Source organism: Macaca nemestrina, chromosome 1 (assembly GCF_043159975.1).
Source record: "Macaca nemestrina isolate mMacNem1 chromosome 1, mMacNem.hap1, whole genome shotgun sequence".
In the NCBI taxonomy this organism is placed as follows: domain Eukaryota; kingdom Metazoa; phylum Chordata; class Mammalia; order Primates; family Cercopithecidae; genus Macaca; species Macaca nemestrina.
In genome coordinates, this window is record NC_092125.1 from 213,282,395 (window position 1) to 213,397,833 (window position 115,439).

General features: G+C 52.4%; 4 protein-coding genes and 2 long non-coding RNA genes across 20 annotated transcripts; 3 read left to right on the forward strand and 3 right to left on the reverse strand.

Annotated features, from left to right (window-relative positions):
* Positions 1–581: 581 nt before the first annotated feature.
* On the reverse strand, positions 582–7,486 carry LOC139363931 (uncharacterized). The gene is made up of 4 exons (XR_011625175.1): positions 7,245–7,486; positions 7,015–7,121; positions 1,191–1,380; positions 582–688 (listed from the first exon to the last, which is right to left on the reverse strand). It is a non-coding gene; the product is annotated as an uncharacterized lncRNA (long non-coding RNA).
* A 139-nt stretch (positions 7,487–7,625) lies between these two features.
* LOC105483082 (SH2 domain containing 5) lies at positions 7,626–20,467 on the forward strand. Of its 9 annotated transcripts, none has more exons than XM_071099110.1 (12): positions 7,822–7,896; positions 8,319–8,453; positions 9,076–9,163; positions 11,832–11,960; positions 12,314–12,394; positions 12,841–12,915; positions 13,841–13,987; positions 15,559–15,810; positions 15,956–16,124; positions 16,457–16,565; positions 17,284–17,443; positions 18,200–20,467. In XM_071099110.1, exons 4-12 carry the CDS (start codon positions 11,874–11,876, stop codon positions 18,401–18,403), a joined length of 1,284 nt encoding a protein of 427 aa, XP_070955211.1. In that variant the 5' UTR covers positions 7,822–7,896; positions 8,319–8,453; positions 9,076–9,163; positions 11,832–11,873; the 3' UTR covers positions 18,404–20,467. The 9 variants fall into 9 exon arrangements, with proteins under 9 accessions (XP_070955213.1, XP_070955212.1, XP_070955215.1 ...); XM_024793202.2 differs by having other exon boundaries at positions 9,076–9,139; XM_071099112.1 differs by lacking the exons at positions 7,822–7,896; positions 9,076–9,163 and adding an exon at positions 7,626–7,642.
* Positions 20,468–22,153: 1,686 nt separating this feature from the next.
* LOC105483084 (kinesin family member 17) lies at positions 22,154–76,849 on the forward strand. 4 transcript variants are annotated; one of them, XM_011743710.2, is made up of 15 exons: positions 22,154–22,684; positions 24,791–24,937; positions 26,558–26,659; positions 30,078–30,267; positions 35,537–35,989; positions 42,427–42,536; positions 49,495–49,642; positions 52,160–52,716; positions 53,974–54,054; positions 55,077–55,288; positions 57,696–57,927; positions 68,913–69,171; positions 70,633–70,703; positions 74,494–74,611; positions 76,102–76,849. In XM_011743710.2, exons 1-15 carry the CDS (start codon positions 22,454–22,456, stop codon positions 76,278–76,280), a joined length of 3,090 nt encoding a protein of 1,029 aa, XP_011742012.2. In that variant the 5' UTR covers positions 22,154–22,453; the 3' UTR covers positions 76,281–76,849. The 4 variants fall into 4 exon arrangements, with proteins under 4 accessions (XP_011742012.2, XP_011742013.2, XP_011742014.1 ...); XM_011743711.2 differs by having other exon boundaries at positions 70,636–70,703; XM_011743712.2 differs by having other exon boundaries at positions 22,310–22,684; positions 76,440–76,849.
* LOC139364016 (uncharacterized) lies at positions 57,492–79,514 on the reverse strand. 4 transcript variants are annotated; one of them, XR_011625218.1, is made up of 5 exons: positions 79,408–79,514; positions 78,638–78,911; positions 73,416–73,652; positions 60,673–60,938; positions 57,492–57,750 (listed from the first exon to the last, which is right to left on the reverse strand). It is a non-coding gene; the product is annotated as an uncharacterized lncRNA (long non-coding RNA). The 4 variants fall into 4 exon arrangements; XR_011625220.1 differs by lacking the exon at positions 60,673–60,938 and having other exon boundaries at positions 57,493–57,750; XR_011625219.1 differs by lacking the exons at positions 57,492–57,750; positions 60,673–60,938 and adding an exon at positions 72,397–73,186.
* Positions 79,515–79,758: 244 nt separating this feature from the next.
* LOC105483083 (dolichyl-diphosphooligosaccharide--protein glycosyltransferase non-catalytic subunit) lies at positions 79,759–89,047 on the forward strand. The gene is made up of 11 exons (XM_011743709.3): positions 79,759–79,964; positions 80,170–80,280; positions 84,981–85,067; positions 85,388–85,491; positions 85,633–85,727; positions 86,444–86,537; positions 86,780–86,928; positions 87,388–87,535; positions 88,200–88,320; positions 88,443–88,549; positions 88,637–89,047. Exons 1-11 carry the CDS (start codon positions 79,811–79,813, stop codon positions 88,784–88,786), a joined length of 1,320 nt encoding a protein of 439 aa, XP_011742011.1. The 5' UTR covers positions 79,759–79,810; the 3' UTR covers positions 88,787–89,047.
* Positions 89,048–89,488: 441 nt separating this feature from the next.
* On the reverse strand, positions 89,489–106,819 carry LOC105483085 (PTEN induced kinase 1). Its single transcript, XM_011743714.3, has 8 exons — positions 106,343–106,819; positions 102,401–102,688; positions 100,561–100,661; positions 95,229–95,411; positions 94,169–94,332; positions 92,169–92,296; positions 91,568–91,804; positions 89,489–90,375 (listed from the first exon to the last, which is right to left on the reverse strand). The coding sequence occupies exons 1-8, from the start codon at positions 106,727–106,729 to the stop codon at positions 90,118–90,120; spliced, it is 1,746 nt and encodes a 581-aa protein (XP_011742016.2). The 5' UTR covers positions 106,730–106,819; the 3' UTR covers positions 89,489–90,117.
* Positions 106,820–115,439: the final 8,620 nt, after the last annotated feature.

Below are 115,439 nucleotides of genomic sequence, written 5' to 3' on the forward strand. Positions count from 1 at the left end.
ATTCGTCCAGTTTGCAGGACGCTGATACTCGTGAGAGCTTTTCCCCACCAGGAGCCACAGCTTCTATCAGAACTTTATGTTGCTAAATGAGCAGCTTGCTTTTATAAACTGTGAACTTATGTTCCAGGAAGTAAGAAAAATTCCAGAATGGGGATTTTCTCAGAAAACTGAATTTTTTGGACATGGGATCTGCTTAGTAATCATGACCTGGAATGTTAGAAATCCTTGCTCTTTTATTTATGATTCTGAAAGAAACCTTAGTCATTCAGTCTCTCCTATCTTTGTGTGCTTTGTCTAATACCAACAAATAAATACTCTTTTTCCTAATTCCCAGAGTTTCACATCCTGCTCATCCATTCTACTGTTTTGAGAACTTTTGCTCTGATGAATTTATTCTGTCAGACCTAAATTCCTTGTTACCTGTTTGTGTAACTCAAACTTGCTGATATAGTCTATAGAATAATAAATGTTCTTCTGTTGCAAATTGAGATTGACTCCCGGTCAGAGTATGCCGTTCAGTCCAGTGTCCTAACATCTATGGCTGTGGTCCTGCACAGTGGTCCTTGAAGACTGTGTCACTTACCAGATGTATGACCCTGGCCACCACTTAATCTCCCTGAGCCTTGATTTCCTCATCTTTAAATTGATGGGCTTCACGTTCACAATCCTTGTTTTTTTAGAGTAATACCTAGAAGCAATGTGAGAGTCTTCAATTCCAAAGAGATACTGAACTATGTTCACTACACTACAGTTAGTAATGCATTTAGTATCTTAGGAAAGACTTTTAAAAAATGAGAGCCAAAACATCCAATTTCACAAAAGTTCTGTTTTGTTTAAACTACATTGTAGTTTCTTATTGCTAGATGCTTTAAATCACATTATCTCAAATTCTCACAGATATATTTTCAAAGATATATGAAATTATCCTCAATTTTCAGAAGCAAATAAATTTAGTTGATTTCCCCCAAATTCAGGATGTAATAAGTGAAGGAGTTAGATTGAAGCCAGGCTTGACCACTCATCCTCCTTCGGTGCCTCCTTTAGTGGTTTTGTACACTGATAGTTCAAGCAGCAAACTCTTGACAGCAAGAACGAGAGGGTCATGCCATAAAATTAATGGGCATTGGTTAGCGTATTTTTTTTTGATTCGCAGATTTTTAAATCAGATTATTAAACTGTTAGAAGCTTACTTGGTAAAAGATGAACAAGAATGAAGTATATACAGCCTCGAGTTTCAAAAGCCAGGGAGCAGGGAAGAGAAGCCAGGTGAGCAAGAGATGTGAGTTCCTTCTGAGCTGTGGCCACCAGATGCCTAGCTGCCACCGGGGTCAAACCTGGTGCCTCATTTGGCTCACTTGTCCGTGTAGATGAAGAACAGAGCTGCAGAGAAAACTGAAACTACTTGATGTGCAATCTTTATTTCTTAAAATCTCCATTAAAGAATACCAGCTTAAGTCTTTCAGCATAGGCATTATTTTAATACTGGTTAATACCTGCCTTACCTTACTTTCTGGAATGCATTTCAAGACCTCCTGTTTTGTCTGTGGTAACAAACTTTGTAAAAAGCATTTCTGGGAAGGAGCCATCTTTTTCCAGACCTGTGCTTTTCAGTTGGGAAGGTACTAGAAACCATTCCTCGTTTCTCTGCCTCTCAAATGGGATAAGCGTAGGAACAAAAGAAATATGGTGCCTCTTTCTGGGGCATCAGTTTTATTCAAAGATACTGCAGGGTATACTGCTTCATGGTAATATTGACACAAATGGAAGGTAGTATGGAGCCCACAAGAGTTGGTAAGATGAAACGAGATTTCCCAGAAACAAAGCAGCAGGAGTGCTTCAGGTAGGCTCTGCTGTCTGATCCCCAAGACATGTACGTTCACTCACTCTCCTTGGAAAACACGAGAAGCAGTGCCTGGGACCCTCCGAGAGTGTACAGCTACCTGTAGTCTATGTCCACTTTGGAACCAGGACTAGCAGTGCTACCTTGGGCAAGTCACTTAACCTTCTGATTCTCTGGAAAAGTGAGTTGAACTCAAATCAATTTGTTGCAGCCCCTCCAGCTCTGACATTTCTCTGTATAACCTCCACACTTTCTGCCAACCAGAAGAATATACAGGGAAGAAGAGCCAAGCAATACTGTGTTGTGGCCCATTTCCTGATGGATAAGGAGCCTTATGTTTCTTAGAGATGGGGGTCTCACTGTGTTACCTAGGCTAGACTCAAACTCCTGGCTCAAGCGATTCTCCTGCCTCAGCCTCCCAAGTAGCTGGGGTAGGCATGTGCCACCATGCCTGGCCAGTAATCTTATTTTAATCACTGTATTAGTTTTCTAGGGGGGACCATAACAAAGTACCACAGACAGGTTTAAACAAAAATGTATTAATATTTTCTCCAGTTCTGAAGGCTAGAGGTCCAACATCAAGGAGTCAGCAAGGTTGGTTTCTCCTGAGGCCCCTGAGGGAAGGATCTGTTCTAGGCCTTTCTCCTTGGCTTATAAATGGCTGTCTTTTCCCTGTGTATTTATGTCACCTCACCTCTGTACTTGTCTGTGTCCAAATTTCCTCTTCCTATAAGGACATCAGTGTTACCGGATTAGGACCCACACTAATGAACTCTTAATTTATCCCCTTAAAGACCCCATCTCCCAATATGACTCTGAGGTACTGGAGATTAGGACTTCAACATAAGAATTTAGGGAGGACAGTTCATGACATTGTCTCCGAATTTCTTTTTTTTTTTTTTTTTTTTAATTTTTGGAAACGGGATCGTGCTCTGCCACCCAGGCTGGTGTGCAGTGGCATGATCATAGCTCACTGCAGCCTCAAACTCCTGGGCTCAAGCGATCCTTCCACCTCTGCCTTCCAAATAGCTGGGACTATAAGTGTGTGTCACCACACCCAGCTAATTTTTAACTTTTATTTTTTATTATTTTGGTAGAATCTTGCTCTGTTGCCCAGGCTGGTTTGGAACTCCTGGCCCCAGGTGATCCTGCCATCTCAGCCTCCCAAAACATTGAGATTACAACAAGTATGAGCCACTGTGCCTGGCTCGGAATTTTTTTTTTTTTTTTTTTTTTTTTTGAGACGGAGTTTCACTCTTGTTGCCCACTCTGGAGTGCAATGGCGTGATCTCGGCTCACTGCAATCTCCACCTCCTGGGTTCAAGTGATTCTTCTGCCTCAGCCTCCTGAGTAGCTGAGATTACAGGCACGCGCCACCACGCCCGGCGAATTTTGTATTTTTAGTAGAGACAGGGTTTCTCCATGTTGGTCAGGCTGATCTTGGAACTCCCGACCTCAGGTGATCTGCCCGCTTCGGCCTCCCAAACTGCTGGGATTACAGGTGTGAGCCACAGCACCTGGCCGGAATATTTTTTAAAATCACTGTTCTAGGTCGCTTATTTTTGGGGGACAGTGTTGGTAAATTGCAGGGACGGCCGCCAGGACACATCTGAGAGAACAGAATGATAGTGTTCAAAGGTGAAAGTAACTCAACATGTGAAGGTGTTTTTTTGTTTGTTTGTTTGTTTTGTTTTGTTTTGTTTTTTTTGAGGCGGAGTCTCGCTCTGTCGCCCAGGCTGGAGTGCAGTGGCGCGATCTCGGCTCACTGCAAGCTCCGCCTCCCGGGTTCCCGCCATTCTCCTGCCTCAGCCTCCCGAGTAGCTGGGACTACAGGCGCCGCCACCACGCCCGGCTAATTTTTTTGTATTTTTAGTGGAGACGGGGTTTCATTGTGTTAGCCAGGATGGTCTCGATCTCCTGACCTCGTGATCCGCCCGTCTCGGCCTCCCAAAGTGCTGGGATTACAGGCTTGAGCCACCGCGCCCGGCCAATGTGAAGGTGTTGGAGACTTGAGATGGAGTGTGCACTGTTCAAAGTGGATGTGGATGACCTGTTACTGTGCTAAGCCTGTTGGGAGTTCACCATCTTGGCTCTGGTTTTCAGTCCTGTTGTTGGAGAACAGCTTCTCAGTGATGTGGTGTTACTTCCCACACATTCATCAGCTGCCCACTCCAGCACTAGATTCTGGGATTTTAGAGAAGGGAAGATTGATAGCAAGCTCACACATGTGTGGTTTAGTCATTGTCATTGACGCATCAGGAAATACCATGACATGGCATGTGCACCAACATGTTCAGCAGTCATGACTCCCACCCCCACCCCAGCTTGCCTTTTTGTCGTCCTTCCCTGCTTAATACGGGTCCTTTGGGCTTCCTGGACACGTGAGTCATTAATCCAGTGGTTGAAGTTTTACACCTGGTGGCTCCCAAGAGCTTGTGTTGTCATGAATGTGAGATCACAGACATTTGGCAGATGACGCAGTGATGGCCGTTTTATGCTGCAATCCTGAGCGGAACCCAGGAAATGGCTGACACCCACTGAAGTTTGTTACATTTCATGTAAACCTTTCAGTTTGTACATCAAATGTACCTTTAGCGAGGCTGCATCTGTGGTACAAGTTTGGTGTTTCTGCGCTTTTAGGAGAGGCAGGAGAATTGCTTTTAGGACCAACTGAATTTGGTAACCTGGGGAAATAACTCAGATAAGCAGTTACATTATTTCTATGCATAAATTAAAACGAAGGCCGGGCACGGTGGCTCATGCCTATAATCCCAGCCCTTTGGGAGGCTGAGGCAGGTGGGTCACTTGAGGTCAGGAGTTCAAGACCAGCCTGGGCCGTCTCTACCAAAAATGTGAAAATTAGCCAGGCGTGGTGGTGTGCACATGTAATAGGCTACTTGGGAGGCAGAGGCAGGAGAATTGCTTCAACCTGGGAGGCGGAGGTTGCAATGAGCAGAGATTGCACCCTAGTACTCCAGCCTGGGTGACACAGCGAGACTCCATCTCAAAAGTCTCACTCTGTTTCCCAGGCTCCATGGAGTGCAGTGGCGCGATCTCGGCTCACTGCAAGCTCTGCCTCCCGGGTTTCAAGCCATTCTCCTGCCTCAACCTCCTGAGTAGCTGGGACTACAGGCGCCTGCCACCACGCCCAGCTAATTTTTTTGTATTTTTTAGTAGAGACAGGGTTTCACCGTGTTAGCCAGGATGGTCTCGATCTCCTGACTTCGTGATCCACCTGCCTCAGCCTCCCAAAGTGCTGGGATTACAGGCGTGAGACACCGCGCCCAGCCAAAAAAAAATTTTTTTAAGTAAAAATAGAAAACTTCAAATATATAAATGCATTTGGTTTTGAAACCTTGTATTTCTGAGTCGGACTGAAGACCAACAAAAAGAAGGCCCTTCTTGTTAGTAGAAGTCAGTAGTCAATGTCGCAGACTTTGAACATACTTATCTTTCTAGATTTTCTTTTTCTTTTCTTTTCTTTTTTTTTTTTTTCCTGAGACGGAGTCTTGCTCTTGTTGCCCAGGCTGGAGTGCAGTGACATGATCCCAGCTCACTGCAACCTCCACCTCCTGGGTTTAAGCAATTCTCCTGCCTCAGCCTCTCAAGTAGCTGGGATTACAGGCGCACACCACCATGCCCAGCTAATTTTTGTATTTTTAGTAGAGATGGGGTTTCACCTTGTTGGCCAGGCTAGTCTCCAACTCCTGACCTCAGGTGATCTACGTGCCTTGGCCTCCCAAATGCTGAGATTACAGGTGTGAGCCACCGCACCCGGCCTCTAGATCTGGTTTTTGTAGCACTTTGTATGTTTTATTGTAAATCTCTGTGTTCCTGGGATCTAGCACAGTGCCTGCCACTCAAATATTGACCCTCTGTTTCCTTCTGAGAAAGATTTAGAAAGCGGGATTCTCCCTCTGGTTTTGACTATTTCATCATCTGAATTTAAACTTTTGTCATTTTGACCTGAAACAAATTCCTGCCACTATTTTTTAAATTGCATGTATCAGAATGAATTGTATGCATCAGAAAACTTGTTAGAGTTAGTATTTAACGGAGCTGTGCCTCCTGTTGCTCTCTCTGAATATTCTCAAAACGGGGACTGGGGAGCTAGTAATTGTCCAGTCCTCTATTTAAAATTTATGCGTTTTTCTCCCTCCTGCCCCACTCAAGAAAGCTAGGAATTAACCCTTTATTCTTTGTGAACTCCGAGTTTAATAAGCTGGATTTGCAGAGAATAGGAGCGACTTGTAAACCATCTTGGTCCCTCTTGTCACTGGACTCGAGGCTGGCAGATGGCTGTGGTGAAGTGTTGCCCAGAGCACTTGACATTTAGAAGTCAGAGAACCCTTGCTTCAGCCCTGGGCAATATAGTGAGACCTCTTCTCTACTAAAAAACAAACAAAAACATTAGCTGGGCGTGGTGGCATGCACCCGTAGTCCCAGCTGCTGGCTGCTCGGTGGCTGAGGCAGGAGGATCGCTTGAACCTGAGAGATGGAGGAGTGAGCAGTGATCGTGATCGCGCCACTGCACTCCAGCCTGCGCGAGAGAGTCAGACCCTGCCTTAAACTTCACCTTGCTGTACTGTCACATACAAAAGAAAATCAAGAATAAAAGTAAAGTCTAATGTCAGCTAATATTTACTGGGTGCCTCACTTCCTGTGGATCAGGCACTGTGCTACGCACTTTGCTCGTTTGAATGCTCACGTGGCTGTGAGTCAGGCGTTAGTAACGCTCCTTTCCATCCGAGGAGCTCACAGATGAAAGTGATAAAGGCGTTTGCCCAAGGCCTCACGTTCGTAAGAGGAAGCGCCCAGATTTGGGGCCACGCCTCATTGCTGCCTCTGGGTTCCCAGATCCCCTGAGGAGGAATGGCCAGCATGGCCTCTTGGCGCAAACCCGCCTCCTCTGGAACTCCAGGGACCCTCAGGCCCTCTGCGCTGTTCCCTCCTGTCAGGGTGCCCCGCTCCCGGGCTGCAGTCTTTGTGCCCCCACTGGCCCTGAGCCCCTGTGTCCTGATTTCTCTGTGGTGTGGTGCATGGGCAGGTTCTGGGGGGGTTTCTGCAGATGTCACGTTTGATACACAGCAGCCTTGGCTCGTCGCCCGGTCTCCTGGGACGTTAGCGCTCCCGGTCCCAGTGCCGTGGCTGCAGCTGCTCGCCCCATTCCCCACCTAAAGGGCCCGAAGGACGGGGCCATGGCCCGTGTGCGGTGAGCAACGTTCCTTCCCAGACTTCTCGGTGCTGGGCCCCGGGCTAGGCAGGATCGGTCAGTTCCCTGCTGAGAACGTCCGGGCGGGAAGAAAGTGAGGAGGGGGAGGATGCGCAACGACCCTCCACTCACAAAGGCCGGGCCCGAACCACCCCTCCCTGAGCGCCTCCACCAAGCCGGGCTCGGTCCTACACAATGGGGACGGAGACACTCCGGTCCAGTGTCACTTGTCCTCGAGTAAGAGGAGAGGGATGACAGGCGAGCAAGGGAGTCACAAGGGCTCTGCAGAGAGTGAAGCGTGAGTGGTGGTCATGGAAGGCTTCCCGGAGGAGGCGGTGCGGTAGCCGCAGCTCGGAAGACGCGGAGGAGCCAGCCAGGAGGGGAGGGGCAAAGGCTCTCCAGGAGGAGGGACCCGTGAGTGAAGCGTGGGGGATTCAGCGCCCCCAGCCCGGGAGGAGGTGCCTTCGGAGCTCGGGGCCAGCCTCTACCGCCCTTTCAGGCGCAGCGCCGGGCGTGGGCGGTGCCAGGGCCCCTCGCGGCCGCTGATTGGGCGGCGCGGCGGAGAGGAGCGGCTCCGAGGGCGCCGATTGGTGAGTGAGGCGGCTCGCCGCCGCCAGGTGATCTGGGGGTCGGTTCCCGCGGCCACGTGTGGGGGCGCGGGGACGGGCGCGGGGACGGGCGCGGGGACGGGCGCGGGGACGGGCGCGGGGACGGGCGCGGGGGCGGGGGCGGGGGCGGGGGCGGGGGCGGGGGCGGCGGAGGGCGGGCACCCGAGCGCCGGGCGGCGGCGGCGGAAGACGCGGGGGTCGCGGGCCGGAGCGGCGGGGACCTGACTCGAGAGGTGGTGAGTGAGTGCCGGGAGCCGGGCCGGGGCGGGGGGCTTGGTACGCGGACGCGGGCGCGGGAGGGTCTCGGGAGTGAGGGGCGCCCGTCACTCGCTCGGTCGTCTTCTGCCCTCCCTGCCACCGTAAGCCTCCTCCGTGCCCTGGAGCAGAGCCCAGCCCGCTCCTGGGTCCGGGGACTCTGCCGGGGCCCCTGGCCGTCCCCCGCAGCGCCCCGAGCGAGGTAGCGCAGCGGGACCGGCGGCCCACTCTGGAGCGCTTCGCACCCCCGCGCCCGCCCCCCAGGGGCCTCGGCGCACCCACCCCTGGAACAGCACTTCCCGCTCCCGTGTCGCCTGTTTCGAGAGGCCGTGAAGCAGCACCCCCAGCACACGCACGCACCTCGCCTTCTCCTCACCCCGCTGTTCTCTTCTCATTACTTTAGCCCCATGCCGTCTCCACCACCCCCTGCTGGGTGCCCCTAGAGGGCGGGGACCTTCGTCCACTGGCGGCGGGGCCTGACACACAGTCAGCCTCGGAAACATTCCAAGAAGGACCAGAGCTACGAGCACCCCAACAGGTAGTGCTGGGGGATTCCCACCCTACAGCTGAGGACCTGGAGGCTGAGAGCTTAAGTGACTTGCCCAAGGTCACGCCAGCCAACCACGTTAGACCCCACAATCCAGGTTCTTGACCCCTGGCTGGGTGGCCTTGGGTTTCCCGACCCTGTGGCCCAGGACAGGTGGACGCTTGTTGGGGCAGTGGGAGTAGACCCTCCGGCCAGAAGGCAGCACCTAGTTCCCTAGCCGGCGGCTTCCTTGCCTCGCCTCCTCCTGGACTGGCGGGGACCCCCACCAAACTCCAGCAGTGGACACCCTGCTTATCTGTGGGAGGGGAGTCCGAGCAGAAAGGCACCGCCATGGCCTCAGGAAACAGCACGAGACATGGATTTGCTTCCCTGCTCTCCCACTTAAGCTGTGTGACCATGGCCAAGTGACTTCACTCCTCTGAGCCACCCTTTGCTGACCCAGGGTCTGCAGGCTGGTGGTCTCCCCAACTCAGCTATGGTGCAGTGCCCCAGAGGGCTTCTGCGCCTGGCCCACGAGGCAGGTCAGCCCATCCAGTCTCCTGCCTCTGAGCAGGGCCACCTGGAAAACCTGAGGACAGCCCCAGCCTCATTCCAAGTGTGTCCCCTTCGGAAGGTGCCGGCCCAGCCAGACTGCAGTGGAAAGCCTGGGAAAAGCAGATCTGCCCCCAGAGAGACAAGTGGGTGTTTTGTGCCTGGAATGGGTAAGGTCTGTTTCCAGGCTTAGAGTGAGTCCCGTGCCCTCCCTGGTCCCCCGGGAGCCCCCCGCCCCAACTCCACGCCTGGGCTGAACGCACTGTGCTCCTCAGGCTTAGGAAGGAGGGAGGAACTTCCAGTTTCCACGGAGGCTAAGGACCAGGGAGATGGGGAAAGGATCAGGTGATGGTGGGTGGGGTGGGGCCCCTAAGAGGGCCAGTGGTTGGCCTCCGCATCCCCACAGCCGGGACACTGGGGACGCGGAAAGCTGCAGCTTTGGGTGTGGAGGGAGGGGCTACAGCAGCCCTGGACACAACTGTGTGCGCGTGTGAGTGTGAGATGCCCACGCGGCTCCTCCCCATCTCACGCTTGGTGCCTGAGGGGCTGGGTCCGCCAGGACAGGATGGGAAACGTACCCTTCCCTCTCCTCCCCACAGCTCTCCTTTCTCTCCTTTGCTTTGTCTTTCTCGCCCTTCTCTGTTCCTGCCTCTGTCCCCGGCCACCCCCTAATCCTCTGTACCTTCCCTCTCCTTTTCTCCGCGTTTTGCGTTTCGTTGTCTTTGCCTCCTCCCTCCCCACTGCCTGCCATCCTAGCCTATCCTGGCCCCAGGATGTGACTATGAAGTTGAAAGGTGGCTTCACTGGAAGCCCCCCCGCCCTGCCACCTCCTTACCTGGAAATGATGTCACATGGCTTTAGTGCGGGTTGCACATCTAACTTTGCTTTATTTAAACATGAAAGGTATGACATGAAAATGATCAGGGTACAATAGCCCAGAAAAGCAGGAGGGCAGCCAGGATAGGAGGGGGCGCCAGGAAGACTCAAGGGGACAGTACAGGTGCAGCATTTTTTTCTGGCTCCTGGCTGCTCACTGAAAGTGGATCGGTGCAGGCACCTCCACCCTGGCCTGAGCCTGGGGTTAAAGGTCATGGGCGGGCAGAAACAGGGTCCCTTCCTGGGCTCTTGGTGCTAACAGAGTCAGTTCCAAAGCACCCCAGCCCTCCTCCTTGAGCTAGAGCACACCCCAGACCCATCCTTGCTGCCCAGGGCTCTGTTGGATACCTGCTCTCTGTGGCGGGAATCCGAGCCCCCAGGCAGGACTCCCCAGCCTGGCCCTCCCACCCTGGGTGGGCGCCTGTCGGGGTGGCCAAGGACAAGGAGGGAAGCGGAAGTGGTCAGACCCCACTGTCCTCCCAAGCTCCCTCCTGAGCAGCAGGCTTTGTTGAGCTTTGGATCCAAGCCTGGCTGATGTCGGGCTGGGCGCCTGCTCCTCCATTCTTGTCCCCATCTACTTCTCACATGATCCCAGGTTTGCAAATGAGGAAGGGGATGCTCAGAGGGTTGAGGCAGCTGGCCCAAAGTCACACAGGATTTGGACCCAGGACTCTGATCCCAAGTCAGTGATGACAAGCAGGCTGGTGAGAGAAGCCAGCCAGGATGGGACACAGAGGTGGCTTTCCCATTGGTCCCAGCAGAGACTGAGGGAGCTGAGTCCTGGGGGACCTCGCCAGAGGCATTCAGCCGTTCTTTCTTGGAACCATGGGGCTATGATGTGTTAATTCCACATTAATTGAACACCAGCTGTGTCCTGGGCTCCCATGGGAAATAGTGTGCTCCCTGCCCTTGAGGACAATCGCCTAAGGGGGGTCCACTCCTCTTCCACGACTGGATGTGGGAGAGGGGTCCCAGGAAAGACCAGAGCCTGGCTGGGCTGAGCAGTTGGAGGGGGTGGTCCTCAGCCCCCAGGGCAGTTGTCCTCCTTCCCCACATCCTGTCTGCGTCAGTGCAGTGTCTGGCTGAGTTCTGGTTTTCGTGATCTGCAAGGGACTGGGGGGTTAAGGAAGGGGCTGGGGTCCGTTTGGGCTGAGTGAGGCATGGTCACCTGCAGCAGGTCCCTGGCCTCATCAGCTCTGGCCATCCAGCTTATAGCCAGCCACCTTCATGAACTACAGAGCTCCTGCCCTAGAACCTGCTATAGCTCCCACTGCCCACAGGGTGGGGTCTGAATTCCTGAGCCTAGCATCTAAGGCTGATCCCAAACTGGATCCAACCTGCTGTTCTGGTCTTGCTGAGGTCGGCCTGCGGGCCCCCGCTGCCTGCCTGCCTTTGTGTCTTTGCAGTCTCTGTTTCTGCTGCTGTCACTGCCTTTCTCTTTGATGGCGCCCTCTCAGGTGGCCCTCCCTTCCCTCGGGCACTTTGTGAAAGCTGGTTACAGGTCTATCCCTTGACTTCCACCCCCTGGGGGAGGCCCCAGCCCAGAGCACCACAATCCTCAGAGCTTGCTGAGTGAATGAGTGAGTGACCCTGGGCATGTACCGCCACACCCTTCAGATCTTGACCCAAACCTCCCCTCCTCAGTGAGGGCTTCCCAGCAACAATCAGCCTAGCCTCTAAGCTGACGTTTCCCATTCTCCTCCTCGCTCCATCCGCATCTCACGTGTGATCTACCTTACTATTTAGTTCAATGTCTTTCCCCCCAGCAACAATGTACGCTCCTTGAGGGCAGTCAGAGATGTCATCATTTTCTTCGGGGCTGGCTCCCCAGTGCCCAGGGCATTGCCCAGCATTGCTGCACACATAGCAGCTGCTTAGGAAGCCAGTGAATGAATGGCCTGTGGGGGGCACTCTGTGGCTTGCCTGCCTCGAAAGCAGCCCTTCCCCCTCTGCCCTTTGCAGCCTCCCCTCCTGTGGAGCTGGAAGCCAGGCACCCCGGGGGCCATGCAGAAGGCGGGGGCTGGGGGCCGCAGGGCCTCTGACTGTGGGCTGGCCCCTCACCGGCCCAGGTGCATCACCAAGTTTGCCCAGGTGGGTGGGGACGCCCTGTCCAGGTGTGCTCTGTTGGGTGGCCCTCAGGTAGCAGGTGCTGGTGGTTGGGAAGTGCTATGGGTCTAGGACCTACTTCTACCTCTCTCTTCCCTGACTTGGGCTGGGGAGTGTGTGTGTGTCCTGATGAGGGACTGGGACTTCGGAGAGCTTCAGTGACCTGACCAAGGTCACCTGCCAGGAAAGCAGCAGAGCCTGGGCTCCGAGAATCGAGCTCTGTCTGTCCACAGCCTGCCTGGCAGAGCAGATGTGTGTTTGGGGGGAATTTGGAGGATGGGGTTAGGAGCCACGGACCTGACTCCCTGACTTACTCCCTTCGCCCCACCACCGAGCAGTACGTGGGCTCCTTCCCTGTGGACGACCTGGACACCCAGGAGAGCGTGTGGCTGGTGCAGCAGCAGCTGTGGGCGCTGAAGGTGGGTGGCCTGGGAGGGCACTTCCCTAGTGAAAGTCACAGCCTTGAAGACCAGATAACCCCTGAGACCAGATCCACCCTCCCCACAGTTAGAGAGGGCGGGACACAGGCAGTGTTTGTGGTGGGCTGGTCAGGACACACACCCAGGCCCCAGAGGCCCCATCCCTTATGCCCTGGGCTACTGCGACCTGGGCCCCACAGCTGGAAGCCACAGATGGAGATGTGGGTGACAGTCATAGCCTGGCCAACGGTGGCCGTAGCTAGGGGTCGTCTGCCAGGAGCCATCCACACTTCCCCAGCGCCAGGGGGTTCCACCAGCCAGGGCCCCACCCCGTGCCAGGGGTGGTGGAGTGGGCTAACCAGCCTTTGGTGGATGGTACTGAGGCTGGGCAGGCCAAGGCAGGGTCTGGGAGGTGATGCCTGGCCCCACTACTATTTTCCACCCAGGACTGTCCCCGACGCCGAGCCGTCATCCTGAAATTCAACCTTCAGGGTCTCAAGATCTACAGCGGGGAGGGTGAGGTAGGAACCCCTGTGGGTGCAGGTGAGGACTGGATGGGTACAGGTGTCTCCAGCCTCAGGATGCGCTCTCCACCTAGGTCCTGGCCTCAGCTCGGCCCCCTTGCTTCCCCTGGGGTCCCCCTGGCGCACCAGCCTACCTGCTCTGGCCCTGTGGACTTGCACCAAGGGCCTCCTCCCAGGGCTGGCTCGGGCAACAGCTTCCCACCCCTGGGCCTCCAGAATCCCTCCAGGGCCCCCTCCCCGCCTGAGCATCAGGAACATCCAGCCCACTGAGGCTTTCGCAGCTTCCCTGCCCCGCCCTGGCTGGTGGGCCATGGGCAGCTTCACCCAGGTGCGGTAGGGCTGCTCCTGGCCACTGCTCCTCCCTGCCTTGCTGCCGGCTCGTCCTCCTGCTGAGCCAGCATGGGGCGGGCACTAACTGCGCGCCAGACTGCACCTCACAGCTGCGGGCATCAGTCACCTACCACTGAGGCACACCTGGTGTCTCCAGAGCTGGGCATTGCGGGGCCCTGGGGTCAGGTCCTGTGCCACTCACATGAGGTCCCACTGACCCCCAGCAACAGCCCCGTTGAGAGGTGCTGGTATCTCCCTACCTGACGCGTCACCACAGGCGCTCAGAGGACTGCCCTCGCCTGCCCGAGTCACACAAATGAGTGGCAGAGCCAGGATTCACACCCCAGTCACCTGCCTCCAGGGGCCAGGCGTGTCACCCCAGTGCCTGCCGTCACTCCCGTTCTCTGGGCCCCCGGCAGGCCGAGCATCACATGGGGGTGGCGATCTTGAGCCCCAGGGCCCATGTGAAGGATGAGGGCTTGAGACTGGGCGGGATGGAAGGAAAGAGGGTTTCTTCACCCCTGCAGGCTGGCGAGCAGGGGTGGGGCTGCCTGGTGGGTCTGATGGGGGCCTCATGCTGCTGCCTTGCCAGGTGCTTCTGATGGCGCATGCCCTGAGGCGCATCCTCTACTCCACCTGGTGCCCTGCCGACTGCCAGTTTGCCTTTGTGGCTCGAAACCCACGGAGCCCAGCCAGCAAACTCTTCTGCCACCTCTTTGTGGGCAGCCAGCCAGGAGAGGTATCTGGGGCTCGAGGCAGGGGACCACCATGGAGGCCGGAGGGACTGTGTGCCGGGCATCAGGGCGGGTTCCTTGAGGGCTTTGTCAGGGCAGCCTGATCCCCCTCCAGGCATGCACACCTCACCTCTTTCCGTGGCTCTTCCCACTGAGGACACCACAAAGCAAGTCAGTGGCCTCAGCATTCCCTAGGGCCCAGGGGCAGGAACCTGGCCACACGCTTGGAGAATGGAGAGTCACACCACTAGGGCTTCGCTCATGCCATTCTGTCTGGCACCCCCCTCCCCTTCTCATCCTGGCACATTCCACTCACTCTTCAGGGCTCAGCCCACATGTCTGAACCCTGCCTTGACTCCTCTGGAGGGCCCCTCTCTCTGGGGTCCTGCGACATGAACTGCACGCTACCATCGTCTGCCCTAATTACAGGCACTTGAGTTCTTTGAGAGCAGAGTCTGGGTCCAGGTCTTGAGACAGTGCTTGGCCCAGAGCAGTCGGGGTGGGCAGGTGGATCAGAAAGTCAAAGCCAGCCTGACTGTGAACAACAGAGCCTCAGCAGCGAGGCGTTTGGCAGACAGGCTCTGAGTTTGGTTCTGGCCAGCAACCATTTGCTGTCATCTTGTCTATCCAGGCCCTGTGCTGGATACTAGGGTGACAGGTGGCTGAGTCATGGTCCTTGATCTGATGCTCACGGGTCTGACACGTTGAGTCTGGATGGTGTGTGTGGCGGGTGGGATGCGCTGCTCCCAACAAGCACTGGGCCTGTGCTGGGAATTTCCTGTGCTCCATTTCACTGACTCAAAGGGGCACAGGGAGGTGGGGATGAGGAAACCGAGGCACAGAGAGGTGCCATGCTCTACCCAGGGTCCCACAGCCGCTCCTACGTGACAGAGCCAGGATTGGAACTCAAGTTCTGACTTCAGGGCCTGGGCTTTTGGCCCTTCCTGGAAGGGGGTGCTGATGTGGCGTGCAGGGTTGGGGTGGTAAGCCTGGGGGCAGGAGTGCATGAGCTCATGCTTCCATTCTCTGCTCCATGCGTGATACCTGGACCACAGAAGGTCCTCACTGTTTGTTAAATAAATAAAGGAAGCTGAGGCCGGGTGCGGTGGCTCAAGCCTGTAATCCCAGCACTTTGGGAGGCCGAGACGGGCGGATCACAAGGTCAGGAGATCGAGACCATCCTGGTTAACATGGTGAAACCCCGTCTCTACTAAAAAATACAAAAAACTAGCCGGGCGAGGTGGCGGATGCCTGTAGTCCCAGCTACTCGGGAGGCTGAGGCAGGAGAATGGCGTGAACCCGGGAGGCGGAGCTTGTAGTGAGCTGAGATCCGGCCACTGCACTCCAGCCTGGGCTACAGAGCGAGACTCCGTCTCAAAAAAAAATAAAAAATAAAGGAAGCTGGTAGGGGAGCCTGCATGGTGGTGAGGTTTTGAAGGGTAAGTAGGAGCTTTCCCAGGAAGAATGGGAAGCGCCTCCTAAGCCAAGGGGCTGCATGCACCCATGGTGAGTGGGCTGAGGCCCAGGGAGACGGAGATCTCCTCCAACTGAGCCCACCTCTCTCCCTCCCTCCCAGGTCCAGATCCTGCACCTGCTCCTATGCCGCTCTTTCCAGCTGGCTTACCTCTTGCAGCACCCTGAGGAGCGGGCACTGCCAGAGCCCTGCCCAGGACCCACAGGGGTGGTGCCCCTAAAGTCACTGTCCAGCTCTGGGGGCCCCCCTGGGGGCCTGGTGCGGGAGCCCTTCGGCTGTGATCAACTCTCTCAGAACGTCCATGCATTGGTCTCCTTCCGGCGGCTGCCAGCAGAGGGGCTGGTGGGCAGTGGGGTACGCAGCACCCCAGCCAAGGAGTGGGCAGTGGACAAGGGAACTGGGTATGGGTTTGGGGGGCATGTCGGGGGCAGGGGCTTCACTTGGCCTGACATGGCTGGACCTGAGTCTGCCTGCCTGTGGGCCCCTCTTGGTGCCCTAGAAGGAGCTGCCAGAGTCGGAAGGCCGCGCCCGCCATGCCCGCCTGGGGAATCCCTACTGCTCGCCCACGCTGGTGCGCAAGAAGGCCATTCGCAGCAAGGTGATCCGCTCGGGGGCCTACCGCGGCTGCACCTATGAGACCCAGCTGCAGCTGTCGGCTCGGGAGGCCTGTGAGTAGTGGGAACATGCCTGCCCTGTGTGTACCTGGGACACGTGCCTGTGCGCTCCTGGACCAGCCAGAGGTGGGCGTGAGTGCCCATTCCTGCAAGGCTGTGGCCACACCTCCAAGTGATGCCTGTGCATTGTGTGTGTTTGCCTGCATCCGGGTCTATGCACAGGGGACTGCGTACAGCTGCATATGGACCAAAACTGGCGGGTGGAAGACCTGTGTGCGGATGTGTCTGCTGAGCAGGGCAGAGAGGTGATGGGTGATGAGGCCTGCAGCCGTAGGGAATGGGAGGGCCTGGCCACTCTCCTTCTGACTCCTGGATGGTCTCCACAGTTCCTACCGCATGGGAGGCATGGCCCCGGGGTCCTGGTGGCCACTCGTGCCTGGTGGAGAGCGAGGGCAGCCTGACGGAGAACATCTGGGCCTTCGCTGGCATCTCCAGGTAGGAAAGGCCTGGCCTGGCCCGATGCCCAGTCCCTTGGAGTGGGCAGAGAAATACGGGCTTCCCAGGCCCCTGAGGCACACACTCCTGTGCACGGGCAGAGCGCTGCCAACCTCGATGACCTCAGGCCTGGGACTTCACCACCCTGGGCCTCCATTTTCTCTAATGTAAAATGGGGTTAATGAAAGGAGCTTCATCTCAAGGCTGTGGAGAGGGTCCAATGAGGTAATTTGGGTAGAGCCCTCAGCACTTGGCCTGCACAGGGCGAGGCCCCTAAGCGTCAGCTCTTTAAGCCTCTTTCCTGAGAAAGTCTTGACGTTGCCAACAATTACAGACCTTGGAGAAACCTTCTAAGCTTCTAAAAACTTATTTCTGTTGAGCCTGACTCTGAGTCAGGCCCCATGTTGGGTTTTTGCTGTTTTTTGTTTTGTTTTGTTTTTAAATTTCACTTTAGAGACAGGGTCTCATTCCGTCACCCAGGCTGAAGTGCAGTAGCGTGCTCATGGCTCACTGCAGCCTTGAACTCCTGGGCTCACGGGATCCTCCTGCCTGGGCCTCCCAAAGTGCTGGGATTACAGGCATAAGCCACCGAGCCCAGGCAATGCACTGTGTGTTGAAGGGCATTTAATCCACAGGCTGCCTTGATGCTGCTGGGGTTGTCATGACCATTGCCCAGGAGAGCAGTCCAGCCTTTACCCTCTCCCCTCTGTGCCCCTAGGCCCTGTGCCCTGGCCCTGTTGCGGAGAGACGTGCTTGGGGCTTTCCTGCTGTGGCCTGAGCCGGGTGCCAGCGGCCAGTGGTGTCTGTCCGTGCACACGCAGTGCGGCGTGGTGCCCCACCAGGTCTTCCGGAATCACCTGGGCCGCTACTGCCTGGAGGTAAGAGTGCAGCGGCCAGAGGGGCCTGGGCCCCGCCGCATCATTGGCTCCATCCCTGGTCCTTGGTGCCCTCCCGTTTCTAACTGCTGAGGTCCTGAATGCGCCTCACCGCCATCCCTGTCTCCCATTGGCTCTCCCTGGTGTCGCTCCTCGTCCAATTCCATCCTGCCTCTATTGTCCTGCTCTTTCCTCATTGGCCCTGCTGGCCTCGCCCCACAGCTGGCGCACTTGGCCCCACCTCTGCTGGCTCCACTCTGTTCTGACCTGAAGGCTCTTGGAGGGGAAGGGAGGTGCCTGGTCACTGAGGGCCCTTCTGTCCGGAGGGGGCTTCGAAGGGTACCTCTAATAAGAGTCTTGAGCTGGAGTCACGTGTAACATTTCTACAGGAATCCTGGCTTTCCCACACCCTAGCCCAAATTAGCAGAGGAGGAAACTGACTCAGAGAGAGCAGGGGCTTGCCTGAGCTCAACAACCTCTGAGTCTCCAGTGTGATGTCTTGTCCTGCCCCCCAGTTTCTAGGGATGGGAGGGGTTTTTCACATGTGTGCCCTTACTTCCAAGCTAAACATCTCAGTCCTACCCAGGCTGGGAAGAGAGAGAGGGAATGGTGCTTGGCTTTGCCACGATAGCACATGTGAAGTCTCTGGGCTTCGTCCCCTGCTCTCTAAAATGGGCAGGTTCCTGTGGGAGGAGGTGGCTGGTGCCTGGCGTGAGCCCTGGGGAAGGGGACTGGAGCTGAAGGCCCTTCCTCCCCTAGCACCTGCCGGCAGAGTTCCCCAGCCTGGAGGCTCTGGTGGAGAACCACGCGGTTACTGAACGCAGCCTCTTCTGTCCCCTCGACATGGGCCGCCTGAACCCCACCTACGAGGAGCAGGACTGTGGGCCCCCGGGCAGGCCGCCCCGGACTCTCCGGCCCCTCAGCCATGCCAAGTCCGAGGCAGAGCTGCAGGGCCTGGGCTAAGAGGTAGGGCCCGGGTCCCACAGGCCCCGCCTCATCCCGGCTCCTGGGCCCCGGCAGTGTCTCTGCCCTTCCTGCACGCCTCTGGTCGCCAGTTCCATCCAGTCACCCTGCCCTTGGAGCAGTCTTCCATCACCTCACTGTCCGTGGGAGGGGAGCCCTGAGGTTGGGTATCGCCAGTGGCTTCTCGCAGAACATGTGGGCTGCTGAGATTCCAGGAGGGCAGGTGGAGTTGCAGGTTTTGGGTAACCCATTGGGTGGCTTTGGATGACCCGCTGGGTGGCTTCAGATGCTTTGGGACTTCTGGGCTTCCGCTTTACTCCTGGGACAGGAGCTTCTTCACCGCGGAGTCGCGGCCCTCTCCTAAGGAGGCCAGGACTTGGGGCCCTGACTGGGAGTCTCCAGAAAGCTCATGAGAGGGGTTTGGGGAGGCAGGAGTGAGTTTTCACTCTGGGCAAAGACCTGGAGTGAGCCACTGTGTCTGTGGGAGCAGAGATGACTCTGTGGAGCTGGTGGGCAGGAGGCTGGGGATGAACCCATCTGGGCTGACAGAGCAGGGCTGTTTCTCACATGTATCTGAGAGCGAAGGAGGGGTGGGAAGGTGCAGAGAGGGCAGGAGGGACAGAGAGCTGTGCCCAGCGCTCACGCACGGGTGGACTCCTGTTGCAGAAAGGGATGCACACCAGCAGATAGGGCCAAGAATCTCCATGCTGTCTCCACTCAAAACCTCAGGGCTGTGACTCCCACTTTCTCCGAAGGGATGCACAGCTCACCCCTTCTCCCTAGGAATCACCAGGGCACCCCCACCCTCAGCTCATCTCCTTTAGCCATTTGATAGGGAGGGGCCAGCAGTGAGCTGCAGGCTTAGAGGGGTGACCAGGGCCCTCCCCAACTCGACCACATGTGGTTTGGTGGCTGCCTTGGGAGGGAGGCTGTCCGATGCTGACATTCCCCTTAGCATGGCGCTGACCGTGGCTGTCAGGGGCCACCTTGCCTCACCAGGCCAGCCCTACTGGGAATGGGGTCAGTCACAGCAGAACCGTCGAAAGGTGGACCTGATGTGGGCCCTGCCAGGGGCGCTTGGCCTCAGCGGGCCGTGGGAGACCCAGGGAAGCGACTCTAGTGTGAGGCAGTGGTCCTGCCAGGGACCGACAAACCCAGCTAGCCCTCTTTGTAAGCAAACTTGACAAACATGAATCTACCGAACTCAGTTACAGAACAAGTTCATTTTGCATGAACTTCTCTTATTGAAGCAGAAGCCGCGTCATGAGCCTGGGGGCTGCCCTCTCCCCATCTGGGAGTGGGACAGAACTGTTCAGTGCCTTGAAAGTCACAGATTTCTGACTCCTGGAAGGAAGTGGACAGCCCCGCCAGAGCAGAAAGAAGGGAGGCAAACTTGGGGAGTGAGAAGCCAGCCTCCCAGAGGCCCAGGCCTCGTGTTCCCCACCTCCAACCCTCCAGCGAGGACAGGGGCTTGGCTTGGGACCTTGTAACTTCCTTGCAAGTTAAGTGAGCTATCCCGTCACAAAAGATAGAAGGAACTGCCCTTTGGGACTTCTTTATGTTGAGTGTGAGTGGGAAGCTGGGACTCTGCTTTACAGCCATCTGTGCTGGAGCCATCCCCTTCCTGGACCAACCACTGGTCTCTATGGGAGGCCCCAGCCTCACATTTCCCTGGCAAGGAGAGAGAGGTTTAGCGATGTCCTGGGCCCAGGATTATAGCCCAGAGATGGGCAGTTAAGGAGACCTGGTCATTGGTCCAGACTTGGGCCAAGGCTCTCCTCTGTGAGGGATGGGTTTTACTGGTGAATTACCTGTGTGGAGAAGCTATCAGGGCCATGTTTAGCACACTGAAGGGACCAGTCTCCACCAAGCACTTTAACATCCCTCCAGCCAGCATTGATTGATCTCATGTTACAAAGAGGGCAAGGTTTTTGGCCCTTGTTTGCAGACTCCATGTCTTAATCAGAGACCACAGTTTTCTCTTTGTTCCAATCAGCGCCACCTCGGTAGCCCCGCTTTCCTTGCTGTATGGATTTGAAACAAAATAAAATGTGTTGCTTCAGATGATCTGCTACAGACTTTTCTTTCCTTCGAAAGGTGAGGTTTTTGTCCAGTTTCCCTATTTCGTTTTTGCCAAACATACCTTCAGCTGGTGCTGAATGGTGAACCAGAGGTCCTGTCCTCAAGGGCTCAGAAGGAATTGCTCAGGGAGACTCAATCAAATTACGTTCCTCTTCTGCTGTAACTTTCAGTGGATATGTCTATAGGAAAAAGACTCAAGTCCTTCTGCACTGGCAACCCGGGCTTGCTTTCTGCTTCTGCAATGTGCCACAGGACCTCCACACAGCCCAGACCGGCATCCTCCACCTCCTCCCTTCCCTTCACCTTGTTAACCACGCAGCCATCATATTTCAGCTCCAGTCAACCTCAAGATGCCTGCCCTATGCCCTGGGCTGAGTGAGGTTCCTTTTTTATATGTTCCATGGGCTGGGCGCAGTGGTTCGTGCCTGTAATCCCAGCACTTTGGGAGGCCGAGGTGAGAGGATTGTTTGAGCCCAGAAATTGGAGACCAACCTGGGTAACAAAACTTAGCCACTCGGGAGGCTGAGGTAGGCGGATCGCTTGGGACCGTGAGGTTGAGGCAGCAGCGAGCTATGATTGCACTCCAGCCTGGGTGATAGGGCAAGACCCTGTCTCAAAAAAAATACGTTGCATGGAACTGATTATTCAGTTTTTAATTACATTTTCATTTAAGGGATTTTGTTTGTGGGATTTTGTTGCCTGTGTCTGTCTCTCCAGCTAGATCATGGGCCAGGAGGGTTGTCTCCCCAGTATCTGTCACGGTGCCTGACACGGAGCTGACACTCAGTGTTGCAGTGCAAGGAAGAGCCCAGAGGTGTGACAGAGGTGCTCTTCTGGCTGGGGAACTTGCGCTGAGCCAGGAGGGATAGGCCAGGCAGCCTTCCATCCAAAAGATTTGGTTTTGTTTTTGTTTTGTTTTTTTTTGGATGGAACTTTGCTCTTTTTGCCCAGGCTGGAGTGCAATGGTGCAATCTCAACTCACTGCAACTGCAACCTCTGCCCCCCGTGTTCAAGTGATTCTCCCGCCTTAGCTTCCTGAGTAGCTGGGATTACAGGTGCCCACCACCAGAGATGGGGGTTTCACCATGTTAGCCAGGCTGGTCTCGAACTCCTGATGTCAGGTGATCCACCCGCCTTGGCCTCCAAAAGCGCTGGGATTACAGACGTGAGCCACCGCGCCCGGCCCAAAAGACTTGGCTTCTAAAGTGTTTGTTTTACAATCTCGGGTCTTAGAAATAACAAGGGTGGCATGAGAGGAAGCTGTCCAGGGGCTGTGGGTTGTGGGCAGCCTTCCCCTGAGCCAGTACGGGGACGTGGATAAGGGGCAACAGATCCTTGCCGCTGTTCTCAGTTAGGTCCCTGGCCCGTGCCTAAGGCCTGGGATCTATCTAGGCCGGGAGTCCTAGTCTTAACCGCAGCCTCGGCAAGCTGCGCAACGTCTCTGAACTGGGGCTGTGCGGATTCGAGAAGACAGCAGATGCGAAAGGAGCCCAGCCAGGACTGGTGCTTCCCGCAAGTGGCCGCGCGTGGCTGCCCGGGGATTACTCGGGCGAAGCTGGCGGGCCAGGCCAGGCGTTCCCGGGGCCCCTCCTGTGACGCCACGGGCGTTGCCCAGCAACCGCGAACGCCGAGGCGGTGAGCGTGCCGGCGGGCGGCTGGGGAGGCTCCGGGCTGAGGTCCTGCGGCGGCGCCTGCAGCGCGGATCCCCCACGTCCCCGCTCGGGCCGGGCCTCAGAAACGGGCGAGCCCGGGCGCGGGAGGAGGCGGCGGCCCCGGCTCGGGTCTTGCGACTCCCCGCTCCCCTCGGGGCGCCCCCCAAGGGGTCCCCGCCCCCCGCCGCGGCCCCGCCCCTGCCGCAAGGCCCCGCCCCCCGTGGCTGGCGCTGGCCCCGCCCCTTGGCCCGGGCTGCTGGGGGTCCCCGGCGGGGCGGGGGTCGGCTCCGGTCCCGGTGGTCCTGGGCGCGGCGCTATGGCTTCCGAAGCGGTGAAGGTTGTCGTGCGCTGCCGCCCCATGAACCAGCGGGAGCGGGAGCTGCGCTGCCAGCCGGTGGTGACTGTGGACTGCGCGCGCGGCCAGTGCTGCATCCAGAACCCGGGCGCCGCGGACGAGCCGCCCAAGCAGTTCACCTTCGACGGCGCCTACCACGTGGACCACGTCACCGAGCAGATCTACAACGAGATCGCCTACCCGCTGGTGGAGGTGAGGGCGCGGGACAGGCCGCCCTCCAGGCCGCAGGGCATGGGGCCGCCCCGAGGGTACCCAGGGGGCGGCACTGCCCCCCAGCCAGGCGGAAAGGCCCTCGAGGGGCTCAGGCAGACGGGAACAGGTAGGTCCGGAGGCTTTTGTCCAGGCGGGACACAACCAGAGCCTGCCTCTAGTGTCGCCTCCAGGTCTGCACTGTCCCCAGCGCCTCCGCCTCCCGGGTTCAAGCGATTCTCATGCCTCAGCCTCCCAAGTAGCTGGGATTACAGGTGCTTGCCACCACGCCCGTCTAATTTTTGTGTTTTTAGTAGAGATGGGGTTTCACCATGTTGGCCAGGCTGTTCTCGAACTCCTGACCTCAAGTGATCCTCCCGCCAAGTGCTGGGATCACAGGCATGAGTCACTGGATCTGGCAAAATGGTGACTTTTCATCTTCCCTCACTGGCAAGTCGGGGCACACCCAGCCCTGTTTTGGTTACAGCATGGGTCTTTGCAGTGGAACCGGGCATAGATGCCATGTGGGCCCTTGGGGCCTCAGAGCAGTTCTCTGGGATGATCTGCCCACACAGGATCCACCCCAAGCCCACACTAAGGTCTAGAATTTGCAAACTCATGAGCTCTGCAAGGACAGGAACTGTGTCTACCTGGTTCACCACTTTGTCCCTAGGCTAAGCATAGTCCCTGTCGAATGAATAGAAACAGCGATGAAGGAAGAATGACTTTGGGAACGGCACCGGGTTTGCCTCCTCTCTTCCTTCTAGGCCTCATCTTCCACCCTTCCCCCAGTACCTCCTGCTCTTCACACCTCACCTGTGTGGCTTTACTCAAGCTGTCCCCTCAGCCTGGAATGCCTTCCTCTTCCTGTCACCTGCCCAATTCTCCCTGTCTTTGCCGCCTGGAAAGCTGTGCTTTGTTCTTCCTGCACTATCCTGTTTTCACTTCTTTGTACTCCCCATCCCTGCTGGCTGCCTGGACTCTTGTCGCTGTGCTCCCGCCCCATAGCCCGCCACGAGAATCACCTGTACGTGTCCAGCTCCCTCCATTGCAAGCGGACATTGGGCGATCACCTGTGTATGGCGGTGCTTCCTGTGCCAATGCATGAAAGAATCCCCATATGCACGCTGCAGGAGCCTCGCAGGTGCTATTCTTACTCTTTAAGATGTTGATCCTTTTTTTTGTTTTTTTTTTTTTGTTTTTTTTTTTTTTGTTTTTGAGATGGAATCTCACTCTGTCACCCAGGCTGGAGTGCAGTGGCGCGATCTCGGCTCACTGCGAGCTCCGCCTCCCAGGTTTACGCCATTCTCCTGCCTCAGCCTTCCGAGTAGCTGGGACTATAGGCACCCGCTACCACGCCCGGCTAATTTTTTGTATTTTTTTAGTAGAGATGGGGTTTCACCGTGTTAGCTAGGATGGTCTCTTTCTCCTGACCTGGTGATCCGTCCGCCTCGGCCTCCCAAAGTGTTGGAATTACAGGCGTGAGCCACCGCGCCCGGCAGATCTTTTTTTGTTTGTTTGTTTGGATGGAGTCTCACTCTGTCCCCCGGGCTGGAGTGCAGTGGCACGATCTCAGCTCACTGCAATCTCCCTGGTTCAATAAATTATCCTGCCTCAGCCTCCTGAGTAGCTGGGACTGCAGGAGCTCACCACCACACCCAGCTAATTTTTCATATTTTTAGTAGAGACAGGGTTTCACCGTGTTGCCCAGGCTGGTCTCGAACTCCTGACCTCAGGTAATCTGCCAGCCTCAGCCTTCCAAAGTGCTAGGATTACAAGCGTGAGCCACCCCACCTGGCCTAAGGTGTTATTCTTATCATCTTATCAATGTGCCTCAGTAAGGCCAGCCCAAGGGCACACAGTAAAGGTGGAGATGGATGTGAGCCCGCAGCGCAGGCTCTTCCCCACCCACACACTGGGACAGCTTCTACCCCACCAGACAGTCAGCTCCTTGAGGACAGAGCTGAGCCTTGTTTATCTCCACACTCCAGTGCCATTGTTGGGTGGGGGGACCAGGAAGGGCCCTGAGTCTGTGAGTTAGGGAGCCCTGTCCCGAGCCCTGCTGTGCCTGGTCCGCTGATCACGGGGTCCTGGCTTCCTCCCACTCAGGGCGTCACTGAGGGCTACAATGGCACCATCTTTGCCTACGGCCAGACAGGCAGCGGGAAGTCCTTCACCATGCAGGGCCTGCCGGATCCACCCTCCCAGAGAGGCATCATCCCCAGGGCCTTCGAGCACGTGTTCGAGAGCGTCCAGGTACGGGCTTCGTGGAGGGAAGGGGCAGCGCCAGAGCTGCAGCTGGGCCCCAGAGCACTTCTGACAGGTGGCAGGGACACGGGAAGTGTTCCGAGTCCGGCCTGACCCCCTGCAGGTGAGCAGGGAAGGCTCCAGGTTCTGAAAAGGTGGTGGGAAAAAAACGTAAAACAGAGAAAATTCTGTCCGTGCTTTTCTCGCGTCATTTTTGGCTTCTAACCCTTAGTGGAGCGTTTCCTGTGGATCTGCTGACCCTGTGCACTGGGCCAGGAAGTGGTTGTAACAATCACAGCTTCCCTCTTATTGAGCAATTGTTATGGACCAAGTCGTATGTGAAGCCCTTGGCATCCTTATCTCACTGAATCTCCAGCCTGACCCAGGAGGTAGCTGATAGCCCCATTTTTGAGATAGGGAGGTTGAGACTCTGAGCCTTTATGGGCCAGGTTGAGACTGGACTCTGAATTCATCCCAGCATCCAGGCTGCAGGTGAGAATTACCTGGCGACCATTTGTGGCAGTGCATGGGGAATGGCGGATGGGGACGACCCTGGTCAGCTGCAGAACCCACTGTGCCGCTCCCAGGACTCATCATGGTAGCCAGAGCAATATGTAGGGCCTCGGAGAGCTGCCAGGGACCAGCCCAGAGCCAGTGCTTGGCCCAGGCCTTCCCTGTGGCCTCAGATTTTTGTTGGATTGTTGTTGTTTTTTGAGGCAGAGTCTTGCTCTGTCACTCAGGCTGGAGTATAATGGCATGATCTTGGCTCACTGTAACCTCTGCCTCCCAGATTCAAGCAATTCTCCTGCCTTAGCCTCCCAAGTAGCTGAGATTACAGGCGCCCATCACCACATCCAGCTTATTTTTGTACTTTTAGTAGAGATGGGGTTTCGCCATGTTGGCCAGGTTGGGTCTTGAACTCCGGACCTCAAGTGATTCGCCAGCCTTGGCCTCCCAAAGTGTTGGGATTACAGGCGTGAGCCACCACGCCCAGCCAGGGTTTTTGTTTTTGTTTTTGAGATGGAGTCTTGCTCTTTTGCTCAGGCTGGAGTGCAATGGAACAATCTTGGCTCACTGCAGCCTCTGCCTTCCTAGTTCAAGCAATTCTCCTGCCTCAGCCTCCTAAGTAGCTGGGATTACAGGCGTCTGCTACCACGCCTGGCTAATTTTTGTATTTTTAATAGAGATGAGGTTTCGTCATGTTGGTCAGGCTGGTCTTGAACTCCTGACCTCAGGTGATCCACCCACGTAGGCCTCCGAAAGCACTGGGATTACAGGCGTGAGCAGCGCCCGGCCCTGTTTTTTTGTTTGTTTGTTTGTGTTTTTTTTTACCCTGAATAACGGGGAGGCCTCTGTTTCCTTTCCCATGAGGACTGTAGACAGAGCATTAGACAGCAATATGAAGATGATACAACTCAAAGAGGCCTGGGCACCCACCAAGCTGGAGACGAGGAGAGAGCTTGCCAGGAGGGCTGACAGGGCGGGTTGGGTTGGAGACTCCTCTTGCCCCGACGTTCCTTCTCCTCCCATGATGTCCTGGTGGCAGAGGGCCCAGGGCCCAGGGCCAAGCCTGGCAGCAGGTGGACTTGGAGCTCTGATGTCTGGGTTCTTTCTGTGTACTCCCTGCAGTGTGCAGAGAACACCAAGTTCCTGGTCCGGGCCTCCTACCTGGAGATCTACAATGAAGATGTGCGGGACCTCCTGGGGACTGACACCAAGCAGAAGCTGGAGGTGGGCACAGACCCAGTGTGGGCAGGTGGGGCTGGTAGGGGGGAGGTTGGCATTGGTGCTGCTCCCTCAGAAATATGGGAAAGTGTCCTGAGGGTGCCGGCACTGGGACACTGAAGTCGGGACTTTTTTTTTTTTTTTTTTTTTTTTTTTGAGACAGAGTCTCGCTCTGTCGCCCAGGCTGGAGTGCAGTGGCCGCATCTCAGCTCACTGCAAGCTCCGCCTCCCGGGTCTACGCCATTCTCCTGCCTCAGCCTCCCGAGTAGCTGGGACTACAGGCGCCCGCCACCTCACCCGGCTAGTTTTTTGTATTTTTTTAGTAGAGACGGGGTTTCACCGTATTAGCCAGGCTGGTCTCGATCTCCTGACCTTGTGATCCGCCCGTCTCGGCCTCCCAAAGTGCTGGGATTACAGGCTTGAGCCACCGCGCCCGGCCTTTTTTTTTTTTTTTTTTTTAATAAAAAAATTTTTTTAGGCAGGGCGTGGTATCTCTTGCCCATAATCCTAACACTTTGGGAGGCCGAGGTGGGCGGATCATTTGAGGTCAGGAGTTCGAGACCAGCCTGGACAACATGGTGAAAACCCATCTCTACTAAAAATACAAAAACTAGCCGGGCGTGGTGGTGCATGTCCGTAGTTCCAGCTACTGGGGAGGCTGAGGCAGGAGAATCACTTGAACCCAGGAGGTAGGGGTTGCAGTGAGCTGAGATTGTGCCACTGCACTCCAGCCTGGGCAACGCAGCGAGACCATTTTGAGACAGAGTCTCGCTGCGTTGCCCAGGCTGGCCTCGAACTCCTGGCCTTGAGCCTTCTACCTCAGCGCCCCCAGTAGCTGGGACTGCAGGCATGTATCACCACATGCACCCAGCCACTTGGTGTTTTTTATGTGGGAGCCTCCAGCCTCCCACCTAGAGTTTTTCTACCGCGTTCTCTCTCCTAGTGCAGCTTAATCATAGCTCAGCCCCCAGACAGGGAATCAAAGACAGGAGGCAACACAGGGTGTTGTTTCCACATGTCAGTCCCAGAAGGCCAGCCTGTGGGGTTAGGGCACTCTGGCCCCCTGCAAACCTTCTGCTAACCTGCACTGGAGCAGCAGGGAACCCTCCTCCCCCTCCTCACTACCCTGGACCCTAGAAAGGCCTCAGTTAGCCGGGCTTAGAGGGGCCAAAGGCTGGCAGCTACGCACACTTGTTGCAGCTGAGCCATGGGCCTCAGGCCTATTGAACCAGCTGCCTTGGGGGCTGCAGTGACAGATGCGCTCTCTGAAACACACTCCGGGGGCCACCGGGCTTTAGACACACTCCCTCGAGGAGGATGTGCAGATGGCTCTCATGTAAACCTCCTGGCAGTCCAGGAGGAGGCACCGTTCTAATCCCTTATAACAACAGATGAGGAAACTGAAGCTCCACGTGCCTAAGTAAGACCAGCCCAAGGACGCACCGTCGATAAAGAGTGGCGATGGGATTTGAATCCGGGAACTCCACAGCACACACTGTTAACCCGTGTTTAACAGAGGCCCAATCGTGGTTATAATCAGAGGTTATTACATCACTTAAGGCCAGCAAGAGGTTTGGGGAAGCAGAGTTCTGTGCCCTCCCCCTAGCCACTGTAAACTACCATCCCAGAACCCAGCCCTGTACTGCCTGATCTGGTGAGGTCTGAGGGGGCCTCTCCAGCGGGTTCTCCCCACCCATGTCCCGGCAAAGTGTCAAGGGCTCCCCTCCCCGTGGCAACGATGGACACGTTCCTGCCATGCTCCCCTCTCTCATCCTTGCCGCATCCCAGCTGGTTGCCATGGTGACCCAGCTCTGGCCTCCGCAGCAGAGATGAGCAGTTACCAAGGAGCCTGGTGCGCAGCTGGGGGCTGTCACTCAGCGCCTCCCCAGGCGTCGGGGGTGGAGTGAGGTTGGGAGTGCGGTGGGGGGAGGACCCCTGAGGCCATCATAAGTTTGGGAGCAGGGAGCCTCCCTGGGCTGGAAAATCTCATGGCAGGAGACCTCTTGGGTGAGGGGTTGTCTCCTCGGGTTGCTCAGGCCCGAGATGGCGACTCATCCTTTTTGTAACTGACTCCTGCTGAGTACCCACAGAACTTTTTTTTAGATCTGTTTTCTTCCTAATCCTCATAATAATCTTGTAGAAATAGGAGTTATCATCCCCATTTTATGGAAGAGAAAATTGAGACCTAGAGAGGCAAATTAACCTCCCCAACCAGCAAGTCACAGAACGGGGTGCCCTCTGGCCACACGCAGCTCCGTCCTCTGAGCTCCCTCCTCACAGCTGCCACCTGGGCCAAGACCTGCCTTCTGTCATCTCAAGCTTCAGCCACTGCAGGATGCTCCGGCCTGTGTCTGTGCCCTACCCCTGGAGCGTTCCATCGGCTGTGACCCCACTAACAGCTGTGACCTTCACCTTCTCCTTTCTGGGTGTCAGTTACTCATCTATTCCACGAAGCCCAGTCCCTTGGTGGGGCTTGACTGTTTTTTCACGCTTCAGCAGATAGGACCACCCCTGACCCCCACCCACGCCCCTCCCACAGCTGGGGCCTGAGCCCACCTGGGACCCCCCTAAAGCTGCTGGGAGCAAAGCCGCTGAGCCTTCTGTGGCTCTGACCCGCAGGACCACTTGCCAGACTAATGCCTTTTGTCCTCATTCATTCTGCTCTTGTGCCAGAGTGGTTTTTTTTCCTCTCACACTTGGAAAATACTGCATTTCACAGCTCTGGGTCTGCAACAAAATGACTTTGCTGCCTGGAAAACCAGCAGGGAGCCAGCAGATAAATTAACTTACTGCTGCCATCGCCCTGAGGGCTGGGGGCCTCCGGGCTATGAGCCTGTGGGGTTCTGGGCAGCCAGTGGCCTCACCTGTGATCTGAGGGTTTGGGGATATTCCTGCTGTTCTAGAGCCACGGCGGAGGGGATATGGAGCCCTAGCAACAGGGCGAAAGGAGACAGCACTCGGGGCTCATGGGTGGCGACAGACACAGCCCCTGGGATCTGAAGCTCCCTGACGGAAAACCGCTTTTGCAATCGTAGCACTAACAACAACAGCACAGACAGTGGCTGGCATCTATGGGGCACTTAGGTGCTGGCACCATGCTAAGCACTGTATGTGCCTTATTTTACGGATTCCTCCCCATATCCCTGTGAGATAGCTGTCTCATGCCCATTTCACAGATGTGGAAACTGAGGCTTAGGTTATCACTGGCTGAAGGTCCCCCAGCAAGTAGGAGGCAGGGGTAGGTCTGAGGCTGGCTGAGCCTGGAACGCACCCCTCCCTGTGACAGGCGTGTGAGGTGCCAGCCTGCACTGCAGGAGGGCGAGGGCGGTCCGCATGGGGCCCTTCTCTCTGGTTCCTTGACCATCCCTGGTCCTAACCTTTGGAGGCTGGAGGTTCCACCCCTGACCCGTTTCTCCTCCCTCAGCTGAAGGAGCACCCAGAGAAGGGCGTGTACGTGAAGGGGCTGTCCATGCACACAGTGCACAGCGTGGCCCAGTGTGAGCACATCATGGAGACCGGCTGGAAGAACCGCTCAGTCGGCTACACGCTGATGAACAAGGATTCCTCACGCTCCCACTCCATCTTCACTATCAGCATCGAGATGTCTGCTGTGGGTATGCGAGCTGCTGCGGGCGGGGGTGGCGGGGGGACAGATGACCCAGCCACACTTCCACTCCCACTAGCCAAGGCGTGCCACCTCTCGGGGTCGCAAGAGCCCCTGGAAAGTGGGAAGAGATGCTCTAACAGCCTGGAGGGAAACCCAAGAAGATCCTTGGGATGCTGGGACTGTGTTCCCAGGATAAACAGCAGCAATGACAGTAACGCTGGGAGCCAGCATTGAGCACTTACTGTGTGCCAGACAATTTTTATTTATTTTCTTGTTTTTTGAGACAAGGTCTTACTCTGTCACCCAGGCTGGAGTGCAGTGGTGATCTCGGCTCACTGCAACCTCTGCCTCCCAGGCTCGGGTGATCCTCCCACCTCAGCCTCCTGAGCAGCTGGAACTACAGGTAAACCACCACGCCTGGCTAATTTTTTGTAGAGATAGGGTCTTGCTATGTTGCCCAGGTTGGTCTTGAACTCCTGAGCTCAAGCAATCCTCCCGCCTTGGCCTCCCAACGTGCTAGGATTACAGGTGTGAGCCACTGCGCCCAGCCAATATGCCAGGTAATGTGTGTGTATTGTGTCACTTACTCCTACAGCACTCCCATGAGGTGGATACTGAATCATCCCCATTTTACAGATGAAGAAATCGAGGTCACACAACTAGGAACTAGCGTCAGAGCCCAGCTTCTATCCCGGGGTCTTCCTCTGGAGTGTGTGTCACTCCAACCCTGTGGATTCTCCTCTCTCTAACATTCTCTACTCCTCAGTCATCTCATTATTGTTTTTTTCTGGAAGAGCTGCTGAGAAAGCAAAGAGGAAGGAAAGAAACCCATGTTTATTTGGGGGCCCCATTGGTCATCTACAGTGCCAAACTCTTTATACCTTTCATTCCATTTAGAGACAGGCACTAGAATCCTCATTTTATAGATGAGGAAACAGAGGCTCTGAGAAGGAAAGTGATTTGCTTGTTCAAGGTCTTACTGCCGCTAACTGGTGGAGCTGGGATTTGAACCCGGGTCTCCCTGATGTCTGGGTTTTCCCGTGAATACTGCAGCTGCCTCCAAGTTGTGGTCCATCATGACTAGAACTCCAAAGAGCAATGGGGCAGGAGGTGGCCTCAGCCCAACTGGGAACATAATTCTGGAGAGATCCCTGACCCAGGGATCAGGGTCAGGAATTAGCTGGGTGTGATGGTGCATGCCTGTAGTCCCAGCTACTTGGGAGGCTGAGGTGAGAGGACTGGTTGAGCCTGGGAGACCGAGGTTGCAGTGATCTGAGATCACACCACTGCACTACCCAGGGTCAAGGCCTGGGTAGATGGAGCCTCCCAGACATATTGCCCAGCCGGTGTGGTGACCTGGCCTTGGGCCAAGCCCCAGTGCTTGCTTGGGTATGAGGCCATGAGTCCCAGTGTCCTGGGGGTGCTGATATGGGGAAGGCTGGGACCAGCGTGGTCACAGCCTCGATGCTGCAGCTTGGGGAGGCACAGAGACCAGGGCAACTGAGAACAGATCAGGAGGGAGGAGGGGGGAGCGGGTTTGGGGGGCACCTTTTGGTCTTTGCAGGAAGGTTTGAAGGATGAGGCAGGCTGGTTGCACATTCACCTTATAAAATAATGTGAGCTCAGTGATGATGGTAAGAAAGTAGGGAATGGTAGGGAATAGTTACTCATAGTTCTGACACCTAAACACCACTAACATTTAAGCATTATATTAATATATAATAATTATTTATATTTATAATATAATTCTTTATATTGTTTATTTATATATAAATATACAATATATATACACACACATATATACACATTGGTTTTTTTTTTTTTTTTTTTTTTTTTTTTTTTTTTGAGACAGCTCTGTTGCCCAGGCTGGAGTGCAGTGGTGTAATCTCAGATCACTGCAACTTTGGTCTCCCAGGCTCAACCAACCCTCCCACCTTAGCCTCCCAAGTAGCTTGGAACTACAGGCATGCACCAGCACACCCAGCTAATTTTTATGTTTTGTAGCAACCGGATCTCGCCATGTTGCCCAGGCTGGTCTCGAGCTCCTGGACTCAAGCAATCCACCTCAGCCTCCCAAACTGCTGGGATTACAGGCATGAGCCACTGCGCCCAGCCCGTATTTTCTTTTGATCCTTTTTTTCCTATGAATGTTTTAAACACAACTGAAATCTTATGCCATGGTTTCCCCTGGTTTCATCTCCCTTGCCATCACTAAGCATTTCTGCATGTTACTGTCACCGTGTCTTCATGACCATGTGTGGTGGCCTGGCTCATGCCCTTTTCCAACTGGTCCTTGATCAGTGGTTTCCAGTTTCCCAGTGCTGGAAGTCATGCCATGATGGACATCTGTGTGCACAAAGCTTTTTCTCCTCTGAGAGTCATTTCCTCAGACTCGGTTCCCTGGAAGGGAGTTCCTGGAGCAAAGATAACACACGTGGTTAAGGCTCCTGTTCCGTTCTGCAAAGAGCTTCCCAAAGGGGCAGCACCAGGTTCCTTCCTGTCCTTTTTTTAGAGACAGGGTCTCACTCTGCCACACAGGCTGGAGTGCAGTGGTGCAATCATAGCTCACTGTAGCCTTGAACTTCTGGGCTCAAGCATTTCTCCCATCTCAGCCTCCTGAGTAGCTGGGACCACAGGCACACGACACTACACACCCAGCTGTTTTTGGTGTGTTTTTTTTTTTTGTTTTCTTTTCTTTTTTTCTGAGACAGGGTTTTATTTTGTTGCCCAGGCTAGAATGCAGTGGCATGATCACAGCTCACTGCAACCTTAACCTCCTAGGCTCACGTGATCATCCTACCTCAGCCTCTGAAATAGCTGAGACCACAGGCATGCACCACCACACGTGGCTAATTTTTTTTTTTTTTTTTTTGAGACAGAGTCTCACTCTGTTGCCCAGGCTGGAGTGCAATGGTGCAATCTTGGCTCACTGCAAACTCCGCCTCCCAGGTTCATGCCATTCTCCTGCATCAGCCTCCCAAGTAGCGGGGACTACAGGCGCCCGCCACCATGCCTGGCTAATTTTTTGTATTTTTAGTGAAGACGGGTTTCACTGTGTTAGCCAGGATGGTCTCGATCTTCTGACCTCATGATCCACCCGCCTCGGCCTCCCAAAGTGCTGGGATTACAGGCGTGAGCCACCACGCCCCGCCCCAGCTAATTTTTTTTTTTTTTTTGGTAAAGAAGGGGTTTCACCATGTTGCCCAGGCTGGTCTCGAACTCCTGGGATCAAGCAATCCACCCATCTCCCAAAATGCTGGGATTACAGGTGTGAGCTGCTGCCCCTGGCCTGTTGTTGTTGTTTTTGAGACAGAGTCTTGCTCTGTCGCCCAGGCTGAAGTGCAGTGTCACAATCTCAGCTCACTGCAACCTTCACCTCCCAGGTTCAAGCAATTCTTGTGCCTCAGCCTCCCGAGTAGCTGGGATTACAGGCATGTGCCACCATGCCTGGCTAATTTTTGTATTTTTAGTAGATACAAGGTTTCACCATGTTGGCCAGGTTGGTCTTGAACTCCTGACCTCAGGTGATCCACCTGCCTTGGCCTCCCAAAGTGCTGAGATTACAGGCGTGAGCCACTACACCCAGCCTGTTGTTGTTTTTTAATAGCCTAAAGAACTGGCTGGCTACGAATGCGCTGTTTACTTCTCCAGACCACCAACCTGTCAACTAAAGAAAAATCAACAAGGCTGGGCACAGTGGCTCATGCCTGTAATCCCAGCACTTTGGGAGGCCAAGGCAGGAGGATCACTTGAGGCCAGGAGTTTGAGACCAGCCTGGGCAACATAGGGACACCCAATCGCTAGAAAGAAAGAAATTAGCCAGGTGATGTACGCCTTCAGTCCCAGGTACTCAGGAGACTGAAGCAGGAGGATTGCTTGAGCCTGGGAGTTCGAGGCTGTATTGAGCTAGGATTGCACCACTGCACTCCAGTCTGGGCAACAGAGTGAGATCCTGTCCCAAAGGCAAAAAAAAAAAAAAAAAAAAAAAAAGGCCGGGCGCAGTGGCTCAAGCCTGTAATCCCAGCGCTTTGGGAGGCCGAGACGGGCGGATCACGAGGTCAGGAGATCGAGACCATCCTGGCGAACACAGTGAAACCCCGTCTCTACTAAAAACTACAAAAAAAACTAGCCGGGCGAGGTGGCAGGCGCCTGTAGTCCCAGCTACTCGGGAGGCTGAGGCAGGAGAATGGGGTAAACCCGGGAGGCGGAGCTTGCAGTGAGCTGAGATCCGGCCACTGCACTCCAGCCTGGGCGACAGAGCAAGACTCCGTCTCAAAAAAAAAAAAAAAAAAAAAGAGACATCCTACTGAGGATAATAGACTGGGGCCTACAGCCCAGAGCGGCTCTGTCAGTATTTCAGGTCACAGTTTATATACAGGTGGTGAAGGCAGCACCTGCAGAATCGCATCTGACTTGCTCAGAATCACATCAAGGTTTGGGTGCAAGAGCACATCCGGTGATAGATTCCAGAGGCTTCCTCACAAACCCCGGCAGATATTATCTCATGTGTAGGAAGAGGCATGGCCTAGGGTCTGTCTTTAAGTGAGGTGGTGATTCAGCCAGAGACATGGGGAACTGTAGACTCCATTCTGTTTTGTCTTCAAAGCATATCTGCGGAGCTCTGCACAGCTCTGCACGTTGGCACAGAGGCAGCGGCTTTGCGAGCTGATTATGCTGGCAAGTGGAAAAGAGCAAACGTGGCTTCTAACATCTGCCACTTTGTCTCACAAACCCTAATGGGGTCTCATTTTGTTGATGTGGGGAATTGAGAATCTGGGAGATAGGTGGCTCTGCTACTGCCACACAGCAAGGAGACGACAGGACTGGGTTGGGAACCGGGTCCGGGAGTCTCCAAAGCAGATGTTTTCTGTGTTGAATGACATAACTCCCTGGCGATCCAGCCACACCCCTGCCCTTCTCCACCTTTGACCTTGCAGGAAGCCTTCGGGAGCTGCTGTGGCAGCCAGAGGCCCTGTTGCACTCAGAATGGTCTCTAACTCCAGCCCCTGCTCCTGGAGACAGCCTGCCCTGGGTTCTGATGGTGGCTATAGTGTTTAGCAGCTGTGTGACCTTGGGCAAGTTCCATGCCCTCTCTGAGCCTCAGTCTACCCATCTGTAAGATGAGCCTAATCATAGCACCTGCTTCCTGGGGCTCCTGTGTAGCTGAGGGGAAACCCTCGGTGGGCAGGCATTGAGCACCCAGTGCCTGGCACTGATTGCCCTCGATACATAGGGCTCACCCGAGGCCCTCGCCCCTCTGCCTGGTCTGTCTGCAGATGAGCGGGGCAAGGACCACCTCCGGGCGGGCAAGCTGAACCTGGTGGACCTGGCGGGCAGCGAGCGGCAGTCCAAGACCGGGGCCACGGGCGAGCGGCTCAAGGAGGCCACCAAGATCAACCTGTCGCTGTCGGCGCTGGGCAACGTCATCTCGGCACTGGTGGACGGGCGCTGTAAGCACATCCCCTACCGTGACTCGAAGCTGACGCGGCTGCTGCAGGACTCACTGGGCGGCAACACCAAGACGCTGATGGTGGCCTGCCTGTCGCCTGCGGACAACAACTACGATGAGACACTCAGCACACTGCGCTACGCCAACCGGGCCAAGAACATCAGGAACAAGCCGCGCATCAATGAGGACCCCAAGGATGCGCTGCTTCGCGAGTACCAGGAGGAGATCAAGAAGCTCAAGGCCATCCTGACACAGCAGATGAGCCCCAGCAGCCTGTCAGGTGGGACCACGTTGGGGTAGTGGCAGGAGGGCCAGGTCCCCAGGAGAAAACTTCCTCCCCTCTGTTTTCTCGCCTCCAACTTCCCATCTAAAAGACAGTGGGAGCGGCATCCTCCCGCCCCTCAGCCCCATGTGAGCGCTGGGCCCTGGTTGGAGACGGCCCAGATGGTATCTGCTTGTCAGTGCCCTGGGAGGAGGGCAGTCTCTCTGGCCTGTCCCATCTGATGCAGGCTGTCGCCCACTCCCCACCTCTGATCTGCTCATCCATTATCCCCACCCCACCCCCACCCCCCCGTCTGCTGCTGTCCGTGGCATTGTCGCAATACGTGTTCGCTGCTCAACGGCTGGCAACTCGCTCCCCACAGCCGCATCTGCTCTTCACGGGCACCTCGTCATAGCAGCTTGTGCGCCACGGCATTTGCCTGTCACCTGGCAGGTGGAAATCCACACCTGGAGCATTGGCCTGAAGGGGCTTTGGAACTGAAGGAGTCTTAAGATTTTTTTTATCTCAGAAGCTCTTAGGGAAGAGAACACAAAAAAGCTTGTGTCTATCTGTCCATTCATCCCCCTCCCACCCACCTTCCTCTCCATCTGTTCATTCTACACACACCCATTCACCTACCCACTCATCCACCCATCTGCCCATCCTCCCATTTACCCATTCATCCACCCACCTTTTTGTCCACCTACTCACCTTCCTACTCACCCCATTATTTATCCATCTGCACAGTCACTCATCCACCCATCCACTCACCCACCTATACATCTATCCATCCATTGATCCTTCCATCCTTCCATCTACCCATCCCTCCCTCCATTCCATCAATCCATTTCTTCCTTCCATCCATCCATCTACACAGCCACCCACCCACCCTTCCATTCATCCATCAATGCATTCACTGACCCTTCCTTCCTTTCTTCCATCCATTCATCTGTCATCCATCCATGCATCCATTCATCCATTGATCCTTCCTTCCATCCATTTGTCCATGCATCCATCCATTCATCAATCTTCCTTTCATCCACTTATCTATTCATCCAGAGATCCTTTCTTCCTTTCTTCCTTCCATCCTTCCATCTCCCATCCATCCATCCATCCATCTATCCATCTCCAGCCTTCCTTCTGTGTACCCACCTATCCATCTTCCATTCATTTTATCTACCCATCCATTCACCCATTCTAATCACCCACCCCATCCACCCTATCATCCATATATCCACCCATTCATTCACTCCATCCTATCATCCATTCTTTTATCTATTTTTCCACTCACCTGCCCATCCATCCATTCAAGATTCCCTGAGCTGCTCCTCTGTGTGTGGACCCGTGCTGGGTACTGGATACACAGAGATGAATCAGAGGCAGGCTGTGCCTTGTGGGGTACCTAATCTCCTGAGGAAGAAGGACACTCCAGCAGGCCATCACATGCAATGAGATACACTCTAGGGCAGACAGCTGTACAGGGCAGAAAGGAGTGCGTGGTCAGCCAGGTCTATCTGTGGTGGGATAATGTCGGTGAGGGAAGGCTTCCCGGAGGAGGCAGTAATTGAGCAAAGTCTTGGAAGAGGAGAAATTTCCCTGTTAGGATAAGAGTGTCCAGTGTGTGCAGAGATGCGCAAACCTCTAAAGTGCGTTTGGGGAACTACAAAGCCCTCTGCTGGCTGCCTTGGGTGATGGGAGGTGGTCAGGCAGGACTGGGGTGGAGAGGGCCTTGAACACCATTGCAAGGCATTCCACCTCAGCCATCTGCCTTCCTCCTCTTTCCCTACTCCTCACCCCAACCCTACTCACCCGCAAGATTGGTAAGGGGGAAGACAAGAATGGTGAGGGTACCAGGAGGGAGTGGGGGAGGCTGGGCCTGCGGCCCCCGCACCCAGCAGCTGACACCTGTGCAGCCTTCCATTGGTGACAGAGGCAGCCCCCAGGGTAGAGGCTGTTAGCACCCCCTCTCCCTGGATGAGGAGCAAGGAGCCCAGCCAGCAGAGTGACTGGGGTGGTGCTGGGTGGATAGCTGAGAGCTGAGCAGTTATCACCCGCTCACCTCCCAGCTCCGCAGACAAGCAACTCAGCCACTGAGAACCTCAGTCTCTTCATCTGTAAAAGGGACATCATAATGATACCCGCTTTGTGTGTGCTGTGAGGCAACTGGGAAAATTACCTGAGATCATGCATGTGTGGGCTCAGCACGAGGCCTGGCACAGTGGGCTCCAGAGACAATGTGTGCTGCCTTCACTTTGGAGCTGGGCCTTGAGACCAGGGGTGCCTGACCCAAAGCTCCCTGTGTTTTCCCCGCCCAGGACTCACTTTAGACATTTCCCCCTTAGCCCTGGTTCTCCCTCTAGCATATCCCTCATTTTCCCTTACAACAAAACTTGAAACATCCATCTACTTTTACCGGTTCCAGTTTCTCTCCCTCCGCTCTCTCTTGCCCCTACCCAGACAGGCCCTGTCCTGGCCCACTGATGCTGTCCTTGTCATCTATGGCCTCCTGTTGTGGAGCGCAGTGACTGTCCTGGGGCAGGCCTCACTTTGCCACCTCAGCACCAGTTGGCTCAGCAGACCCCCTCCCTTCATGAGACCTTTGCTTCCTACATGCCTCTGCCCTCGGTCCCCTCCTGCCTCCCCACCCACCTCTCCTCAGTTCCCAGGGGCGAGTCCTTCCTGCTCCCTGGCCTCCTAACCCTGGGCTGTCCTGGGCTGGCCTCTGCTGTCCTCTCTCTGCACTCGCTGCTAAGGTGGCTTCGCCTGGGTCCCTGGTGTTATCACCACCTCTGCGCTCCCGACTTCCCCACATGCAACCCACAGCCTGGCCATGCAATTTGTGGTCGTGTCTCTTTTTTTTTTTTTTTTTGAGACGGAGTCTTGCTCTGTTGCCCAGGCTGTAGTGCAGTGGCGCGATCTCGGCTCACTGCAACCTCTGCCTCCTTGGTTCAGGTGATTCTCCTGCCTCAGCCTCCCAAGTAGCTGGTACTACAGGCACACGCCACCATGCCCAGCTAATTTTTTGTATTTTTAATAGAGATGGGGTTTCACTGTGTTAGCCAGGATGGTCTTGATCAGGACCTCGTGATTCGCCCACCTCGGCCTCCCTAAGTGCTGAGATTACAGGCGCGAGCCACCTTGCCTGGCCTCGTGTCTTAATTTATAAACGTGACTGGGTGACAGCACAGAGAGGTCAGCGCCACTGAAAGGGAAGTTCACTGTGACTCACAGTGCTCCTGGAAACCTGGGGTCGGGCACACCCACAGGCCACGGGGAAGCACCAGCATTGGTCTGGAGGGAGAAGGGAGTGGGGCCCGGGCCACAGCCTTTACTGGGCTTCCTGTGGGAAAAGCATGGCAGGGCCTGGAAGGCAGGTTGGGACCAGCTGATATGAATAATTCTGGTAGGTTTTTGGGTCGAGGGGCTGTTCCTTATTGTCTATGCCTGGCCCTGGGTCTGTTCAGGGCAGAGGGAATCTTGGCCTGGTGTGAGAGTTATATACAGCAGGTGGCTTGGGGTGTGGACTCGGGCTCGGCTGGTTTATATACCAAAGATGGACTCACTGACTCGTGGTTTACGGTTTCTAGGAATTATCTAGCCCTGAAGGGCAGTCTAATCCTGCCCAGCAAGTCCTTCAAGATAACAGAACATCATGCAATGTAGAAAACAAGTAAAACATACTATCCATGTCCTCTGAATTCCGGACTTGAATCTGCAGCTGTGTAATAAGCATTTCAAACCCAACATGTCCCACTGTCAACTCGATGGGCCCCCAAATCTGCTAGGCGTGCTTCCCCCCCACAGCTGATGGCGGCAACTCAGGTGTTCAAACCAGGCACCTTGGGGTCACCCCTGGCTTCTCACTTTCTCTCAAATCCACATCCAGTTGGTCAGCAGCTCCTGCCACCTCCACCTTCAAAACTGGCCACAGCCTGGCCGGGTGCAGTGGCTCATGCCTATAATCCTAGTACTTTGGGAGGCTGAGGTGGGCAGATCACTGGAGGTCAGGAGTTTTGAGACCAGCCTGGCCAACATGGCGAAGCCTCGTCTCTACTAAAACAGAAAATATTAGCCGGACGTGGTGGTGTGCACCTGTAGTCCCAGCTACTCAGGAGTCTGAGGCAGGAGTATCACTTGAACCTGGGAGACGGAGGTTGCAGTGAGCCAAAATTATACCACTGCATCTAGCCTAGGCGACAGAGCAAAGACCCCGTCTCAAAAAAAAAAAAAAAAAGAAAAGGAAAGAAAAAGAAAACACTGGCTACAGCCTGTTCACTGCTGCCCTCCAGCCTGAGTTTCTGCACCGCCCCCCACGGGTCTCCTAGCGCCTGCTCTGGTTCCCCTCAGTGCACTCTCCGCGCAGCAGCCAGGGAGAGCCTGTTCAAATGCAAGGCCTGTGACTGCCCTGTGCACACCTGCCCCGTTCAGTCCAGAGTCACAGCCAAAGCCCTCACCCGGCCCTCCACAGCTCTCACAATCTGGCATTATCCCTCTTGGACTTCTCTGCCTGTCCTGCCCATCACTCCCTCCCCTCCAGCCACACTGGCCTCCTGGCTGGGCCAGGAACAGTGCAGGCTCACAACTGCCTCAGGACCCTCGCACTCACCACTCCTGCCCTCTAGCAAGCTCCTCCTGTGCCTGCCTCTCCTCGCTGCTTCCTTCATGCCTTGACTAAAAGACCTTCAATAAATAAGCTGTTTATTTATTTATTTATTTATTTATTTATTTTTGTAGACAGAGTCTCGCTCTTTCACACAGGCTGGAGTGCAATAGCGCCATCTCAGCTCACTGCAACCTCCGCCCTCCCGGTTCAAGCAATTCTCCTGTCTCAGCCTCCTGAGTAGCTGGGATTACAGGCTCCCGCCACCATGCCCGGCTAATTTTTGTATTTTTGGTAGAGACGGGGTTTTACTATGTTGGCTGGGCTTGTCTTGAACTCCTGACCTCAAATGATCCGCCGCCTCAGCCTCCCAAAGTGCTGGGGTTACAGACGTGAGACACTGTCCCCGGCCTAACACACTATTTAAATGGCAACTTGGGCCAGGCAAGGCAGCTCACACTTTAATCCCAGAAATTTGGGAGGCCGAGACGAGAAGATTGCTTGATCCCAGGAGTTTGAGACCAGTCTGGACAGCATGGTGAGACCCCATCTTTACAAAAAAATAAAATAAGATTAGCTGGGCATGGTGGTGTGTGCCTGTAGTCCCAGCTACTCGGGAGGCTTAGGTGGGAGGATCATTTGAGCCCAGGAATTTGAGGCTTCAGTGAGTTTTTTTTTTTTTTTTTTTTTTTTTTTTTTTTTTTTTTGAGACAGAGTCTTGCTCTGTCGCCCAGGCTCGGGTGCAGTGGCCGGATCTCAGCTCACTGCAAGCTCCGCCTCCCGGGTTTAGACCATTCTCCTGCCTCAGCCTCCCGAGTAGCTGGGACTACAGGCGCCCGCCACCTCGCCCAGCTAGTTTTTTGTATTTTTTAGTAGAGACGGGGTTTCACCGTGTTAGCCAGGATGGTCTCGATCTCCTGACCTCGTGATCCTCCCGTCTCGGCCTCCCAAAGTGCTGGGATTACAGGCTTGAGCCACCGCGCCCGGCCGCTTCAGTGAGTTATAATCCCACCACTGCACTCTGGCTTGGGTGGCAGAGCAAGACCCTGTCTCAATAAATATATAAGTAAATAAATTGCAACCCTTCTAACTGCTTCTAACTCCCAAGCACCCTCCCTACTTGCTTTTTCTTCTCAGTACACATCACCTTGTAACGTGTTACCCATTTTGCTTATTAATTTTGATGGGAGATAGTCAGGCAGGGCTCGAGTGGAGAGGGCCTTGAACACCACCACGAGGCATTTCACCTTGTCCATCTGCCCTTTGCCTCTTTTTCCCAGTGGAAAACTCAGCGTGGGTGTGGAGTTTTGTCTTTGTTCAGTGCCACATCCTCAGCGTCTAGAACATCGAGGTGCTCCATAAATATTTGTTGGGTGACTAACAGCCTTTTACATGGAGATGTGTTTGAAATAAGCTCAATACTTTATTTTTATTTTATTTTATTTTTTTTTTTGAGACGGAGTCTCGCTCTGTGGCCCAGGCTGGAGTGCAGTGGCCGGATCTCAGCTCACTGCAAGCTCCGCCTCCCGGGTTCACGCCATTCTCCTGCCTCAGCCTCCCGAGTAGCTGGGATTACAGGCACCCGCCACCGCGCCCGGCTAGTTTTTTGTATTTTTTAGTAGAGACGGGGTTTCACCGTGTTAGCCAGGATGCTCTCGATCTCCTGACCTCGTGATCCGCCCGTCTCGGCCTCCCAAAGTGCTGGGATTACAGGCGTGAGCCACCGCGCCCGGCCAAGCTCAATACTTTAAAGTCTTTTTGAATGACCATGAGGTCGTCTTTTTACAGATTTCCGTGTAATTCCTGCACACCATCTGCCCCTTGTCCTGGCTGCTAATTTCTGTTTCTCTTCCAGCCTTGCTGTCCAGGCAGGTGCCCCCAGACCCTGTGCAGCTGGAGGAGAAGCTGTTGCCCCCACCTGTGATCCAGCATGACATGGAGGCCGAGAAGCAGCTGATCCGGGAGGTGAGATCCAAGTGGGTGGGAACATGGAGAAGGGGCAGGCAGGTGTGGCCCAGCAAGAAGGGCAGAGCTGCCGCTGGGTCCAATGCGGTATCACCGTACCTTCACCTTGGGGTTGGTCCTGAGAAAGTTGAGGCTCAAAGAGATGCCAGGACTTGCCCAACGTCACACAGCAAAGAGTCTGAGCCAGGATTTGAACTTGAGTTCTTGACTCCAGACTGCAGTCAGTACTGCCTCAGGGCCTGCATGGTGAGAATAGAGGGGTGCAGGGGCGTCTCCAGGGGCGTGTTCTCCCCCTCGGTTTTGAAGGAAGGGGTAGCTGTGCATTGATGGAAGCAGAAAAGGCATGCCTGGCTGTGGAAATGGCCTGTGCAGGGGCGAGGCAGTCAGGGTGCGGAGGAGTCTGTCCCGCAGCAGCCGTGAACAAGCCAGGGTCTTAGAGCCAGGCAGCCCGTTTGACCAGCAGGTATGTGGTGTTAGCCTCCTGGAAAAAGCTGTCACCTGGGGCGCCTGGGTCCTCTCATGTGAGTGCCTCCCAACATCCCTGGGAAGCAGCGGGTGAGATGATGCCCCTGATTTCCAAAGGCAGAGCTGATCCCCAGAGCAGGACTTCCACAGCCAGGCGTGGTGGGGCCTCCCCACTCCTGCCTTTGGCTCCATCCCTGACTCCAGGCTCTGTTGGTTTCCAGAGAATCCCGCCTAAATGCTGCATCCTGAGACCTGAGTGTGCGGTGGAGTTTGACATGTGGCAGTCCCTTTATTCATTTATTTATTTACTTATTTATTTTTGAGACAGCATCTTGTTGTCACCCAGGCTGGAGTGCAGTGGTGCGATCTCAACTCACGCAGCTGCAAACTCCCTGGCTCAGGTGCTCCTTCCACCTCAGCTTCCCAAGTAGCCTGGACCACAGGTGCATGTCATTACGCTTGGCTAATTTTTAAATTTTTTTGTAGAGATGGGATCTCTATGTTTCCTAGGCTGGTCTTGAACTCCTGGGCTCAAGCGATCCTCCCACCTCAGCCTCCCGAAGTGTTGGGTTTACAGGCATGAGCCACTGCGCCGGGCCTGATGGTCCCTTTAGATCCCTGGCTTTTCCTGATTTGGAACCCGATGCCACGCAGGACGAGCTATCCAGGGGCTGGGCCTGGATGTGTCCGCTGCTGGACCCCTGCCACTCAACTACGACCTCCCATTCGGGTCCGCCCTCAGGCCTCGGAAGCCCCTGTTGGGCTGTGGGGACCTGGGGCCCAGCCTCTGGGGCAGATAGGAGGACTTTGGGGGTCTCAGTCCTGTGGGCCAGAGGCCTGGGAGAAATCCAGGCCTTGGGTGCTGTACGTGACGGGCGGGGCCTGTGCTGTTTGGGGAGAGGCTCGATGGTGCCCCCAGCGGACGCCGTCCGCCCCTGCTGGCTCTGGGAGCTCTGCGGCGGGCACTGCCTTTCTCCCTCCACTGCCGTTTCCAGCCCGGGTGTCAGGTCCCTTCCTGTAGCCGTGGGGAGGCTCCCAGGGAGGCTTTAGCAAGGAGGGGCCCTGGGGGATGGCTGAGCTCAGATAAGCCCACAGAAACCAGAGAAGCCAGCCTACTGGAGTTCGGAGTGGGCATGGAGTCGCACAGGGGGGCTCGGAGGCTGGGAGTCACACATGGAGTCGCAGCCCGGGGGGCTTTGGTCACAGATGGAGGGGGTGGGGCGGGCTGTGCAGGACGGGGACGGAGGCTTCCTTCCCGGGAAGCCCGATGGGGCCGGCGGCCCCGCTCTCCGGTAAGTAGGGCACTGCCTCCCCCTGGTGGTCACCAGGGAGAAGCGACGCCGTTCCTGGCAGGCCCCCGGAGAGCCACGGATGGGGGTGCCTTCTGCCCTGGGGATGGGGTCGCCTGCCTCCTCCTCGTGGGGCGTCCCAGTGGACACTGCGTCAGAGTGCTGCTGCCTGACGCCACCGCCACCAGGATTCCAAGAAACCGTGAGGTTTCTTCTGTGAGCCATGCTTGGAGGAAGCGTTGAAGATGTGTGTGCCCCCCGCACCTCTGCTATCCCTGCTTCCTTCCTCCCTCCCATTTGTTCTTTTCCTCAACTCTCATATTTATTGAGCTCCTGCTATGCTCCTGGGACCATGTTTCGCTTTCTATTCCAGAACCATTCAGGAAAAGGGAGGAGGCCCCTCTGTGTAGGGAAGGGCACGGGCCGGGAGCCGGGTTTCGGTCCCCAGTCTGAACCAGGGGTTTGGACCGGAAGATTCCTGGGGTCCCTCCAGCTTTCACTTTCTGCAGGTCCATCCTTATAGGCTCTGTGACCTTGGGCAGATTGTTGGAGCTCTCTGAGCCTCTGTCTCATCTGCAGAACAGGCATCATAGCGCCTTTCCTGCTGCTGCTTAGGGATGTAAGAGGATGAAATGAAGGGCCGTCTTCTCCTTGGCGGGCTGTGTATCATGTACCAAGCAAGAGTTGGGGGTCAGCTCCGCCATTCAGACCTTAACAGGCATATTGTGAGCGCTTGCTGAGTGCTGGACACTCTAGCCAGAGGGAGATGTGGGGCCAAGGAAGGGTTTTTCATGCTTTAAATGTGGGAAGTAAGAGAGCATGTCTTGTAGACTGTCGGGAATTATCCAGCACAGAGGGAGAAGTCGAGGTACAGGAAGGAGGGGGCGGATCGCAAGCACAAGGTCCTGGAGCTGTGCGGCGTGGGATGAGAGGAGGTGGAGCTTCCAGGTAGACCTGCAGGTGGACGGGAAGGTGAGGGAGTCCTGTGCCTCCCTGTTCTCTGTGACTCACCAGGCAACGAATGTGGGAGGAGAGGAGGGTTGGGAAGACAGAGCGAAAGGGTGGGACTGGGGCTGTGGGCTCAGCCATGTAGAAGCCCACCTGCCTGAGATTCGGGTCCCATGTTTAAAAGTGAGAATGGGGTTGGGCGCAGTGGCTCATGCCTGTAATCCCAGCATTTTGGTATGCCGAAGGGGGCTGATTGCTTGAGGTCAGGAGTTCAAGACCAGCCGGGCCAACATGGCGAAACCCCGTCTCTACTAAAAATACAAAAATTAGCTGGGCGTGATGGCATGTGCCTGTGATCCCAGTTACTTGGGTGGCTGAGGCAGGAGAACTGGTTGAACCCGGGAGGCGGAGGTTGCAGTGAGCCGAGATGGCGCCACTGCACTCCAGCCTGGGCGACAGAGTGAGACTCTGACTAAAAAAAAATTAAAAATTAAAAAAAAAAGGAGACTGGGCCGGGCGCGGTGGCTCAAGCCTGTAATCCCAGCACTTTGGGAGGCCGAGACAGGCGGATCACGAGGTCAGGAGATCGAGACCATCCTGGTCAACATGGTGAAACCCCGTCTCTACTAAAAAATACAAAAAAAAACTAGCCGGGCGAGGTGGCGGGCGCCTGTAGTCCCAACTACTCGGGAGGCTGAGGCAGGAGAATGGCGTGAACCCGGGAGGCGGAGCTTGCAGTGAGCTGAGATCCGGCCACTGCACTCCAGCCTGGGTGACAGAGCGAGACTCCGTCTCAAAAAAAAAAAAAAAAAAAAAGGAGACTGGTGGTGCTGTGCACATGCATATGTTGTGTCCGTGTGTGCGTGTGTGCATGTATGTGTGCATGCGTGTGCATGTATGTGTGCATGTGTGCCTGCATGTGTATGTGTGTGAATGTGTGTGTGTGCATGTGTGCCTATGGGGTGCATGTGTGTGTGCGCATGTGTGCCTGCGGGTACATGTGTGCCTGCATGTGCATGTGTGTGCCTGCATGTGTGTGCGTGAGTATGTGTATGTTTCCATCCGTGTATTGCTAAGGTGAGGCCTGGGTTTAACCAGGGTCAGGGCTGTGCTGGGAGAAAACAATAGAGGGGCTGGGTGAGGGAGTCAGGGATGTTTACTGACTCGAGCCATGGGTCCTGGGATGACTCGAGCCATGGGTCCTGGTGAGGAGGGCAGCGAGAGCAGGGGGCAGTGGAGGAGAGGGCTGCAGGGCTCTGAAGAGCTGCCTGGTCATGGAACCTCCCTGGGCCTCAGTAACACTGTGGGTATTGCTTTGAGGTTCAAGTGTATCTAAAAATGTACTGAAGAATGCACGATTACATCTGAATTATTCTCTGTCCCCTTCTCTCCCTCCCTAAGAGCCTAAATCAGTGCTATCCATGCCAGTTTGTATTTGCCAAAGGGATCTGGAGATGTGGGAGTATGACGTGGTGCTTGCCCACCCCATCCCTGTCCTTGTCCCCTCTCTCTGGCTTACTACAGTGGCAGGCGCGTCTGTCAGCAGTGGCTCCAGAAGACAAAGGGTCCCAGACTATCTTTAATTCATAAATGCCCTGCCCTTCTCTTGGGACGTGTGTGTCAGAGGCCTGAATATGTTGCATGCCCATAACCTGCAGTTCTGCCATTTACTGGCTCCACAGGTGTTTCTTGAATCCCTCTTCTGGCAGGCTCCGAGGTTACAAGACAGGATGGTCCTTCCAGCCTGGCCAAGATGGTGAAACCCTGTCTCTACCAAAAATGTAAAAAATTAGCTGGGTGTGGTGGTGCACACCTGTAGTCCCAGCTACTCAGGAGGCTGAGGCAGGAGAATTGCTTGAACCTGGGAGGTGGAGGTTACAGTGAGCTGAGATCACACCACTGCACTCCAGCCTGGGCAACAGAGCGAGACTCCGTCTCACAACAACAACAAAAAAGGACAGGATGGTCCTTGCTTTCTGGAGGGTGCCTTCTGGTAGGGGAGACCAACAATAAACTGTAATCAAATACGTAGAGATGATCATGAAGGAAGCAATGAGTCAGGCAGAAGTAGCAGCTCCTGTGATTACTAGGAAGCTGGAGAGACAGAAGAGACACAAGGAAGGAAAAGAAGCAACTGGCGGCCCTTGCCCTGGTGTCAGAAGACAGCAGCTGTGGAGGGCTGTGAGGAAGGGGGCGCTGCTGAGACAGCTCACACACTGTTCACACCCATTCACACACCACACACCCATTCACACCCATCCACCCACCATTCACCCAGTCACACCCGTTCACACCTGTTCACACCCATTCACACCCTTCCCCGGGCAAGTGTGTCCTGCCCTTGGCTATCTCCCAGGAGTCCTCATCCTGGGGTAGTGAAATGATTGAAAACCCCATCTCTACCAAAAATACAAAAATTAGCCAGGCATGGTGGGGTGAGCATGTAATAGGCTACTTGGGAGGCAGAGGCAGGAGAATCACTTGAACCTGGGAGGCAGAGGTTGCAGTGAGCTGAAATTGAGCCACTGCACTCCAGCCCAGGTGACAGAGTGAGACTCTGTCTCAGGAAAAAAAAAAAAAAAGCAATAGAGGAAGGGACAGAGAGCAGTGCAGGAGGGCTTCTGAGAGTATGGTCAGGGAAGGCCTCTCTGAGGGGTGTTACTAAGCTGAGGCCTGGGAAGGTGCTTGCCAGGGAGCAGGGCACAGGCCTTGGGGCAGGGAGGAAGTGGGTTTGTCTAGGAGGCCCCAAATGTGCATCATAGCCGTTGAGGGGTAGGCAGGGCCAAATCACTTGGGACTCAGATCAAGTTGGGGAGCTTAGATTTCATCCATGAACATGGGATTCCATTAGCAGCTCCTAAGCAGGGGAGACACCTGCATGGACACCATGGCTGTGTCAGAGGTTGGGGCCAGAGTGAGAACAGAGGTGAGGACCAGGTGGCTGTTTGGATGAGAGCTGGCAGTGATAGCAAAGATGGAGAGAAGTGGGTGAATAAAAATATATTTTGTCATTGATGGATTGAGGACCATTGGGCAGAAAGGTATTTGCCAACGTGGAAAGGTGTTCTTGATATATTGCTGTGTGGATAAAATAGATTGCAAACAAACGCACATATTATTAATCTGTTAAAAATGCACTGAGCAGCCTGGGCATAGTGGCTCACGCCTGTATTCCCAGCACATTGGGAGGCTGAGGCTGGCGGATCACCTGAGGTCAGGAGTTCAAGACCAACCTGGCCAACATGGTGAAACCCCGTCTCTACTAAAAAAAAAAAAAAAAAAAATTAACCGGACTTGGTGGTGGACACCTGTAATCCCAGCTACTTGGGAGGCTGCGGCAGGAGAATCGCCTGAACCTGGGGGGTGGAGGTTGCAGTGAGCTGAGATTGTGCCATTGCACTCCAACCTGGGCAACAAGAGTGAAACTCCATCTCAAAAAACAAACAAACAAACAAAAAGAAGCACTGAGAGGCTGGGTGTGGTGGCTCATGCCTGTAATCCCAACACTTTGGGAGGCCAGGGTGGGAGGATAACTTGAGTCCAGGAGTTTGAGAACAAGCTGGGCAACATAGTGAGACCCCTACTCTAGAAATTTTTTATTTATTTTTATTTTTGAGACAGAGTCTCACTCTGTCACCCAGGCTGGAGAGCAGTGGCATGATCTTGGCTCACTGCGACCCCCACTTCCCAGGTTCAAGCAGTCTCATGCCTCTGCTTCCCCAGTAACTGAGATTACAGGCACGCCACCATGCTTGGCTAATTTTTGTACTTTTAGTAGAGACGGGGTTTCGCCATGTTGGCCAGGCTGGTCTTGAACCATGGCCTCAAGCGATCTGCCTCGGTTTCCCAAAGTGTTGGAGTTACAGGCGTGAGCCACTGCGCCTGCCCCACAAAAATTTTTTTTTTAATTAGCTGATGGTGGCATGCCTATAGTCCCAGCTATTCAGGAGGCTGAGGCAGGAGGATCACTTGAGCCTGGGAGTTTGAGGCTGGAATGAGCCATGATTATGCCATTGCACTCCAGCCTGGGGGACAGAGTGAGACCCTGTCTCAAAAACAAAAGAAAACAAAAAAGCATTGAGAACAGTTTAGAAAGGTCTTCACTAGCAAGTAATTATCACAGTGTTGTACAATTGGATTCTCTTGGCTTACTTATATGTTCTGTATTGTTTGAATAGCAACAAAGGAATACCTAAAGCTGGGTTTCAAAACCATGATAAAATGCTGCCTGCCCTCTGGTCCCCCCTCCCCACCAGGAGTATGAAGAGCGCCTGGCCCGGCTGAAAGCCGACTATAAGGCTGAGCAGGAGTCTCGGGCCAGGCTGGAGGAAGATATCACTGCCATGCGCAACTCATATGATGTCAGGCTGTCCACACTGGAGGAGAACCTACGGAAGGAGACAGGTGGGCACCCCTTGCCTCTCCAGGCTGTCTCGAGGGAAGGTGGCCTCCTTTCTGCCTCACTGCAGTAACTGCATCACAGAGCATTTTCTGCACCCCAGGCTCAGGTCTGTTTTATCCTCACAATGGTCCGGTAAGGTAGGTACGACAGTTATGCTCACTATATAGATGAGGAAACTGAGGCACAGAGAGGGTAAGTAAGTTGCCCATCCATGGTCACACAGCTGGTAAAGGAGAGCCAGGATTTGAACCCAGGCAGTCTGGCCCCAGAGCCAGTGTTCTCACCCACAGCACTGCACTGGGATGGCTTAGCCACGGGCTGGGCTCCAGCTCGAGGCTGACTGTGAGCTGTGAAGTACACCCTTTCTGTAAAGGCAAGCCCCTGCCCCGAATTTCTGTGTTTTCCATTTTCTCCTCTTTTGAGCCTCTCTGTTACCAAAGCAAACACATCCCATAATAAGGATTTAATCCGTAGCCACAAGTTTTTACCTATCTGGAAGTTTTTGTCTTTTTAAAAAAAAAAAAATTTGTTTTGAGATGGAGTCTTGCTCTGTCACCCAGGCTGGAGTGCAGTGGCATGATCTTGGCTCACTGCAACCTCTACATCCCGGGTTTAAGCAATTGTCATGCCTCAGTCTCCTGAGTAGCTGGAATTACAGGTGCACACTACCACACCCGGCTAATTTTTGTGTTTTCAGTAGAGATGGGGTTTCGTCATGTTGGCCAGGCTGGTCTCGAACTCCAGGGCTCAAGCGGTCCACCTGCCTTGGCCTCCCAAAGTGGGATTACAGGCGTGAGCCACTGCACTTGGCCTTTAGTTTTTGTCTTCTTTTTGCCGCCCTAGGATGTTCTGCTGTACCAGTGTCAGTCAAACACGCATGCTGCCTGGAGGTTCAGACTTCCTAGCACTCATGAATAGAGTAGAATCCAGGCCTGGAATGATGATGATACTGATCGCACCGTCGGTACCATTTGTTGCACATTACCACGTGTCGGGTAATTTACCTGCTTTACCTGTACCTTCTCACTGAGCCTCTCTTTCCCCAGTCCAGTGAGGTAGGACTCCCTGAATCTTCCCCTAACCACGTGGAAACCAAGTCTGAGAGAGATCCAGGCCATTTAGCTGGGGAGTGGATCCCATATTTCAGCAAAGGGAAATATCAAGACCCGCTTACAGGGGTCTGGGACACAGCGATGAAGAAATGGGTGGGAGGTATGAGAGGCGCCGGGAGCCCCCTGAGCCGGAGCACTAAGGGGTCCATGTGAATGCAGTCCTGTCTCCACTGCAAGGGAGATGCGCTCCTGGAGGAGACCCAGGGGAAGAGGAGGGAGCCGATTCTAGCATGTTCTGCCCTTTGGAGTGTTCCCTGCAGTCCAGATTGAATATGAGGCCTCCAGCTGCTCTTTGTCTGGCTCTGACATTCATCCACAGCATTCATTTAGCTCTCGCGGATCTAGCATATCCAGTGGACAAGAGCCCTGGGCCGGGCACTCCAGTGGGGGCTCCTAGGGCACCTGGGCATGAAATCTGCTGAACTCCCAGCCTTGGAAGGCAACAAGGCCCCAGGAAGCCTGCCAGTGTGTGAAGAGTGGTCCCGAGGCAGGGCGTGCCGTAAGAGCCCAGCACTTAGTGGCTGTGGAGGTCAGAAAATGGAGAAATCACAGTGTTGGTCAGGGAAGGCTTCCTGGAAGAGGTGGAAGGCAGTAGGTTTGGGTTCTGATAAGAGCAGAGATGGGAAGGCAGGCAGGCTGTAGCCAGCCTCTGGAGGGCCTAGGAGGCTCTGACTCTCAAGCTGGTCTTTTAGAAACAGTGGGCTTGGGCCGGGTGTGGTGGCTCACACCTGTAATCCCAGCACTTTGGGAGGCTGAGGCGGGAGGATCACAAGGTCAGGAGATTGGACCATCCTGGCTTACACAGTGAAACCCCATCTCTACTAAAACTACAAAAAAATTAGCCAGGTGTGGTGGCGGGTGCCCGTAGTCCCAGCTACTGGGGAGGCTGAGGCAGGAGAATGGCGTGAACCTGGAAGGCAGAGCTTGCAGTGAGCTGAGATTGCCCCACTGCACTCCAGCCTGGGTGACAGAGCGAGACTCCGTCTCCAAAAAAAAAAAAGGAAAAGAAACACTGGGCTTGGGGCCACCTTCTGCAGAAGGATCTCTCATTCTGACCCTTTAAAAACCTGAAGGACGGCCGGGCGCGGTGGCTCAAGCCTGTAATCCCAGCACTTTGGGAGGCTGAGACGGGCGGATCACGATGTCAGGAGATCGAGACCATCCTGGCTAACACGGTGAAACCCCGTCTCTACTAAAAAATACAAAAAAAAACCTAGCCAGGCTAGGTGGCGGGCACCTGTAGTCCCAGCTACTCGGGAGGCTGAGGCAGGAGAATGGCGTAAACCCAGGAGGCGGAGCTTGCAGCGAGCTGAGATCCGGCCACTGCACTCCAGCCTGGGCGACAGACCGAGACTCCCTCTCAAAAAAAAAAAAAAAAAAACCTGAAGGAATTTCTCCATTTTGCAGAGGCTGTCTTGCAGGCGGAAGTCCTCTACAAGGCTGAGGTCATGTCCAGGGCCGAGTTTGCCACCAGCTCTGAGTACCCGCCTGCTTTCCAGTATGAGACAGTGGTGAAACCCGAGGTCTTCTCCACGACTGACACTCTGCCCAGTGATGATGTCTCCAAGACTGAGGTTTCCTCCAGGTTTGCGGAGCTGCCCAATGTGGAACCCTCCAAGTCTGGGATTTCTGTGGGCTCCAGTGAGTCATCCTCACTCGAAGAAACCTCTGTGTCTGAGGCTTTCCCTGGGCCCGAGGAGCCCTCCAACGTGGAGGTCTCCATGCCCACTGTGGAGTCCAGGAGCAGATACTTCCTGGATGAGTGTGTCGGGCAGGAGGCCACTGGGCACCAGCTGGGGGAACAGAACTACCTCCCGGAAGAGGAGCCGCAGGAGGTGCCCCTGCAGGGGTTACTAGGCCTGCGGGACCCGTTTGCCGAGGTGGAAGCCAAGCTGGCCAGACTCTCCTCCACCGTGGCCAGGACAGACGCACCCCAGGCAGACATCCCCAAGGTCCCCGTGCAGGTAGCTGATGTCATGCCTGGTGCCATGCAAACGCTGAGCAGGCAGAGCTTGCCCAGGGTCTGGAGCTCACTGTCCACACACTGTTCACACACACGGCCTCTGCTGCTCAGGCCGTGGCTCCACTGTGTCCGCTGTGGCTCTGGCACTGGTGGCTGGTTCAGGGGCACTGGTGTCCAGGGGTTGGGAAAGGAGAAGATCTGTCTCATGCTCTGTAATTCAATAAGAGAGTTGGGGTCGAGGTGCAAGGTTATGCCAGGTGGGCACCTGTTCTGCAGATGGAGTGACAGCTGTACGGGGCGTTTGCCCAGTTGCCATGGTTACAGTGAGTGTCCAGGCCTGACGGAGACTTGGGCAACCCTCACCGGCTCGTGAGCTCCGTAGTGAGCTGGGTGGGGGGTCTGTGGGAATCCAGCCACCTTTCAGTGACCGTCAGGCTTCTGGGACCCTGCTCTTCCTCCGTCCGGCCCCCTGACCAACATCTTCTCCCTTTTCAACAACCCTCTTGTTTTAAAAAAATGTTCCTCTTGGCCAGGCACATTGGCTCACTCCTGTAATCCCAGAACTTTGGGAGACCGAGGTGGGTGGATCGCCTGAGGCCAGGAGTTCAAGACCAGCCTGGCCAACATGGTGAAACCCCATTTCTACTAAAACTATAAAAATTAGCCAGGTGTGGTGGCGTGCACCTGTAATCCCAGCTACTCAGGAAGCTGAGGTAGGAGGATCACTTGAACCTGGGAGATGGAGATTGCAGTGAGTCAAGATCGCACCACTGTGCTCCAGCCTGGGTGACAGAGTGAGACTCCATCTCAAAGAAAAAAAGAGTCCTATTTTCTTCTCTTTTTGTTCTCTGCTTTCCTTTCCTTTCCTGTGTGTGTCTGTGTTTGTGTGTGTGTGTCTGTGTGTGTGTGTATTTAGAGAGACAGATCTCAGGTCTACCACTTCCTTGGTGTGTGACCTTTCTGAGCTCGGTTTCCTCATCTGTAAAACGAGGATGTGGATACAGGCAACACTCCTGGTACACAGCAGGAGCCCACCACATGCCCTGACCCGCAGCCCTTGTCCCATTTCCTCTCTTCTCTGTTCTCTCCCTCATCTCTTCCCCCACTTTGTGCTCCTTCTCTCAGGAGTGACAGGCAGGGGAGGGTAGCGGGTGGTAGGAGGCCTTGGGGAGTTGAAGTGAAGCCAGGGGTAAGGGAGCAGAGGATGGTTCTGGCCCAAATCAGCCTTCTTCCTCCCCCATCCCCTCTCTCCTCCCAGGCCCCTGTGCTGACAGACCTGCTGGAGCCCAGGGATGCCAGACCCGAAGCCGAGGCGGCTGATGACTTCCCGCCCAGGCCTGTGAGTACCTCCCTGGGTCTCCGTGTTGGGAACGGGGTTCTCTTCAACTTCCTGGGAAACTCCAGCTTGTCTTCTCCCTCCCTGCGCCTCAGTTTCCTCATGCATGAGCTGAGAACAACAACCCCCGCCTTCCCCGGGCTTGTGGCCCATGGCCCGTGACCAGGCAGTATGCAGTGGGAGGAACCATCATCTTCTTATGGAGTGAAAGAGGCCTGTTGTTCTAGATGGTGGCTTTCAAACCTTCCTCAGCCTTGGTGCCCTTTGTGTAAAGCAGTTGAGGCCCAGTGTATGTAAAGGACAAGGGCTGCAGGTCGGGGCTGGTAGCCCCTAAGACACCATCAGGGAACCCAGTTTGAACACCCCAGGAGAGCGAGAGGAGGCTTTAAATCTCCCCACATTTATAGAGAAGACAATCTAGACTCAAGGGTGGGCTGGGCACAGGGCCTGCAGCAGACTCTCAGCGGGGCGTAGATGGAGCGGCCGGGGTAGCCCTGGCTAGGAAGTGACTCTGAGATGGGACCCAGGCGTGAAGGAGGGACGGGGGGAAGCAGCAAGCAGAGGGGACAGCAAGTGCCAAGGTCCTATGGCTGGAAAGACCTTGACTTTCTGAGCGATGGAAAAGGAGGCCAGGGTGGTGGGGGAGGCCGTGGAGGTAGGGAGCCGGCGGAGAGGAAAGTGGACTTTGCTGCTAACGCGACGGGAAGTCACGCGGGGCTCATCGGAACGGGATGTGATCAGTTTCTATTTTAAGATGGCCCTGGCTGCCTGTGAAGACTGGATTGTGGGAGGTGAGAGAGGAAGCTGGGAGCTTTCCTCCCAGCGTGGGGGTGTCAGTGGGAATAGCGGCAGTAAGAACTCAACAGGGCGTGTTTCTGTGTCACTGGGGTCCCTGAGCTGGAGGTGATCTGTCGGGGCTGCAGCAGGCGGAATGGCCCAGTCTGGGACTGAGCCTCCTGGGAGACATCGGGCGTGGGGGAGGGGGTGGCCTTCCCACCTCCACCTGGGTTTCTCTTCACACTCAGGAGGTAGATCTGGCCTCCGAAGTGGCCTTGGAGGTGGTGCCGACGGCAGAGCCTGGCGTGTGGTTGGAGACTGAGGCCCCAGTGTCCGTGGTGGCTCAGCCTCAGTCCCTGCCGGCCACAGCCAGTGTGAGGAGGGACAGTGTGGGCATGGAGGTGGCAGTGCTGACCGATGACCCGCTGCCCGTCGTGGACCAGCAGCAGGTGCTGGCCCGGTAAGCAGCAGAGCATGGGGCCGGTGGGACCCCACGGTGGGGTAGGAAGGGGCTGCGTTCCAGGATGGAGGGGGGGTGCCATAGCTTCCTCCCAGCTCTCCCTTCTAACGTGGCAGGGTGGCCCTGATTCGTCTCCAGGCACAGTGGGGACTGGGCGGGCAGGGCTCTGCTCTGGAAGCTACACAGGCTGCCACCAGCATCCCTTGTCAGGCCTGCTGGCCTTTAGGTTTCAGGAATCCCAGGGCAGAGTATCACAGGCTTTTCTCCCATCCCAGCCAAGCCTCCAGCCCCCTGGCCTCCAGTGCCCTCCCTGATGTGATACCCACTCACCCACAGGACAAGTCATCCCCAGGCACTCTCTCAGACCGCCTGGGGAGCTGGCCTTTCCTCACTTGCCGTGTGGCTTTGTTAGGTTGCTTAACTTTTCTGAGCCTCAGTTCTCACTTCTGTTAATGATGTCAGCCCGACCTCCATGCCACAGTCATCCAGGGGTTCAATGGGGGAGACCCAGTCCCAGAGGCCACAGTTCAAACACTAACTGAATGACTCTTGAGTGCTGGGCACAGGACGCAAGAATGAGCAAGCTGCTGCCCCAGTCCCAAGGGCCCACAGGCCAGGGCGGGGGACAGGCAGAGCCAAGAGGGTCCTGTTCTCTAGCAGTTCCCAGCCTGCCTCCTCCACTAGCTCTGCCACCTCGGGCCAACTTGAAACCTCTCTGTGCCTTCGCTGCCCGTCTTCAGAATGGGCGATATCAATAGTCTCAGTGTGAGAAGCTTGTGGTGAGGGTCAAAACGAGGCATTGCCTGCAACGTGGCAGCCCCACGCTGGGCACGCAGTAAACACTTGGCACGTGTCCTGGCTATTTTCGCAGTGTGCTATGGAGGGAAGGCTGAGGGGGGGGTGCGCTTCACAGAAGGGGAGACACCTGAATAAGGTTTGCTGCAGGGGTGGCATCCTAGAGAAAGGGCACAGCACATGCAAAGGTGGGACCCGGCCTGGGCGTTTGGAGACGTGCAAGCAATGAGTGAAAGCTGGAGTGAACAGGGGAGGGGTGCAGGGGGGCTGGAGGGAGGACCCTGTATACCCTCCTTGGGTGCTTGGCTCGACCCACAGCAGGATTTGTTTTTTCTTTTTCTTTTTCTTTCTTTTTTTTTTTTTTTTTTGAGACGGAGCCTTGCTCTGTCGCCCAGGCTGACTGGAGTGCAGTGGCGTGATCTCAGCTCACTGCAACCTCTGCCTCCTGGGTTCAAGCCATTCTCATGCCTCAGTCTCCCAAGTAGCTGGGATTACAGGTGTGCACCACCACGCCTGGCTAATTTTTATATCGTAGTAGAAATGGGGTTTAACCATGTTGGCTAGGCTGGTCTCAAACTCCTGACCTCAAGTGATTCACCTGCCCAGGCCTCCCAAAGTGCTGGGATTACAGGCGTGAGCCACTGCACCCAGCCCCACAGCAGGATTTTAAACAGAGCAGTGACATGGACATGGTTCCCTTTTGCACCGGCTGCCATGGAGCCTGAAGTGGTTAGAGCCTGGCTGCTCGGGTTGCAAAGTTCCATTTTTTTCCTGAGCATGATCCTCTCCTCCTTTTGTGAATCCTTATCAAGCCTCTGGGCTACTCACTCCCTTTGGAAAGAGGCAGGGTTTGAAAAATTTTTGTGTTGCTTCATTAGACAGTGGGAGGTGGCAATTCCCGTAAGCTTTTCTCTATAGTTATTTAAAATTTGTATCTTTTTTTTTTTTGGCATTGGTGCATTTTTATTGATTTTTTAAAATTTATTTTATTTTATTTTATTTTTTGGTAGAGATGGAGTCTCTCCATGTTGCCCAGGCTGGTCTCAAGCTCCCAGGCTCAAGCAGCCTACCTGCCTCAGCCTCCCCAAGTGTTGGGATTATAGGCGTGAGCCACTGCACCCGGCCTAAAGTTTGTACGTTTAAAGGACAAAACTCTAACCATTTTTGAGCATGTTGGATATAATAGTCTTAACAATGTATTGTACGTGTCCCTCCCTGATTAAATATTGTGCATTGAGTGCATTGAACATTTTTCACAACCCAGGGTTCTTCTCATCATGCCAGTGGCCTCAGACACAGAACGCACCTGCTCAGCTGCAGGGAGCACCAGCGTGGGAAGTCCGCGGCTCAGGGGTGGGTTAGCTGAGCCCACAGGAAGATTCCCGCCCTGACCCACCACTGTGGTCGAGTGCACAGGCAGGGAGTTGGGCAGGAGTCCTGGTTGTGACCCTGAGCAAGCAGCGTCCTGTCGCTGAGCCTCGGTTTCCCTCCCTGTGAAGTGGAGTCGTTGGAAGGATTTGGTGGGCTCACACGTAGCCTGGAGCCTGCCGGATGGCACGTGCTCGGTGATGAGCAGATATTTTCTTGTTTGCTTTTTCCTCTGCGCCGGCAGTCTGCAGCTGTTGGAGCAGCAGGTGGTGGGTGGCGAGCAGGCCAAGAACAAGGACCTGAAGGAGAAGCACAAGCGGCGTAAGCGCTACGCAGATGAGCGCAGGAAGCAGCTGGTGGCTGCCCTGCAGAACTCGGATGAGGACAGCGGGGACTGGGTGCTGCTCAATGTCTATGACTCCATCCAGGAGGAAGTTCGGGCCAAGAGCAAGCTGCTGGAGAAGATGCAGAGGAAGGTGAGGCCCAGGTGCAGCCCCCCATGCCCAGCTGTCCAGAGATGGGTGAGACCCCCATCCAGGCATCCCTACACCTTGTGGGAAGCCAGGCAGCCCTCTACTCTTTACACAGCAGGCATGCATGCATTTATTATTTATTTTCAGACACAGGGTCTCTCTGTGTCGCCCAGGCCGGAGTGCAGTGGTACAGTCAGCTCACTGCAGCCTCCACCTCCCAGAATCGAGCCATCTTCCCTGTCTCAGTCCCCCGAGTAGCTGAGACTACAGGTGTGCACCACCACACCTGGCTACTTTATGAAATTTTTTGGACAGGCAGGGTCTCACCATATTGCCCAGGCTGGAAAGCACTTATTAAGTGCCTGCAGTGTGGCACACCCTGTTCTGATGCTGGCAGGCAGAGCAGTCACAGGGACAGATGTGTCCCTGTCACTGTGGAGCTTGTCTCCCAGTGTGTGTGTTGTGTGTGTGTGCATGCATGCGGATATGTTGTGTGTGTGTACATGCATGTGTGTATGTGTTGTGTGTGTGCACGTGTGGGTGTGTGTGTGTAAGAAATAACACAGCAGAGAAATAAGAGAATATCGAGGAGTGGTCAGTACTGTGAAGAGAATACCAGAGCGAGACAACTCCGTCTTTATATTTTCATTTTTGTAGATGATTAAGTGCACACATTACAAATGCACAACTTGATTCATTTCTATAAAGTGCCTTCCACAAAGCATGCCCATGAAACAAGCACCCAGACTGGGAACCTCAGAAGGACCTGGGCTACCACAGGTGGGGGACAGGGACGTTCTCCTGGAGGTAGAGACTTCTGGGAGAACTGAGAGAGAGAGAACCAACCCTGGGTGGCGTGAGGAGGAGCATTGGGATGGAGCCTGAAGCAGGAGAGAGGTCAGCATGTTCTAGGAGCAGAGAGTGGGCAGATGCAGCTGGAGAAAGGGAGTGAGGCCGGAGTCAGGGAGAGTGCGATTCTGCCCGTGGTGAGGGTTACATGCGCTGCCTTTGGAGCTTTCTCTGTGCTGTCTGGGTTTCCTGATCCTCATGATGGCTCCTTGGCCATCTTCAGGGTCCTCCCCACCCCTCCCCGCCCCCACCACCGTCCTGGCAGCCAAAGGATCTTGCCAAGCATAAAAATTTTTGCCTCTTTGGGCTGGGCGCGGTAGCTCTCACCTGTAATCCCAGCACTTTGGGAGGCTGAGACGGGCGGATTACCAGAGGTCAGGAGTTCAAGACCAACCTGGCCAACATGGTGAAACGCCATCTCTACTAAAGAAAAATATAAAAATTAGTCCGGCCTGGTGGCGCACACTGTAATCCCAGCTACTCAGGAGGCTGAGGCAGGAGAATCACTTGACTCTGGGAGGTAGAGATTGCAGTGAGCTGACATCACGCCACAGCACTCCAGCCTGGGTGACAGAGCGACACTCCATCTCAAAAACAAAACAACAAAACAAAACCTTTTTGCCTTTTTAACCTCCTTAGTTTTTTATTTTCTTGGCTTTTTTTTTTTTTTTTTTTTTTTTTTTTTGAGACAGTCTCACTCCGTCGCCCAGGCTGGAGTGCAGTGGCGTGATCTCGGCTCACTGCAAGCTCCGCCTCCTGAGTTCACGCTATTCTCCTGCCTCAGCCTCCTGAGTAGCTGGCACTACAGGCACCCGCCACCATGCCTGGCTAATTTTTTGTATTTTTAGTAGAGACGGGGTTTCACCATGTTAGCCAGGATGGTTTCCATCTCCTGACCTCGTGATCTGTCCGCCTCGGCCTCCCAAAGTGCTGGGATTACAGGTGTGAGCCACCATGCCTGGCCCTTCTTGGCTATTTTTATGTCTTTTCTTAATGCTCCTTGTTATATTTCCAGTTGAATTCATTCTCACATAGATATCTTGAATTAGGTCTACATTTCTAATATTTTTTCCTTTCTTTTCATTAATGTCCTATTTCGTATCTTCTTGATTTTTTTATCCCTTTCTAAGTTTTTCGATTTTGGATTAGAAATGTTCATACCTGTGACTGCCTGTTTAAGAACATTTTATTCAAATGTATTCTAATCGGGGTTATTTTTTAGTTTTTAGTTTTAAGAGTCTCACTCTGTCACCCAGGCTGAAGTGCAGTGGCACGAGCATAGCTCACTATAACCTTGAACCATTGGGCTCAAACAATCCTCCCGCCTCAGCCTCCCAAACTGCTGGGGTAGGTGTGAGCCACTGCATCCGGCCTTGTGTTACATTTTTAATCTGCTGTCTAGGTTCTGTGAGCTTGTGCTTTCGGGGAGAATTTTCTTCACTGAAATGTTTTGATTTTTATTTTCTGTTTCTTCTAGTAGCTTTGGTTAGACACATCTGTTTTTTCCTTCTTTTCTGTTTATTCTGTGATGTCTTGTTTTTTCCGGACTATCAATAACAGCTGAAGGCAGAGATGAAGGTTGGGGTGGTATCTTAGGTTTCTTCATTCAATAGCACACTCTTCTCTTTGTATAGTGAAGTGTAGTTTTAAATAGAACTCTAGGCCGAGCACGGTGGCTCATGCCTGTAATCCTAGCACTTTGGGAGGCTGAGGTGGGCGAATTGCTTGAACCTGGGAGGTGGAGCTTGCAGTGAGTGGAGATCGTGACATTGCACTCCAGCCTGGACAGCAGCATGAAACCCTGTCTCAAATTAATCAATCAATCAATCTCTGATTTGTTTCCTATTACTGTGTTAACAAATTACTATACATTTATTTACTTAATATACACAAACATACCATCTCACAGTTCTGTAGGTCAAAGTCTGGGTACAGTGGGGCTGGCTTCTCTGCTTAGAATTCCACAAGGCTGAAATCAAGGTGTTAGTGGGGCTGGACTTCCTTCAGGAGGTTCTAAGGGAAGAATCCTTGTCCACACTCATTTCAGGTGTTGGCAGAATTTAGTTCGACGAGGTGGTTTGCAGCACTGAAGTTCTCATCTTTTTGCTGACTGTCGGCCACTCTTGGCTTCTAGACACTGCCTGCACTCCTGGGCTCCTGGACCCCTGCAAAGACAGCCAGGGTGGGGAGCAGTCCCTCTCACGTGTGGAATCTCTCTGACTCCACTCCTGCCTCATCTTTCAGAAACATCTTTTCTACCACATCGCTCCTGCCTGCCTCTCTGCCTTCCTCTGTTGCTTTTATTTTTATTTTTATTTTGAGATAGGGTCTCACTCTGTTGTCCAGGCTGGAGTGCAGTGGCACAATCATGGCTCACTGCAGCCTTGACCTCCTGGGCTCAAGAAATCCTCCTGCCTCAGCCTCCTGAGTAGCTGGGACTACAGGTACGCACCACCACGCCTGGTTAATTTTTTTTTTTAATTATTTTTTGTAGAGAAGGGGTCTTGCTATGTTACCTAGGCTGGTCTCAAACTCCTGGGGGTCTTGCTATGTTACCTTGGCTGTCCCAGGCTCAAACAATTCTCTTGCCTCAGCCTCCCAAGTAGCTGGGACCGCAGGCGCATGCCACTGCACCCAGCTAATTGTTCTGTAGAGAAGGGGTTTTGCCACGTTGCCCAGGCTGGTCTCGAACTCCTAAGCTCAAATGATCTGCCCGCCTCAGCCTCCCAAAGTGCCAGGATTACAGGCATCAGCCACCGAACCCGGCTGCAAAGCCTTTTTTTTTTTTTTTTTTGTCAAGGAAGATACCATATTCACAGGCACAAAAATAGGGGGCAGAAATCTTGGGGGTGAAAGGAAAGCTTGTTTTTTTTGGTGGTTTTTGTCTTTTGTGGTTTTCTCTTGTTTCTGCAGGACTTTCAGTTTCCACATCAAGGGTGCTTCCCACTTCTTTTTTTTTTTTGAGACGGAGTCTCGCTCTGTCGCCCAGGCTGGAGTGCAGTGGCCGGATCTTGGCTCACTGCAAGCTCCGCCTCCCGGGTTTACGCCATTCTCCTGCCTCAGCCTCCAAGTAGCTGGGACTACAGGCACCCACCACCTCGCCTGGCTAGTTTTTTATATTTTTTAGCAGAGACGGGGTTTCACCGTGTTAGCCAGGATGGTCTTGATCTCCTGACCTCGTGATCCGCCCGTCTCGGCCTCCCAAAGTGCTGGGATTACAGGCTTGAGCTACCGCGCCCAGCCGGTGCTTCCCACTTCTAAATGCAGCACCTTCTGGAGACTAACTCCTCTGGTCCTGCACATATACTGGTCTCTTCCATCAGTTTCTCATTTTCAGGTTTCAGATCTGTTTTTAGGATTTTCTTGCTCCTTGTGTAGGGACTGCATCCTGCCTTCCATCACCTCGTTCCTCCTCGCCCCATGCTGTCCTGGGTGCTCTCTGCTTACCTCCCCATGGGGTGGCTCAGGGGCTGTCTGCTGGACTTGAGGGTTTATCTCCGTACTTCCATGTAATTCAAAGCTTCCAGTGTTCTCTGTCTTCAGGTCATGCTGTAAACTGGTTAAGGGTGGTTTTATTTTTCTCTCCTGGTTCTTCTGTATGTTTTTTTGGAGATCTTATGGGAGAGATTCAGACTTAGATGGATGTTTTCATCCTAAGGCACCTAGAGAGCTGGGATTTTTTTGTTTGTTTGTTTGTTTGTTTGTATAAGGAAATACGTATGTATGTTTGTGTACACACTGACATGGTCTGGCTGTGTCCCCACCCAAACCTCATCTTGATTTATAGCTCCCATAATTCTCATGTGTTGCGGGAGGGACCCGGTGGGAGATAATTGAATCATGGGGTCCGTTTCCCCCATATTGTTTTTGTGGTAGTGAATGAGTCTCATGAGATCTGATGGTTTTAAAAGGGGAAACCCCTTTCACTTGGTTCTGATTTTCCTTTTGCCTGCCACCATGTAAGACGTGCCTTTCACCTTCCACCGTGATTGTGAGGCTGTCCCAGGCATGTGGAACTGTGAGTGCATTAAACTTCTTTTTGTTTATAAATTACCCAGTGTTGGGTATGTCTTTATGAGCTTTGTGAAAACAGACCAATACACACACACAAGCACTCAGGCTTCTAGACACTGCCTGCACTCCTGGGCTCCTGGACCCCTGCAAAGACAGCCAGGGTGGGGAGCAGTCCCTCTCACACGTGGAATCTCTCTGACTCCACTCCTGCCTCATCTTTCAGAAACATCTTTTCTACCACATCGCTCCTGCCTGCCTCTCTGCCTTCCTCTGTTGCTTTTATTTTTATTTTTCATTTTATTTTGAGATAGGGTCTCGCTGTGTTGCCCAGAATGGAGTGCAGTGGCACAATCATAGCTCACTGCAGCTCTTTCTTAGATAAAAGTAGCTCTAGTGCACGCTTTCTGCTACCTAGCTTTCCTCACATAACAGCATATAATATCCTGAAGGCCACAGCAGTATGGAAAGATACTCCTCATTCTTTTTTGTTTTTGAGATGGAATCTTGCTCTGTTGCCCAAGCTGGAGTGCAGTGGCCCAATCTCAGCTCACTGCAATCTCTGCCTCCTGGGTTCAAGAGATTCTCCCACCTCAGCCTCCCGAGTAGCTGGGACTACAGGTGTGCACCACCCATGCCCGGCTAATTTTTCTATATTTTAGTAGAGATGAGGTTTCACCATGTTGGCCAGACTGGTCTTGAACTCCTGATCTCGGGTGATCCACCCACCTCAGCCTCCTAAAGTGCTGGGATTACAGATGTGAGCCACTATGCCTGGCCTCCTCATTCTCTGACAGCTACATAGCTCTCCATCGTGAGTCTGGATCATTGCTTATTGAGTCAGTCCTCTCTTGATAAACACTTGGGGTGTTTCCAATATCTTGTAATAATAAAGGCTGCTGTAGTAAACAGCCTGTGCATATGACTTCTGTATTCTTGGTAGGTTTCTCTAGAATCTATTCCTCGAACTGGGGATGCTGGAACAAAGGGTAATGCAAGTGTGATTTTGCTCGATGTCACTAGATAGGCCAACTTCTCCTCCATAAGGATTGTATTGTTTGGTATTTCCACTAGCATGTATCCATGTGTTTCTCACCAACAGAGTATATTTACAAAAGCCTGGATTTTCTTTTTCTTTTCCCTTTTTTTTTTCTTTTTTTTGAGACAGAGTCTCGCTCTATCGCCCAGGCTGGAGTGCAGTGGTGCGATCTCAGCTCACTGCAAGCTCCGCCTCCCAGGTTCACGCCATTCTCCTGCCTCAGCCTCCCGAGTAGCTGGGACTACAGGCACCCGCCACCACTCCCAGCTAATTTTTTGTATTTTTAGTAGAGACGGGGTTTCACCATGTTAGCCAGGATGGTCTCGATCTCCTGACCTCGTGATCCGCCCATCTCAGCCTCCCAAAGTGCTGGGATTTCAGGTGTGAGCCACCACACCCAGCTCTTTTTCTTTTTTGAGACGAGGTCTCACCCTGTTGCTCGTGCTGGAGTGCAGTGGCACGATCACAGCTCACTGCAACTTCAGCCTCCTGGGCTCAGGTGATCCTCCTACCTCAGCCTCCCAAATAGCTGGGACTACAGGCGTGCATCACCATGTCTGGATGATTTTTGTGTTTTTTGTAGAGACAGGGTTTCACCATGTTGCCTGGGCTGGTCTCAAACTCCTGGGCTCAAGTGATCCTCCTGCCTTGGCCTCCCAAAGTGCTAGGATTACAGGCGTGGGCCACTGCATCCGGCCCCCAAAACTTGGATTTTTACCACTTTGTTAGGTGAGAAATAATATCTTAGTGTTGATTTTTTGTTGTTTATTTTATTTTATTTTTCTGAGATGGAGTTTCGCTCTTGTTGCCCAGGCTGGAGTGCAATGGTGCAATCTCGGCTCACCGCAACCTTCGCTTCCCAGATTCAAGTGATTCTTCTGCCTCAGCCTCCCAAGTAGCTGGGATTACAGGCATGTGCCACCATGCCTGGCTAATTTTTTTAATTTAATAGAGATAGGGTTTCACCATGTTGGCCAGGCTGGTCTCAAACTCCTGACCTCAGGTGATCTGCCCACCTCGGCCTCCCAAAGTGCTGGGATTACAGGCGTGAGTCACCGTGCCCAGCATCAGTGTAGTTTTAATTTGCATTTTTCTTATTGTGAGCAGTGTTGAATACTTTTGCGTATGTTTTGTGGCCATTTGTAGTTTTTCTCCAAACTATTTTTATCTCTTTTGCTCATTTCTCTATTAAGGTGGTTGTTCTTTTTCTTTTCCACATGTAGAAACCCTTTATACACTAGGAATATTAACTCTTGGTCTGTGATATAAATTGTAAATTTTTTTCCAGTTTGTCTTTTGTCTTTTACTGTGCTTTATGATATTTTTGCCATATGAAAATTTTCAATTTTTAGATTTTGTCAAATTGACCAACTATTAAAAAATTATTGCATATTCATTTTCAATCATAGTTGGGAAAATTCCCTCATGTTTTTTCTAGAACTTCTATGGTTTCATCTTTTTTACATTTAAATCTCTGATCCTTAATCTGTCACAGGGGTGGAGAAAAAAAGTAAATCTCTGATCTAGTTGGAGTTTATCCTGGCACATGTGTGAGAAGCTGATTTGATATTATCTTTTCTTTTTTTCTTTTTCATTTTTTTGAGACAGAGTCTCAGGCTGGAGTGCAGTGGCATGATTTCTGCTCACTGCAACCTCCACCTCCTAGGTTCAAGTGATTCTCATGGCTCAGCCTCCTGAGTAGCTGGGATTACAGATGTGCACCACCACGCCCAGCTATTTAAAAAAAAAAAAGTATAAAACTTATATTCCAAAAACAGTGAAAAAAATGTGAAAGCAATTAAGAAAACCAAAATAAATGGAAAGCTATCTCATGTTCATATGAATTGGCAGAGTCGTATTGGTGAGAGGTCAGTACTCCTCAAATTGATCTATAGATTCAAGGCAATCCCTATCAGAGTTCAGAGTTCCCGCTGGTTTCTTTGCAGAAATTGATAAGCTAATCCTAAAGTTCACAATGAAATTCAAGGGACTCAAAATAGCCAAAACAATCTTGAAAAGAACAAAGTCAGGGGAATCACACTTCCTGGTTGCAAAGCTTTGCTACAAAGCTACAGTAATCAAGACAGTGTGGTACTGGCATGAGAACAGACACACAGATCAATGGAATACAATTGAGCATCCAGAAATAAACCTTCATATTTACAGTTATCAATTAATTTTTTTTTTTGAGATGGAGTGCAGTGGTGCAATCTTGGCTCACTGCAACCTCTGCCTCTCGGGTTCAAGCAATTCTCCTGTCTCAGCTTCCCAAGTAGCTGGGACTACAGGCACATGCCACCACACCTGGCTAATTTTTGTATTTTTTAGTAGAGATGGGGCTTCACCATATTGGTCAGGCTGGTCTCGAACTCCTGACCTCAGGTGATCCACCTGCCTTGGCCTCTCAAAGTGCTGGGATTACAGGACTGAGCCACCACATGCAGCCTGTCAACTGATTTTTGATAAGGATGCCAAGATAATTCAGTGGCAGAAGGACAGTCTTGTCAATAAATGGTGCAGGGACAACTGGATATTCACATGCCAAAGAATAATGTTGGACCCTTACCTCACACCGCATACAAAAATTAACTCAAAATGGATCAAAACCTAAATGTAAGAGCCAAAACTGTAAAACTCTTGGAAGAAAACGTAGGTGTAAATCTTTGTTACCTTGGATTAGGCAGTGGTTTCTCAGGTATGACACCAAAAGCACAAGTCACTTAAAAAAAAAAGAGGGATAAATTGGATGGTGCAGTGGCTCATGCCTATCATCCCCGCACTTTGGGAGGCCAAAGTGGGAGGATCAGTTGAACCCAGGAGTTCAAGACTAGCCTCGATAACATGGGGGAAACCCTGCCTCTACAAAAAATTTAAAAAATATTAGCCAGAAGTGGTGGCATGCACCTGTAGTCCCAACTACTCGGGAGACTGAGGACTGGGAGAGAGGGAGGACTGGAAGGTCGAGGCTACAGTGAACCAAGATCACACCACTGCACTCCAGCTTGGTGACAGTGAGAATTGTATGGCATATGAATTATATGAATTACATCTCAAGAAAACTGTTATAAAAATTATCGTGCTGGGTGCGGTTGCTCATGCCTGTAATCCCAGGACTTTGAAAGGCTGAGGCAGAAAGACCACTTGAGGCCAGGAACTCCAGACAAGCCTGGGCAACACAGGGAGATCCTGTCGCTGCAATAAATTAAAAAATTAGCAGGGTGTGGTGGCTCACACCTGTAGTCCCAGCTACTTGGGAGGCCGAAGTGGGAGGATTGCTTGAGCCCAGAAGGTCGAGGCCGCAGTGAGCTGAGAAGGTGCCCCTGCACTCCAGCCTGGGCAACAGAGTGAGACCCTGTCTCTAAAAAAAAAAACAACAAACAAAAATTATTGTGCGTGATTCCAGATGTCCAAATATATATAATGATTATTATACCCACTAACACCATGTGCTTACTACCCAGTCTAAGAAATGGAGCAGGGCCGGGCTTGGTGGATCACACCTGTAATCCCAACACTTTGGGAGGCCAAGGCGGGCAGATCACCTGTGGTCAGGAATTTGAGATCAGCCTGGCCAACATGGTGAAGCCCTGTCTCTACTAAAAATACAAAAAAGTGAGCTGAGTGTGGTGACTCAAGCCTGTAGTCCCAGCTACTCGGGTGCTGGGGCATAACAGTCGCTCAAACCCTGGAGGCAGAGGTTGTAGTGAGCTGAGATCTCACCACTGCACTCCAGCCTGGGCGACAGAGTGAATCTGTCTCAAAAAAAAAAAAAAAAAAAAAGGAGCAGGCTGGGCCACTGTGGCTCATGCATGTAATCCCAGCACTTTAGAAAGCTGAGATGGGAGGACTGCTTGAGTCCAGGAGTTTGAGACCAGCCTGGTCAACAAAGTGAAACCTTGTCTCTATTTAAAGCAAACAAACAAACAAAACAAAAGAAATGGAACATTGTTAATCCAGTTGAAACCCCTGTGCACCAGCCTCTCTGTGGCTGTCCTGCCCACCCGTGTCCTGCCAGCTGTTCTCAAATGGGTATCAGTGCATGAATTCAAACATCCTTCTTATTTATTTATTTATTTATTGTGAGACAGAGTCTCACTCTGTTGCCCAGGCTGGAGTGCACTGGTGTGATCACTGCAACCTTCACCTCCCGGGTTCAAGCAATTCTCCTACCTCAGCCTCCCAAACAGCTGGGATTACAGGTGCCCACCACCACACCTGGCTAATTTTTTTTGTATTTTTAGTGGAGATGGGATTTCACCATGTTGGCTAGGCTGGTTTCAAACTCCTGACCTCAAATGATCCACCCGCCTCAGCCTTCCAAAGTGCTGGGATTACAGGTGTGAGCCACCGCGCCCAACCTCAAACATCCCTCTTTACTAATCAAACTGTACCTGCTCTTTGAGGAAACAGACTGTGTACCAGGGAGTCCTGGAGCTCAGGGAGAGGGTGGTTATGGCTGGGGCTGGCAGTCACCTGTGCTCAGGAGGGACCAGGGGGACCAGTCTGGCAGACTTGAGGAGGAGACCAAAAGAATCTGGAACCCCTGATCAAATCAAGGTGGGTCTTACTCTTAGGTCCAGTGTTTGTCACACTGTAACAGGGCTGTAGCAGTGGGAGAGTGAGGATTGTCAATTGGAGAGTTTGTGCCTGTTGTCCTCCTTAGAGATGTCACTTGTGCCGTTCTCTGAGATCCTTTAGAACTGTGGTGATGGATGTGGGGCCTTCTAAAAGGTCCCTGAATGAAACGTACACTGGGGGATAGTGACTGAGGGCTGGCTGTTGGAGTTGCTGATCAACTTTTCCCCTGCATTTTGCAGGGCTGGGGGGACACATTAGGAGCTCATTTAAATGCCAGGTGGAGAGGCAGCAGGGTGGTTGGATAGACGGAAGGATTGGTGGGTGTGAGAGAAGGTGGATGGATGGATAGAGGGAAGGATGGCTGGATGGATGGTGAGGATGAGAATGGATGGCTGATCAGGCCAGTGAACAGACGATGTGTGGCTGCTGGCCGGACAGTGAGTGGACAGGGCGGTTAGATGGAACGGGAGGTATCTTTCCCTGCTCACTGCCTGTCATCCTTTGCTTTCAGCTTCGGGCAGCAGAGGTGGAGATCAAAGATCTGCAGTCCGAGTTTCAGCTGGAGAAGATCGATTACTTGGCCACCATCCGCCGGCAGGAGCGTGACTCCATGCTGTTGCAGCAACTCCTGGAGCAGGTGCAGCCCCTGATTCGCAGGGACTGTAACTACAGCAACCTGGAGAAGATTCGGCGTGAGTCCTGCTGGGACGAAGATAATGGCTTCTGGAAGATCCCACAGCCCGTCATCACAAAAACCAGCCTCCCAGTAGGTCAGGAGCTTGGCTGGCCCTTGCCCTCCCCTCCCTCCTTCACGGTTCACCATCCTGCAGACTGGCAGGGAGCGTGGGCCTGTCCTTGCAGGCTGTGGGTGTAGCAGACACGTGGGCCTGGGTATCTAATGCGTCAGGACTCTGAGAAAGTGGTGTGTTTTCACACTGTCTGGAGGCAGACAGATGTGGGTTGGAATTCTGGCAGCACCATTGCCTGTGTGCCCTTTTTGGGACTCGGTGTCCTCATCTGTGAAATGGGGATGAATAACAGCACCTTTCTTAAAGTTGCTGTAAGGCTTGAACTGTGTTAACAGGCCAGGTATGGTGGCTCACGCCTGTAATCCCAGCACTTTGGGAGGCTGAGGCTGGCAGATCGCTTGAGTCCAGGAGTTCGAGATCAGCCTGGCCCATGTGATGAAACCCTGTCTCTAAAAAAAAATACAAAAATTAGCCAGGTGTGGCAGTGTGTACCTGTAGTCCCACCTACTTGGGGGGCTGAGGCGAGAGGATTGCTTGAGCCTGGGAAGTCAAGGCTGCAGTGAGCCAAGATTGTGCCACTGCATTCCAGCCTGGGTGACAAAGTGAGACCCTGTCTCAAAACAAACAAACCCCCGAAAAACAAAAACCAGAAATGTGTTAATACACATGAAACACTTAGAGCAGTGCCTGGCACATAGTGAGTGCTTGCTACATGTTATCCTAATCAGCATTGCCACTGGTTCATCCTTACAACAGCCCTAAGAAGGACAGGTCTTCTACCCCTTTCACATAGGAGCACACAATCTCAGACGGTCTAAAGTCACAGTCACAGCGGTGAGTGGGAGAACCATGGATCGAAACCCACAGTGCAGAGTTTCAGGCCTGGTTCAGCTTCCGCTCTTGCTGCTGACCTCACGTGTGACGTTCCGAAGATCACTGTCCCTCTCTGGGCTTCTTTACAAAGAAGGGGTTGGATGAGATGACCTTGAAGGCCTCCTCACCTCTGATGGGTCTCAGAGTAAAGCCAGACATGCTGTGGCTCTTTCTCCAGCCATGGACCTGACTCTGCACATTTGGGGAGCCCACAGTGCCCCCCAGGAGTCCTCCCTCTTGCTCAGAGTGTTCATCCAGGTCCAACATCTCTGATATTTATAGATGGCATTGACACTATCCCTGCTGAGACCCCAGCCCGCTCCATTTCCCACATGCTCTCGGATGCAGCAGCCTTCCTGTCTGTCCCCACCCTCGCCTGCTGTCTTTCCTGGAAGCCCCTTGGCTGCTATCTTGCCTGGAAGCAGATGAGGGTCTTCTCTGGTGTCTGAGCCCCTCCTGCTGTCTGTTTCTTAAAATTATCCCTTGGCTTGGGCTGGGAAGTGTCTTCCCCTGTTTAAGCCTGAGCCAAGCCTGACCCCCACCTCCACCTGTGCCCTCCTCTGGGCCTTGCACCAGGCAGCAGTGACTTCAGCTTTTGTTTTCTCATAGCAGTTTCAACTGGGCCACAGAACAAACCAGCCCGCAAAACCTCTGCAGCAGACAACGGCGAGCCGAACATGGTGAGGACTCCCTCCCGGTGGGGAGAAGGAGTGGGGTGTCGGGGCTGGGAGGGCTCTGCCCCCAGTGCTGTGGGACAGCGTTACCGCAGAGAGCTGGTCTTCTACTTTCCTCCTGCCTAAGGATTAAAGAAGGGGCCAAGGCTGGATCCTTTTCATGTCCCTCCATTGGCACCTAGACCCTCAACCCCCTCTGGCCCTCATTCAAAGGCACTCGCGGTCATAAATACCAAGGGAAAGTAGTGGTTCCCGGTGGCCCATCTTGCCGGTGAAGGACAGAGGCTTCAGCCTCAAACTCAGAGGACAAGCAGCACATTCTGGTTTCCTGCCGGTAATCCTCAGACCACAAGGGTCCTCAGAGGGTTCATGAAGCAGTAATTGGGATTCCTAAGTCACTTTATTTTCACCTCTCTCGTATTCTGTCTTTTTTTTTCTTTTTCTAAGCTCAGTGGCAAGACCTATCTCCTGTATTTTGCAGTGCAACAGAAATGCATGTTCTTAAAGCATGGGTGGTTTTTTTTTTTTTTTTTTTTGAGATGGAGTCTCACTCTGTCACCAGGCTGGAGTGCAGTGGTGCGATCTCGGCTCACTGCAACCTCTGCCTCCCAAGTTCAAGCGTTTCTCCTGCCTCAGCCTCAGCTGGGATGACAGGCACGTGCCACCATGCCCAGCTAATTTTTGTATTTTTAGTAGAGACAGGGTTTCACCATGTTGGCCAGGAGAGTCTTGATCTCTTGACCTCGTGATCCACCCGCCCTCATGATCCACCCGCCTCGGCCTCCCAGAGTTCTGGGATTACAGGTGTGAGCCACCATGCCTGGCCTCCTTTTTATTATTACTATTATTATTATTATTATTACTATTATTATTATTATTTTGAGACAGAGTCTCACTCTGTCGCCCAGGCTGGAGTGCAGTGAGCTGAGTGCAGTGGCGCGATCTCAGCTCACTGTAAGCTCTGCCTCCCGGGTTCACACCATTCTTCTGCCTCAGCCTCCCAAGTAGCTGGGACTACAGGTGCCTGCCACCACGCCCGGCTAATTTTTTGTATTTTTAGTAGAGATGGGGTTTCACTGTGATAGCCAGGATGGTCTCAATCTCCTGACCTCGTGATCTACCCGCCTCGGCCTCCCAAAGTGCTGGGATTATAGGCGTGAGCCACTGTGCCTGGCCAAGCAGGGTGTTTTCAATGAAACTCTTCAAGTTTGTTAACTTAGCTGGGAGCTACTGTCCCCAGCAGCCACCAGAGGCCCAGACAGAAGGGCACCAGCGGGGAGTCCACCGGTCCCTGGGGGTGGCCTGGTCAGCAGGCACAGCTTCCACGACACAACTCCATGAACAATGATATGAAAGTTGTTATTATTTATAGATCCTCAGGCTAGGCAGGGCCACCAGAGAGGGACCCAGGCAGCTGGACCCCCTGTTGGTGTCCTTGTGTCTGGGCCTCTGGCGGCTGCTGGGGACAGTAACTACCAGCTAAGTTAATAGAAAAACTCAAAGAGTTGTCAACAAACTTTTTGACAGGGGTTTGACAGGGGTCAAAAAGTTTGTTGATAAGCGGTCAACAAACTTTTTCTGTAAAGGACCCGATCATAAATATCTTGGGCTTTGTGAACCATGTGGTCTCTGTCACAACCACTCAACTCTGCCACTGTAGCACAAAAACAGCCACAGGTAATACACAAATGAATGGTGTTCCAATAAAACTTTATTTACAAAAATAGTCTGCAGGCCAGATTCAGCCTTAAGCCATTACATATATTTCAGAAAACCCACATAGAATATACCTTTACAGTTATGATAAGATCGCTAATGAATTCCAACCAAACATCTCTGGCTGAGCAACTCAGGCTGCAAAGGACCACTCATGGTGGTCTAGAGCTTGATTGGCAGTTTCATCAAAAGGAAATTTGCTGCCAGGAAAAAAGACATTCTTAATCTGGGACCACAAAGAGGTTATGTCAGAATGCGTTCAGCTCCAAGTGATAGATACCAAAGCAAACAACCATAAGAAAAATAGGGAATTTTTTAGTTCATGTAAGTGGACCAGTTTCAGGCATGGCTGGATCTAGGGGCTGAAACAGTCAGGGTCTGTGTCTGTCTTCACCTTTTTTTTCTTTTTTTCTTTTGAGACAGAGTTTTGCTCTCGTTGCCCAGGCTGGAGTGCAGTGGTGTGATCTCAGCTCACCGCAACCTCTGCCTCCAGGTTCAAGCAATTCTCCTGCCTCAGCCTCCAGAGTAGTTGGGATTACAGGCGTGCACCACAACGTCCAGCTAATTTTTTTGTATTTTTAGTAGAGACAGGGTTTCTCCATGTTGGTCAGGCTGGTCTTGAACTCCCGACCTCAGGTGATCTGCCCGCCTTGGCCTCCCAAAGTGTTGGGATCACAGCGTAAGCCACCGCTCCTGGCCTATGTCTTCACCTCTTGTTCCTGCTTCCGTTGGTATGCTAGCTGCAGGCTTTCTCCACATGGTTGGAAGGATAGCTGCTGGCCATTGGTGATCCAAAAGGGAGAGAGGCCTGGTCTGTTAAAGCAACTGTCCCCAGTCTTTTTGGCACCAGAGACCAGTTTCGTAGAAGACAATTTTTCCACAGATCAGGACAGGGTGGGGGTTGGATAGTTTCGGGATGATTCAAGTGCATTACATTTAATGTGGACTTCATTTCTATTGGTATTAGATTGTAATATATAATGAAATAATTATATAACTCACCATAATGTAGAATCAGTGGGAGCCGTGAGCACGTTTTCCTGCAACTAGACGGTCCCATTGAGGGGTGATGGGAGACAGTGACGGGTCATCAGGCATTAGATTCTCATAAGGAGCGAGCAACCTAGATCCCTCACATGCGCAGTTCACAATAGGGTTTGCACTCCTATGAGAATCTAATGCCACCGCTGATCTGACAGGAGGTGGAGCTCAGGCAATAATTCAAGCGATGGGGAGCAGCTGTAAATATAGATGAAGCTTCACTTGCTCACCTGCCGCTCACTTCCTGCTGTGCAGCCCACGGACTGGTACCAGTCCATGGCCTGGGGGTTGGAGGCCCTTGTCTTAAAGCATCCTTAAACTACAGCTCAGGGAGAGATTCTGATTGGCTCTGCCTGGGTCATGGGCCTACTCTTGGACCAATTACTGTGTTTAGGAAGATGTGGTTCTGTGATTGGTGCAGTCTGGGTCACATGTCCAGCTGTGTAGCAAAGGGGTGGGAGTCAGATGTAGTATAGGGCTCTATGAATGCTCACCCCACTGGGACCATCAAGTGGAAGGAGGACAATTCCCTGAAAAGGGAGGTTTAGACTGAAGAAAACAAGTCCATAATAGTGGTGAAAAATAATAGCTCTTGGTGATAAAAACGCTAGGATTCCAGTTCTAATGGTCACAAATATACCCGTGAGCTGAGGATAGCATCGCATTGCCTATTCTATGAACATGTCGTGATAGATTTGGGGTTTGTGTATCACCCTGGCCCCTGCTGGAGCCGGCAGGACACCCTGTTTTGAGCTTTGTAAGAGAGAATAAGGCACTTCCCATCTCAAGGAAGGGGAGGCCGGGTGCAGGCTTGGCTGGAGACTCTGACTTCCTGGCCCCGAGCTACCTGGGATCCCACCCACGAGTCCAGGGCCTACGGTGTAGGGTACACCAGAGTGGGCAGTGCCTGCTCCAGCCCTGTGATAACTTGGGGGAGGCTGGGGTGGCCCCCCACTGCTGCAGGATGCCAGAGGCTGCGGAGCCCTGTGCCAGGGGCACAAACAAGGGGGCGTGACCACGGGCATCTGCATCTTGGCAGGAGGAGGACCGCTATAGGCTCATGCTCAGCCGAAGCAACAGTGAAAACATCGCCAGCAACTACTTCCGGTCTAAGCGGGCCAGCCAGATCCTCAGCACCGACGCCAGGAAGAGCCTCAGTGAGTGTCCCTCCCCTGTTCCCACTGTCTCCACACAACTGGGAGAGGCATGAAGGGGATAGTTTTGAAGTCAGACAGACCTGGGTTCAAAAACTGCTTTCCCTCTCGGAGCCTCAGTTTCCTTAGCTACAAAATGTGGGGGGTAACACCAACTTCTCAGGATTAGGTGAGAGGAGGTGAGGAAACGGCCCAGCCCGGGGGCTGGTGCTCAATACAGAGTCTCCTCTTTGCTCCATCCTTGTCTCCCCGGCCCCCGTAGGCACTCAGCACATGGCTCAGGGTCCCGGCTGGGGATGCACGGGTTCAGGTCTCACTAGTTACACACCAGCTTCCTGGTGAGTTACACGCCAGCATTGTGACTTCCTCCAAATGCAGATTGACTTCACTTGTCAAGGGCCGCAAATGCAAAATACGCTTTTAAGAATTAAGCATCACTTCATTTATCTGCTTTTAAAACTGAAAGCAAAGCCCGCAGAGCTTCCAATAAAATAGCAATAAAAAGCAAATCTTGGCCAGGTGTGGTGGCTCACGCCTGTAATCCCAGCACGTTGGCAGGCTGAGGCGGGTAGATCACTTGAGGCCAGGAGTTCGAGACAAGCCTGGCCAACATGGTGAAACCCCCTCTCTACTAAAAATACAAAAATTAGCCAGGCAGTAGTGGCGCGTGCCTGTAATCCCAGCTACTTGGGAGGCTGAGGCAGGAGAATCATTTGAGCTTGGGAGGTGGGGGTTGCAGTGATTCGAGATTGTACCACTGCATTCCAGTCTGGACGACAGAGTGAGACCCTGTCTCAAAAAAAAAAAAAAAAAAAAAAAAAATTAGCTAGGTGTGGTGATGTATGCCTATAATTCCCACCACTCAGGAGGCTGAGGCATAAGAATTGCTTGAACCTGAGAGGTGGAGGTTGCAGTGAGCTGAGACCGTGTGAGCTGAGACTGTGCCAATGCACTCCAGCCTGGGTGACAGAGTGAGACTTTGTCTTTAAAAAAAAAACAAAAAAAAAAAACAAATTTTAGTTCTATATATTGAGGTTATTTAAGACACAGAACGGGTAGAGTTGAGGAATAAGGTGGTGGGGGGTGGGTGGGGAAATAGGATTAATTGAGTGCCTGGCATTGTGCCTATGTTGCAGATGAGGAAACTAAGGCTCAGAGATGAAGCAGCTTCTCTAAGGTTATAGGAAGCAGTGGAGCTGGGCTTTGAACCCAGGCTTGACTGGCTTGAGATCCCAGGCTGCCTCAGTCTGAGGCTTTAAAACCCCAACTCCCCAGCCCAGCCTCTTTAGATGCAGACATAGTTGCTGGGTCTGAGACCTCAGCCAGAGAAGCCTTGCAGAGCCTGGGGTCCCAGCTGCAGGGCCAGGGCCTCTGGCTGGGCAGGGGGTGGCGGGAGCAGGGTGGGCCAGGCTCTCCATCCTACCCACTTAGGGCATTTTCTCTCCATCCCTGCTCTCTTGGCTTACCAGCACCTCTGCCCCTCTTCCCCACAGCACATCACAACTCGCCACCAGGCCTCAGCTGCCCACTCAGCAACAACCCTGCCATCCCACCCAACCAGGCCCCTGAAATGCCCCAGCCCCGGCCCTTCCGCCTTGAGTCCCTTGACATCCCTTTCACCAAGGCCAAGCGTAAGAAAAGTAAAAGCAACTTTGGCAGTGAGCCTCTGTGAGCACAGCTGCCTGCCGCTGTCTGCCTTATAGGCATCTAATGACTGCCAGGCCCTCCCAGGGCAGTCCCAGCCAGGCCTCCTCCCACCTGCCACACAGCGCTCCAGGGCCTGAGGGCTCCCTCAGCCCTGGGAAGACACATTCCCTTCCCTGTTCCCCAGAGAGTCCACCTCTGCCCTGGGCAGGAGCCCCTTGGAGGCTGAACAGTCCTCCTTAGAGAGGCCTGCTCCAGCTGTTCGCACCACATCAGTGTTTCCGTCTGCTCACCTGCCACGGAGCGCACACCCATGCCCACCAGTGTTGGTCTTTGCTTCAAAGCCTCAGACCTGCTTCATGGCCTTCACCAGCCCTGATGGAGTGGGCAGCAGCTGCCACGTGGAGGAAGCTCAATATCAGCCGGGAAGGAACTGTGCCTCTGCCTGACTGGCCCCACTTCCTGAGAACTGCCCTGCCCCGTGGGTGGTACAGCGGTCCCACAGCAAGTCTTCCTGCACTGCCCACCCCTGGCTGGTCTGTGGCCCAGGGAAGGCCACTCCACATTAAGCTGCCCAATAAACTGCTTTTAAGATAAGCTCCCCTTCTCTGGCCCTCTGACTGTGTCACTTGGGGCCCCTCCCTGCCATTGTGGCCTGGCTGTCCCAGGGAAGCTCTTTCTGGAAGAAGGGCTCTTTTGCCTGGGACCTCCTGGGTTTCTGCAGCTCCCTACAATCGTGAGTACATTCTTCTGGGAAGAGCGTCTGAATTTTCATTAGATTCTCGAAGGACCTGTGACCCAAGAAAGCAGACCCCTTGTTGTGGAAAATAGGGCCATGTCTCACTGAGGCCAGAAAAGGGCCCAGCTTTTGACAGTCCTGGGGGCTGTGCTGGGACTGGGTTCCCTGATACAGCCAGAAATGAATCCAGGCCAACCTATTTGTGTCCACATAGGGGGGTACCTCCCCTTGCCCATTCTATCCCAGGCCTCTCCTGTGGGGGGCCCCAAATCTAAGGGAAAAGGCTTGGCCTTTGGCACAGTCCTGGAACCCATTTCACTCTGAGCCTTATCTGTGAAATGGGGATAACGCCCACCTCACAGGGTTCATGTGAAGATTAAATGAGATAGTATGTAAAGCTCCTGGGGCATAGCAGGTGCTCTGTGTTAGTCCTCCGCCTCCCTATTTTGTATCAATTTCCATGGCAGGCCCCACAACACCCAGGCCTGGGCTCACACTTGAGAAGCTCACACTCTTGAGAAGCTCGGGTGGGGGTGCTTAGACAGCTACAGAGATGTCCAGCCAGTGGCAGGCGGCAGTGCGTCTTGAGTCAGAACAGGTGACATCAGGTCTTTTTAAAATTATTTTTAGGCCGGGCGTGGTGGCTCACGCCTGTAATCCCAGCACTTTTGGAGGCCAAGGCCGGCGGATCACAAGGTCAAGAGATCGAGACCATCCTGGGCAACATGGTGAAACCCCGTCTCTACTAAAAATACGAAAAAATAGCCGGGTGTGGTGGCGGCACCTGTAGTCCCAGCTACTTGGGAGGCTGAGGCAGGAGAATGGCGGGAAACCGGGAGGAGCTTGCAGTGAGCCAAGATTGCGCCACCACACTCCAGCCTGGGCAACAGAGCTAGACTGTCTCAAAAAAAAAAAAAAAAAAATTATTTTCTTTTTTTGAGATGGAGTTTCGCTCTGTCACCCAGGCTGGACTGCAGTGGCGCCATCTCAGCTCAGTGAAACCTCCGCCTTCCGGGTTCAAGCGATTCTCCTGCCTCAGCCTCATGAGTAGCTGGAATTATAGGCGCCCATCACCACACCCGACTAATTTTTTTTGTATTTTTAGTAGAGACGGGGTTTCACCATGTTGGCCAGGCTGGTCACGAACTCCTGACCTCAGGTGATCTGCCCGCCTCGGCCTGCCAAAGTGCTGGGATTACAGGTGTGAGCCACTGCACCTGGTCGAGATGAGGTCTTTATGGGGAACAAAGAGTGCCTTTCTGAAGGAAGCAGTGCTGGGTGGGGCTCCCAGAAAGGATGGAGAAGATCCCGGGAGGTTTAAGATGGGGGTGTAAGGAGGGGGCTCCTGGCGGAGGGCGCTGCAAAGCAAAAGGCAGGAGGTGTGGAACTCAGGGTGTTAAAGGCTGGGCCATTCCTGTTGCATGGACGCCCTGAGCAAGGACTGAGGGGGGATGAGGCTGCTGAGATGAGTGTAGGTGGAGACCTGAGAGCAAAGAGCCTTGGGGTGTCCCTGTGCTGTGGCCGACTCCTAAACAACAGTTTAACACCGTTGGCTCTGAATTAGAGGTGCGCGGACGTGGTATTGTGTGTCGAGGGTGAAGGGCAGGAGTTAGGGTGAAGGAGCCAGGAGCTCTGCAGAGGCTTACCTTGGGGCGGAGCCAGTGGGAATGGAGAGCAAGCAGAGTCCGTTAAGAAGATGCATGGAGGGAGGTTTTGATTTTTGCCCAATTTTTGGGTTGGTGGACAAGTGTCAGAAAGGAACTGCTACCTTCTGTCTCTACAAGTGCCGTCATCATTGGCCTCAGGATTGTGGTTGGGACGCAGAGGACAGTGGAAGTCTTGCTGCTTGTGGTAGTTTTTACTTAGACCCCTGGTGGGCAAAGGCAGGTCTGACGTGAACCGGGTGGCCTCTGTATTAACCTAGAAGAGGTGGGAGCCACATTATTGAATGGATGTTCAGTCTAGCCTGGCGCTAAGTGCTTCAAAACCTGCCATGTTCCTCCCAAGAGCCCAGAGATGAGTTAATTAAATGGCTGTTCCTAAGGCACACAGATAAGCAGCGAAGCTGGACCTCGTCCTTAGCCCTATTTACAGCCAGGGAAACTGTCCTGGAGAGAAGTGCAATGCCCGGGTAACGGCTAGTGAGAGATGCAGCTTGGAAACAGAACCATCGCTAGGCCAGTCCACTGCCCATCCACAGTCTCCAGCGTGGGCCACCGAGCTGGGCAGGACAGGCCCGTCCATGCCATGGCCTCTGGAGCCGTGAGCCCCAGGAAGCTGGCTCCAAGTGCCCTGGCCCTGATCTTACTCTTCCAACCCCTCTTCCCTAGAGATGGTGGAGGTGGGGCTTAGTTCCTGATCCCGAGCCTTCCCAGGGCCAGTGAAGACCCCGCCAGCGAGAAGGTGGCTCCACAACCTGTCCGGGACGCGACGGTCAAACCCAGGCAGAATCCCTCAAGCTCCAGCGGGCAGCGGGCTCCAGACTAGGGGGCGGGAGGCCGGCCTGGGCGGAGCAAAAGGCGCTCGGCCTCGTTGATTGGCCGCGGCTGCAGAGCTGTCTCTCTAGGATTGAACCTTTTCTTTAGGGAGGCGGGGCCTTGATACACTCTCACCAATAGGGTTCAAGGAATCCGCCTCCCACCAGGACACTTCCGGTTGTGCTCTGCGCTCCTTACCGCCAAAGCTCCGGCTCTGGCGCCTAGCCCGGCGTATGCCGATCACTTCCGGGTGATGCTCCACGGCCACGAGCCGCGATTGGGCTACCGTAGACGGGGTACTTCCGGTGTCCAGGTGCTGGGTTCTTTGGTAGGAGGAGGAAGATGGAGCCCAGCACCGCGGCCCGGGCTTGGGCCCTCTTTTGGTTGCTGCTGCCCTTGCTTGGCGCGGTTTGCGCCAGCGGACCCCGCACCTTAGTGCTGCTGGACAACCTCAACGTGCGGGAGACTCATTCGCTTTTCTTCCGGAGCCTGAAGGGTGAGAGCGGGGTCTGAGGGAGGAGCGTGTGGGGGCCTGGGGTTGTTACGGCATCGAGGGCATTGAGCACTCTCCTCCCCACTCCCTTTCCTGGAGCAGGCCGCCCGGGTCTGGCCTGCCGCTTGGGGTGCGGGTCCGCGATGTCTGCAGCAGGGGTTTCCCTTCGCGTCCCGTCTTTCTCAACTACCTGTTTTTTCTTGTGCAGACCGGGGCTTTGAGCTCACATTCAAGACCGCTGATGACCCCAGCTTGTCTCTCATAAAGTATGGGGAATTCCTCTATGACAATCTCATCATTTTCTCCCCCTCGGTAGAAGGTAAGGGTTCCGCGTCGCCCCTAGCGCTGGGATTCGAGACCCGGGACTGATGGATTGCTTTCTTCTGGTTCTTGGGCATGTCCTGGGTGATAGGATGGGCGCAGCTACCACGGAGATGAGAAAAAGGCTCATTTCTGACCTGACCCTAGGAGGGGAGATCTTTCTAAAAGACACAGCTAAGGATTGTGGAGTCAAGTGTTGCTGCAGACTATGGAACCCAGGACCCTGCTGCTCTACTGAGAAGGGAGTTTACTCTGTAAAGGGCCTGATAGAAAGATGGAAATCTCCTGGGTTGGGTTTGCCTGGGTGGAAAGAGGAAATGGCCTGTTACTAATATGGATTGCTATAAAGAGGCATTGTGCATTGTGGCAGTTGATCTTAAGAATTCAGATAGATTCATAGTCTCGGGCTGGAAAAAGAGCCTTAGCAATTATCCAGTCTACCCCTCCTCCCATTTGAGGCTGGATAGATAGGTCCAGCAGCCTCGCAGAGAGCTAGTCGTTTAACAGAATGAATATCTTGGCCAGATTATCCAATTTATACTTGAGTATTCCTGTTTTACGAGGCAATCTACTCCACCACTGAACAATTCTGTTAAGAAGTTCTTATATTAAGCAAATATTGTCTCCTGCTTTATTTTGTTCTTAAGCTCCCCAGCACCTTAGAGAATAGATCTAATGCTTATCTTGCTTGGAGGCATAGCCTCCACATAGTCATAGCTTATTCAGTTGTTTCTCCTCCAGGCTGAACATCCCCAGCTCCTTGGCTGTTTCTCTTTTGCCATACTTTTTTGGTGAGCATGTTAGTCATTCTCTTATTTGCTTCAGTTTATCTTTTTCTCAAAAGACTCAAGAGTCTAAGACAGGACTGTCTAAGACTGTCTAAGACAGGACTGCCTTCCTCCCTTCAGTTGATGAAGCTTAGGAAGTTCTTCATTGGCGCCTTTTTTTTTTTTTTTTTTTTTGAGACAGGGTCTTGCTCTGTCCCCTAGGCTGAGTGCAGTGGTGCGATCATGGCTCACTGCAGCCTCTACCTCCCAGGCTCAAGGGATCCTCCCTCAGACTCTCGAATAACTGGGACATGGCTTGTTTATTCTCTGTAGTTCACGTGAGGTTCGGTTCCACCAAATCCCGCAAGTATTTTTCCTAGGCTTCTGTTACTTACTGTGTCACTCCCAACTCCCTTGCAACATGTGCTTTTGGAATTGGCTTTTTGGAGGCAAGATTAGTTAGGCGGATATCACCCCCAATTGGTATAAGTTGAAATATTCAGATGACTGGGCAGGTGAATGGAGGCTTCAGTGTAGTAATGGGTGGTTTGCCAAGTTTTTACTGTGTTTGAAACTTTGAAATAGGTACCATACAGTGGACTGGGGGAGATCTTAAGGATAGGGAGTCTGCCCTAGAGGAGTTCTTTCAGTCTGTTTTTGAGGAAATAAAAGTAAAGACCTGAAATGAGTTACCAAACCCTGTGTCAGGATGTAAGATGAAGTGGAAGCACTGTCAGCTTGTATAGGTCCGAAGGAAAGCAGCAGTGAATGAGACTGGTCGGGAGTGGGCTGAGAGAGGACACTGTTGGTGGGAGAAACAGCAGAGAGTGAAAAACAGTGTTTCCCCAACTTTAGTTATTTACACACATCCTTCATGGTTTTTACCATATTACATATCTCCTGTGCTAATAACTACCTAGTATTTTTCTTCAAACTGACCTGCTAAAAAGAAAAAAAAAAGGCTAGGTACGATAGATTATCTCTGTAATCCCATCACTTTGGGAGGCCAAGGCAGAAGGATCGCTTGAGTCGCGGAGTTTGAGACCAGCCTGGGCAACATAGTGACACCTCATCTCTACAAAAAATGAACAAAATTAGCTGGGCGTGGGGCACATGCCTGTAGTCCCAGCTACTGGGGAAGCTGAGGTGGGAGGATTGCTGACCCTTGGTGGTCAAGGCTGCAGTGAGCTGAGATCATGCCAGCTGCACTCCAGCATAAGTGACAGAGCAAGACCCTGTCTCAAAAAAGAAGAAAAAAACAAAACTAAACTAAAATAACATTTTAAAAGGGAACCAATAGTGAGCCCAGAATCACCACTGAAAATGGAAATCCAGTGTCGTCACTTGACGTACATAGAAGGTAACTATAAATAGAATAAAAACAACATCCGTAAGTTCTAGCCAGATACTGCTGCCTGCTGAAGGCTTTGAACCTGAGGTTCCCTCTTGAAAAGAGATTAGCAAGCATTAGAAGTTCTAACAACTAGTATCAAACTAAGACATTCTCTTTGATGGAGAAAGCTTGAAAAGTAAGGACGGGGAGTAATTTCTGTCCCTGAGATTCAAGGTTATTTAAAACCCGGTTCCCGCATTCCTGTTGCTGCCTTTTCTGCCTCTGGTGGAGTGGGTCCCACACTTTGGAAGGTGCTGCTGCAGGAAATCCTCAGGCGTTCCTTGGGAGAAGGCTGCAGGGTAGGGTTCAGGGTGTAGGGGTTTGGTGTCTGCTCCCAGGGCCCTGCCCTGGTCCCATGACCACTGTCACTGTCATTCTCTCAGGTGTGTGAGTGCTGGTCTGGCTTCCCTCTCCATGTTCCAGTGGCTTCTTTGCCCTCTCTGGCATCGGAAGGCTCCCAGGTCACTGGCAGTCATGGCTACAAGGGAAGAAATGTTCAGCGCATCCTCTATACCCAGGAAAAACTGGATCCCTGTTATGGATGGGGAAATGGGTTCAAAAGGATGAAGAGATTTGCCTAGTTTTAACCCCAGGTGGTCTCAATTTCAAAGCCCGTGTTCTCTCTACCTTACAAGAGTTCCTCAACAGGTGCACTCTTGACATTTCAGACTGGATAATTTTTTACAGTGAGGCTGTCCTGTGTACTGTAGGGTGTTTAACAGCACCCTGGGCCTCTGCCTATTAATGCCAGTAGCCACTTTTTCCTGTTATGTGACAGCGAAGAAATGTCTCCAGACGTTGCTCTGAGGGGCAAAATCGCCCAAGATTGCAAACCACTGCACTGCCAATAGGCTGCTTTTGGAATGTCTAAGACTGCCTGGCCTCTCTGAAGGAGAGTGGATAGATGGCTTTTTGATCTGAAGGAGAGTGGATAGATGGCTTTTTGAATGTAGCATGAGAGGCAGAGGTAGAGAGTACAGGAGCTTCTGTGTATGCCTGAAGGTCAGGTAAGACACTTTTATTTTCTGCTGAAGATTACCCCTCAAGAAACAGGGCTCTTCTATTCAGATCTTTACAAAGTTATTTCCACCTGCTACTAGGGGTCTAATGGATACACTTCTCTGTCCAGTCTCAGAAATTGGCACGTCCGTCCTTCCGGTTGCTCAGCCAGACTCCTTGGAGCTTTTCTGAGGCCTCTGTCAAAGCATCAGCAGGCCCTGCGGCTGTGCCCTCAGAAGGCGTGGAAGCCTGCCGCGCCTCCCTCTGTTGCTGCTGCACGGTCAGCTCAGCACTCTTCACTGCCTAGCTTTTCACAGTGGCCTTCTAACCCATCACCACGGCCACGCTCACCCTCGTACCCTAGTCTCTACCCCGCCGCCAGGATCATCTTTCAAAAATAGGAGGGAGATCCTGCCAGGCTCCTGCTCAGAATCCTCCAGCAGCTCCCCACGACAGGGCCCTTGTGTGGGGTGCAGAGCCCTGCGCAGCCCGGGCCCTCACTTCACCCGGCCTTACCTCCTGCTGCTCACTCCTTTCTTTCCAGCTAAGCCACACTGGGCCCCTTGCTGGTGACCGTGCCCACCCGCCTTGGGGACTTTGCACCTGGTGTTCACTATGCTGGGAATCCTCTGACCCCACAGACTGCCTGGCTCACGCTTACATCTTCTCAGATGCCACTTGCAGGTCTTCCCTAAACAGCCTTGGCACAAGAGCTCCCCTCCCACACTGTCCGCTTTGTTTTTCTTCTCGGCTCACAGAATTACTCATTTAATGAATAAATGGATTACTGAGCACTTCCTTCATTACCTTAGGTTGAACATCAGAGTACACTTTGGGGAGACTCTGGAGCCTCAAATAGCCCCACCCAGTGCTAGTTTTAGATGCTTATAGCAGTAGTCACATGACCCAATTAATTGACCAAAAAAGGATAGGATCTCACATGTTACAAATGTTGGAAATTAATGAGCCCTTTTGGTGATCACTTTTTAAAAAGCAGTGTACTGGGTGGCTCTGTTGTGGATGTCATGGATAGAATCTGTAGGATTAATAAGGAAAAATGGATTAATGCCAGACCAGGGAGTACTGGTGTCAAGTGGCGGCATCACCGGCGATGCAGAAGTGCTCTTCCTCAAACCATTTAGACGGAGTGGAATTGACAGGCTCTGGAAACTGACTCCAGTGATCAGCGTCACTAGTGTGAAAGGTGCAGGTGATGAGATAAAATATGGGCAGTACAGCATTTCCAAATGCATACGTACAGCTTACTTGACCAGTGCAATTAGTGGATGTTTGACTGTTTCCTCCAAACCTCCAGAAGTTTCTAAGTCCGAGCCATAATTTTGAGTCTTCACGCTGGAAGGATGGGGCCTTTCCGTTCTGGGATGTGGTGCTCGTAACCTCTCCCTCATTGTGGCCCCCAGAGGGTGCTGCTCTGTGAGTGATCGTGGCTGCTCTGCCTTTCATGTCCCCTCCCTGCCAGTGTCAAGAGGAGCAGGGAGAGGAGATCTCTGGGTCACTGTGTCTGGTGCCTGCTTTCAGATTTTGGAGGCAACATCAATGTGGAGACCATCAGTGCCTTTATTGACGGTGGAGGCAGTGTGCTGGTAGCTGCCAGCTCAGACATTGGTGAGTCCGACCTGGGAGGTTCTGGTGCTTTCCACTTCTCCAGGGCGTTGGAGAGCATTACAAACAGAAGCTGCCAAATTAGCATTCACTGGGTGGGCCTTAGCTGGGGAGTCAGTGAGGGAACTGTTTTATCAGTTCAGATTGTGACTCCTGGGGCAGAATACCACGCTGCTGTCCAGCAGTCCATTTGGGGCTGACAGCTGGACGAAGCTGCAGGGCACTGGGGCTGACTGGCAGAGAGGGAGTCACAATGAAGCCAGGACACTTGGCCCAAGGTCCCCCTGTAAGGGCTCAGCCAGGTGTCTCTTGGGTCTCTGCAGGTGACCCTCTTCGAGAGCTGGGCAGTGAGTGTGGGATCGAGTTTGATGAGGAGAAAACGGCTGTCATTGACCATCACAACTATGACATCTCAGACCTTGGCCAGGTAATCAGGCCTGTCACCCTCCAGGTTTCAGGGACATAAGGCAAAGCTCTGCCTAGCCAAAAACCAAGAGGGCGTGAGGAGGTTCTCCCTGGCTTCAGGAACCTTTTCCTGACCACCCACCTTTCCATCTGCTCTTTGCAGCATACGCTAATCGTGGCTGACACTGAGAACCTGCTGAAGGCCCCAACCATCGTTGGGAAATCATCTCTAAATCCCATCCTCTTTCGAGGTGTTGGGTGAGTGCACAGGAAGAGACCAGCAGAAACCTAGGGGAATAAGGGGTCACTTAATTTTTTTGGGAAATCAAGCCAAAATTGTGATTCTTTGGGGCTATATAAATGGGATTAATGTATTATATTAAGTCAAGGCCAAGTAGAGTGGCTCACACCTGTAATCCCAGCACTTTGGGAAGGCCTAGGCAGGAGGATCACTTGAGGCCAGGAGTTTGAGACCAGCCTGGGCAACATAGTGAGAGCTCCTCTCTTAACACACACAAAAAAATAGTTGGCTGGGCGCGGTGGCTCATGCCTGTAATCCCAGCACTTTGGGAGGCTGAGGCTCAGATCCCCTGAGTTCAGGAGTTCAAGACTAGCCTGGCTAACATGGTAAAACCCTGTCTCTACTAAAAATACAAAAATTAGCTGGGCATGGTGGTGTGCGCCTGTAATCCCAGCTACTTGGGAGGCTGATGCAAGGGAATGTCTTGGACCCGGCAGGCGGAGGTTGCAGTGAGCCAAGATTGTGCCACTCCACTCCAGCCTGAGTGACAGAGTGAGATCTGTCTTCAAAACAAAACAAAAAGTCAAACTCCATTGTTATAGCAAGACAAGAGCTAAGTGGTTGGCAATTAAGACAAAAGGATTCATTCCTGGGAAGAACTGGCTCTTGGGGATCCCATGTCCTTGGACTCAGTTCCTGGGGCCAGTGCTGGGCTGCTCTCGTCCTGCTACAGGATGGTGGCTGATCCTGATAACCCTTTGGTGTTGGACATCCTGACGGGCTCTTCCACATCTTACTCCTTCTTCCCAGATAAGCCTATCACTCAGGTAAGGGCTTCACAACCTTGAGCCTTCGAAATAAGAATGAAGCAGAACAGCACATTTGGCTGAGGTGGAGGAAGTGACAAGTTGGTGGGGTGGGGCATGAGCAGAAGCGGTGTGGCCTCAGCCTTCCCCTTCAGGTAGGGCCAGGGTCGTTTTGGTCTGGCCTGCTGTCCTCTTGCTCGGGAGGCGCGGCAGCTTTTCCCTTACTTGGAACTGCTTGGGTCACAGCCTTGTTTTGTTCCCAGTATCCACATGCGGTGGGGAAGAACACCCTCCTCATTGCTGGGCTCCAGGCCAGGAACAATGCCCGTGTCATCTTCAGCGGCTCCCTCGACTTCTTCAGCGACTCCTTCTTCAACTCAGCAGTGCAGAAGGCAGCACCTGGCTCCCAGAGGTAGCTGCCAGGAGGCTTAGGGGCCGGGGATCCAGGTGGTGCAGTCTGTGTATATGGGGAGGACTCAGAAGGGGAAGGAGGCGGCTTTTAGCTCAAAGTGTCAGAGGCTGAGTGTTTCAGATGCTGTCAGATTATTTCAGGGCTTTATTGCTATATTGCTGGTATTGGCACTTCCAATTCTTTAAGGTAGTCGTGACATCTAGAGATCCCTAACCTCCCCGTTCCTTTTAGAAAATTGTGTATTTGTTGTGCAAATGACATCCAGAGCAATAACACCCAACCACCCGTATCTTTTCGTTTTTTCCTGTGTTCCCTTTAACCATGGGTCCCTAGGTGCCCAAGGCCTACAAGCAGAACTTTGCTAGGGCATTGTCATGGTGGACATGAGCGGTCCTGCCCATCAGGCACCACTGGAAAAAAGGTGGCTCTGGTGCCCAAGCTTCTGTTTCCCTCCTGCAGGTATTCCCAGACAGGCAACTATGAGCTAGCTGTGGCCCTCTCCCGCTGGGTGTTCAAGGAGGAGGGTGTTCTCCGTGTGGGGCCTGTGTCCCATCACCGGGTGGGCGAGACAGCCCCACCCAATGCCTACACTGTCACTGACCTAGTGGTAAGAGATGCTTGGGGTGGGAGGGCCCCAAGGGTTTGCCAAGCTGACTGGGCTCAGCTCAGAAGCACTTATTGAACACTTCTGTGCTGGCCTAAAGGGCATACATAAAGATGAAGAAGTTAATCCTTACACCCGAGCATGCCAGGTTCAATGCAGAGCTTGGCATGAAAACTGATGTCCTAATAGGAGCACTTCTTTTGAAGAGGTATGTGTATTTGCTAAGAGTGGCAGCAGTGGGAGGGGCTTCACTGATTAACTCTGCCCAGAAAGTTGGACTTAATAAGAGAAATGACATTTCGGTTAGGTCATTAGGATGATTTTGTTAGGTGAGAGAAAGCGAATATGGAAGCATGAATGCTTGAAAGTGCCTGGCACATTCCGGGTCAGCAGGGTGGTCTGAGTCCAGACTTTGATGTGCCATGAATACCGTGTGAAGGCATTTGAGACTTCAGAGAAGAGGCAGAGATGCTGTGTTGGGGGATTAACCTTGCTGAGGAGAGATTGGTTACTGATCAGGGCCAGGTGGCGGGGCATCTGCAGGTCTTCTGAACTCCTGGGCGTTCCTGCCACGTTCGTCGGGTGGGAATTAAGTGCAGCTCTGCCTGCGGGTGGTGGCACGCCTCCAGTCACGGCCAGCCGTGGCTAACCTGGCCTTTTATCTCAGGAGTACAGCATCGTGATCCAGCAGCTCTCAAATGGGAAATGGGTCCCCTTTGATGGCGATGACATTCAGCTGGAGTTTGTCCGCATCGATCCTTTTGTGAGGACCTTCCTGAAGAAGAAAGGTGAGTGTAGTTCCTGCACAAGGATACTGCCAGAAACGGCCCAGGCCTCACTTGCTCCCGAGGCCCAACCAGGAAACGCTCTGGGAAACCCCTCCCGGTTATTCGTGTTGGTTCTTCTGCAGGTGGCAAATACAGCGTTCAGTTCAAGTTGCCTGATGTGTATGGTGTATTCCAGTTTAAAGTGGATTACAACCGGCTAGGCTACACACACCTGTACTCTTCCACTCAGGTAAGCATAGGTGACAGCCCGTTTTCAGCTAGCATGTGCCCTGCCCGGGCTCTGCAGTGGCCAGGTGTTGCTACGTCTGTCCTGCAGGTATCCGTGCGGCCACTCCAGCACACACAGTATGAGCGCTTCATCCCCTCAGCCTACCCCTACTACACCAGCGCCTTCTCCATGATGCTGGGGCTCTTCATCTTCAGCATCGTCTTCTTGCACATGAAGGAGAAGGAGAAGTCTGATTGAGGGGCCAGAGCCCCGGGACTCTGCACAGTGTGGAGACGGGGCGGGGGTTATTAGGATTGGTGGTTTTATTTTGCTTTGTTTAAAGCCATGGGAGAATGGCACAACTTTACCTCTGCGGGAGATGTAACACTGAGAGCCAACGGGTGGGAGTCGGGATAATTTTTATGTAAGTTTTTCCACTTCGAATTGCTAATTGGCATTTTTCATATGTGCAGTCACTCTCATTTCTAAAATAAAGAGCGACGTCGCCCTCAAATTTCACCTTGCCTCCGTCCTGCTTTGCTAACGGCTGTGGGTGGGGATTGCTGTTTGGTGATGACTAGATACAAAGTCCTAAGTGGCCTCATGAAATTTTGCCTAGGACTGGACTGTCTTTAACTGTGAAATGATGAGTCTTCCTAACATCTCCTCAAAGGATACAAGAAAGTTGCTAGTAGACTGAGGGGTGGGAATCACTGAAATGGAAAATCTAGAATGACAGTGCTGGGGAAGAGAAAACTAGAACAGCTTAGTTGAAGAGAACCTTAACTGCATGTTGACGTTGCTTTATTTAGGCAATAGCTGTGTTCCTAAAAATCATGTATAAAGTTAGACGTGAGATCTCTTCCCCAATGTTGATACCTGCCCACAAAATGTTCTCACCTTCAGAGTGTAAGAATCATTCTTAAAGCCAAATATTCAGTTCAAGGCACATACGTCATCTGCAGTTGTAAATCTGCATTTAATATTTCACAGTTCCTGTAAGAGAGGCTGGTCAGGAGGGAAGCCCTCAAGTGTAAATCCCCACACTTACTGCTCATCAGTCACTTTCGCTATGTGAGATTAATTCAGTAGCTGGTCCAGAACACACAGCTTGGGAATACAGAGGCCCAGGCCTCACGCAGACGTTTCCCACTCCCGTAACTGAATGTGCTGTCTCGTGCTGACCCATGCTGATAGCTGCCTTCATCCAGGTGGCAAATGCAGACATGCTACGCTGCCTCCTTCAAACGAGTTCCTCATGTTAGGGGCAAAGGTCACAGCCAAACTCTGCCACTGACAGCCAGTGCCTTGGCCTGGAGCCTCTATGTGGATGCAGGCCTCTCCCTCCTCAGTTCGGCTTCATCTACTAGACCAGCTTGGCCATTCACTTTTCAGATGTCTGTGAGCACAGGACTGCAGACTGAACTCTGACTCAAGTTCTTCCATTTGCCAAGCCTGAAGCTTTTTCTGGCTAACCAGCCCTCTCTGCGCCATCTTGTCTCCTGACTCCCACCCTCACCATTCACAGACCATCACGACACAGCGGATGCCAAGTTCTTTTAGTAATTCACCAGCTCCATGCAGGGACATCACAGGGCTGCCCTCCATGAGCAGAGAAGGAGGGCTGCCTGGCAGAGCGTTTCACACTCCAGGTTAGCCAGAAAGAGCATCTTCATTTTTGTTTCCACACAACACTTCTCTGTGAGCCTGTTGGCCAGCAAAGTGGCAGCCGATTGTTGGAGGAGCCAGCCAACCATCTTATCTAACTTCAGATTCTTCAGGGCTAGAATCTGTTCACCCCAGAGGCTTAGATGAAGCACATTTGCAGCTACTCGGGCAGATGGTCTCTGCAACAGGAAGGGAAGCTAAAGTTAGAACATCTGTTAATGCTGTCTCAACCCAAAGCCTGCTTTGTTAGTGAGGGTCTTCCTTTCTCTGGTCCCAACCCAGTTCTTCCTCTACCCCATCTCCTACTGATGCCCTTCACTCAGGTGACAAATACTGCCTGCCCCTCCCCGTGCTCCAAGCTTTTCCACGTGTACACCTCTGCATGGGGCAGCATGCATTGTTTAAACAGCCTTTCCCCCCGGTGGAAAGCCCAGTGCCTCTTGTGCACAGCTATCTGGTCCCTTGTACCAGGTAAGTTGCCTCCTATCATTTCGTAACTGGTTGCAGCTGTTCTAACCATCACTGTGCACCAAGATAGCAGGCTACGTACAGAGAGCGGTTCACAGAGTGGCAGAACAGTGCTGGGACGCAGTTATGGCTCAGCTCTTTGCACTAAGCCTGCCCCTGAGCCAGCTGCCACTCCAATTACGGCTTCAGACGGGTCTGCCTATGCATTCCTTTATATTAATTTCACAACGTCCAGATCTGCTCTCAGGAGATGTTTTCCATCTCTCTCTCTCTGATCAGTTCTCAGCTGTTTCCATGAGCTACATCTCCATTAAACGTTTCTCAAAAATACATCCTTTTCTCTCTGAATAGCTTTTTTTTTTTTTTTTTTTTTTTGAGACAGAGTCTTGCACTGTCACCTAGGCCAGAGTGCAGTGGTGTGATCTTGGCTCACTGCAACCTCTGTCTCCCAGGTTCAAGTGATTCTCCTGCTTCAGCCTCCCAAGTAGCTGGAATTACAGGCATGCGCCACGACACCTGGCTAATTTTTGTATTTTTATTACAGATGGGGTTTTACCACATTGACCAGGCTGCTCTGGAACTCCTGGTCCCAAGTGATCCGCCCACCTTGGCCTCCCAAAGTGCTGGGATTATAGGCGTGAGCCACCGTGTCTGGCCTCTGAACAACTTTTTAAGCAACTAAAAAGCCACAGGAGTTGAACTGCTGGCATTCTGACTATGATGTGGCTAGCGCTCCTACTCCTATCTACATTAAAATCTGTTTTTTGTTCTCCTGTAACTAGCCTTTACCTTCCTAACACAGAGGATCTGTCACTGTGGCTCTGGCCCAAACCTGACTTTCACTCTGGAACGAGAACAGAGGTTTCCACCCATACCATCCCCTTGAAGCCGGGACAGCCTCACCTTGCTGGCCTCTCGCTGGAGCAGTGCCCTCACCAGCTGTCTCACGTCTGGAGGCACCAACTCGGGCAGTGCAGGTAGCTGAGCCTCCTGGTAGCTGCGGCTCTCAAGGTGGGCCTTGCCCTGGCTGTAGAAGGGATTGACAAGCCCGAAGATTTCATAGGCGATGGCTCCCACTGCCCAGGCATCAGCCTTGCTGTAGTCAATCACTGCCCTGGGGCCAGGACGGGCCGTGGACACCTGTTCAGAAGCAGTGGGTGAGATACCATGCTGCCCGCCTATCTAACCTTTTCATGTCCTGCACATCACCTGATTGACGGGCTAATCTGAACTCTGTCCCAAGGAGCCCGGAGCTTGAGTGAGCTGTGGCTCAGACTCAGAAGGGGTCTGCTTAGACTGCCTGGTTTATGTGACAGGACTCGCACTGCCCTGGAACACGAGGGAAAGTCGGAGGAAAGCGAAGTGGCAGGGAAAGAACTTGTGCCAAATTATGGGTCAGAAAAGATGGAGGTGTTGGGTGATCACAGGCATCAAGTCTCCTTCTGCACTCTGTGGACGCGTCGGGGAAGGGCTGCCAATGGTGCATAACACGCTCGGGACTCACCTCTGGGGCCATCAGGCAGCCGTTTCCGCCCCGATCCACATACCAGCTGCTGAAGGGCAACTGCAGGCCGATGCTCTCATCAGCCAGGCAGCAGCCAAAATCTGCGATCACCAGCCAGGGGCAGCCGTCTGGGAAGGAGCAAGCAAAGTGACCGATTCTCCTCCCCTCCTTCCCTCCGAGAGGCCCTCCTATGTCCCTACTAAAGCCACCAGCAAGACATGGCTGACGGGCTAATGGCTCGGTGTTGGCCCAGGAGGCCAGCAAGGCCTGAGAGCTGATCGGAAGGGCCTGCTGTGTGAACATGGAAATGCCTCCAGGAAGTATGGGCTGCAAAATCCCCAGGCAAAGGACTGTGTAAGAGCGTGGCTCAATTTAAATCACGTTCTTGTAACTGGAGCTGTCCCCAAGACCAAAGGAGCTAGAGCTTGGTTCAAATGATCTACAAGGGCCCTTTATGCCCCAAGAGTCTTTGATTTCAATTTGAAACCCCAAATCCAAACCTAAGAACCAGGTGCATTAAGAATCAATTATTGCCGGGCATGGTGGCCTGTAATCCCAGCACTTTGGGGGGCCAAGGCGGATAAATTACCTGAGGTCAGGAGTTCAAGGCCAGCCTGGCCAACATGGTGAAACCCCCGTCTCTACTAAAAATACAAAGAAAACTAGCCAGGCATGGTGGTGTATGCCTGTAATTCCAGCTACTCGGGGGGCTGAGACAGAAGAATCACTTGAACCTGGGAGGTGGAAGCTGCAGTGAGCTGAGATGGCGCCACTGCACTCCATCCAGCCTGGGCAACAGAGCAAGACTCTGTCTCAATCAATCAATCAATCAATAAGCCAGTTCCTCTAGTCAATTATTTTAAATCTAGATCAAAAAATGTATCAGATGTATGACTCTCCTTTACAATTTTCCCAGGCAAGTGGCCATTCAGCTTCTACTTGAATGCTTCCAGTGGTGGGCAACTCATTTCCAAAGGCAATTGGGCTTACATTTGGACAGCTTTCATTGTTTGAAAGTTTTATTTACTTATTTTGAGATGGAGTCTCCCTCTGTCACCAGGCTGGAGTGCAGTGGCATAATCTCGGCTCACTACAACCTCCGCCTCCCACGTTCAAGCTATTCTCCTGCCTCAACCTCCCAAGTAGCTGGGACTACAGGCATATGCCACCACACCCAGCTAATTTTTGTATTTTTAGTAGAGATGGGGTTTCACCATGTTGGCCAGGATGGTCTCAATCTCTTGACCTGGTGATCCACCTGCCTCGGCCTCTCAAAGTGCTGGGATTACAGGTGTGAGCCACTGCACCCGGCCGAAAATTATTTTTTATAATGAGCTAAAGTCTACTTCTCTTTTACTTTATTAATTTTTTTTGACAGGATCTCACTCTGCTGCCCAGGCTGGAGTACAGTGGCACATTCATACCTCACTGCAGACTCTTAACTCCAAGTGATCCTCTGACCTCAGCCTCCCAAGTAGCTGGGGCTACAGGTGCATGCCACCATGCCTGGCTAACTTTTTTTCTGGCTAATTTAAAACACACACACACACGCACGCATGCACGCACGCACGCACGCACGCACGCACACACACACACACACACACACTTTTTTTGTAGAGAAGGGATCTCACTCTGTTTCCCAGGCTGGTCTCAAACTCCTGGCCTCAAGCAATCCTCCCACCCTAGCCTCCCAAAGTGTTGGGATTACAGGTGTGAGCCACTGTGCCTGGTCTCTTTATTTATCTAGGAAAACTTGCAGCACTGAGGTCCTTGTTCTTTAAGTGGGCAACAGAAAGGAACTTGGGAAGCGCTGTCTCTCTGCAAAGAGAGAACAAAAGCCCCCGTTCTGAGGGAGAGATTGCTCACCTCTCACGTACAGAGCCAAACGAAGACGTGACTTAGAAGACAAAACCAGAGAGGACCTGAAGAGCCGGTCTTAAATGCTCCTGACCCACCCTCTAGTGCCCCTGGAGAGCTCTGATGGTGCAGCAGGTTCCTACCTGGGTCCAGCTCCACAAGGATGTTGTCGGATTTCAGGTCTCTGTGCGCGATGCCCTGTTGAACCAGATGGTCCACGCCTTCCAGCAGCTGCAGCAGCATCATGGTGGCGAGGCGGGGGCTGGGTGTGTTCGCGCGAAGGTACTGGCGCAGGGTACAGGGATAGCTGGTGGAGAGGAGACAGGGCCTCTGGCTACCACACATCGACAACTCCCAATACCTTTTTTTTTTTTTTTTGAGATGGAGTCTCACTCTGTTGCCAGGCTGGAGTGCAGTGGCATGATCTCGGCTCACTGCAACCTTCACCTTCTAGGTTCAAGCAATTCTCCTACCTCAGCCTCCCGAGTAGCTGGGATTACAGGTGCCCGCCACCACACCAGGCTAATTTTTTTATTTTTAGTAGAGATGCAGTTTTGCCATGTTGGCCAGGCTGGTCTCAAATTCCTGACCTCAAGTGATCTACCCACCCCGGCCTCCCAAAGTGCTGGGATTACAAGCGTGAGTCACCATGCCCGGCCTCCTAATACCTTAATCACTGTTTGGGTTAGGTTGTTCCTCTTCCCCTTCCAGGAGCATTTGGACTCCCATTTTTCCCCAGCATCCCCCAGCATCCTTTCTGTTCCCTCCCACTCACCATCCTGAAATTAGGAAGTAAGGACTGGGGCTCCCTATGTTCAAAGTAACGGTGCAGATAATTATTTCCTTAAAATAAAACGCCCACTATAGCAAAGTTAGGGGATACAGAGGGTGAGGAAGGAGGACTGTTTTTATGTTAAAAACAGATAAGGCCAGCCACAGAAAAGGTTAACAGTCAAATAGACCAAAAGGACTAGGTGACAAGTATGTTCTGGATGAAGATGAGAGTTTGTTTCCAGGAAAAATTGTCCCACAGGGAAAATGCTCTCCAGGGCAGATATGCTCCCTCTGCATGGCTTTTGTCTCCCGAAGGGTGATAACCCTATTCTCCGAAACCCCCTGGTCAAGGTGCATGTGGAGGGCAGGGACCAGCTACCCTTGGGAGATGTAGCAGCTCCAAGGCCCTGCCGCACCACTGCCACTTACTTCTTCATAACGAGGAACAGCGTCCGGCCGTGGCCCAGGCCTTCAGGGTGGAGGCGTGGGGGCAGCACATCAGGGTAGTCAACCAGGGCCCCGGGTAGCAGCGGCACGGAAGAGGTGAAAGCGCGGAGAACCCGGATGATGTTGGGATGAGGGGCTAGTTGCTTGGGACCTCTCTTGGATTTTCTATTCAGCCAAGTGAGACAAACATATGAGGCCAGCATCAGATACAACACCTGGAAAGACAATCACCTAAGGCCACACCAACACTGGCACTGACATTCATTATTCACTTACTATCAAATGTTTACCACAGATCTACTATGTGCCAGGTACTGTACATGGTGTTGGAGAACACATCTGATGACTCCCCTACCCATCCTTCAATCCATTTGTCCATCCATCCATCCATCTGTCCACCCATCCATCCTATCCATCCCGAGTGGCAGAACATAGGTGGAGACACCCTAGAATCAGACTGCCTGGGTTCCAGGTCTACCACTGTAAGTCCTTGGCTGAGTTACAGTAGCCCCAACATTATCCACAGTTTTGCTTTCTACAACTTCAGTTATCCACAGTCTGAGAATAGGTGAGTACAAGAAGATATTTAGAGAGAAGAGAGAGAGGCCACATGCACATAACTTTTTTACAGTATATTGTCATAATTATTCTATTTTATTAGTTATTATCTTTAATTTTTTACTGTGCCTAATTTATAAATTAAACTTTACCATAGGTATGTATGTATAAGAAAAAACACAGGGGCCGGGCGCGGTGGCTCACGCCTGTAATCCCAGCACTTTGGGAGGCTGAGGTGGGCGGATCACAAGGTCAGGAGATCGAGACCATCCTGGCTAACACGGTGAAACCCCATCTCTACTAAAAATACAAAAAAAAAAAAAAACTAGCCGGGCGTGGTGGTGGGCGCCTGTAGTCCCAGCTACTCAGGAGGCTGAGGCAGGAGAATGGCGTGAACCCGGGAGGTGGAGCTTGCAGTGAGCCGAGATGGCGCCACTGCACTCCAGCCTGGGTGACAGAGCGAGACTCCATCTCAAAAACAAACAAAAAAAACAAAAAAACAACAAAAAAAAAAAAAAGAAAAAACACAGTATATATAGGGTTTGTTACTATCTGTGGCTTCAGGCATCCACTGGGGGTCTGTCTGGGAATGTGTCCCCTCTGTTCTTCTCTGGGCTCAATCTCCAGGGTGCAAGGGGAATGTGGTGTTAACACTCTGCATAAGGTTGTCAATGGGTGGAAGGCACTTAGAATCGTGTCTAGCACAGAGGAAGTCTCAGCTGATATTAGCCCTACTATTATTCATTCAACCAATACGCATTGTCTGCATGCTAAGTACCAGACATCATGCTGGAATGCTGTGGAACTACGGCACAGAACAAGACAGAGCCCCTGTCCTCACGGATTTGCAGTCTATCAGGGGAGACAGACGTTCATCAATAAGTAATCATGTGAGCTCCCTAAGAGCAAGGACTGTGCCTGAATTTTCTCCGTTATTCCCAGTCTACTACAATAGCTGGCATGGAATATGGGTGTAATAAACCTTTGCTGAATGAGTGAATAGATCCAGAATAGTAGTGGTGGTGTCATCTGCCTGCCCTGGCTGTTCCTTCTCCTGTGGGGAGTGCCCCCCCCACCCCCAAACCACAGCCCTGCTGAGGCACAGTGGCTAGATTTTGGATGGGGTGGCTCTGCCAGCTGTGTGCCAGCCCTGCCCTTCAGCCAAAGCTGGCTGACCCAAGGGGTCACTTGCCCCAAGGGCAATGAACCTACAGTGACACTCGAGACCCAGATGGTTGGACAATGGGAAGGGAGGGAAGTAGATCCTCTCTTTGGGAGTGTGAGTGAAGCAACCTGCCAGTCAGCAGTGGAGAGGAAGCCACGAGACTTCACTGGGGCCATGAGGAGCCAGAGGTGAGCAGGCCAAAGGGAAGCAGGAACAGGAGATGCGAGGAAGAAACAGCATGCGGACTGTGGAACCATGTCCCCACAAGTTCAAGAAATCAGTAACTGGTGGAGATTCCTGCGGCTCACTCCTGTAATCCCAGCACTTTGGGAGGCTGAGGCAGGTGACTGCTTGAGCCCAGGAGTTCGAGGCCAGCCTGGGCAACATGGAGGAACCCTGTCTCTACAAAAACTACAAAAATTAGCTAAGCATGGTGGCATGTGCCTGTAGACCCAGCTACTTGGGAGGCTGAGGTGGGAGGATCACTTGAACCCAGGGAGGTTGAGGCTGCAGTGAGCCAAGATCACGCCACTGCACTCCAGCCTGGGCAACAGAATGAGACCCTGTCTCTGGAAAAAAAAAGAAAAGAAAATTTGAGTTTGTAGAAACCACTTTCTGAAAGGCTGAAACTCCCTCTGCTTATCAGATAAAAGAATTGGCTGGGCCGGGCGCAGTGGCTCAAGCCTGTAATCCCAGCACTTTGGGAGGCCGAGGCGGGTGGATCACGAGGTCAGGAGATCGAGACTATCCTGGCTAACACGGTGAAACCCCGTCTCTACTAAAAATACAAAAAACTAGCCGGGCGTGGTGGCGGGCGCCTGTAGTCTCAGCTACTCGGGAGGCTGAGGCGGGAGAATGGCATGAACCCGGGAGGCGGAGCTTGCAGTGAGCCGAGATCACACCACTGCACTCCAGCCTGGGAGACACAGCGAGACTCCGTCTCAAAAAAAAAAAAAAAAAAAAAAAAAAAAGAATTGGCTGAAATCGGTTGGAACCAATAAGGCCAACTACACCTTGCACAGAACAAGTTTGCTGATGTCACAGCCTGAATTGCCACTGCACATTTCATACTCACTCCTCCCAAATCTGCACAGGGGACCTGTGAGTTGGCATGAAGAGATAACTGCGCATGTCCAAGGACTGTCCAGACTTCTCCTTTCCTTCCACCAATCACCTGCTAATCTTAGAATCCACCCCTTAAACCTCCTCTAATAAAATTACTGCCTTAAAGCTAGCACAGGGAGACAGGGTTGAATTCGACTCCTGTCTCCATGTGAGTAGACTCACAATAGAAAGCTTAGCTTTTCTCAAAAATCCAGTGTCATTGCTTCTAGCACATCAGGCTAGAGCCCCCTTTGCTGCATAACAATGGTGGAGGGAAGTGAATGGGGCAGAGCCTAGACTGAGCTAGGGAGAGAGCAGGGCGCCAGCCTCTCCCAGCGCTGCGTGGTCCCCAGGCTGTGTGGCTGCAGTCCACGTGTGCCCACGCACTGCTCCTGCTCTTGAGTCAATCTGAGTGGCCCCTGTTCTATGCAATCAAAGGAGCCAGAGCATTGTTTCCACCCTCAAGCCCCTGGGCATCATGATCACAGCCCCAGGCTGTCAGGGCCCCAGCAGGTTTCATGGGAGCTCAGGGGCAGAGGGCTATGGCTGTACGGGGAGATACATGGCAGGGTCGGGGGCGTCTGAACTGAGACCTGAAATGTGGGAGGAGGGCAGCACAGGTGTAGCCAGCTGTACGCTCAGGAGATGGTCACAGAGGAGCCTGGCACGTTCAGGGAAGGAGCTATGAAGCCAGCGTGGTGGAGTGTAGGGTGCTGATGAGAAGGGTGAGAGATAAGGTGGGAGACACACTGAGAGGAGCAGGTTGCAAAGCACCTTGAATCTCCCGGCCCCAGGACAGCAGAGGCTAGGAGGAAATGAACCCAGGGTGCTCTTGGAGAAGCTTTTCCCAAGGTGCACCAGCAGTTGAGGTAATGTACCTGCTGCCACAGCCATCCGGTCATTCAACAGGTATTTACTGAGCCCTGGGGGTAAGCAGCAAACAAAGAGCGTGTACAGTACAGCTGGAGCAAAAACAACCAACAGAAAAAGACGTGTGATGTGAGGCTGGACAGTGAGAACTGCTAAAGGAACAAAGTCCCTGGAGAGGGACAGGGACTATGTCAGATGGGAGGTCTCGGCAGCAGACATCACGGTGTTCCCGGCAGCAGGACAGCGCCACGTCGGCCGGCTCCCCCTCACGCCACAAGAGGCGGCACTGAGGATCACGTTAGCCCCAAAGCAGCTGACCTTCAGGTGTCCACTTTCTCCACAAAGGCCTCAGGAGGAGAAGAAGCCACCTGAGCAGCTGACTCCACCAGCCTGCAGGGACTCCAGTCACACTGGACCCCTCCAAACCATGGAAGGGGTTTTCCACGTCCATTCCCTTAATTTCATACTTCTGCCTTCCTGCCTCCGACAGAACGAAGATCTGTAAACCAGCGCTCCAGTAAATCAGCAAAAATGCAGCGACCCACCTCTTCTTGGTGGGCTACAAATACATATACATATATTTTCGAGACAGGGTCTCACTTGCTCGCCCGGGCTGGAGTGCAGTGGCATGATCTGGGTTCACTGGAGCCTCAACCTCCCTGGGCTCAAACGATCCTCCTGCCTCAGCCTCCTGAGTAGCTGGGACCACAGGCATGTGCCACCATGCCTGGCTAAAATTTTTTATATTTTTTGTAGAGGCAGGGTTTCACCATGTTGCCCAGGCTGCTCTTGAACTCCTGGGCTCAAGTGATCTGCCTGCCTTGGCCTCCCAAAGTGCTGGGATTACAGGCGTGCGCCAGGCTGTAAACATTAAGGTGGGCACAGTACCTCCTCCGTCATAGCCTGCGCGTCAGTCCTCACCACCTGTGCACGTGGGCTTTTCTGAGCTGGAAGTGTAGCTGCTGTTCACTCGCTCTTCCCTCTGCTAGGAATGCCTCTTCCCTACTCCTCTGCCCAAGTAATGCCAATTCATCCTTCACAAGGTGGCACAAACTTTCCCTCTGAGAAGTCTTTCTGAGCAGCCCCTCCTCTGCAGCACACGCCTCCGCTGGGCTCCCTCAGCCCGAGCATACTCAATTCTAGCACTTACACCCTGGGCCCTCTGCTGCCACACTGAGAGCTCTGGGCCAACAGACCACTTTTTGGTTTTTTTAAAATCTCTTAACACCATCAGTGCACATAACTATTAGTGAAACGAGTGTTCCCTCCGGTGGGGACAGAGTTCAGTTTATTCCAATAGGTGGCGCTCTACCCGTGCATTTCTTAGGAGGAATCAGAGAACCGCGATCAATCATGCAACACTGTGAATTGGGCCTGTTTGGGTGGCCTTCTCTCCCCTGCTCCAATGTGAATTACGCATGGGCATCATCACTTGGGGTCAGATCACCTGCAATTTTTCCCAAGTGAAATATCCACTAACTGAAAATCCATCACCAACATTAAGCCTTTATTATCTACTGTCATGTCAGACACTATACCAGGTGCTGACGACACAAGTGATGGATGAAGATGCTCTCAAAGAAGACCCAGTCAGTCCGCCAGGCAGAGGGCACTGACCTGTAAGTGACTGCTCCACACTCCCCGGCCAAGGCCACTCGGCTCGCTGGGACCAGCTCCTGGCTCATTGTGTTCAAGATAGCTTCGCTGGAGGAACCTGCCTGGAATACCCACAAGGAACCCAGGGTTACACAGGCCGGAGCAGAACAGTAAGTTCCTTGTAAGCCCTGCCTGTAACCTGCAGCAGGACAGCTGCTCTGACCTTCGAGATAAGATGACCTCTCTTAAGTGGCAGGCTGAGACAAGCTACTCCTGGGAGACAGACAGAGGTACCATCCACGCCAACTCAGAGGATGCTTCACGCTCCTCAAACTCTTGCAGCCTAGGTGCCAGGGCTGGAGGAGATGCCAAGGTGATCAGGGTATGGGGTGCTGCTTCCTGCCATCGGTGCCTCTGGTCCCCACCAGTTTGAAATTGACCACTGGATCAGTAACTCATTCTGCAGGCTCCCTTCACCAGCCAGGCCAGAGCCCGACATGCTCCACCCTGGGTGAAGCTGTACTGAATCATGGAACAGCCTTCCTCCATCTTCCACAACGAACAGACAAAACCCAAAGAGTGGGGAAAGCACCTTATTGTCCTCATTGTATTAGGAAGGGCTCTCAGGACATATGAAACCTGTATCAAGAAGATCCTGTAAGAATGAACAATCTTGTAGCTTCTGTGAATGCAACAGCTGTCATGCCCCAACCAGTGCATGTTTTGATGCTAAGACTGGATGTTTCACAGGCAAAGGATTTGGCTGCTTGTTAGCTATTAACCCAGCTTGGAGTGCAACAGTCTAATAACCTTCATTCCCCAAATCAGAACAAGAAACTGCATCCTCTAGGGCCCACCATGAACAGCTGTGGCCACTTCCCACCTCGGCCTTGAATGGATGGGCCCAAGGATGGGCAGGAGACAGAGCATCGGGTCTTGATACATTTTTAAAGCCCACCTAGCAATGGCAAGGTAAATAAATTAAGTGGACAGAAATTGTTTTCGTGGGGGAAAAATACTCTTCAATTTCCCAAAGCCTTGAGTCCTTCCAAGAGTTGAGAGCAGGGAGTTGACAGGCAAGCCTCTGAGCTGGAGGTGGGCTTGCAGAGTGAGCTTAGAGGAAAGAGATCCAGTTCCCCCTCTCCAGTGAGGCAGGTTACAGGAAGGAGGGGATGGTGAACTGACCAATCAGGGTAGAAACCAGTGGTTTAGGCCCTTGTTACTCGAAGTGTGGTTGACAGAGCAGTGACATTGGTATCACGTGGGAGCTTACTGGGAAGGCAGAATCTCAGGCCCCACCTCTGACCTGCTGAATCAGAATCTACCTTTGGGTTTTTTTTTTTTTTTTTTTTTGAGACAGGGTCTCACTCTGTTACCCAGGCTAGAGTGCAGTACCACAATCTTGGATCACTGCAGCCTCTGCCTCTTGGACTCAAGTGATCCTCCCACTTCAGCTACCAGCCACCCAAGTAGCTAAGACTACAGGTGCAAGCTGTCACACCTGGCTAATTTTTGTATTTTTCATACAGATGGGGTTTCATCATGTTGCCCAGGCTGGTCTCGAACTCCTGAGCTCAATTGATTGGCCTCCCAAAGTGCTGGGATTACAGGCGTGGTCCACCATACCTGGCCAGAATCTACCTTTGAACCTAATCCCTGGGTGATCTGTGGGCAGAATACAATTTGAAACATTCTGGTCTACTTCTGTGTAACAGGCAGGCAGCCTGACTATATAATAGGCACCTTTCCTGTGAATAATCTGTCTTTTCCTACCTACTTCCTGGAAAAAAATCCTCACCAGGCTCACTAAGATGGGCATTTTGAGAACATCTCCTTTAAAGATGAAAGGCCTGGTGCTTACCGAGATGTTCCACATCATCTTGATGGCCAAGGGGAAGGCAGGGGCCCCCAGAGCTTGCTCCTGCTCTTCTCCTGGTGCACTGGTACCTGGGCCTCTCCCTGGAAGCGACCCGGTGCTCTTTGTCACCTCCAGGTTCTGGGGCAATGCAGGCATGGTGGCTTCATACACAGCGGCACTGCAGCCCTTGCCAATGGACTGCCCTATCAGATACTCCTCCAGCCGAAAGCCCTGCCAGCGTCTTGTGTCCAACGGGTCAGGCCCTGGCTTGCTTTTCTGGGTAAAAATTGCCTGTGAGGAAAAAAGAATGCACCATGAGCCAGGGAGCCTAGGACGGTCCAAGAAAAGGGAAACGGGAGGCAGAGAGAGGTGCAGCGAGGCATGGTCTGCAAACCGCACGACCAGATCAATAAACCAGAAAAACACAACCCAACCAGGTTCTACTGCTCAGCCTGGGTCCAGGCCATCTTCTTTCTCATTATTCAGAATGATTTTTCTCAAACTCTGTTGCTTCACTGTGATCACAATACGCAATGATCTGAGAGGTCAGAAACCCTGTGTCCTATAGCCAGTGCGCCTCTCCCTGCTGCCTTCACTCCGCAGCAGAGCTCTGGAGGTGTCTGATTATGGAGACAGCTCGCTCTCCAAAGACCTTGGCAGACGGCTCCTGGGCAACTAGCAGGAGTGTGTGATCCACAGTGATCTCAGAGGGTCTGGCAGGCAAGTGGGTGAGATCAGGCGCATCCCCAGAGCAGAGGGATTCAGTCCCGTCTTTCTGTCTCTGCCTCTTAAGGCTCCGATGGGGCTACTCTGTCCAGAAAGGTAGTAAGAGTACAAGAGTTCAGACAGAAATGGATGGAGGTGCAGGTGCTGGGGGCAGTGCTGCACTGGGAAAGAGGCCATGTGACAAAAATCTGGGTCTTCCCCTGCTTCAGGCAGCGGTGACGTCACTCTTCCAGTCCCCCAGACTCCACTTTCCCTCTCAAATGGTCTGATCTGCTGAGCTCTTCCTTTCCAAGGTTAGTCACCCCTGAGTGCCAGGCACAGCTCTGCATACGCCCCTTGGTCGTAGCCTACCAGGCACCATCTCTAGACTACCCCACTCTCAGTGCTGTGCCTTCCGTGCTCTGAGCCACATCAAAATACATTGCTTTCATGTGTCACTCGGCTGTTTACCAGACTGTCCAGGATCTTATCTGTGTTCTGGCTGCTGCCAGGCTGGTCTGCACACTGCCTGCACTCATCCTTTGGGTGCCTCTCTCTGAAAGCTGCTCACAGCGTCCTTCCAGCCCGTTTCTATAGTATCGCTCTGTCTGGCTCATCCCTGCTCAGCCATCAAGCCCAACTCAAGCTCCTTCTTCCTCTGTGACCAGCCCTGATGACCCAGCTCATAGCAACTTTCCTTCTAGAGGGTTCCTAAAGCACCTGGTATCTGTAAGCAACTTAACCTTGCACTATAACTTTGAACTTTTTAAAAAAATGAAAGTCCAGGCCGGGCGCAGTGGCTCACGCCTGTAATCCCAGCACTTTGGGAGGCCGAGGCAGGCAGATCATGAAGTCAGGAGTTCAAGACCAGTCTGGCCAACATAGTGAAACCCTGTATCTACTAAAAATACAAAAAATTAGCCGGGTGTGATGGTGTGCACCTGTAATCCCAGCTATTCGGGAGGCTGAGGCAGGAAAATTGAGTGAACCCGGGAGGCAGAGGGTGCAGTGAGCCGAGATAGTGCCATTGCACTCCAGCCTGGGTGACAGTGTGAGACTCTGTATCAAAAAAAAAAAAAAAAAAAAGAAAAAGAAAATCCATCTTCCCTTATAAACTCCATGGAGCAGAATCAACGTGTGTTTGTGTGTGTGTGTGTATATATATAAAATATATATACACATTATATATAACATATACTATATACTATTATATGTAACATATAGTATACATAACATATATACACATATTATATGTTATATATACACATACTTTTATAATATAAGTTTTTAGAGCTTGCTACTAGCACACTCCTGCTAGTTGCCCAGGCTGGGGTGCAGTGGTGCAGCTATAGCTCACTGCAGCCTCAAACTCCTGGGCTCAAACAATCCTCCCACCTCAGCCTCCCAAGTAGCTGGGACTATCGGCACATGCCACCATGCCTGGCTAATTTTTTAATATTTTGTGGGAACAAGGTCTCACTATGTTGTCCCAGCTGGGCTTCAACTCCTGAGCTCAAGAGATTCTCTCACCTTGGCCTCCCAAAGCGCTAGGATTACAGGCATGAGTCACCATGCCTGGCTTCAGAATTTTTTAAATGTGAAATTAACTCCAGCAAAAGTAGCCAGTGAAAACAAACTTTCCCCCCGGAGACGGAGTCTTGCTCTGTCACCCAGGCTGGAGTGCAGTGGTGCAATCTCAGCTCACTGCACCCTCCGCCTCCCAGGTTCAAGGAATTCTCCTGCCTCAGCCTCCCGAGTAGCTGGGATTACAGGCGCCCACCACTGCGCCTGGGTAATTTTTGTATTTTTAGTAGAGACAGGGTTCCACCATGTTGGCCAGGCTGGTCTGGAACTCCTGACTTCGTGATCCGCCCACCTCCGCCTCCCAAAGTGCTGGGATTACAGGCATGAGCCACCATGCCTGGCCCCCCAAAATTTTTTTTTATGTGAAATTGATAACTAATAATATTTTCAAGCATAGGAGGGTGAGGTGTGCGAAGAGGGTGTGTGAATGGTAAGTTTAGGAGGATCAATCTCCTCAGTTAAAAAAACCTCTTTAGTTTTAAGCAGGATTAGTCAAATTTCCCATCCTTAGCTTCTGCCAGTTAAGCTGTGGCAAAAGACAAGGTCAGGGGCTGGGGACTAGGCCAGATGTCACCTGTCACCCCAAACTGGCCAGAGCTCAAACATGAGACAGTGGTGATGAGCAATAAAAACCGGGCTGGAAACCAGGAAACCCAGGAGCCACGACTTGACCCTAACAGCTGTGTCCTTGGGCAAGTCACTCCCTCATCCACCACCTCAGCCCTAACCTAAAAAATGCAGGGGTTGTGCTAATTTAGTGAGTGGCTCCACACCCCAGGAAGAAGAGTGACCTCCCTGGAAGAAGGTGGAATTCTGCCAGCGGCCAGGCTTCAGACCTGAACTGCACCTCTGGCTCCTCCCTGGCTCTCCAGCCTGCCCGCCTACTCTGCGGCTTTTAGACTTTGCCAATCTCCATAGGGAGCCAGGTCCTCAAAATAAATCTGCCTCTAAATAGACACCTCCTATTGGTTCCGTTTGGAGAATCCTCACTAACAAAGACTTTGGTTGGGCAAAAATAGAAGTCTTGTGCTATTTTAAGCATTTAAAAAGCCCAAGAACCCTTGTGTATCCAGTCAGCAGGGATAACTACACAGGTAACTAAAATGTCAGGTCTGTTTTTCTTGCCGTTCATAGTTTTTACTGCGGTTTCAGCTCTGTCACTACTAATCCTTTGGTTAAACCGTGGAGGCAGCCTAGCTCAGTGGTTAAGGGCACTGCCTTTTATTAGCTGTGTGACTTTGAGCAAGTCCCTTCACCTGAGGACTTTCCTTCTCCATAAATTAGGGACGACAACTACCTCAAAGGGATAGGAATGTTATGATTTACTTGTCAGTGCATTTTAGAAAATTAACACAAAGCGTTTTGCTGTGCTGCGACTGGAGCTGCAATCGGCAGCACGTCTTCATTTGAGGAAAAGAAAACAAACGGGAGGTGCTGGCTTTATTTATAGCAGCCGATCAGTAATGGTGAAACAGATGAGCTTTAATGCCCCTCTCCCCGCCCTACTCCGGCCGAAGCCTCGGCCCTCGACCGGCCCAGGGCCCCGCCTCCACACCTAGCCCTGCCCCTGGCCGCATGCCCCGCCCCCACCCGGCTCAGGACCCGACCCCGCGCTTAGCTCCGTCCTCCGCCCGGCTTAGGACCCGGCCGGCTCACCTGGATCTCCTGACAGGCCGAGACCGCCCGTCGGCTCTCCGCCTGCTTCTCCTCGATGAGGCCCAGCCCTAGCCCGAAGGCCAGAAAGACTGCCCGGCCGCAAGGGCCCGCGCAGCCCCAGGCCCGCACCAGGAACTGCCGCTGCAACCGCGCCGCCAGCCCGGCCACCGACTGGCGAAAGAAGCGGAGGCGGTTGGGGAGCCCGAGACCGATCCTGCGAGGCTCCGCTCCCGGTCCTGCGGCCCAGCCCGGACGCTCCCCGCGCACACAGCCCGCCGCCGGGCCCGGCCGCCCCAAGCCGTAGGCCCGGCCCGGCTTGCCGGTGAAGCGCAGCAGCAGCTCTCGACCCAGCTGCAGGCCGCGGCCTAGCGCCTGTCGCACCGCCATGGTGGCGCCGCGGCCCGGTGTCCCCGCCGCCGCTACCACCACCACCAGCGTCCCCCGCCGGTCACAACAAACTTCGGGGCGGCGCCTCTGCGCAGGCGCAGGCGCTGGTGGGCGGGGCCGGACCCCGCGGCAGTTCCCCGACTCGGCGCGCGGGGGCGCTGTGCTCGCACTGGCGCCTCTAGCAGTGACTTTCCCTTTGCACTTTGGACCCACTTGGAGGGCTTGCCGGTTCAGGCAGGTCCTGAATGTGAACAGCACTGGTCCTGGGCAAAATCGAGAAGTCGAGAAGGGAAACTGATATTTATTGCCAACTACCGTGCCAGACCCTTTACGTCTTTTAATTTATTTAACAGCTCCACCAAAAAGATAAAAATGCCGTTTTTATAGATGAGAAAACTGAAGCATAGTAAGGGCAGCATTCGAGGTCTTGGGCAGGTACCTAGCAGTGCTAACGCTAAAGTTCGCGTTGTCCTAACTTGAATGCTTGCCCTCCTCGATGCCGTTAGGCTGCAGTATGTGTCCTCAGTCTCGGGGGTTTTGAAGACCCCAAGAGAAGTCTCACCCAAAGGACACAATTTATGAATGAGTGTGCTGAGGTCCCAAGATAGCAGCTTGCCCAAAGCCACACCGTTTGTTTAATGGCATACGCCTGCTCACCACAGAACACACACACACACACACACACACACACGCACGCACATTACTGAAACAGTTTGCTGAAAGAGTTGTTCACCTGTCCCCTGGCCAAGGGTCCACCCCATAGCCAAGTACGCCCAGAGGACAGAACTCTTCAAAGAATCCCCCCTTCAGCAACAGCTCCTATCTACATGACTTTTGACTTCATATTTAAGGAGAAAGGAATTTATGAACAGAAGCCATAGTCTCTGGCTTCAGTGGCAGGGAGACAAGATGGCGGATCCGCGTGCCATTACCCCCAAGACCCAGGGCCTATATGCTATAGGAAAGGAATGTGAAGGACATTTGAAGTCAGTCCCCCAGGGAAAGGCAAGAATGCTGTGTGAATATGCCTAAGGGCAGGATTTATGGTAAGTACATGCTTTTACACAAGGAACAATAGATAAACTGGAAATCTTAGAGGCCTTCCTGAATGCTAGTTATTCAGAAGTCAACTTGGTTGGAGGGGTGTGGTGGCTCATGGCCTGTAATCCCAGCATTCTGGGAGACTGAGGCAGGTGGATCTCTTGAGACCAGGAGTTCGTGACCAGCCTGGCCAACGTGGCAAAACACCATCTCTACTAAAAATACAAAAACTAGCTGGGCGAGGTGGCACATGCCTTTAATCCCAGCTACTGAGGTGGCTAATGCAGGAGATTCGCCTGAACCCAGGAGGTGAAAGTTGTAGTGAGCAAAGATCACACCACTGCACTCTATCCTGGGCGACAGAGTGAGACTCTGTCTCAAAAGAAAACCCAAAAACCAATAAAACACATCAACTGGGTGGATTAGCATCCAAGATGGGGTTGCTTTAGCTTGCACAGAGTGTGTGTGTGTGTGTGTGTGTGTGTGTGTGTGTGTGTATGTTCTGGTCTCTCTCATAATCTTCCTTAAGGGAGGAATTTTATGATTCTTGTGATATTCAATCACATTTATTTGGGAGACAGGCATAGATGAATTTCCCATTTGTATAGAGGCGCGTGAATATCAAATATTGTCTTTAATTTTTTGGATCAACCTCAGGGAATTTTTAATTATAATTTTAAATGCTCCACTGAAGTTGTCATTTGAAGAATGATAAGGGAAAGAAAGTTGGAGAAATCTCACACTCCAGTAACCACAGGCTCACTCATGGAAACTTAGTTGGGGCACAGATGAGTGGAATTTAAAGTTTAAATCCACTCGTCTGAAGCCAGGTTTGCAGTGATTCACTCCAGCACTTGGGGAGGCTGAGGCGAGAGGATTGTTGAGGCCAGGAGTTCAAGACCAGCCTGGGCAACATAGGGAGACCCCGTCATTACAGATAGTAATAATTTAAAAGACCCCACGAGGCATGGTGGCATGTGCCTGAGGTCCCAGCTACTTGAGAGTCTGAGGCAGGAGGATTGCTTGAGTCCAGGAGGTTGAGGATGCAGTGGGCTGTGATTGCACCACTCCACTCTCCGCTCCCGTCTGGGTGACAGAGTGAGACTCTGTCTTAAAAATAAAATAAAATAAATCTCATCTGCTGTGTCTCATTACTGTAAACCAAAAATAAGGTCCTAAGCTCCCTAACTGACTAAATGGACCCCCTCTGGGCCAGAGAAAACCTAAAACTAAATTTCAGGCCATGACAGGAAGGGAGGTTGGACACGCCTCCTTATACCTCCTCCCTTTTGGAGTTTAGCCACAACTGACCAGCATTAATATTCAATAGTGCACATAACACTGACAAAACAGACTCTCTAGCAATAAGATACCAAATTCCAACCTGATGCTGGTATTGTAACTGTCCATTGGGTTCTCCTTGTTCATTGCCTGGACAGAGCTGATTTATCAAGACAGGGGAATTGCAATAGAGAATGGGTTTAATTCTTGCAGAGCCAGCTGTATGGGAAACCAGAGTTTTATTATTACTCAAATCAGTTTCCCTGAAAACTCAAGGATGGTGGTTTTTATGGATAATTTGGTGAGTAGGGGGTCAGAAAGTGGAGAGCGCTGATTGGTTGGGTCAGAGATGAAATCATAGGGAGTTGAAGCCGTCCTCTTGTGCTGAGTCAGCACAAAAATCTTGGCTTCTGCAACCCACCTTATCTTAACTCAAACATTTCTTTCTACTGAGTTCAGTTCTTCAGATAAAGTTTAACTCTTTCAACCAACTGCCAGTCAGAAAATCTTTGACTCTACCTAGAACCTATGAGCATTCACTGCTTTGAGATGTTCCACCTTTCCAGGCTGAACCAATGTATACCTTCCATGTATTGATTTATATTTTTGCCTGTCACTTCTGTCTCTCTAAAATGTATAAAACCAAGCTGTAACCCGGCCACCTTGGGCATCCTTTCTCAGGACCTCTTGAGACTGTACTCTGAGCCATGATTGCTCATACTGGCTCAGAATAAACCTCTTTAAATATTTTACACAATTTGGCTTTTTTTTTTTTTTGGTCAACGTTACCATTATCACTCCTCTCTTTAATGTTTATAGAGAAGAAACAAGAGGTTCTCTGAGATATTTAATGTTTCAACTACAAGGATTTTCTTTAATCTCCCAGGAACATAACCTTTTAGTATAAGGCTTATGATGACCACACAGCTTATAAAACATTGTATTGGTTGTCTTGAGTTAAAGTCTGCATTTGTCTTAAGCCTTTGCATTTGTTTCCCTGAGCTGCAAATGAGCTCACTGGACCTGCGATACGTAATCCATCAGGTGGAAATGAAATCTCCAGACTAATGTTAATTAACCTTCCATTGTAGGCTGGACTTACTCACTTCTGCATCTGCAGAAAAATCTAAGTTGCTTCTGACAGGTCTGAATCAAGCACAGCATGAAGCTTGATTCTTTGGCAGACATCTGTATGGAATGGACAAGTAAGTGGATTTTGGAAGAGAGAGACTTCCAGCAGGGATTGCAGGGGTTCCACGTTCTCACCTCTCGGGTCAGAGATATAGACTTACTGTGGCAGGGGCACAGGCATGTGTTTCCCAGGGACAATGGTCCTGACTCCATTCATCCCTGTCTATCCTTCTAAGACGGAAAAATTCTTTTTATGGTGGTGCCATGGATATCAGGCCTCAAGGAATCATCTTGAGATTCTCCCATAACATCTCCCATTTATTTATTTATTTGTTTATTTATTTATTTATTTATTTATGAGACAGGGTCTTGCTCTGTCACCTAGGCTAGAGTGCAGTGGTACGATCATGAATCATTGCAGTCTTGAATTCATGGGCTCAAGCAACCTTCCTGCCTCAGCTTCCCGAATAGCTGGGACTACAGCTCACACCACTATGTCCAGCTAATTTAAAAAATGTATGGCTGGGCATGGTGGCTCACGCCTGTAATCCCAGCACTTTGGGAGGCCGAGGCGGTTGGATCACCTGAGGTCGGGAGTTCAAGACCAGCCTGATCAACATGGAGAAACCCTGTATCTACTAAAAATACAAAAATTAGCCGGGCATGGTGGCACATGCCTGTAATCCCAGCTACTTGAGAGGCTGAGGCAGGAGAATCGCTTGAACCCAGGAGGCGGAGGTTGTGGTGAGCCGAGATCGCGCCATTGCACTCCAGCCTGGGCAAAAAGAATGAAAGTCTATCTCAAAAAAAAAAAAAAAAAAATGTTTTGTAGAGATGGGGTCTTGCTATGTTGCCCAGGCTGGTCTCGAACTCCTGACCTCAAGTGATACTCCCACCACAGCTCTGGGGTTACAGGAATGAGCCACTGCACCTGGCTTCTCATCTCTTTAATGGTATCCCAAAAAGGTGAAATTAGATATATGATTGATATGTTTTGGCTCTGTGTCCCCACCCAAATCTCATCTTAAATTGTACTCCCATAATTCCCACATGTTGTGGGAGGGACCCAGTGGGAGATCATTTGAATCATGGGGGCGGTTTCCCCCATGCTATTCTTGTGGTAGTAAATAAGTCTCATGAGATCTGATGGTTTTATCAGGGGTTTCCGCTTTTGCATCTTCCTCATTTTCTCTTGCCGCCACCATGTAAGAAGTGCCTTTTCCCACCCGCCATGATTCTGAGGCCTCCCCAGCCATGTGGAACTGTAAGTCCAATTAAACCTCTTTTTCTTACCAGTCTCAGGCATGTCTTTATCAGCAGCATGAAAACGGACTAATACAATGATAAATCGTTTTTGTTTGGTTGGTTTTTTGCTTTTGTTTTTTATTGAGATGGAGTTTCACTCTTGCCCAGGCTGGAGTGCAATGGCATGATCTTGGCTCACTGCAACCTCCGCCTCCCGGGTTCAAGTGATTCTCCTGCCTCAATCTCCCGAGTAGCTGGGATTACAGGCATGTGCCACCACACCTGGCTAATTTTTTGTATTTTTAGTTGAGATGGGGTTTCTCCATGTTGGTCAGGCTGGTCTTGAACTCCCAACCTCAGGTGATCTGCCTACCTCACCCTCCCAAAGTGCTGGGATTACAGGCATGAGCCACTGCACCTGGCCGTGTTTGGTTGGTTTTTAAAAAAATTTTTATGAGTACATAGTATTTGTATATATTTATGGGGTATATGATGGAATATGGTTTTCTGCTGAATATCTGTTTATATTGCAGATTTAATATTCTATATGAAAGTCTCATTCATTCACAGAACATCAACTCTTTACCAGGTAGGCTTTGATATGCTCAGCCACAGAATTAGAGGAGAATGGAGTGGCGGACTTGTTGGAGCACCCACATGATTTTTTTTTTTTTTTTTTGGTCTACATTCTGTTCCATAGGCATCCTTGTATCTTCTGTCAATGAAAAGAGTCAAACTCTGTAAAATATTTGAAGAGGTTTATTCTGAGCCAAATATGAGTGACCCAATGGCCTGTGACATGGCCCTCAGGAGATTCTGAGAATAGGTGCCCAACGTGGTCAGACTACAACTTGGTTTTATACAGTTTAGGGAGACAGAAGACATCAATCAATACATGTAAGATGTACATTGGTTTGGTCCAGAAAGGTGGGACAACTGGAATTGAGGGCTTCCAGGTCACAGGTGGATTCAGAGAGTTTCTGATTGGTAATTTGTTGAAAGAGTTATTGTCTAAAGACATGGCATCAGCAGAAAGAATGTCTGGTTAGATAAGGGGCTGTGGAGACCATGGTTTTATCACGCAGATGAAGCCTCCAGGTAGCAGGCTCCAGAGATAATAGGTTGTAAATGTTTCTCATCAGACTTACAGCCTGTCAGTCTTAAGGTCTGTGTTGATGTTAATGCTGGTCAGCTGGGCCCGAATTTCAAAAGGAAGGAGGGAATAATGAGGCGTATCTGAATCCCCCTTCCTAGCATGGCCTGAACTAGTTTTTCAGGTTAAGTTTGGAATGCCCTTGGCTGAGAGGGGGAGTCCATTCAGATGGTTGCGGGGTTTAGAATTTTATTTTTGGTTTATATTTCACTGTACCCTTTCCCTCCTGGTGGGCAAGGACTGTGGAGTTTTAGGAAAGTACATGATATTCTTAAGAAACATTATTTAACCTTCCCCCCAGCCAAAGGACATGGGGTTGGGGAAGCTGATATGAATGTAAAAATGGAAGAAGGCAAGACTTCAACAAAGAGAATGTCGAGGGCTGTTTGACCTTCCCTTTCTGGACAGCATCTTTTGGCACGGTTTCAGTGCTCTTTGTCTCCTGCTGGCAGGAGGCAGACACATTTTCCCAGAGCAGCAACATCCTTTATCCACAGACCATTTCAGAAGTGCTATCTCTAAATTGCATGCAGGGGTGGAAGGAGGTTTTGCTAAAACTGTTGACAGAGCAAAGCTGCAGCCAGATCAAAATCCTGCTACTTGAAACTCCTGGGCTGTAGTTTTTGGAGGTGAGAAGAAGACCACAGTAGGCAGAAAGTGAGATTTCACTGGAAGGAAGCATCCGTATGTTGTCTGGGCAAGACGGATGAAAACATAGTAACGGTGGATCAGGGAGAGATTGCTCTGTTAAGAAACCCAGGCAATCTGTGGTTCCTTCATCCAATATATTTGCTGTCCTGCAGTGACTGTTCCAATTACAAATATGGCCATGTCACCTACTGTGGATAAAACCTTCATAAGCTCTGGACCCTTGCCCACTGCCCTTGGGATAAAGCCCAGACTCCTTAACCTGGCACACAACATTCCTCACTATTTAGTCCCAGCATCCTTCTTACTGTCCCCCACCCTGCCTTTTATGGTCCAGCATCACTCAATTACTTCCAGTTGTCTCAACCACCATGGTGACTCCTCTGGGTTGATTTACTGCTCTGAAAGAATCTCCATTCATACTTGAGGTCACCTCCTCCAGGAAGCCTTCTTTGACCTTCCCTGGACTGCACTAGATGTCCCTTCTTTGTCTCTCCCACTAAAATATGAGTTCTGTAAGGACAGGGATTGTGATGTTTAAATCTCATATCCCTCAGCACCTAGCATGGGGCCTGCTGGGTCCCCAGCCCTTGTTTGAGAGACAACTGGGAATTCAGTCCCTCAGTGGGCAGCCTCATGCCCAAAGGGAAGGTGAGAGGAAGGGACTGGGCAACACTTTGAAACTCCCCAATCATGAGTCACTCTTCCTTCCAAGCAGGAGTGAGGAGAGGGGTGGAGAAAGGCTGGAAGGAAACAGGAGTATTAAGCACTCACACCCTCACCCCAACAGAATCAACTACTGCATTTATGCTTTAGAATGTACACCACATCATTGCCAAATGAATTTCCTTTCCATGGTTTCCTTTTTATCCACTTTCTGTCTTTTTGTTTGTTCATTTGTTTTGTTTTTAAGAGCTGGGGTCTCACTATGTTGCTCAGGCTGATCTTGAACTCGTGGGCTCAAGCAATCTGCCTGCCTTGGCCTTCCAAAGTGCTGGGATTACAGGTGTGAGCTCTGCTGTTGTTGCTGTTTTTTAAATTAAGAATGATTTTAAATAAAAGCAATATAAATACATGGTTTAAAAAATCTAAGAGTTTATGTAGATCGGCTTATAATGAAAAGCAACAATCTTCTGTCCCAACTCTTTGTAAACCTAATGCCCCAGCCTAAAGACAATGATTTTTTACCTTTTTAGCTATTTTTTTCTGATAGTTTTCTTCATACCTCTACTTTTGCTTCCTCCATCCCTCCCTCCCTCTCTCCCTCCTTCCCTCCCTCCCTCTCTTCCTCCCTTTCTCCCTTCCTCCCTTTCTCACTTTCTTTCTTCCTTCCTTCCTCCCTTCCTCCCTTCCTTTCTTCCTTCCTTCCTCCCTTCCTTTCTTCCTTCCTTCCTCCCTTCCTTTCTTCCTTCCTTTCTTCCTTCCTTCCTTCTTTTCTTCCTTTCTTTCTTCCTTCCTTCCTGCCTTCCCCCCTTCCTCCCTTCCTTTCTTCCTTCCTTCCTGCCTTCCTTTTCTTCCAAGACAAAGTCTTGCTTTGTTGCCCAGGCTGGAGTGCAATGGCGAGATCATAGCTCACAGCCTCCAACTCCTGAGTTCAAGTGCTCGTCCTGCCTCAGCCTCTCAGGTAGCTAGGACTATAGGTGTGAACCACTGAAACCACCTTTGCAAAAATTATAGCAGTGAGAAAATTATGGCAGTGGGAGAGATCTGATATAGCCAACCTCCCCACTCTTGCCTTTAGCTTTCAAGTTGCCTTAATTATTCCTGGGCTTAGGCTGAGCTAACTCTGAAAGACATTTAGTTTATAGTTTAAATGATAATAGCCCTTCCCCAAACTCAACTGCCTTTGCAAGGCTAATGAAAGGCCCCCCAGGCTGAGGGAAGAGGAGCGTGAACTCTGCTAAGGTATAGACATAAAATTGTCAGCCATTTTTCTGGAGGTTTCAAGATATGCAACTTCCCCAGTTCTTCGTGTGAATAACATCACTATTGTAGACTGGCCTTTTGAGATACCTTTTCAAATTTTTTGCATGTCGGACACCCATGGCTCCACCTGGAGCCCCCAGTCAATAGCTCCACTGCTCCTGTGACCCCACACAGGAGCAACCCAGTGCAAGAAGAGGCTTCAACTCCCTGTGATTTCATCTCTGACCCAACCAATCAGCAGCAAGCACCCATTACCTAGTCAGCCTCAGCCCTTTCCCCAAACTG

What these genes read in the sequence shown, in the direction of transcription:
- LOC105483082 (XM_071099102.1), top strand. Translation starts at nt 11,763, where the DNA reads ATGGCCTGTGGGGGGCACTCTGTGGCTTGCCTGCCTCGAAAGCAGCCC. An exon ending in GCCTTCGCTGGCATCTCCAG is followed by an intron (nt 16,566 to 17,283) that starts GTAGGAAAGGCC and finishes CTGTGCCCCTAG; the next exon opens with GCCCTGTGCCCTGGCCCTGT. An exon ending in TGGGCCGCTACTGCCTGGAG is followed by an intron (nt 17,444 to 18,199) that starts GTAAGAGTGCAG and finishes TTCCTCCCCTAG; the next exon opens with CACCTGCCGGCAGAGTTCCC.
- LOC105483084 (XM_011743710.2), top strand. Translation starts at nt 22,454, where the DNA reads ATGGCTTCCGAAGCGGTGAAGGTTGTCGTGCGCTGCCGCCCCATGAAC. An exon ending in TCCCCAAGGTCCCCGTGCAG is followed by an intron (nt 52,717 to 53,973) that starts GTAGCTGATGTC and finishes CTCTCCTCCCAG; the next exon opens with GCCCCTGTGCTGACAGACCT. An exon ending in ATGACTTCCCGCCCAGGCCT is followed by an intron (nt 54,055 to 55,076) that starts GTGAGTACCTCC and finishes CTTCACACTCAG; the next exon opens with GAGGTAGATCTGGCCTCCGA.
- LOC105483083 (XM_011743709.3), top strand. Translation starts at nt 79,811, where the DNA reads ATGGAGCCCAGCACCGCGGCCCGGGCTTGGGCCCTCTTTTGGTTGCTG. An exon ending in TTTCTTCCGGAGCCTGAAGG is followed by an intron (nt 79,965 to 80,169) that starts GTGAGAGCGGGG and finishes TTTCTTGTGCAG; the next exon opens with ACCGGGGCTTTGAGCTCACA. An exon ending in ACCTGTACTCTTCCACTCAG is followed by an intron (nt 88,550 to 88,636) that starts GTAAGCATAGGT and finishes TCTGTCCTGCAG; the next exon opens with GTATCCGTGCGGCCACTCCA.
- LOC105483085 (XM_011743714.3), bottom strand. Translation starts at nt 106,729, where the DNA reads ATGGCGGTGCGACAGGCGCTAGGCCGCGGCCTGCAGCTGGGTCGAGAG. An exon ending in CGGCCTGTCAGGAGATCCAG is followed by an intron (nt 102,689 to 106,342) that starts GTGAGCCGGCCG and finishes TTTTCCTCACAG; the next exon opens with GCAATTTTTACCCAGAAAAG. An exon ending in TCCAGCGAGAGGCCAGCAAG is followed by an intron (nt 90,376 to 91,567) that starts GTGAGGCTGTCC and finishes TTCCTGTTGCAG; the next exon opens with AGACCATCTGCCCGAGTAGC.